Source organism: Tubulanus polymorphus, chromosome 4 (assembly GCF_964204645.1).
Source record: "Tubulanus polymorphus chromosome 4, tnTubPoly1.2, whole genome shotgun sequence".
NCBI lineage: Eukaryota > Metazoa > Nemertea > Palaeonemertea > Tubulaniformes > Tubulanidae > Tubulanus > Tubulanus polymorphus.
The window spans coordinates 9,824,908-9,969,086 of NC_134028.1; the positions used below are offsets into that span (position 1 = coordinate 9,824,908).

Genomic DNA, 144,179 nt, shown 5'->3' on the forward strand with positions numbered 1-144,179 from the left:
CATTACGATAACATCCACATCAGTTTGTAATTCATTGAGAGACATGGCGAATTCTGTTCACTTTTTTTCTATAAAAAGAGTGTGAAAATCTAACACGTCTGCTTAACCGTAATGAATGAATGAAATATTGAAAAATATCAGCACTGAGATCGAATCATAGAATAAAACAGGTGTAAAACACGTGCTAGATTTGAAAACTAATCCAGCAAATCATAGCTGCGTGTATAAAAATCGTATTATTTCTTGAATTTCCAATCATGATTTATATATACAATAGATTCGACAAAATTCTCACACAAAATCCGTCGTAAAATATCAATACATCTTTTTCAACACAGATATTGTGTTCTTTAAATCAAAGGACGACTTTGAATATAGATTGAACACACACCGCATAAACTTCGATTAATTTGAAAGCGCGTTCATCGTTTCAGCGACCCCGACCTGACGGCATCTTGAAAGCAAATATACACGCAAAATTACTTCATTACGTAGACCTATGCATGAAGAATTCACAATAAATGTTATAAAAAATGGCAACATTTACTAACTAATGCAAAATTTTGAAATATTGGTAGAACTCAGGACAAGAACCAACTGGTTTATACATATTGTACAATGTATATCGATGACACGTAATCCTCCATCTCACTATACTGCATCTATGAAGTTCAACGTAGTCTTTTATATGCGGTCATTTTTTGGTAATCGCTCAGCTTTATATATTCGGAATAAACATAAGCCTAACTCTGCTAGCCACACAACGAAAATTATCAAAATTTTAAAGCACAAAAAGCATACGAATTAAATGAAAAGATGCGAATTAAATTCTTTTCAAGAGATTTAGGTGGGCATTAAATTGGACCTGACAATGAAAAGGAATTATCAAGAAAACACGAATTAGCTGGTGCGAATTGCGCTGTAAATGTACATAAAGAATTTGTTGTACCTTATGTATAAATAAATTTACTCAAGCTGTTTTTTCAGCGGATGAAAATTTTAGGAAATTATTCATTTTCGTAATGTATGCTAATTCCTTGGAATAATTTATTCGTTTTCCTTTATTCGAAAACCAAGGGTTGTTTAGTACAGAGGTAAAGTAACCCGTCCTAACACTGCGTGTATGCGAGGTTATCTGGGTACAGTAACCCTTCCACGTCACGTGAGCTGGTCAACATGGCGTCGTTATGTCATTTTTACCTAACGTTCAGTTATAATGCTTGTTATTACAAAACCAGGGAGTGGATTATCTCTCAGCAGTTTGGGGATTAAACCAGATTATCCAAGTGAGATATAATCCGGGTTAAATCAGAGTAACATGACGTCACAGGGGTTGCTTCTGTAACCTCGTTTGATTGACAGGGATGCTGGAACATCTAACATTAATCAGTAATTTGTAGACAATAAAAATCATCCTACAATTTACAAAACAAGATTCAAAACTCAGCGTGGTAGAAATAATATATCTGGTGCGCTCAAGTTTTTTTTCCTGTTCAATGAACATCGAGTCAGTCTTTTCTGAAGTTAGTATACATATTTTGTTAAGTTCGACAAAGAAATTCATCATAAATAACTGCTCTATTATTCATTCGTGACTAAGTTTATAATTTAGTGGGTTTGATTAGTATAGTTTCCTGCGTTTTTGAGACCACCGCTCACACATCCGGTTTTAGGTATAGGCGAATGGGACCCGCAACCATCAACCATTGTCACACGATCACAATGCATAGCCGACTGATCACCGCACACTTTCTAGGGGATAATATATTCGACCAACCATAGGCCACACTTCTACATTTCAATTTTTGGAGTTCTGATTTTAGTTGCACTTACTTGTTTGGTGGTCTGTCCTATATTTTTGAGAAATTTCTCGGGTAGAGGGAAAGGGAAATATGTTTTCATTGAAACCACGACAACCAAAGGGGTAGAATCAACCCAAAGGCCAGTTTGGATTGCTCTCCAAGTTGGTGACCGCATGGTTGATATATAGAATACGCCCCGGTTGAAAGCGTGTGGAGGCAGCGTGTGGAAGATGCGTTATTCATCACACAAAATCTAAAAGGTTTAGACCAGTTGGGTAATCAAAATGGCATTTCTTTCAAGAAAATGCTGTAAAAACTGTTCCTATTGATTATCCATGGACATCAATTAATGAAAAACCCAATAGTAGTCTGTTCGGGAAATGCTGTTATAATCATATTCTGAAATCAATGTTTCACTTAATTTGAAATCATAAGTCACCGTATATATGCCAAATTTGTATGTGCATCATTTCGTTGTTCGGTAAGTCGAGAGCTTTGTATTGCATCGAACTAGGGTCGTCTCAGCCTTTCTAAACTACAAGAAATATGTAATGATATTTTCAAGGTGCGGGTACTGTTGTTCGTAAGACACTGCGTAGAGAGCCTAAAATGCGCAGGGAAGATCATCAATAGTTTAAACATGGGGCCAACAAAGTGCCATAATTCACTACTAATCACCTTACTACGTGAGGTGACGGGAAAATGTTCGTATGAAATCCGTTGGTCCCGTGAGACAACTGAAGAAGTGGCCCCCTTAAACATTTTCGCGCGGATATTGAGGATTCCCTGCAATATTATGTATTCGGATACCCCGGAATATCCGTTTAAAAACTTTCTAAAGGTTTAATTCCTTATATTTCAGACAGCATAGCATTTATAAGCAGGATAATCCTTAAAAATAGCGCTTGAATATGAACTAAATTCTCAAATTTCTGTGGATATAAACATAGGATTCTGAATATTGGTCTGAGCCCCATAAAGATGCAATCTTTCGGCGTCGCCAAGTTTATGTTATGGGATTAACATAAACTATCGTCATTTTTGCGAACGTTCGATTCAATCGCAAAATCGATGCAAATCGTCCAAAAATCGATCGCTAAAATCGAATGCTCATTGTATGCCAGTGGTCACATACAGCCAATATGATTATCATACTGGCATCATACTGAGATAAAACCTATGAACTCTGATTCGGTGAAAAAAACTATTCTTTATAACGCCACATTTCTTGGTCCAAACAGTGGCGTTAACAAATACGATTTTCTTTACAAATTACAATTTAAGCGCATAATATTGTTACGAATTGTCAAAATTGCAAATATTGAAAATTAGGGTACAGATATTTTCCTACGAGGCAGATAGGACTTAGAGCAAACACTCCTGGATATTTGCGCAATTGATACTCTTTGAGTGTCTCGAATACAAAGCACGCTGTTCTCAATGACCCATCTCAGATCCCATCTGGACAGTATCAGTTACTGAAATAATATATGCATATTTCTCCAGATCGGTAAGTGGAATAAGTTATGTAATCGCGAATAAATTCAACGATACATCTCAAAATGTGCGGAAAATTGCAGCCATTCTTTTGTGTTGAAAATCCGGGTTGGATTAAAGTATTAGAAGTCGACGAAACGAGAAATAAAAACCACAGCATCTCAAATAATCCTGGCTATTATTCTACTAAATCCAGAAACTGTAAATAAACCAGGGTTGGGAGATGGTAGGCAGATAGATAGTGGAGATAAAGATTCAGAAACTGATAAATATTTATGAAATTTCTCATACAGATGGTTGTTAAGGATGGTCGTTAAGGACTTTCGTTCTATTGTTTTGTCACGTGTTCCAATTCATCATCATGGAGATCTGGATGTATCTATTGGTGACGACGATTTTCATTCGTTTTTGTTCTGTGAATCATTTTGCAAACTTCACACAATTCGGAAAATTGCGAAAAAAGTCAATAATAGAAGAAAACAGTTGAACACTCTGACGTGGAGAACAGATTATAAATTTAAAACCCACTTTATACAGAATTTAACAGATTAAAAATGAATTATATTTATAAAGTATTAAAATCCGAAAATACACGACGTTTCGAACTCTCACTAGACATCATCGTCAGCTTTTAAATTCTGTATTAAGCGGGTTTTAAGCTTTTGATAAAAGAATAATTGATGATAATTTACTATAGTTTCTCCTATATTTGCATCCAGTTGATTCTACATAAAAATGTGTATCTAAGAGATTTAGTGAAGAAAAAAATATAGATAGGGGTAAAAATTCATCATAACTAGGCTATATCGAAATTCCTAGTGAAATCAAATATTGAAATATGTAGCTTTCACCAATAAAAATAAAAAACCAAGTGAAATAGAAATTCCTATATCAGCAACGAGGAACAGGTCAGTATCAAATATCAGAGTGGGGAGGTGAGAGAGTACCACCTCTCTAATTAAAGATACTATGTATCCATCGAGTGATATCAATGATATCAAGCAGAAAATCCTTTAAATTATCTCTGTATGTTTAGCGCTGTATACCCAAACATGTACCAAAAAGGATCCTCAATTTTACCACGTCTGTCATAAAAAAGAAAACAGCAGGCGATTAACGAGACAGTAGTTAATAAAAGATTTCAAGACGATTTACACGCTACTTGTGGTAAATCTCGGAGCTTTAGTTTGTGTCTTTACTACCGATTAACCGTCAACAATATGTCATCAAATCAGGCGATAAACTAGGAATATCTGCTAAATTAAACAAATTTAATAAATATAATTAATTGTTTAGCTTAAACACCCAATTCTTGGTTAGTTTTATGAGTTTTTTTACGCGCGTCATTTCTGTGAAAGCTAATGACGCACAATAATGACGCCTTCTGTTGGCTTATTGTTAATTACAAACAACTGACCCGCAAATTCATCTTCAATTCACGCTAATTCTCGCGGGATTGAACGAGAAATAACGGCTCAATGTCTGGCAGTGTTAATCCTAACGGTTGAATTAATGACTCAAAGGTGTAGTTCAGCTTATTGTAAATTAATCAACGTTTTCTTTGCTTTTATCCAGAAAGAGGGCTACTCTGTATGATCTACGCCGATGAGAGTGTAAATTTACATTTAGATGGAGTTGTATTATTTGTGAATTAAAGCTGGGTAAATTATTACTCGCTTCTCTTTGGGAACTTCACTCGATTCTCTGTGTGAAAAATATCGCTTTTAGAGAAATGAAAAATTCTATCATATCAGAATAGGAGGATTTTATCAAATAGAATATGTTCGTGTAAAAATAGAAAGTAGAGGCTAAGTAAGAGAAAATAGAGGAAAGTTGAAGCTAATGCTCAATACAAACCTTATGAAAAAAATCCTTAAAACTATTTTATGGGAAATTTCTATTTATGCAAGATGACAAAATGGGTTTTCAACAACACGGCCTATTATGAAGACTGATGCGATTTTACTACATTGTGCGCATGCAAAGTATAGATAAGTCCGGTTTGATCCGTGGAATTGACCGAAATGGTGAGTTACTAATCCGTATCTAATCCATGGATTTAACTCGTAGTAAAAACGTTAAATCTTTACTAATCCCTGCACGTCATTTATAACACGTTATATTGTCAATCTGACAAATCCGAGAATATTCTATATAACATTACCGATATAATACCCCTCGCTTGCCAGGGCCGTGTTTTACAAACGTCACTTGTTCTGAACTGCTATGCAAGCATCGCTTACCGGGGCTTTGGTAAAAGGTCTGCCCTGTGAACCTTACTTACCAGGATTCCGCTCTGGGAACCTCACTTACCTGGGGTCTTTGATTCGCAGCCCTGCCATGCAAGCTAACAGTCAGGAATTCTCTGCATATCGGGTGCCTCGTACCAGGACCCCTCCCGCACCAAAGGGCACTCCATGGCACTCTTTATTTATATATCAAGGCGCTATAAAGCGCCTACCAAATTCTATTTTTATATAGAATAGTAGACTCGGAATCCCATAGAACCGGAATCTGCATGAAAGAGTTCGCTTCGGTTCGTGCTCGTGGTATTCGGCGTATCCCACTCTAACCTGCGCGCACCTCACCTCTGGGGGTAAAGATTCTAGCTAAACATCGCGAGTATTTGTTCTTTCATATTATCTGTTTGTTATGATGAGATTAATAATGTCGGTTGACCCAGTGTTCGGATTAATTACTGAGATCATCTCGTTAATCTATTAATCTATACTATTATATTAGAGATCGGATGACTGAGGTTGGAATTTTAGGTTTCTTTGATGAGAGGGTTCCTGTAATACTAAAAAAACCTGAGTAAACAAACTGTGAATATTACAAATCGTACATTTCGTATCTTATAATGCTTTGTTCGTTTAATCTTTTAAGTGTAAATGTATATTAGACTTTTAATCTTAAAATTTGTTTATGAGCACTTAAAAGATTAAAACTGTAATAATTCCGAAATATGATCTTATGTTTTAACGTTCACTCGTTACGTGTTGACGGAATGTCTACGCGGATGAATACATTTAAGCGGTGATTAGACGCAGGTTGCAGATGAATACACGTCATTGAGTAGTAAGGATATTATCACTGTTACCGGCACTATCTTCTAGCTTTCATCTGATTGCCAATTAACATGTCAATTGGCCTTCCCTGATCCTCTTCTGATAGCGTTCACTCTCATACTCCCGCAAAATTAATTGCCTTCCACTATCCTCGCGTACCAGGGCAGTGTATCATTGTCATGCCACTGACTGGAGGTGACTGTGCATGGATTGCAGTTTCACGACACCATTCAGTCAAAAATATTCCGTGGTCCACATTATCAACCACCCCAGGCCAAAATCACATATTAAGCGTCTGGATGAAATATGATTCTATGTTAATAAGAATAAAGAAGTCATTAAAACATCTATTCTGTCACTTATAAAAAACCACGTGTAGATCCTGCTCTTTATCGTCAATAGAATTTAATTACAGTTATAATTAGTGTCCAATATGAATGCATCAATTTGTAACGTTTTATTCATATTGAACCGTCGTTGCTATTAGTCTCCATTGTTGTAAGAGCTATTTGAAAGTTTCCGGTTATTTCCTTCTCGTGATTGACACCCGTTTTTACGTACAAAGACGCACTCGGGTACCGGGGACCCTTCAATTACTTCCGACAGGCGTATGCACGTGGATGGCTTGATTGCCGTCGCGTTTTGAAACATAATAAATCTCCATAGAATTCATTTTATTAACTAATATACATTGATGACAGCTCTCTCCTCTCGCTCTCCCTGTTGAATAGTGCGGTTTTTGAAAACCATGTTCTTTGTTATGGATTGAAATTAATAAATTGATCTCTTTTGTAAAAACCTGTTGCTCTGCCTCATACGTCCGTTATTGGGTTCCTTTCGAGTGAATCTCGTGTTTTTTTAATGACGTATCAAATGTATTATTACCTCATCGCGAAATGCAGACGTTTTGATATTGTGTCACGTAAAGCCTGCCATATACCCTGGTGTGAAATTGATGAATTCTCTTTATGCCTATAAGGCCTACAAAGATTTTTCTTTTCATAGATTTCATAAGTTTTCCTCATCCTGTTTCCATTCGTTGACAATTTCCTGAGATAATCATAATTCTGACTTTCTCCGATAAAAAGAAAAATTGGCGAGCTTAAACGGCATATGTTATATGTGGCATATAATTATAAAAACTGTCGCTTTGGTTTTCTGTTTGGTTTATCCACACAATTGAGCGATGTAGGTTTTGTAATCCCGGTGTCAGGCCTAGAGTGACATATCTAACCCGGTTGGCATTAGAATTTCTAACGTTTTCAGTCGCTTTTTCGCGTCAAATGTATCCAATTCTACGACTGTGACTGACAGACCATTCCCGGCGAAAATGAATCCTACCAATTCTCCACGTTTCCGACCGCGTCTAATGGCAAATCTATAGACTCAAGATGGCTTAATGTTAATTCGGTAAGATTTCCCTGTAATTCCGTGTAACATGACGCGCGTGTCGGGAAATACACACGCACGTCTTAACGATGGCTTACTTCACTGCGCTTCTCATCCGGGGTTTTAGTCGCTAGTCGAGATGTGATCTCATTGTCACCAAAAGATCGATCGTTTGTTTACAAAAATCAAAAGTTACTCCTTACATTAGGCCTATCGATCAGTTCAGCGCTCTGTTGAATTTAATTTGAATACACTCAAATTCATTAACCCATAAACCACTGGCATATACATAAAAAACTAATCAAGATGTTTATTCAATCCATGGTGATTTCAGTTTCTTCAGATTCTACTCAAACAAACGAATGTTTAAAATGAAATAATGTATTATGTATAAACTATTGTACACAATCTAGCCTTAGAGTACAGCTCGTTATTCGCAAATATCTAAAAAAAAACAGGTGTGCTGATACGTATTGCCAAAAATCATCCTAGAAAGTGTTACGTATCTTTTCTTTTTATCTTGTAAGCATCCATCAATCGTTAACTAGTTTTGACGTCAAACGTGAAAACAGACGGCAACGTTGTAACAACGTGTCCGTGTGATGCCAATTTGAGGGTAATTTACGCTGGCTTTAAGGGTCGACTGTTTGGCTTTAGTAGCGTTACTAACGTGCAGCGTTACGTTCTAACGTTGCCCCCTACGTTCAATAAATGGGGTTCAACTGAGCCGTCTACTGGGTCTGGCTGTCAATCATTTCACTAAGGGTTTAGATTCGAACTTCTCAAATATAAATATATATATTTATAAGTGATGATGAAACTTTTCTTCGGGTAAAAGTATATTACAAAGACAAAGAAAATCAATAGTAATGGGATTGGAACCCATCCATTGCAGGCCGAGTGCCCAAGTATTTTTAACCTTTTAACTTTTTGTTTTCGAAACGGCAGTAGAGTTTCCTGCTACATTTTGAATTGCCTAGTTAAACATAATTGGTGTAAATTGAATGGTAATACAAGCGCATACTTGTTAATCCATGAACAGTCAAGAGATTAGCTAATCCTCTGTTAATCTGAAGTCTGTTTAACCTGTCAAAATAATCCGATTTTTCAACCTGACGAATTGGATACGGAGTTATCTATCTGAGATTGATTACTCCGACCCTAAATAGAAGTCTGCCAGGACTGGGAGTTCTCTAGTGATGGCTTTGAGTGCACGAGATATTGCCCATACAGACATGACCTTACAAAAAAGCGCGGGGAAATGAAATTTACAGTGCTCCCACTACGATAACAGATTGGTGAAGCATTACACTCATTTGTCCATCTGATATCTACATAATGTATAGGCCTATGTCTGGCATCTGATGTGAAGAAAATGCCCTTTAAAAGCTGGACGACAGATGCGGATCTGAGGCTGCTTGGGGAGGGGGCCCTGATAGAAAATGTCGCCAGAAAATTCTGAATTTTTATGTACAAAATGGTGCATTTCCCCAGAAAATTTTGAAATTCCATATCAAAAATGGTGCAATTTCCTGCATTTCAAAAACCAATTTCAATAAGAGGAAATGAGTTGATTATTGCTTGTATACGCCAATATCAAGCCGGGGCACGGCGGTATTCGGGAAAATGCCGAGTAGAAAAAAGACGTTCTCAACTTTGAACGGGGAGGGGGCCCTGGCTCCTCGGCCCATTCTAGATCCACCACTGGACGAGATAGGGCCTACACGCGGTGGCCTATACAAATATCGCCCCGAAACAGCTTCGCGGCACCTACAGTGCTCTCGCATTCCTCCTCAAATAGCGGACCAACCTGATTGCTTCCCAATTCCACCGGGCCTGAGATCAGATATGGCCAACTAGCATGATACGGACATACATATTCATTTTCCGGAATAACGTGTAAATTCTGACTTAATATCTTTTTGCCTGTGAAAAATTCTACGGGTCCAACTTTTTCCATGCATGTTAGGCGAGCTTACAGTACTGCGCGTTGAGGTAGAAAATACTAAAATATGAACAACCCTAACGCGCTGTGACAAAGGCTTCCAGCATGCCTGCGAACGGATTTCTAAGATTTTTTTTTTTGGGGGGGGGGGGAGGGTTCTGCATACTGTCCGGTACTAGCTCCTTCCTTCATATCAAAGGTTTGAATAGTTCGTTGTATTATAAATATTTACGATTGAACACATCTAGATACATTAGTAACATCATTAGTATAATCCTTTGGTGTTTAAAATCAACCTCCACCTGTCCATCATCGCCTCCCCCTACAAATACTCAACTGACCATCTCACTTCGACTACCACACAACTACCGGTGCCAATTCCATTCAATTCACTGCGAAAGTTTGGCATCCACCCAGTTACGATCTCGATATTTTCAAGGAATCATATTCTCAAACCAGCCTTAATGATTAATATAATTGGTTTGTATGTATAAGCTATAAAATAACATACGTTCATCGTATCAATCGCTATCGATTGTGGGCACTGAGTCCAAGACTCTGGGACAAGTCCAGCGGATATAAGTATAGTACACAGTCCATAGCTGGTGTGTAGGTGTATGGAATTCATTTTCGTCCCATTGTTCAAAAGTTTTTTTTAAAGAAAATCTAAAATTCTGAAGGGATCCAATGATGAATACTTTTCAACAATACACCCGGGATTTTATGACGTCATCAGAGCTATTTAGGAAAATATATCACATAGACTTGAGTTAGTGTTGGTGATTTAGGCGGAATAAGACGGCAAAACGTTAGGAATTCTCAAGGGATATGAGTTTATCGTAGCGGGACTTAGTTTAGGGAAAGAATAGAAAAGCTAGCTCGACGGCAGTCGTCGACTCAGTAATCCTGTGCTGTGACAGGGTTTTATCCCTACGACTTGGTTTAACGGCAACGTTTTGACGCTTCTATTCGGTTTATGATTGAAACAGCAAACAGCACTTGGTTTCCCCGGGGATTGCTAGTCTATATTACGCCCACAAATCATGCTGTAAATCAACTAAAAAATTCGAATTTCGGATCAATAGTCAAACCCTTTACTGTTAGTTTTATTTCGAATTCCATATTTCAGAAGTGTATATCTGTGAGAAACGTAAACCGTATCATTTCAAGTTTGTTTCAAATGGATATCTTCTAGTGCTGGTATTCATATTAGAAAGTTTACGAGTCGAACGTAATTCTAATTACCAGGAGTAACTTTGCATTGAATGAAGAATCTACTCCTCTCTCACAGTAGATAGAGTTCCTACCGCCCTAAATCTAATCTTTCATTCCAAACAACACGATTCTACTTATTCCTCGCACACAAAAAACCAGATCAACGTACAATAATGCGCGATTATTGTTTACTCTCTCGAGATTAAGTTTTGATTTCTTTGAGTGGTCCGGATGATTTGAAAACGTCCCCTAGAGTTTTCAAGTCACCGCATCAATTTCATTTGGAAAATATCAACAAGATTCTGGATAACGTTATATGAACATTTTGTGAGATTCTTCAATTGTATTAAAGTGTTGCCATCGATCTCTTGTAAAAGAGAGACTGCAGCATTTGATTAATATCTTTCGAAATCTCATAGAATGGAATAATAAATTAGGTAAACATTTGATTTGATACCCAGAGGGTGTGTTACCGCATTTTATATGATCTAATTAAAATAACCGACAACAATAGCGACCGTTGTGATTTGTGTGAAGGATGTCGTCTGGTGTCGTGTCACGTGACACGTCGGTGGTCACGTATCGTCTCAATGAATAAATGATCAAATCATCGCGAACAAGTAAAAAACATAGAGACAACTGTAAACTGCGAGAAGAAGATGAAAAGAATTAATATGTGAGCAGCAATAACGAGTAATCCTGTGTGTAATCCTCAATACAGACAGTCGAGCATGTAACGACACACCGTGAATAACAAAATACACCACTAGATACGACCAGTATGTGTGTGTGTGTGTGTGTGGCAATGCCATACCAAATTAACACCATGCGAAAATTACATCGCATACCAATACCGTAGTATACAAATGTCATACGAAAATGACACCATTCCCTATGCTATACAAAGTAACAAAGCAAACACATCACGATAACAACATCCCGAAAATACTATCCCATTCCCAAACAGTGTAGGCCTGTGAGGTGGATGTGAGGGAAACTCCAATTTCGCTCAGAAATATCGTATCGTAGCAACAACCGAAATAAAGTCTAAAGCCCGCCGCACACGGCATAACATTTCTTTCGGCAAAACATAAAACACGCAAACGATAAAACGTTCAACGGTCACGGGACGAAAAACGTTTTCGACTACACAAAACGTTTTTCGCAAATCAAGCAGTGTTTGAATCGTGAAAAACTAATTTTTCTCGCAAAAAACGTTTTTCTGTTCGTCGTTTTGTGTTTTAACTCCCCCGCACACGGCATAACAAAGAAAACACGAAAAAAACGTTTTTACGTTGCCGTGTGCGGCGGGCTTAACACTACTAATATCATAGTAATAACCAACTTTAACAATATAACATCACGATATCGCCAAAATGATTAGGCATGCACCGTGCTAAATTCACACCTTGAAGCAATAACAAAACAAACATCACACCAAATAAAAATCATACCATCATAGATAACGTCTAGGACTACACAACACCAAAATAACAACAACAGTCATACCATAACGCTTGTCTATTCATTAATTCATTTGACTTGTTTTTGGCGATATCTTGTTCGATTTTGTGACTACCTCATGTAGGTCTTAGAAATGATCCCCGAAATCTAAATTTTTGATGCTATAGTTCTGTACTGATTTGATGCATTGTCAGAGGTTTTCTTTTGCAATCCTGTTGTGAAAATTAAGCGCGCTAACCATTTGACCACGATTCGACCAACAGGTTCACTCCTCAGCGGTTATACAGTTTGATGCAATTTTTGCGTAACACTTGCATATAGAATCAATGGTTTTAGCCCGCATCCAAGATTATCGGAAGTATTAACTCTTTTTATCAAAATATTGCCAAAAACAAGCGTCACAACCATTAGAACTACCATCCTGAAATCATACAAAAATAGATAACGCACTTATTGAGAATTCTACACACCCAAAATATTCTACACACGCTCCAAATGAAGTACAGAAATTCATACCAAATGCTGTAAAACTGCAACGTTTTATGATAAATACAAATCCATGAAGTAAAACCTGACAATAACTGATAATCTATAAAATCATTATTGAATTCTTTGAATGACATTTTTCATGGACGTCATCAAACAAAATGAATTTAGAAAAATACATCTCTGGAAAACTCAGCAGAGAAAATTCTGATCATGAGGTTTCGTTTCCAAAGGAAAATTGTATTTGAATAATTCAATAAAGCGAAAAAAGATAATTCAAAGGAAATGGAATAAATAAACAATGTATCAATTGTAATGCCTTTTATTGGGTTTGAAAATCTAAAACGGTTTTATTATCGGATTTGTTCATTTTGAATTCATAACGGTTATTTACACTATTGCTCGGATAATACCTCATTTGCATACACGCATCATTTTCTTCTTAACAATAAAGATGATTGAAACAGGCACGTGGACAATAGGTACACCTGCTATACGACGGGGTATGTATCAGGGATTCGGAGAATTGAATACATCAATCCAAATACGAGACGTAGACTCTAGAGTCCATGCTAAGACATTGTGTTTAAATTCCCGAGAAATTGATATCTCATTTCATTGTAACGAGCATTTTTTCGACTTAAGTATGAATCTGAAAAACTAACTTATCAGGCCCGCGTCAAGCTTTTTGAGGGGCAGTTCTATTTCAACAGAATGAACACTTTTCACGATCAAAGGGGACTGAAAAAGGTCTATTGAAATTGGACATATATATCTTAAATTTGATTCGATAACCCGAATTTATACAAAGAAAATCTGAGTACCGAGTTACCTGAATAAAACATTTGAGAATGGATCACTTTCATTTATCACTCGAGGAAAAATCATTGAAAATTGTATCAAAATTTAGAAAAATCTTGATCCGAATTTGACTTTTTGAAGGCCCTTTGAAAATCCTAGGGGTTCGTTCGTTAACCCCGAACCTCCCCCTCGGCTCGGGCCCGTTTAGTCTAATGTTTCATTTTTTTTCGCATCATTCTCCATTTCTGATGTGCATATTTTCTGGGACTTGTTTAAATTTCTGACCATCGCATTTTACACGAGACTTTTACCCACCATTGGTCGATTTGATATATGTCTATATGCAAATATAGCGGATCACGTGATCATAATTTGTCAATTTGTCAAAAAGAACGATGGGAAGAAATAAATAGTGAAAACGTCAGAATAATAGAGATTTAGTAACGGGTTGAAGAAAGACGGGTCTAGAGTCTGGGGAGCGATTTCTTATCTGAATAAATTACCAAAGGGACATCAATATCAGACCAGAGTCAAAAGTCAATTACACGTATCAGCGGAAATTATCAAATCTTTCAAACGAAACAGTTTTGTTATTATGGAACCGAATCAAAAATAAGATGTAGAAGCGATAGTAACGATGCTGGTGCGTGCGCTGTATCGGTATCATTTGCCGGCATCTTTCATCGTTGATATTGGCCGTTTAAAAGGGCAGACCCCAATAACTGTGAGTATAATGTATTGTGAGATAGAGATTGTATCTGCAACAGAATCCAATATGTTCCCAGCTAAGACTCGAACATTATTTATTACCGAGACGCACAAATATCGCTTTAAAAATACAGCCGACAAAACATAGTCCCGGGATGGTAAAATCACGTAGGCCCTACGGTAAACAATTTGCGACTTGCTTTAAAAAATGTGTTCTTCCGTTTTGTGTATGCGGTGATGATTAAGAGATATCTGACGCGGATAAATCCGGTTCGCGAAATAATCCGCCGTAAATCGCTTATAAAGCTCACCACCAGGGCGGTTTTAACCACAAGTGACACCTTCTTGTTGCATCAGCCTTTCGGTCGCTACTGAAACCAGAGCTTCGAGAGCCCTTTACAGCAGTAAGAGCTCTCGGGCGCTACACATGGTCCCAGTTCAACACAAAAAAAGGATTTCGGAACCTCCTAAATAGATTTAGATAGATGTTTATGCGTAATACAACATTGTGAAATCAAATTCACCACAAGGCAATATCGTCCTCTATGATATGGTCCACTGTATAATAAAGAATTGATGATGTGTTTCTAGAAAAATCCAAAAGACTTCTTGGTTCGGTTTGAAATTTGAACCGGGTGATGAAATGATTTTCAATTTCGCCAGATAGCTAAATCCGCGCATTGAGAAGCCCGTTGTAATTGGGCTAGAGTTTGGTTGGAGTTAAACCCGAATCCATCCCAGTAGGTCCAGGGTTATCGGTTAAGTTTGACTCATCAAGATTAATTTCTAAATATATTTGACCCGATAGTAAGATGTTTACCGTGGACTTTGGAACTGGAGAGTGACAGGAAATGACGTATATAACGCCTGCATTGCTCTTTGCAGGATATGTGACTTCAACGTTACTATATATTTTATACGCGCTTACATATATATTGTTAGTTGAGTCAGAGAATTCTTTCTGTTCATCCTGATTATCATAGTCCAGCCTCCCAGTTAGAGAATGTCTGTAACCGGGGTATGATGAAGTAGGAACTGATCACTAATCCTATCTACATTAACTGCAGTGATAAATGATGCTCGTTATGCGTCGCTGAAACATCTCTCAAAAATCGCCCTGTCACACCAGCTTTAATCTATCTCTCCGATAAATTCTAAATTACTCTGTGTTTCATCGTCTACCAGAAATGCTTCCACGTAAAGGTCTCCCCCTAGAATCGTAGTACTTGAAAGAAACCTGATGTACGGAAAATTTAGACAATACTGGATACTACTTATGTGCGTATCTCGGTAAATCGTCTAAATTTGGAGGCATTCCCTGAAAATAGATAACGAAGTACCAGTATTCGGTTATTCAGTTTATATGTCCGTCATTAGTGGTTAGATTAGTAGACCCCGGTATGCGACTCTGAGTATGCCATAAATAAAAAAGCTTGGGCATTATGGTAGTTGCAGTTACAGTGCGTGTCACAGTCGCAGAGACAGAGTGAGATCTTTATCATTGTCCTAATCCTTTAATCCCTGGGAAAGACGAGAAGATCTACAGCCAGCTATAAGGACCAGTATAATTCCAGAAGGATTAGGAAAATGCTAATAATTTGTAAGAGAACTATCGTCCTGAATGGGATCTATCCATCATTAGTGGGCACGATATAGTCTGTGTAAAATACTCTCGCAAAACACTCGTTAACATATCAACTCTCATCAAAACACATTCAATAACTAAACACAACACGGTAGTTTCTGCATCTATCGTTGTTTTGGCGAATTCATTATTACGGGTAGAGCAAAAGTACGTGCTCCAAAATGCCGCTCTGGAAAACATCTTAGAATTTGAAATACACACATATTCTCATGAGATTCGAATCCCAATCACTGCTGTTTTATACGGAAATCACGTTTTAATCAAACAACGACCAAATCGCTGTATTTTATCCGATCCAGGTCATTAACGCTGGAATTAGTAGTCACAATGTGAATAAAACGTTATCTCTATGGTAGCAACGCTTATTATAACGTCAAAACTACGTCCCCCGTCGAACGTTAACACGTAGTATGAACTATGGTAAATTACCTCCCGGTTATTTAAACTGTTTAAACGAGAAGTTGGATACCGCAATTTCTCTTCCAAAACCTTTTAAAGTTTGCTCTTTGCAGTAACTGTTTATTGGTAATAGTCTAAGCTGGTTTGAAATGCAATTAGTGCGAGAATGACATTTCTTAAGAACTTCAGTACAGTCCACTAGATGGACACTGAGTGGTCATTCAATTTAGGTCACTTAATTGGTCATAACCGCTCTTACAACAACCGTCAAATGTTATGTTTTCAGGTATGTGTGGTTATGAAATAAAGCTTTCGGACCATTCCTCTATAACTTGATGTCCACATCATGTTCTTTGAAATATGAAAATATTCTTTTTCTCAAATTTTTGCAAACTGATACTGGCTTTGTGTTGTATGCAGCTAGAGGACGCAGAAAACAGAAGACGATCTCACATTAAATATATTGCATCTCTATAACCAGGCTAATACTGAGATATCGCGGTGGCTGATGTCAATATGGTAACACATTATACTAGTAATCATTACTTTGATTCTAGCTAATTTAGTTTAACCTCAACTCAGACAGTTTAATTGCTGTTATCGCAAAGTAAAATCAGTCGATCACACACATAGACTGATAATTGAGGGGTACGGTAGGCTACCCAGTGTGGGCGGTTCAATACCAACCGGTAACAGTCGAGAGAAAACTGTGTAATGTTTGGGAAATAGGCGTTACCCGTCTATATCTCTGTTTCTATGGAAAAATAATGTCAGCAACGAAACGTTAATTCCTATCCGAACGCTTCATTAAATTGAGAAATAATTTTGCCCAACTCTCAGAGCATAAATGATAAGTCTTTAAAAATGATGATATGGATGAAGGGTTGCTGAAACCATTGTAATAGGTAGGTTAGTCTTTGGATTAGAGGAATAGTTACGCACAAGATAAAACAGACATGTAGCGCTAACTGATTTATATAATTTGTATCGATGAGCTAACAGATCATCAGCTGATCCTTTAACACCTTCCCCGATCCGTAGTTAACACCGTCCCCTGATCTGTTAGATTACATCATGATGCCCGAAACATTTCTAATCCCTGTATAAACTGCGGAGTATCTGTGGTTTATCTGATATATATTCTCATCAGAAATACATCTGTCATATCGTCAAGGCTCACTCCCTAGTCTAAAACACACGCATGGTGTCTGTCTATCAGGCCCTACTCATATACGAAATCTGACTACTTTCGTGATGTACACGGCCGGGTTGTTTCTGTTCCTCAATTCTGATGACAGTTCTCAGTGCCCTCTGGTGAGCAATCAGTTTAGTCTTCATTAAATGATACCGCTTAATTATGCCGATTCACGTCTGAACGACACCTATCGGTCGGGTTTGTCTGTATTTCTATTGAAATCAATGACAGTTAATGATGATATGAAAGTCGCTCATTAATGCAACTAAGCGAATTGCAGTTACTGGAATCTTTTGATTGTAGCATGGATTCTGCGTCGTCTTGGGGCTCCGTGTTCATCAAAACGATCAGCGCTGAAAATTGAGACATCTTCCATCTTCCATTACATTAATTGAACAGTATTTCAGAATACGGATATTTTATGTGATATCACGGTTTGTACCACCCCTATGTGACCCGTTCTATACAGATGGAGTCGACCTCACTACTGACTGTACATGACTGTTACCGGTTTTAGATAGTAATGTAATTAACTAATAGTATCTTATTGGAACTCAGAGATGCCGCACGAGAGTAATCTATAATTCTTTAATTATCTCACCGCAAAATAAAAACTCCGAGATTTTCGGTGTTATGTGGAGTATGAGGTGATTTGTTTGGAGACACGGTTTAAGGATTTGGAAGATCTGGTTTTGTTTGTTCAAATATCATTCGCTTAAGGACGCTATCGGACTTCCAAACACGCTCAGTTTGTTTAGCGTCAATCAAAAATATAAACCTAACCCCATTCGATCCTTCTCAGTTATTGTATCCTTTTGTGAAAATTTGAAGGGTTTTTATTGAATGCGCGCACGAGAGAAAACGGGCGCTAGGCGACTAGTCTTTTTCCGCTTCGATATGACTGGTTGTCTCTACAACAATGCCCAGCGAATGATACAGCCGGAGGTGTGGCTTCAAATATTTAATGATTGACAGACGCGTTGGAAAGCCAATAAGACTTGACTCGCTGAAATAGACGCATGGACTTGACTCAGGTTTTGACTTATTAATACCACTTACTCTTAGAGAACGAAGCCGCGGAGATTTGCGAAGTGAACTAAACTTGGTAATTATCAGTGGAACTGGGTTTATAATAATAGAGTAGTTTTACAGAGCCGTGACATTCAGGATTTCACTCTGTAATCCATCAGTAAGTTATAGATGGACCCCCTGAACGAGTCACTCTGTTTAGAAGAACTGGTAGCAAGTTGTGATAGCCGTAGACACGTAACTATGACTGCAGGACTTACAGTACCCAGCCCTTCGACATCCGACACTCCGACATCAGATACTGGACAAAATTCCCATAAACCAGGTAATGTACCGCAACAGTTTTATCATCATATATTCACTAATCCTGCCTGAAATATTTAAGTCCGGATTAGAGGGTGGATTTATTCTAATCCTTGGCTCATTGTTAGGATTTAAAGGCCGGCGCGTGTGAGGTCCTATCATTTATCATGTTTTTTTCAGTCACAATTATTTTTGATAAAACTTAAGTTCCTCTTTTTCGCTAGGGGCACGTACATTTTTTTCACTAAAAATGTGATTTCGAAATCTTTGGAAATTGATAGTAGATTTTAAGGTTGATTCGTCGGAAGACGTAACTTGCTCCTGGAACTCTTCCGAAATCACTTCATTCTGTCGACCTGGATTCACAAAAATATTCTGTCTAGTTCGAGCTCAAATCGAAGAGCATATCTTGAATAATCTGTGTATACATTTCCGTTTCCTTATTTCGCACTTAGACAAACAGAGTTATAAGTTCCCACTCGGGTAAAGCTATGTTCATTAATACATTCGAGGTGAAATCCGAACACCCAGGATTAATGATTAGTCCGGATCTTTGAATTGCCACATATTGTCACACCCGATCCACATTCGATGATGTTTCAACTCGTATGAAAAATCTACTTTTTCATTACGCCATTTCATTTCTACGATAAAATTCCCCAATTCGCCCAAGCGAATAGCGAAAATACATATGAATACATATTCATAGTTTGTTTTCTGTCACTGTGTCGTACTTAAGTGTTCATGAAAAATGCTCCTTTGTATATATAAGAAAATCATTCACGCCTACAAACAATTTCTGTGCCAAATTATTATTCATAATTTGAAATGCGGAGAAAAATGCATCATTTTGTCCAATATTTCAAACCGCAGATTTGCGAGAGACTTCTAGGGAATTTGTTGGTTGTGAGGAGCACATATCATTTAAACAGTTGAAATAAAACAGACTGCGGCAGTCAGGGAGTAGACGCGACTTTTGGCCGCCTCATGTTGAGTCAATATGTCATGTATCTAAACCATACGGTCTACATAGTACACCTACAGTTATAGTGTATACAAAACACAGCAGGGGGCGTTACAATTAAAAAAGCATCCAAACAAGCTAATTAACACTGGACCTAATTATGAAGCACACTTACTGACATGAAGTAACTGTTACGCTGATAGTTCTATGCACTCTTTACCCGTGTTTTTCTTAAGTTTCCAGAGTAAATTTTTTCAGTTCAGTGTAAATATTATACATCTATGATCATGATATTTTTCATTGTGATTGAATGTTCGGAATAGATAACCTCCAATGACCATTGCATTTCTAATTACTGCAGAAATTGTTTCAAAAAGATCGACTTCGAGTAGAAATGTAATCGCTGATGTTTGGGTTGGTTCGGTGTGAAGTGGTATCGATATCATGGTTATCAAACCACTTCTACCAACGGTGTTATAAACTGACCACAGCTGGACACTGTCTCATCGTTAGGCGCCATGGAGGATCAACCTAGGCTCGAGATTGATACATTCATAGCGATAAACCACTGATAAACCAAAGATTAAATTATGCTGTCATCGATTCATACTCACATATGTTGCAGGAGTAAACATTTTCTCATAGAAAAGCAATGATGATTTTGTTATAGCAATCAAATTTACTCCGAATAATTACTCCATAGAAAGTCGTTCTCATGATTTTCTATACTTTTTCCATAAAAAAGATGTTTAAATACAAAGATATATCTATTGAATACAATATCTATAATACAGCGAGATGCCCTGTAGAGCCGAGTGAAAGCATCGATATTTTCACATCCTGCTTTAAAGCTTGGATTCGAATCCTTGGTAGTTGCTACGTTTCATCTCTGACCTCAAACCAAACAAAAGGGAAAAATAAATATCGAAGCACTGGTTAAGGATGAATAGATTGCTGAAATATCGTTGTATTCGAATTTAAGACTTTTTAAGCTAAATCGTGTTATGATATTAGGCTTTCACACCTCAACGCGGGAAAACGTGTGTCTTCTTAACATAATCCTATTGGACGGCTGGCCGCTTCATTCCATAGTAACAATGAAAGGATTTATTATATAATTAAAACATTATTGTTAGATTAACGGTTGAGCATTGTTGTAGGCGTTGTCCGAAGTGATTGACCATCTGTGGTGACCAGTGGCTATCAGTTACACACTGACCATCGATTATACCCTTATAATGACCTTATAATTAGTTAATTGTTGTTGGATTTAGGGGGTAAAATCTACAATATTAGCATATTAATTGACGGACAAGATCTGAGGTTTGAAGACAGATGGGGCGACGTGCGTCACACAATCGTGGTCAAACCATATTGGGTCACGAGGATGCTGGTACAAAATTATTACACTATCGGTTAGAATTCACCTTACTTAATAGACAAAAACTGTATTTTGCATTTTGTAGAATCGAATGAGAATGCTAAACCACAGCCAACAGACGAACCAGTCACCGATGAAGAGATGAAGAAGAGACGCCGTCAGCGGCGTCAGAGGACACACTTCACCAGTCAACAGTTGCAGGAATTAGAAGCAACATTCGCTAGAAATAGATACCCGGATATGGCGACAAGGGAAGAGATATCAGCGTGGACAAATCTAACCGAGGCACGAGTTAGGGTAGGTTTTTACATTGCACCCAACTTGTCACGTGGCACCTAAAAATACCTATAGATACATCGTTTACATATGGTGGCTCAGAAACATTATACAAATACATTATACAAAACAATTATACAAATAATTTCATCGAAATGAGATGTTGCCTCGTTCTGGTCGATCACCTGCTCCCTAGTCAACGTGTAATGGTTGAGATTGAGTCTCGATGTTCCATGTATTATTGATAAATCAGGAGCATCCCGGAATAATTAATTATGTTAGGCGTAACACGGTTAAACGACTGATGGTCGGTTTTGTAGCTGTTTTACCTCCCTGCGGTACGTAACGCCACCGCCATTAACCTCCATTATTAGCCTCGAGATGACGCTTAAAACCGCTGTGATCTATGACATCATTAATTAATGTGTTGTACGTAAGGTGGATAAACATTACACGATTGATTGAATAAAGGAAGCAACTCCTCGAATAAAGGTGGACGTCTTTCCGAGGTGTATCTGCTGGTTCGTCGCAAATATAGGGTATGGGATAATAAGATAAAAACCCACTATCTACAGAAAGGTATATAGGGTATGGGATATTTCGACAGTTGATGATACATGTACATATACAACTACCATGGACATAGTTCCACAGTTCTCAAGTTAGGATTTGACTCTCGGATTATATCTTTTGGAAATGAACTATATAATTCTAGCTTTAAGCCGCGATCACACGAAAATTTTTGGCTCGGGCCAAATTTTAGCACGGTTCAAATCTTTGCGTGTGAATTGCAACTGGTGCGAGTGACTTACTTCGCTTTGATTAAGCTTGGAGTAATCATTTGTCAAATGATTACTCCATGGTTTAAGCATTGTTTAGTATCGAGTGAGTGGTTTACGTGTGGACGCGCTCTCTTATTAGACACGGGCCAAATTTGACTCGGGCCTGATCCTTGCCAATTTTGCCCGGGCCAAATCCTCGCTGTGATCGCAGCTTAAGAATCAAATTTAACATAGAACTGTGAGACTGGATCCTGTGGAATGGTGTGAAAATATAGAATTTGGAAGGACCGTTGGCGAGGGATCAATTCATTATTTCATTGTGTGTAGTGATAAATATTTTACAGAATTGATGAATCAGTGTCTTTGAGAGCAAGATCAGATAAAAATCAGCAGTTAGTCAGGGGTCAAACGTTTATAAATACAATACTGCTCCCATGTGACACATAGCGCATCTTAACCAGGCCGAAACTAAATTTATATTCGTTTCATCGGAATAAAGCACATCGAGCAGAGCTCGAACCTATTCTTGGTAAATTTTACGCAACCCTCCTTGTGGTCATTTGAATTCCACTTCTCGATAATGTCACTTTGCCCAAGAAGTGTTACTGTTGTATAGCGATAGTGAAACAACGATTTTAATTCGGCGCGCCTTCAGATACGAATAAGCGTTACTAATTATGACGTAAAACATCTGCAGACGGCGTTAAACGTTACGTTATCTATGACGTTATCACAACGTCAATTACGAAACGTCAAGGGAGATGCTGAATGGAGTCATTGTTGACTAATACTCACATTTCCTAACATAAGGAAAAAAGTCTCGTAAAATATCTATATATCTATGTGTGTATATATACATATATACTAATAATCTTTAATGTAACAAACGTCACACCGAAACCATGCATGGACGGATCTCAGACTTAAGGGCGAAGTAGCCTTAGTGATGAAAAAGCGGTCTAATACTGGCGTAGGAAACAAATCCGACATTATTATTTTATCATCAGCTGGCGTAGATGTCCCTATGTTGTAATTATCCGATTTGCTATATAGCTAAACGTGGATTCACTTAGGATTGGATTGCAAGTCCTTGTCATAAGACCAGAATCCAGTCACTTGTCTTTATGTTTTCTTTACATCGATTTTGCGTTTGGAGACTGATCCGAAATAGATAAATATGTATAAATATATGAATATCAAACAAAATGATGCATCGGCGAGGAATCGAAGCCGGGTGTCCACGTGGTAGCGAGAACCGAACCGGATACTGGTAAAAGGGGTGTTTTACACAAATCAAAAGAACAACCGCTGCAAACACTAGATGACACATTTCCTCTACAATTCACATATAACAGTGATTCCGATGTTGAATTAGCTAAATTCTGCCCGCTTAATCTCAACTTGAAATAGGGATGATTTTCCCTTCTATTTTTTTATTGATTGATTGAATTTGATTTCACACTTATGTAGTGTGTCCCTTAACAACCGCGTAACTAATAATTCAGCCGATCAGCAATCGTAACAATGGCGGCACTTTCACGGGATGATGTAGAGGATTGTTAGGCCTGAGCGGATACAGGATGCTGGGATATAGCAATTAACCGCAAAAATCTCCCATAATGCGACATGTATCAAACGTAAACCGCGCTTAAATTGCCCTCATTCCCCGGCTGAAGTCTAGATGTGGACAAGTCCATAATGAGGCTCATCCGTTAACCTCCTCTATATACTTCAGTTGAGATCTAATGTTAACTGGGCCCGCATTTAGTAATTAAACATTTTATGATAAGACAATTAGCGATTATGTCCCGTAATCTTGTAATATTCCGTGTTGATTTGATACAAAAGTAGTGAGATCTTTTCGGTAAAATTTTAAGAGATAGAATTCTGAAGAGAATCGCATTACACCCCTGTGCACTGTGTTAAGATTGACGCAGAAAGTTGTCACAACAAACCTCGGTTAACAGTAGGGAGCATTAAATTTATTTAGCACGAGTAGAGAGAGATGATTCAGGGTTTGGCTGCTTAACCCTCATCAACATGTAACGCTAGAGACTGATTCCCAATCAAGCTTCCAAATCCTACTTAATCCTTCTGAGATTGGAATAGAACCCCGATATCACCGCCTATTTACTGAACGAACTACTTTCACTAATGCGCATGCGTACAATAGTTAACGCGTATGAATTATTCAAGCTGAGGACGGTAGGGAAGTGGTTTGTCATTTATCAGCAAAAATTAATAGTAATTTACAACAACACGAGGCGCAAATTTGCGCCACAACGAATTATACGGAGGTTGATTGCGTATTTTCGGTCACTTGGGCATTTTTAAATCCATCTGCTGCTGGATGATAAAATTTATCTAAAAATGGTTATGAAGCAGTCGACAAGATAAAGAATTGGACTGATTTACAAGCAATTGAAGAAAAATTGAAAAAATTTTGAGAACAAATTTAAAAGTTCCGCATTAGCCTATTTATGTCCACACATTTTGTTTGAGTTTTTTTTTTAGTTAATGCATCGAACTGGTAAAATGAATTCGATAAATTCACAGCAGTTTTGCGCTGCAGCTGCGCAGACGAATTATAATTCAATGATAGATTTGACAATGTAATCTTTTCTATCTAAAAACTTTGGTTATGATTAATGCACTACGATGCGAGATTACATAGTCGTGGATTAGAGAGGGATTTGCTCAGACTATCACATACGAGAAACTCTTGTCAAAGGTTTAATTGACAACCGAACTGAGGAATAACAGCGTTTGATCCTGGACTATAATAATCAGATTCCCTCTCAATTTGACAAATGGTGATTCATGTTGGCACTTTTTCTTCGGCGTGTATGGATCTTCGAGTTGTCAATTTCGGTAGTGTTATTACACCACGAAACCCTCTGGCGACATAAGAATTAATTTCATTGCGTCTTGGGCTATTGATACATACGTGCGTAGGCTACTATAGTTTCCTCTTAATATTTTTCAGGTTTGGTTCAAAAATCGCCGTGCGAAGTGGAGAAAACGTGAACGCAATATGGAAACTTTCAAAAACGGATTTGGACCACAATTTAACGGACTAATGCAACCATTTGACGACGGACTGTATACTGGCTATTCGACGTATAATAACTGGGCGAGCAAAGTGCCCAGTCCTCTCGGCTCTAAGGGTTTCCCTTGGGGTTTAAATTCAGTTAATCATTTATCGTCTGTAGTTTCTTCTCAACCGATGTGTTTCAGTTCTACTCCGAGTACTATCAATACCAGTATGGTACCTACCGTACCCAGCGTACCTACTGTAGGTAGTAATATGAATAGTCCTACTACACCGTGCCCATACGCTGCACCTACTCCTCCCTATCTCTATAATGTAAACAGAGACCAATGTACCAGTAGTATCGCTTCATTACGTCTTAAAGCTAAACATCATACGCCTACTTTCGGGTACCCTCAAATAGGAGCAAGACAGCCCACACTAGCAGCGTGTCAGTACGCTTCAGTTGGCAATGGTGCCACCGTTTAGTGCTATGAAAAACACGCGTGGTGGTAGAGATTGAATCACCCTGACCCAAAGTGGTCGGCCGATAGGTGGCAGTATATCATTCCCGAATGAATTAAAACTGGTGCTTGTAGTAACGGAAACAAAGGTCGTGACCTCTGCGAACAGATGACCTGACCTATCAGTTGAGAGCCAAATATTGGTAATATTTTTACCGAATGATCTGAGTTTAAAAATCGATACAATTCTAGTCTGAAAGTATAGTATTTATAAATTATCTATATATTGTACTTGAATAAATACAAATCGTATATATGTATATGATTAAAGCCTGGAGTAAGGCTTAAACTGGCGAGTTATTTGTAATATAGAGGTACGTGTTTGACGCGGTGGTTGACAAAGGTTCAAGAAAAACGGCGGCGGCTCTAGCTACTGTCGAAATGATCTTATCTTATACTTTGAGATTTCATTCTAGAACAATGAAGTGTAATTATGTAGTAAACTAATTTCTTACACTATCCACTACTCTTCAATATTTTCAAGTTTTCTTTTCGTAATGAGCTTCATTTATATTGGTTCCTGTTTGTAAATAAAGGGTATAATATATGATAATACGATACGTGTAAATAATTCTGAAATTCTTTGTTTCTTTTATTTTTGGTCCCAATTAAATCTCTGGTGAAAGACTCTTCAGATTTTGAGTGGCGTGCTGGTAAGCGATTTCCTAGTCAAGATAATTACTCCAAGTTCTAACTGTCTGATATATCCTGGAAGTTTTTTCGGCAAGCGAGTAGGTTGATTGACTGGAAGATTCTGCATTTTTTCAATAAATGGTAGATTATATAACCGTTAAACCGCTGAGTCTAAACCAGAAAAATAATATTCTACAAGCTGTTTGTTTATCTGTGTCTCTCTCACACCGTGAACCGATCTGAACTCCGAGATAACCTTACCAAGGTTATTTCGGTACACACCACGTGATGCCGTACCTTTGATTGACAGGTATCGTTTAGAATGCCCCCTGGTGGCGAACTAGGATAAAACAATTAATTAGCGTTAAACAACTGCATGATTCCACTTCCATAAACCAGCACACAGAAACCAAACAAAATCAAACCAGCACTCCTCAGAAACCATGCCATCTTACAGAAAACCAAATCATCTACTCTGAAAATAAACTATGGAACCCTACGTTGAAACATACCATCAAATTCTAACACGATCAATAAAATAATATTTGAGAAATCATTTTCTTGTATGAACAGTATTGTTCGTTCCCGTATGGTGTATGGTCTCTTAGTCCCATCACGCATCGAAAGTACAATAAGATGCAAAATAACTACATGTACATGAAAACTAAGAATTTGCCTGCTGGTATTATAAGCTTTGCCCCGCGGACCTAACTCCCTGGCAGTGTTACAGTAAACCCCCTCCCCGATATACAGCCCTCAATAAATCACCACCCCGCCTAACATCCGGAACATATGTAGTACGACTAGTTCTAAGACAATATATTGTTTTAGAACTAGTCGTACTCTCTATACTACCAAAACTCTAAATCACTGATGTGGGTGGTATATCGGGGTTTACTGTAGTATTCACGGTATGTATCAAACTCGTGATCCACTCGTGATTAACAAGTCGACAAGTGCATGATTTGGTTTACAGGACAGTGAATGTATATATAGATACTACGCTAAAATATCTTATTTACAAACACACACGTGAATTGCGGTTCAAATTTGCTCCCGATTTAACTTAGAATCTGATATCCATTGGGACGTATGAAGTGAGCTAATTGACACAGGCCAAATCAATCAGGGCGTTCAAATTCTTTCAATTTATTGTATTTCAAATTGAAAATCCTTCAATTTCAATTGGTTCAAATGCCAAGTTTATGGGACTTAGAAATTAAAAAACGACCGTACAAAAAAACTAACAAATTGATGATTTAAAGCCGAAAAAATGCAACTTTGAAATCGGTGTAAATTTGATTAAACAACGCATCTAACAGGTGTGGCCTATTGGTGGTCACTCGAATGTGTCAACCGAATTTATGTAAATACGTGGTTTCTTTGCATGGAACGCTCTATATGAACGCATTGTTATAAATCAAACATATTGCTTCGGCGGTCTTACATTCCTATCATTAACTAACAACACGCCTTTATATTATAAATTATACACATTAAACCGTACACCTGATAATTACTATTTCAATTATAACCAATGAATGAAACGTGAATTATAAGGAAACAATATGCTCTATGCGCAATATGATCCTAACTATCATAGTTATCATTGCAGTGACGAAGTTATAATATTCTAATCGAAAATACGATTTATTTTTCAAATAAGCAAAGATTGAGCAAATAATTTCGGAACGGTCAAGATTTATCCCTGGTAACCCCTCGTAAAATCCCTCCGGTGAAAATGGACCCGTAGTTGAAAATCAAGGCGAGGATCCAGGGGGTGTTTGGGAGCAAAATTTCTTTGTTGGCTAAAATTCTCATTCCAGAATGTGATGGGCAGAATTCTTAGCATGCATGACTACGAGACTCTTGTTCAAAATCGAGTCAACAGAGCACCCTTGATAATACTGAAACACCCCTGCAATCTCCCCAAATTCAGTATTTTAAATAAAAATAGAGTTATCAGAGTTTTTGGTTGTACTTGAAAGAACTGAACCGTTTATCTGTATATTTGTCTCATACTTTTCCACACATCAACTTAAAATCAAGTTAGACTCCTTGAGTAAGATAATTTATTTCCAATTACCTTCTACGACTCTCATATGTGTCCAAAATACCAGATTACAAGGGGGATTCCTTTTTTTTACCTCGCGAGGATATTTACCGGGAAATATTTACTGAGGGTATTCTACCTATTCTGCAGGGAGGATGTCCATAATTTGTGTCGGTATAAACCGCAGATGGCGCACTAATCGATGCAACAGAAGCCAGAATCTGGTTGACCGGATTGCCATCTATCCTTGAAGCCAACAAGTATTCATTACCCTAATTGATGATATCCTGGCTAAAATTATGCTTCATTAACATTAGGTTATATCATTTGATATCAAATGTACATCGCACTTTCTGTGCTGTTGAGTGGTTTATTGGAAATACAGGCCTTTTACCATTTTGAAAAACACCACCCTACGTATCTAACCCGAAATAGTTTAAATCTACCTTAGCCCGTCCTGTGAGTTTACTAAAATGTTTCTGGTTTGATTTGACCTTTGAGTTCTCGACATCATTTCGAAATTTCTATGGTTGTAATCAATTCAATATTTCACTACAACGTGTACAATGTAGACCCAAGATGTCACGAATGGCATATCCGTAGTCGCGACCTATATAAATGGCGTATTAAGATTTGAAGAAGCCCTTATTTAACAAGGGGTTATATAAGACAGCAATTAGACGGTCTAATTGTGTAATCAGACTGTCTGAGCTTAATGCGCACGACAATATCTATAGATTTTCCTCTATAAATGAGGCTCTATATGGAATACAACCGCTCAAAATAAGATAGATCCCAAGGCAGGCAACGAACCCATTCATTCGTTAATTTACAAAGATACTCCATCACACTCGCATTCGCGAGTATTTTTGGAGCGCGCGTGTCTGTGTTAAAAGAGGAAGAAAAGAATCTTTTTAAAGATCTTTTTCTTTTAAGATATTCTTTTCTTTAACATTCGATTTAAACAGAATTTAGAGCAATTCTCCGCAGATGATACGTAAAAATATCCATCTATAATATCTATCTATCTATCTATCTATCTATCTATCTATCTATCTATCTATCTTTAGCCATCTTTTGAGATACGTGGGAATTCAGAGGACACTCGATATCACTATGTGTTATAACTGGTGTGTCGTGACCCCTTGTGAACCCTACCGGAGTAAAAACGTTTCATCAGCGGGGTGGATGCGGGCAGGTAGACCTATGGCTTGTTGGAAATACCAAGGACTAAAATAAGGATCGGGAGTGATGGCGTATTATTGAATTTTACGTACTGCAATGGACAGTATCGCAATTACCTCATACTGTCGAAGGAAATTATGTGAAATCTGCATTACATTTTCCACGATGGTGGTGGTCACGTAAGTGTTGAAACATATTAATAATCGAATAAGAAGTTACCCCCAAATATAGGCATAGACATACATGTATATCAACTATGGGTCAAATAGAAGAAATAGGCTTGATCGTTGTTTAAATAATTTGGCGTATGTATATCTCGAATTAGGTAGTTGAACAGACATGGAATTTTGATTAGTTTCATAGATATAAAATTCACGAAACCGATTTTGAATTTATTTATTAGATTGTTTGCGATATAGTTAGTAGCCTATCACTACGCGATAATTGAAATATTTCGGTTACCGGAATCGGAGATCTAACAATTTACCCATAGAGTTATACCATTAAAAAGAAAAACTTGTCAAAACTCAACAGAGTTTCAAGATTTCGATTGCTTATGTTTCGAATACACTAGCAAGTCAAAATGGCGGCTTGGACAATTTGTCCTATACGTTACATTGATATAGCACTAGGCCTACTGACGAAATTTAACAGATATCTTATGAATTATTGAATATACTAATTGTTTTAACATATAACTAAAATTTGTTCACCTGAATCAACGCTGGTTTTTATGAACTTATTTCGCCATGATTATAAAACCCATCTATCCAGAATGTTTACATGAAATTGTGTGACACATTTTTCGTTCGAATGGATTTTAGCCCTAAATAGAATTCGTCAAAGAATTTTGATTACAGTTTATTATTTATTTATTACAATGGATTCTAAATGTTTTCGTAAAATATATACGAAAGTCATCCATCGAAACAATCCTCGTAACGCATCAAAAAATCCTCGAAGTAAATATAATTGCAGATTAACATTTTTCTAAATTCGAAACCATCAATGTATATTTCGATTCTGATATTTTCTATTCGTTTTAAGTGCAGTTTGTGAATTTCCAACGCTGTATTTCTTCAACATGAAATAAGTATAAATACGTGCGTAGGGAAGTATTAAGAATCTCAACGTATTTGATCAAGCGATTAAGAAAAAGTGATATTACAGTTTACATGATCGTTGTTACTTATTCATTTATTGAACCCAATTGTAAAAACTGGTTTGATGGGAAATACAGGATGACTATATCAACTGAGGACGGTGGAACAGAGTATGGAAATTCGAAAATGTTAAATAATCAGGGTTCTGTGAATTCGATGAGAAAATTTCTGATATATATATATTCTCATTAAAAGGCATTCGCATTTTCTATATTTATTTTGCGAGCTGTTTGCTAGGAGACTAATGAATTTGTAAACGGCAGAAAGTACCACCTCGGAGTCTCACAAGATCTATACTCTCCATATTCTAATACGCGATATCGATCATCTTCGATTCTCGATATACAAGTTATGCGATATATTTTTCTAGGTATGAAATATCGGTAGAAGTTAAGAATGAAATAAAATAACCTTTTTGAAAAATATAATAATAATATTAACAATAATAATAATACCCGATTATCCTCTTTAATGTATTACTCTGTTTCTTGTATGTCTTTTTCTATTCTGTTAAGTGCCTTATAGCCTTTAAGAGTAGGGTATCGTATAAGTTTTGATAATGATTATGATAATGATAAAAATAACAATTACAATGATACTAATGATCATAAAATATAATAATAATAATTTGCTAACAGACTCACGAGAATCTCATACTATAATGTATATAGATATATGTTTTCGGATGATTTCCGAAATCTGCGCACTTATTGTTTGTTACAATTTCTAAAAATATCGAAATGTAGTTCCGCTCCGAAAGGTCAATGTGTAGACCTCAGTTGCCAGGGTACGCTTCAGTGACATTAAATGTAATCTAAAGTTCGCACAACCTCCAAATCCTACAGTTTGGATGAATGTTAAATGTTTACAAATATGTCCTGATTATAATAGTTTCTATTGAATCAATAGAACACGATTTTAACATGTCAATTCAAACGACCAGAAGTGAATTTAAATGATAATACATACACAAAACACCGGTATAGACTGACTCGCCAGTTCACATCTATATTTGGATAATCTAGAAATATGCTATCCGTGAAAATTATCTAACATTCGGCCTTCGGAAATAACGAATTAATTTCATACTATAGAAAAATGATAAATTGAATGATAGAATAATCACACAAAATGGCCAGCAACTGTTTTTGAAAGGGTCCGAATTTGCAGAACTCATTCTCGAAAAGCATTTTCAAGGCGTTTTTAGAATATATAAATGGATCGAAATTTAGATTCGGAAACATTTGAGAATAAACTGCAGTTGTTGGTCGCCTTATACAATGTATACGCGTTTTTACGTTTCGACTTGATCCTCTATCGGGGGAATCACAATGCACGCAAATGGAATTCGGTAACAATCCCCAAAGATTAATACTAAAAGGTAAATCGGAAAAATTCCCCTTTACAGGCAAAACTCCCCAAATCTTCATTCATAAAGACATTAATGTTTTAAATTCAACTAATAATTGTAATAGTTTATGGTAAAATAGCCACACTCAGATAAGTTAAAAAAACCTGTCATAACGAACTCGGATAGAATGATTCAATGGATATAACAAATATAGAATTTCGTCCCAAGTAAAACAATTTCAATAATTTCATACCGTATATATATATCTTTATTTACGTGTCATCTCGATAGACAAGCCAGCCTATAATAAGGCTTACAAGACACATTGACATTTACAAGTACAACAAACATGTGACAAACTGGTACAACTAATTCAGATTGGATATAATTGGATTAAAATGAATTAGGAATTGCGAAGTTTCATTGCGGCTGATATGAATCTGCAAACACTAGATAAAATACGACTATTACTTAATAGAATTCCGTATATAACGAACTATCGGTTGAATCGAACATATCTTCCGGCCCCGTGAAGTTCGTTGTAACGAGGTTCCACTGTACATTTTGATTTTAATTCTTGAAAAATAAAAATTCCATTTATCTTTTAGATTCCGTGTTTAAAGTGGGTTTTAAACTTATTGTATTGAATACAATGTAGTCTATATTTGAGCCATGCATTAACTTTAAGTGTTAATAAACTTTCAGTTAGTAATGGTTTTTGATTCAAATTGTTTCATATATATATTCTATACGTAGTAGAGTAAAATCTGTAGGCATACAGTGTATCTATTTGCACTCCATTCAACTGGTGGTAGAATTTTTACGATACATTCGTTTTTACATTTCAGGTAAATCCCAATTCTACAGGAACCATAATTTACATACAAATAAATACTTCATGGGTCAATCACAAACCTTCGAGTTCTGGCGGTACTTTATTGGAACCGGAAGGGTTTATTTCATTTTCGTTTCACGTGCTATTATTGTCTATATCTGTTATACCGCGAATAAACCACTCTCAAAAGAAGACAGTTTTTTTTTGTTTATGTTTAAGATGACTAACGGGTGATAAGATTCAGGTTCGAATCCAGCCGGATCAAAGGATTATACGTCTTTGTTGTGCCAATTATATATTACTGTAAGACGGTAATCGTTTGATCTAACTTAATCCTCTTAATCTGTCGTTAATCTTTCAACAAGTTTGTGGGCATTTGAACTCACCAGAAAATCTATTGGGTCAAATCATGGACTCTAAAACGAATCCATGGCCAAATGTACAACCTTCATGTCATAAGCACCTCCCCTTCATTCACTCGGTTTTGCCATTGATAATTGTCAAGCTATGCGTGGGGAAAACGTGTCATTTCGAAATTACTAATTTGTCCACTTTCTCAAAAGCAATTAATTGCAGAACCAGTGCTAATTTTGAATTCAAAATTCCAGGCCGATTAAAAGTGTTATGAATATATAAAACACAAAAAGTGAAATGGCCACACAGACATAGGCCTACAGTACAGGCTAATAACTCCACTTTTCATTGAATACAACAATACAGGATCACTGAGTACACGTAACTATAGCAACCAAAGAAATATCCTACGGATTGGGTGAACTGGATGACTTAGAACGCTGCGGGTATACCTTACACACGGGTTCAGTTTTTTTGTACTCTGGCGCTCTAAGTGCGAGTAGGCTATAATGATAACTACACTCGATAGCATTTTCATAATTATCTCTCATTCAATCAATGGTTCGATGCTCCTTTACGATTGAATTGAATAGGCATATTGAACTGATTTTATCAATGTAGATGTTCATTTCACCCTAAAGCTAGCTAACTCCTTCTGGTGACACCTATTTCAGTTTTCAATGATCTGCATCATTTTATTGCATTTTTCCGTAGGTGTAAATCAAGAATGTTCATTTGAATTCAATTCGCGATCAATAATAATGTAACTTATAAGACGAAAATAAAATCCTTATTTCGATATTTCGCGTGGGGTTAGTTCAAAACCTGGCATGGCATTTGGCATTTTGAAAATGAAATTCTTAGTCAATTTCGCAAACCAATAGTATTTCAAATGAATATACTATAAGTATGGAAAAATAACTTTAAACAGATGCACCGCAATCACAAGTGGCGCATAAATGATTATTCAAATGATTACTCCAAGGGGTAAGTTTAGAACCTCCAATCTTAATACTACTCAAACTAGCAACCGTATTTTCAACCTCCCTGTTCATTTAAACAAGTTCATTGTGTTATTATGTAAATTTTGAAATATGTAAACTTTGTGATGGGTCCCTCTAATACCTGTAATACGTTTTTGACGCAAAATAGTGCAACTCAAGGTTTTGGATATTTCAGATCTCTCAGCTTCTTCTTTTCGGGGCTAGGTCTTGTTCCAATAACCAAGCATCGATCGATTCTAACTTTACTTATTTATTCATTTTATTTACACTCAAACCCATTACAGGTATCAGAGGGACAACATAAAATTTACAGATGTATAACACGGTATAAAAAATACGCATTCAATAACACAATATACTTGTTTAAATGAAGTAACAGAAATTAACATAGTAACTAATTAGAACTATCCATGCATAGAGATATATTTATTCATTTATTTTATTTTTATTAACACTCAAACCCATTTCAGGTATTAGAGGGACAACATATGAATTAGGATTTTATTTACACTCCAACCATTTCTATGGTACATGGAGGTAGACTTATACAAAGTATACAATATTTACAATTAACAGAAAGTATAAACTTGTTTTGATAAAATATAACAAAGTTATTAACAATATATACATGCACTATTTACAACATACTGATTATTGGAGGGATCTACATATATCTAAGCCTCTTTTAATGAATTTTGCAAGGTGGATTGTAGGAATTTTTAGAATATCAAGATTGCCAAAAGAGTTCAGATTCAAAATATTTTCATGGATTTCATTCAGTAGGTTGCAGTTCAAAATAAAATGCACTTCATCACCTAAAACATTACAAGCCGAACATAATCTATCATTTCTATCGAACGGAAGATTTGATAATTTATTTACAGGCAAGATATAAGACCCAATTCGAATAAACTTATTACTAAATCTCCATCAAGTTCACTAATATATCTTACTAATTCAATATCATATTTGTATTGTCTATAATTAATGTATGTCGGGCTAGCATCTATTGTGGAAACGGTATTTTGAAGGTGTTGTTCATAAAGAATCTGTTTTATTCGCCTTGAGAAGGTCCTACTGTTCGCCATAAGTTGTTGTGTCCAAATATGAGATAAACCGCAATCATCAAAGGATTTCTTAATAAATAATAACCAAGGACTCTTATGTCTATCGTTTAGATACAGATTGTAAGATATTTTGTAAAGGATTGAGTTTAGTTTAGTTTCTTTTCCCGATACTGTCTTTATCCAAAAAATAATCATTCTACGTTTGACTTCTATACATAAAGGATAACGTCCTAGTTCTGATAACACTTGCAAATTACGAGAATATTTTGTCACTTTCATTAAAATTTTGCATTACAATGAGTGGAGATTCTCTAATAAATCAGATTTTCATAACCCCAAACCTCGCATCCATACATAGCGATAGGAGCGACACACATATCAAATAGCTTCAACATAACATCTACTGGAAGTTTCAAACGCCGACCTTTTTGAATGATCGAAAAGATAGCTCTCATTGCTTTATCTTAAAGGTATTTTTGCTGCTTTAGCAAAGCTACCATTCCAAAAATTTCACTCCAAGTTATACCTAATCCTCAACTACCTCTAGCTCTTGATCGCCAAACATGAATTTCGAAATCTGTTTTATCATGATTTTACTAATAGCAAAGACTAATATTTTGGTTTTTTCGGCATTCACAGTGAGGCTGTTAGCAGCGCAATAATCAAATAAAGTATCTAACTGTGATTTCTCATCTTCAACGGGAATAACAGTATCATCCGCATAGAGAATGATAAACAAATTCAATAAATTATCAAGCTCCTGATTACGTTTCGAATTCAGACTTTCAATAAATGACAGAGTTGGTTTTCCACGAGTGATAAAAAAAATCCTCGATATCGTTTAAGAATAAAGAACATAGAATGGGTGAGAGATTTTCGCCCTGTCTTCGACCCCTATCGGCCGCAAAATATTGAGATAAATTAAATTAAATTTCACACATGATTTGACTGAATTGTACATGTTCTTAAGTACTCTTTAAATAAGTAAATTTCCATCTATACAATTGGCTAATAATTTCCTTCATAAAGTTACTCTACATACTGAGTCGAACGCTTTTTTAAAGTCAACAAAAGCTCAGAAAAGTCTTCTATCCTGACAAAGATACAGTTCAACGATCGTTTTCAGTATAAAGATATGGTCAATGGTTGAATACTTCGATCTAAAACCAGCTTGGGCCTCACTTATAATATTATTTGCCTCTAGGAAAGTTGACAGTCTATGGTTTAAAATACTCGTAAATAATTTACCTAGGCAACTTACTAGGGTGATACCTCTGCAGTTATCAGGGTTACAGGGATCGCCTTTCTTTTTGAAAATATGTTTGATAATGCCTACAGGCCACATCTCCGGGACATGGCCAGTTTTAAGTACTAGATTGAATAAATTTTGTAATATATTTACTATGTTCGGATATTGGCTAAACTTCAATAATTAATTCGTAATTCCATCAGTGCCTGATGATTTGTTGTTGTTGAGTAGAATTGAATATATGATACCATGACGCCACCTAACGGTGAACTATGGAACCTTCACGCGAATAAGCTACGTCGTTACAAACTACCCACGTCGCAGAAAAATAGACGTGATGAAAAATAGACACATCGCAAATATACAACGGTGCCGCGATTAGACTACGTCGTAACAATGGTCATGTGTATTGCATGAAACGCGTTCCATGGCAAACGACATCTATTGGATACACTCGATAAACACCGCGGCAATAAGTGCGTTTTTGAATCTCGCCAAGGGTCTTAGAGGAACATGGCAAATGTGTTTTTTCCGACAGATTAATGGGTAACGATGCAACCCGTATATATAGTTTCCTATGAAGATAAGTTTAACCAAAACTTTTTGAGGCCTACATAGAGGATTTACAAAAATAGTCATCATCATAACATCAGAAGAAAAATTGATATAAACTTGAACAATATATACAGACATTGCGGGTAACCATTAAAAGGATAATTAAATGCTTAACGTTTTTGAAAACCAGCATGAATGAATTGATTTAGCGGCTATTGAATTGTGCGCCACCTGCATTCGCAATCAGAACTCTAACTACAGGAAGAGACCGGCAACCAGTCTATCATTTTTGTAGGGGCAGCCGTGTTCCCCAAAGAAAATTTTGAAAAAATCAGGTGCCTCAGATGCGTTTTCTAAGCATCTTCTTTTCTTTAGGTTCGAATTCCAAAGGAAGTGCATATAGAGTGACCTCACAAAATAAGTGGACCTTCATTTCAAGAGGGGTCGGTCGCTACCCCCTCATCTACCGTATTAATTATCCATACCGAGAGATTAAATGCCGCCATAACAAAACGGCGCGGGTTACGTTTGCAGGATATACACCGTTTGGTTTGAATTACAAAACTTCGACATTGCACTAGAGTGCCTAGAAATTTCAGGCGCGGATTCAGATCCGTCGAGAAAATTTCGTAACCTTTTTCATTTTTACACATGGTCGTCCCTATCAGTTCCAAAAATAGAAAAGGGCAAATTTTCACAAGACATTGCAGAAAATTCTGAACAAAAAGGGCACATTTGCTCGTCCGATAAGCACATTTTTCAAGACGAGGTCAATAATTTTTCAACAAAAAGGCATACCATTCTTCAGGATTTCATCGTTTAGCCTGGAAACTACATCTCAATGCATTAAATGTTGTAGAAACCATTTTAAATTGCACCAAAAAGCAGTTAATTATGAAGATTTCCTGTATGACCCTCGTTTGTCGTGGAACATCTCCTTTTTATAAGTTGTTCTACCCTCAAGTGTTCCCTGGAAATACAGTCAAACCCCGATATACTGCGCAGATCTGTGCAGAACGATTTTGGCGGCATAGAGAGTATGACGGAATATCGGTATTTCAATTTGTATTTGTATTACCGGTAATTGTGATGTACATCGAGAAAACCTGGCGGTAAATGGGGTGGTGGTAAATTGGAGGGCGGTATGTCGGGGGTGACTGTAGTATAGACACACTGGAATTTCTAGATATTCCAGTCCCGTTTTGGGTTGGCATTCTGCCTGGAAACTTGCCCTTTAACTGTATGCTCTTTTTCAATAATTTGTGCTGCTGTCAAAGTCTGCTCCTGGGTCCCCGAATAAATCAGACGTGCTGACGGATTTGAACTTCATCGCAAAGGCAAACGTACGACTCCTTAGGATAGAAAATCCTAATGGTCTATGGCCCAATCAAGCATACTGCTTGAATTGATCCCGCGCCTTACAATGAATACCTTTGAATAAATAAATAAACTTCAAAACCACCAAATAAATTACGATGCAAATGATTAATTCTTATAACAAGTTTTTATTCTGAACAGGTTCTATATACAGCATCAACCGAAGTTAACAACGTAGCCATAAGAGGGTTACACTTAAAAATTACTATAAAGTAAACTTTAACAATGTCACTTTACCTATTCTAGCCAGTTCGATATACATGTAGATAGAAACACAGTGCGAACAATCAATCATATTACATGATTACACGCATCTTTATATATTGAATATCAAACTCAAATAATATGTAACTCAAATCATAGACATACTGGTACATCACATTGAACTTAATGTATTTTGATTATCGCAGGTATAAAGAGCATAATGCTCCATATTTCATTAAATTGTCATCAACATTGATTTCTAGTTACAGTTTCGGGTAATCACGAAATGTACTGATAATGAAAGCTTTTTTGCTTAACCCTATAACAATGTATCACATAATAACAGCAGCCCAACTCTATAATTTTAATGGACATTGAGATGACACATTGTGATGACAGGCGGATCTAGGAACTTTTAATAAGCAGGCCAAAAAAATTCAGATCAAGGCCTAGTTGTACACATACTTGGTACATGACTGAGAGCGCCATGAAGCCCAAGAAAATTTTGAAAATGGGGCCTGGGCCACTTTGGTTTCCCTAGGATGTGCCCCTGAATTTTAGGGCGAGTGAGTGACAATAACGTGAAGCCACAATCAGGGGTTTGGGGGACCCACAAGAAAATTTGAATTCAATTGACTGTCTGCAATCTGAATGTCCGATGCTGTCTGAAAGGGTTCCTACTGCTTCATATACCAATGACACAAATTCAAGATAAAATCCCAAATTTTATCTAGGCTAAAGAAAATGATACCAAATTTTTGTTTGCAGTGGCTGGCAAAAAACCATGCTGAAAATTTGTAAAAATATAATCCAAACTGCCCGGTCCCTCGAAAAGCAGGTGTGAAATTTAAATCCAGCCTGACGGGTATAAATGAAACTAAATTTGAGCTCATATCTATCATGCATTGTACATGTACATAAATCGGGAGGGAATTCAACGCAGCGATACGCGCACTAAATCAATTCAATGAATCCTCATTAAAGAAGAGACTGGCGGTGACACTGGCCCTGACGAAGGTTCAAAGTCAAAATTGGTTTTCCATAATGTATATCATTTTAGGAAAAATTGGTTTACCCCACCTATAATTAGGACATCCGTTCTAAGGGTTAGGGCCCCAAAAGGAGTTAAGTGTTTGGTTGTTCTTTTGAGTAATTCGAACCATTGTACCTAGTACCCTCAGTGTATATCAACGGGAACGCCAACTCCCTACGTGCATTCGCTTCTAGTTCTATGATATCTGGTACCAACAATACAGTAGGCCTAATGTCACATGACAACATTAATATGCAGGTCATAGCTCTTGCCATATTTGGCAATTTCAATCAAGATTTATTTTTTCCATTAATTCAAAAAAAAAACTAAATCCGGCCTGTTTGGTGCAGAATTTCCAGAAATCTACTTCTTTTCAAGCTAACAAAAACCTGGGTAGAGAAAAGTCTACAAACAAGATATCATTTTTCTCCTTTTCTACAATCATAAAACACAAACAGCGTGTAGAAGATGATGAATTAAATCAAAAGTTATTTTGAACTAGGGTTCCAGGGACACCATGCACACTTGGGAAGTGGTTGAAATGCTCAACAAGCTTCTTCTATGACATCACCAACGCCGCTGCGTCACGATGTGATGTACAAGGGACCTCCAATTAATGCGGTCTACAGTAAGTTCCTCCAGGAAAGTTAAGGTTTTGCTTGGCGTTAATATAAAATCAATTTCTATATCCACAAGGGCTAGGTCTTCCCGGATTATCGTCAACCAGGTGGACGGACTGTGGTCGGCCTTGAAGTTTCAAGCAAAAAGCTCAATATTCAATGTCCCCTGGTGAACACGTAAACAAACCGGTGACCATGAAACTCAGCACAATCACACTCACTACGAGTCAATTTTGCAATTAATGTGGTAACAAAACATGCCTTGAATTAATTTCTTTTTTGATGCACGCGTAGAAACGACTCGAGAATGTATTCTGTTGGCGATTTCATCGAAAAAAGTAGGAAATTTGTCATGATCAAGCATGTCAAGCCATATCCTTTTATTTCAAGCCAAAAAAAATCATTTTAGGCTTTCTATTTTCAAGCTGTTTTCAAGCGCTTGAATAGCTTTTTTCAAATTGAGCCATTTCAAGCTTTTCAAGCATTGTGACGAACCCTGAGTTTAAACCTACCAGGGGCAGATCCAGGGACCAATTTTGACTGCCTCGCCAAAAAGAGAAAGGGTCCCCTTTTCAAAAAGCTTTCCAGAAAATACGTAATGCGTATGATTGAATATTCGAAACGGAATTCAGGACCCCAAGGAAACAATTGTTCGAGGCACATCCTCAGGAAATTTTGCCTGATAAGATATTTGAAAAGTTTTCAAATTCATTTTGATTCTTTCTCTCTTTCCAAGAAGGGCATTTTGGATGTTTTAGAGTGCCTCACGCGAGGCATGTGAGGTACCCTAAATCTGACACTGCCTATCGATTGTCTCCTCAAAACAACTTTTTCTATCAACATATGAGGACTGATGACACTAAAGCCTAGCCTACATCGACCCTTGCGATTGGAGACAACTAGTTGCCGGGCAGTTTTCAGCGCATGAGAGTAACTGGCTGGATACAATCAGTTGTTTGAATTTGTCAATGTGAGCGAGCTTACGACTGGTTAGCGTCTATCTATCTCCAGTTCCAGCCAGTTGCCCATATTCTACTTTTGAGCAACTAGTTGTACTCAGTTGCTGTCATATCCGTCGATGTGGGCGCTCCATAATCAAAAACGCAAGGTTGCAACTGACTAAAACAAAGCAATTTGTCACGTGATTAGAGATGCCCTGAGAATATTTGCTAGATTACACATCTCAGTTGCTGTCGATGTGTGCGCTATGGACCTAGAGACCGGCATGAGCCACGAAGTTGCTGGTTTTCATTAGATTTTCGATGTTAGCGGGGTACTCGCTCACTAGCAACTAGTTGTCTCCAGTCGCTTTGTCGGTGTATGCTTAGCTTAAGATCACCACCGATTGCGGGACATTTGACTGAGGGATCATTCATACACATACAATTTGCATCTTGCAAACCCTCCTCCCTCTCTGTAGGGCAAAAATAGCCATTTTTTCATATACACTCGGCATTACAGTACGCAAAATATGCACTTGCAAACTTCCCTCGGAAATTTGTGTAAAAAGTGCTGATTTTGACTAACAAAAAATGGCCACCTCTGCCAAATATCGAGAAATTCCATTGACTGCAGTAGCCCGCTAAGACTTAAGTCCCAAATAGGCTAAAAGCTGCTTCTTTGATTTTTGAAGGGCAATTAGAAAAGTTTGACTGGCTTCCAGAAGACATGGAAGGTAGGTAAGCTGGATCCGCGCCTGAACTTTGCCTCACCTCAACTGCAGACCTCCTTCCCAAAATATTTACAAACCTGATATATAGGTCTATGAACACTGACTCAAATGCTATTCATTTATAAGTATCTAACTTGATGTAACTTTCTTTACATAATTTACAATTGTCATTATATTTTCCTCAAGACGTACCAATATATTATTAAATCGTAAGCACTCAACCACAAAGCTTGTTATTATCCGCTTGCGATACATAAGGGTTTACGTATAGTTTCACACACTCTTTCTACTGTTACTTATGAAAACTTGCCTTGACGGTTTTGGAGGGATTACTAACCTACGAGAAAAAAATGTAGATGGCTCTGTAGACTTAGGTTTCCGTTCATCTGGGACGATGATCTCAGATGACCTATTCACATCGGATGGCTTATTGACCTCCAACGTGCTGACTTGATTAATGTCTATTTGTTCAGATGAACTACATTCAATAATCCGTTTCGTTTCGATGGTTTCTACAATCATTGATTGTACAGAGAGTTTGTCCATTTTTACAACTTTAGAAGGAATTTTGTTTGGACTCGGACTGCGTTTACGTTTAATCACCAATCTATCTTGCACGGATGATACAGGTTCACATGGTAATTCTGGCTCTAATCTAGGAGCATCTGGTAAGACTCTGAAAGATATTTATCAATAATACATTATTTATTGATCTAATTGTCATAAACAAGTGATTGATCAATTCAAACCCTTTCGGTGGAGGGAAAAACCTTTATTTCATTTGTTCGCCAAGTGCAAGAGCGACAAAAAGTCATTTTATAAATTCCACAATGCACGCTGCCTATCATAAAAACTCACAGTAGTAATACCAGTATGTCCGTTGCGCTATGCAAGAATATGCTAATGACAGTCGAGTCTTGACATTAACAATTCAGTGGCAGTTGATTGGTAATAAATTTTGAAGGTCAATGGGACGAGGTCAAATTATCATGGGGAACAATAGTTAGTACGGAAGACCTGGAAGGTCATTTTCATTCGTTGATCATAACTAATCAGTGATCAAGCGTTAGTGCACTTTCATACGCTTCGAACTTTATTTCCCCATGTATTCAGGGAATCAAAAACAATAACTTCTGCGGCCAGTCAGCCATCACGATCGGGTCAGTTTTTGGGCAGCGGATGTGTCTAGGGTAGATACACGCATATAAACTAGATAAAAAGACAGTCTTTACATAGAAGCCTCTTCAAAACTGCCCAAAATAACTGGATTCTGTCTACGGACAGATGAACGGATGAACAGAGAGATGGGCGAAAAGTGAACGGAACTGGGACTAAGTCCGAAATGGGCTAAAGATAATCAAATTTTTGAAAATGTGATTTGTGATGGGCTAATTATGCCATAATTGGTTAAGGCCTGCAAGTGCACACAGGCTTATCAGACAGGTTTTCGTGCTTTGGTAGTCTGTCCTGAATTACATATTGCTGGTGAATTATTAAATTTCTCCATTATCAAAGCCTATATTCAAGTGCCACTGCCTTAAAGTCACATTTTTCATTGATGTAGATATAGGCCTACAGTGGAACCTTGTTATAATGATCTCGGATACAATGATTCATTGGATATAACAAATATAGAATTTTATCCCAAGTCCGAAAATTTAATAAATTTCATACATGATAACAACCTATCGGCAACTACGAATATATTTTCTGGTCCCATGAAGTTTGTTGTAACGAGGTTCCAATGTACCTACTGCCAGTGTTTTCTGGCTGGAAAAACTGTCATTTTTTGTCATCAGTTTGCAAATAATCTATTTCTTGTTTGGTTATAAAACTTGGCCTGTACACAGAAGAATAGTTTCTCATAGTAGAGATAGTAATTCTATTTGGGTCTGATTTCACCCGAATTTAGTTACTCAAATTTCTGAAGTTGGCAGCAGATGGCAAATCGGCCTAATGTGTTGCTGCGTGGTTGTTACTGTGCTGTGTTGGGGTTTCACTCTGACCCAGTAATTATAAAAACTAGCAGGGATTTTTAGCTGCAAACTTTTTGATTCATGTATCATTTCATGCAGTATGTGATCTCCCGTGCTCTTTAGCTTAGCGTACATCGACAAAGTGACTGGAGACAACTAGTTGCTAGTGAGCGAGTACCCCGCGCACATTGAAAATCTAGTAAAAACCAGCAACTGCGTGGCTCATGCCAGTCACTAGGTCCATAGCGTGTACATCGACAGCAACTGAGATGTGTTATCTAGCAAATATTCTAGAGGGCATCTGAAGTCACATGACAAATTGCTTTGTTTTAGTCAGTTGTGCCATGTGTTGTTGATTATGAGCACTCACATCAACGGATATGACAGCAACTGAGTACAACTAGTTGCTCAAAAGTAGAACATGGGCAAATGGCTGGAACTGGAGATAGATGGACGCTAACCAGTCGTAAGCTCACTCACATTGAGAAATTCGAGAAACTGATTGTACCCAGCCAGTTTCTCTCATGCGCTGAAAACTGCCAGGCAACTAGTTGTCTCCAATCGCAGCGTCAATGTACGCTAGGCTTTGGAGACTTGGATTTTACCTGTGCCCATGGAGCCAAAAGAAGAAATTATACATCAAAAAAAGGTAATTTCTGAAACCATAAGAGATTCTACAGTCAACCCTGCATAAGTCGTAGCCCTCGGGACTGACAATTTTTCTACGACTTACCTGATGTACGAGTTATGTGTAAGTCGTATTTTTATGAGTTATTTATAAGTCATGGTTTTATACAAATTACCCGTGAAATTACCAGCGAATTACCCGTGAAAATACGATATATACGATGCTCAGATTCCAGCATGGCTTGTCATGTTCCCGGTCGTAACCTGAGCTGGCAGTGCAGATCCTATATCGCTGAAATCTCCCCTCAATCTATCAATTAAAGCTACCACGTGCACTACGTAGACAACATCACAAGAAAGTTACATGTAACTGTCTAAATACTTACACAGACAATATCGTAGCGTATTTCTATCTGCGAGGTATTTTGAATGGAATCAGATGATTTGGCTTCTAAAATTGATACGACTTACGTGAAATACGACTTATGAAGTAGGCCAACGAGTTATACGCATAATTTGATAAGGTTTAAAGAAGAAAATAATCGGGACCAAAATAATTATACGAGACATGTGATGATACGACTAATTCGATGACGACTTATGCGGGTTGACTGTATCACAATAACAGAATACTTTTTCATGGACTGAAAACAAGTGGTAACCAGTAGCAAACCAGGCACTTCAAGTAGGCCTACTGGGTGAACTAATTTCTAAACAAACATCTATTGTGACATCTAAGATCCAAGAAGAGGGACGTGTCGAGAAAGGCTAAAGATATTCTTCCAGGCTTCTGGGAAGAAACATTGCTCAAAGTTTACTAGGGAAGGTTTTTTTAGGCCGATATTTAAGCAGCCAATCAAATCCTGACTCTCTTTGGAATCCACCTAAACTCAGCCTTGCATTTTCTGCTTAGCTCTTCTGAAGTCTTAATTTTCCAACCCTTTTTTTTCTGCGAGTGTTTCTTGGAAGTATGGTTGAAAGTACCTACTATAGTTGACCTTGCTTAAGTTGGGACACTCTTTATTTTGATCCAAGTGACAAATCAGAATTGAATTGAATTGGCTCTCAAAAATACCTAGGCGATATAGGCCCAATTGATCTGATGAGTCATCTTGATGATGAAATTATGCAAGGTTGACTGTATGAGTTGATGAAATGCCCAGCAGCAATAATTTTACAGTAAAACCCACTTAATTTGGATCATTTAGGACTAACAATATTCATTCGGTTTATGAAAAATCGGATTAAAATTAATTTTTCTGTAGGGCCTATAGGCCTATTGATGAACAAATACACTGCAAATATTGTCTGTGGATCAGACCGAAATCCGAATTAAGCGGGTTTGACTGTATGGTTCGAAAACCAAGTGCAGACCGGAGTTTGTCGGCGGTTCTGTTATGGACAGTCTATCACGCGACTGATTTTCAAGGAAACTCACATTTCCCTAAAATAATAATACTGAACTAGGACTTAAAATTGAATTAAAAAGGGGAGTTGGCCAGGAGAATACTGTCTACAATACACATACAACAAACCTTCTTAATATTATAACAGCTCTTCGTTTCACTATGTCTTGAGGCCGAATACAATGCGTTATTTCATCTGCAGCATAACCACTAAAATAGATTAATAATACAATGCCAGCAGGCTATGATCCAACTTGTGAGCGGGCTTTAAGATAGCATTACGCATTAGAGATAGGAATCGTCCTATGCTTTTCGGTGTATAGTTAGACAAGGGGTGTGCCTTGCTGTGGTACATCAGACACTAAGGTTCTTGAAGTGATAACAAAATCGCGGCTAAATTTTTTAGCGTCCGATTATTTCACAACAGCGGTGCACTCATCACCCAAATTGTCGCCTAGTGTCAGCTACACAAGGCCATCAAATTGGTGAGAAAATCGCCGGCGCCTAAGTACGGCGATTGAGTCGTCCAACTGAATCGCCCAGTGTGTCTGAGGCTTACGGCCTAACCTGAATAATAATTATTTCATTGTTATTTCTATCAGTATCTTATTAGGCCTAGAGGGCGACAATATGGCATTTACTCAGAGGAATGCCGCGTAGGCTGAATATCCACTTTCTATCTAAAAACACTACCTGAGTAAGGTTACGCATCCTCTTGTAACGGGGAGTGATAAAACCGGTTCCGACACGCGGATCGGTTTGAACGAGAATTTACAACCGAAACAGAGGGCGCTGTCACTCATGAATGACACGGATATGATCGGCCGATCAAAGATATGGGCCGGATCAATATGGGATACGATACATCCTCCTGGTTGATAATCGTTTATAACAGCGCTATTTATGAATCCCTCCGGGATTAATTTATGTTTAACTAACGGCTTCTCGACAAGTTCTCGAACCCATTCAGGGATAGGGTCAACGTCGCCCTTAGCGTACAACTTTTCCTGCCCGGGTCCTTTCTTATCCATCTGCGAACCATACGTGTATCCTTCGCCGAAGAAATACTTATTTCTTAACGGCGCCCTGTCGACCGAATGAACTTTGTAAGCTCCTTTATCAGCTAAATTCACGACTTCGTCGATTTTCTTCTCGATAATTTCGCATTCTTCCTCGGTGAAGAATCGTCTCTGTTTTACCCCTTCGTGAACTAGACTACGTTCAATTTGAACTCTATCTTCATTGACGCTAGACCAACCGTCGCTCCATCGACGATGTGAATCTTTATAACTGTATTGGCGTCGTTTGTTGGCCTTGTTCAAAAATATTTTATCGCGCAAATCGAAACCCTTTTCCTCCGACGAGCCGGCCATGATTTAAAGTCATGCTATTTACCGATAGTCGTTGCATCAAACCACAACCAGCCTTACTAACGAGTAGGCACTATGATGGCCAACCTTGCTTAATCGGTATCAGTTTTTCAAAACTCGTTTTTCGTTAGGACTACACTTGAGTGGAACTAGTCAGTAACATGTCTGTGGTTTAGTTTCACGATCGGATATTTTCACAACCACAAGCCCATGGCCATCCGATAATAAAAAGCTTACCACGGCGCCGATCCAGGGCCATAACAGTCGTGACGCACAGTGAAAAAAGGGCACCAACTTTGAAAAGGGCCAGTATTAATGCCCAGCGAGCGAGTTTGAGTGACATTCATTGGTATCATGCCACTAAATTTGTCTTCACATTCAATTCGCTTTAAATAAATGCCTTTTTCAGATTTTTGGTCAAAATTTGCCCTTTTTCGCTTAAATTTATAGAGCGTCAATAATTTCTTTTTTAGAATAGTGCCCTTTTGAGTAAAAAATGCCTTAGATTGCCTTTTATGATTTTGGGCAATTTATTACATTCACATTTTGCTTTAGGCCTAGTACAGAAAGGCAATTATTTTTTTTAATGACGCACAAATTGTGCAAATTGTGTGCCCTTTTATTTACTTTTTTCCCGAAACATAAATTTTTTAAGGGCATTTGAAAACTGCGACTACCGCATGTGCTGCATGTGCGATAGTCTGGATCCGCGCCTGTACCACTTGAACGATTAGGTAACTAACTAGAGTCGAACCATCTTGATAAAGCGTAGTGAAACCAGGACTTTCGGCGCAGCCGAGTTCCGAGAACTCACCTGCTAGTCCCCTCAAGACACATCGCCCTCTCCCCACCGATGACATTCATTCAACGCCAGAAGTGGTCACGTCAACGTAAAAAACAGAAACAGATCAGTTTGATAAAGTATTTTCTACAAATACGGACATCATTATAACGCACGTTACACGTTACGGCCCCGAGTTTGCCTTGCTCTGTCTTTCCGAGATCTCGGGAATGGTGGTCAGTAGCCCCATAAGTCTCCTCTTAATGAATCCGTCAATCTGGCGTCTGACCGGGCTTCCAGGGATTGACCTTACCCACAGCAAAAATAAAGGCTGATCCCTAAACAAGACTGTCCAACGCGGGACAATGAAGTGGCAGGGACGTGTTGGGTAGGCCTATAGCTGGCCAAAATTTGAAGACCATGTTCGTTTCGTGCCCAATGGGGCAGTCATTGTGGGGTCCCGAATCATTGGTGTTAAAAATATATCCTGAAAGGTATTCCGAGAGGATGGTGTCAAATTTGCAGGTTATATCTATTGACAAAAAGAGCAACCTCGGGAAGGCACGGGTCTTGTTCACATAGAACCTTAACGCCTAGTGTCTGATGTACCACAGCTGGTTACTCTAGGATTGTACAGCGACGAAGATCACTGTGGAGACAGCCAGGACTAGGTGAAGGGTCTTGATTCCGTAAACCATCCCCTTAAATCAACCAGTGTCTCGTAATTCATGCAGATATAGCAATTTGACTAACTCGAAATGGAATTATTAGAATTGACCTCGAAGGTTTGCGTTAGGAGTGTGGACTAGCCATGATCCTCAACCAAAACTATGTACTCGGCGGGTTGAAATTGTAATTCCGTTGTGGTGTATTCTTGGTTGAAACTAAGGCACCAAGTCTTTCAGAATCCGTAGAGACCTATCATAATCTGCCCATGAATCCGGCATTTCTTGAAAATCAGATGGTTTTTTTCTCTTAATCATAATTTTGAGAAACGGGGTAAAGTCTCGAACTAGCCTTTACTCTATTCACTTGGTACTCCAATCAAAATAATTTTTGACCCAGGAATGTTAGCTATAAAGTTCAAGAACACTGAATTAGATTTAATAAACCTCGAGTTTTATTATAGAAATGCAAAAAATAAAATTGCAAAATATGACAAGTTTTATTAAACACAAGGCCCATTTAAGTTATAGGCCTACAAGGCGAGGTATCTTTGTCTGTTGACTTGTGAAAATAAGACCCATCCCAGTTTTTACAGCATCAATTCAGATACCTCGGAGAGAATTCATTGTAGTCCCACGAGATCCAACGAAAGCAGTACTAAACAAAAATGGTCCAAAATATAATCTGACTCATACAAGAATTTGGCATGTAAATCTAACTTAAGCAGACTCGACTGGTAGAATTGAGCACCAATTATTTATAAAAAATGCGTATAAACTTTATATTGTATTTTTTTCAGGAATTGAAAGGTCCGAATTCAGCTCCAATCACTATGAACAGATCTATCATTTTCTGCATCGTCCATTTGTCCATCAACAACTGGAAGTATAAATCTTTTCCAGATCCGGAATTTCACAGTAAACTCTTCAGCATGTTCAGCAGAAGGGATATATTCATAATATCCGTCATCAGCATTGTCATCTTTCTGTAGTTCTGAATTCGGATGCCAAGTGTCTCTGAGTATGAACTCATCGTAGATATCATCATCTATAAAAAACGAAAATTATTGGATTTTAGAACGAATATTGTTTCATTTCAGTTCAAATGTCAAATCTTAAATGAAGAGATGTGAGACAGGGTGTAAGATCAAAGGGCCAGCTGTTGACACAAAATGAATTTAGTTAGGCTAAAAACTAGGGGTCTAGGGACACCATGCCCACTTGGGAAGTGGTTTCAAATGCTCAGCAATGTGGCAATTGCAATATTCAACAGCCTCTGGTGAACATATACTGAAACCAATGATCTTGAAACTCACCATAATAATAGAACATGTCATGTGCTACAATTTTGCAATTGATTGTGGTTACAAAATATGCCTATGTACCAATATAATATGAAAATACTGTGTTATTCAGCTATTCAACACCTCCTGGTGACCATACGGGTATACAAAAGCCAATGACCTTGAAACTCACCATAGTCATCAGGGCCGGCGGAACCGGTACGGCCAGTACAGCCATGGCCAGACCAATAATTTTGCCAATGATGTTTCAAAATTTGTGTAATAAAATTCATGTCGCACTGACGACCACAGGTCTATCTATGTAGTTTTTGTTTTTTGTGTAAACATAGGCTGGGCCGAGTGCCGTCGTCGTTGATGACATCATCAACGATGTTGTACACCGGGATCTAACAAGTATACCGGGTACCAGTCTAGTAAAAAGCCATGCGGTGGTCATGCTATTTTTGCACGAAAACTATGCCGATGGTGGCCATGACAATTAATATTCATGATGCGTGGCTGTAGAACCGGCAAATTTTTACCTCGAAAATTTTCGGTGCATGGGATGCCGTTATTGGGTTTTTTTTGGAAATGAAACAAAATTGTTCACGCAATTATTAATTGCGACGAACCAGAGCGCACTATGCACTTCTGCCTATTAGGTACCGTTGGGAATGGCCGTACCAATAGTTTATACCTTCTGCTGGCCCTGAGTCATAGAACATGTCACACACAAGCTGCAATATTGCAATTCACTGTGGTTATAAAATATGCCTGGGTACCAATACAATATGAAAATACAGGGCCGTCGGAACGGGCGCGGCAGGGACAGCTATAGCCGCCCAATTTTTTGCTTAACAAAGATTGAAAACAGCAGCTTGTCGTTCTCTGTACTAGGTGGTTGGCTCACGACTTCTCATGCTTCTGTGAATGAGACCGTGAAATGGCCCCAAAACGCATCTCCGGCGATTGAATTTTCAAAATTTTTCAGGGGGAGGGCCCAAGACCCCCCCTTCAGAAATATGCCTTGCCACTGAAAAATTCCTTCCGATGGCTCTGGATACTAAGTTACCCGGCTATTTAATGCCCCCTGGTGACCATATACAACAACTGATGACCAGGAAACTCTACAAAATCATATACAAAACCAATGACCTTGAAACTCAGAACACAATCATACGACATATCTTTTGCTTAAACTTTGCTGCAATTTTTCTCCAAAAACCTTTTTATATCTACAAATGAGGAGTGATGACTCCAAGATCCAAATGTGTCACACTTGACTGAAGAATATGTCTGATATGTTTAAGAGCCTTTCATAAAGTATAACCATCACAAATTTCGATGAAAAATGGCAAACCATTCGGAAGCTACCAGTCTAAAAAATCAGGACAAAGACGGCCATCTTGTGTCCAATCGACTCAATTTTTCTCATGCTGATAAACCATGGGGATACAAACATGTGAAAGATCAAGATAATTGATCGAAGATTTTTCAAAATTTTCTTTGAAAACTTCACAAATGTGTATTAAGTACTGATTTTGGCGAACAACAATGACTGCCAGTTTGCCATCTTGATTCTGATCAGGCCAGTTTTCCGGCAGAAGATATATCTAGGGTAGATACATGTATAAACCAAAAATAAAGATAATCCACCGAAGCGTAGGCAGGGAGCTGGCAGGAACAAATCTCTGAGATCAATCTCTCCCTTGGTATTAATGATTTGAATGCGGAGTAGATTTGAATTTTCTGAAATTTACCCAACGAAAACAAAATTGAATTAGATTTGATGTTTTATTTTTTTCAATAAAGTAAAATTGAATTGGATTTGATATTTTTTTGTAGATTAAAATTTGATTGAATCTGCAGATCGAGCATATGGCTAATTAGCATATCAAGGCCATCAATGCGATTTGAGAACTAGGGGTCCAGGGACACCATGCCCACTTGGGAAGTGGTTTCAAATGTCCAACAATCTAAATTTCAATATTCAACGACCCCTGGTGACCATATACAAAAACCAATGAACTTGAAACTCACCACAATCGTAGAACATGTCAGCAGCTACGATTTTGTAATTGATTGTGATAAGAAAATAGGCCTTGTTACCAATTTAATATGGAAATACTAAGTTATTCTACTATTCAACATCCCCTGGTGACCATATTCAAAACCCAATCACCTTGAAACTCACCACAATCATAAAACATGTCATGAACTACAACTTTGCAATAGATCATGATAACAAAATATGTTTAGGTAATAACATATTGACAAAATACTAAGTTATTCTACTATTCAACACCCCCTGGTGACCATATAGAATAACTAATGTCCTTAAAACTCACCACAATCATAGATGATATCATGATCTACATAGATGATGTCATGATCTACAAATTTTGCAATTGATTGTGATAACAAAATATGCATTGGTACAATTGTAATATAGAAATATAGCTGCATAGCAGCGATATGGGTCTCTGGCTCTCTGCCTAACTGGTTTTATACAGTGGAACCTCGTTCTAACGACCTCGGAACTTAAGAACCATCGCTTGTTACGTACGAAAAAAAAATCCCCGTCCAAATCCTTCTCATTTACAGTAACATTTCATCGGAAAAAACGACCCCTTTTCGAACTTTCGGTTATAACGACCTTAGTTTTAGAGTCCTATTACATATTTTCATCGGTTCTTACGATCGCCAAGCCACAATCAATCACACTTGTTTATTTATTGTCAGTTTAAAACCGAGACAGTGTTGATTTATTTATCTTAGATTAGCGATACAGATTAACAATGTGTTGCTGGCTGCTACAATTTGTAGTACGGTAGTTGGTCATTGTTTCAGCCTGTTTTACAGTGATATATATGCACTTCGCAAAACGATCATCAGAGAAATTGAAAAAGGGACTAAACGCTCTGAAGTTTTAAAATTGTTTTGATGTGTTAACCGACATTGCGTTGTTATATTCATTTCCTTGATCTCGTTCCATCACATCCCCTGGGGGGGGGGACTCATGTGTCCAACACATGTATTTGCAACTCAATGTTAACAGAGAGCATATCTGAATTTGGTCTAAATTTATATTTTATTTCATAGTTTACAGTTGTCAATAAGCGATTTATTTGCTGACAGTATTCTTACTTAAAAAGTAGGCCTACTTCAATGAAACCAGTTGGTTTGTGTTTCCTTACACCATACTCAATGAACATTAATTTACTTCAATCACAAAGAGGGAATTAAAGGTAACGAAATTATTGCATTGCCGGGATTTGAACATGATGTGGCATCAACTGAGTCGACGTCTTTGAAGCGATTTAGGTAATGTTGAGTTAATCTGCCAAACGGAAGATATACTGGCGGTACAAAATGGCAATGATAGATGAAACAGAAACGGGAAATGACGGATCGGGACTTATATCAGTCTGATTGCGTGATTTGCGAAAACAAAATGGCGGCTTTTTGAATCGCTCATATATGAATCAGATAGAACTGAGTCCGAACTGATGTGAGACTATATCCGTGATTTACAGTTGAGTTGACGCTCCAGGTCATCCGGTAATTTTAGGCTTTTCGGGGAGCACTTTATCAATATATGTAAATTTTTTGTGACATTCTTATCGCTGTTTAGACCCAGTAATTACGCGGGATTAATTCATATTAAATTACTATATCAAAATTCGAAATGGTCAGGCGCCGAGTTATATTTCTGTCAGAATTGAAAATTACGTTTATTAGCTGTTAGTGGTCGAATCTGAGAGGAGTTACATTTTATGTAAAACTTTTAGCTGGTAAGTCGAAAATTTATAATAATAATGATCAACAGAATTACAAGAGGGTTTCTATGAAAGCAGCAGAAACCCTAAATACTAAGATATTGTATTATTCAATGCCCCCTAGTGGCCATATACAAAAACCAATGACCTTGAAACTCACGACAATCATGGAACACGTTATAAGCTACAACTTTCTCATTCATTGAGGTAACAAAATATGCCTAGGTATCAATATAATGTCGAAAAACTTTTTTCCACCTATGAATGAGTACTGATGACACCAAGATGGCCACCAATTGCGTCATAATTGGCTGATCAAAAATACCAGAGTGGCAGAGTGGGTTTATGTCGGTTTCGGTTGATACTTAGTCTGTTTTCGATTATAGAGGGTGCCACTCTGTAAAATGTCCTCTTAGAAAGAAGAGGCATTCCTGACGTTCGTGAAATAAACTCTTGTATTATTAGTTTACATTCTCTCTGTCTTTTAGAATTCTTTGGAATCAGCTGATTTCCGGTAGTGAACTCTGAGGTTCGGGACCACCCGTGGTATATCCCACCACTACGTCAGACCTCACACGGATCGTGAGAAGAAAAACACTGTGATACCTGCCTAAGGTATAAAACATCCCTTTCCAAAGAATACCCATCAGCAATTGCAATGAGAAATGGTAAACCAGTAGGTAGCTACAGGACTCAGAATTCGGGCAAAAATTGACATTTTTGGGCACTAAAAAGGTCAAAGGATGGCTCTCTTGAGTTCGATTAACCTAATTTTTGTTACGCTGATGGGCCATGGGGGGATTCAATTATATACGAAAGATCAAGGTATCGATAAAAACGTCTTCAAAATTTCCCTCAAAAAGTGCAAAAACGTGTAAAAAGTGCTGACTTTGACGAACAACAATGGCTGTCAGTCGGCCATCTTGATTCTGACAGGGCCAGTTTTTGGGCTGAAGATGTGTCTAGGGTAGATACATGTGTAACCCAAATATCAAGACATTACATTGAGGTGTCTTCAAAACTTCCCAAAATAACTGGATTCTGTCTACGGACGGATGGACGGACGATAAGTCTAGACTAAAGTCCCAAGTGGGCTAAAAAGCTATTTTTCCCGGACTTCGCATAATTGTCAAAGATTTCTGTAGTGCAAATAACAAGAGGCCCACAGGCCTTGTACCTTCATGACGCAGTAGAAGAAGAAGGATTCAGTATTCAAAGTTTTACAGAAAGATTTAAATTGTCACGATGTAGGCCTAATAAGTTTTAAAATAGTTAAGATGGTATAGGCTGTGTGGTGATAATGTTCATTTTCTGTCAATATATCCTTACATGAAAAGACAAGCCCATTTTAGCTGCACCAAAGATCACACTACATGAAACTAGGGGTCCAGGGACACCATGCCCACTTGGGAAGTGGTTCCAAATGCTCAACAATCTAACAATTTCAATATTCAACGCCCCTGGTGACCATATACAGAATCCAATGACCTTGAAACTCACCACAATCATAGAACATGTCAGCAGCTACGATTTTGTAATTGATTGTGATAACAAAATATGCCTCGTTACCACTATAATATGGAAATACTAAGTTATTCTACTATTCAACGCCCCCTGGCGACCATATTCTAAACCCAATGACCTTGAAACTCACCACAATCATAGAACATGTCACGAACTATAACTTTGTAATTGATCATGGTAACAAAATATGCCTAGGTAACAATATAATAAGGAAATAATAAGTTGTTCTACTATTCAACGCCCCCTGGTGACCATATAGAATAACTAATGGCCTTAAAACTTGCCACAATCATAAATGATGTCATGAGCTACAACTTTGCAATTGATTGTGGTTACAAAATATGCATTGATACGAATATAATATAGAAATACTAAGATATTGCATTATTCAACGCCCCCTGGTGGCCATATACAAAAACCAATGACCTTGAAACTCACCACAATTATAGAACACGTTATGAGCTACAACTTTCTAAATGATTGTGGTAGCAAAATACGCTTAGGTATCAATATAATGTGGAAAAACTTTTTCCCACTTACGAACGAGTACTGCTGACACCAAGATGGCCGCCAATTGCGTCATAATTGGCTGATGAAAAATACCTGTATCAGGTATAAAACATCCCTTTCCAAAGAATACCCATCACAAATTGCAATGAGAAATGATAAACCAGTAGGAAGCTACAGGACTCAGAATTTGGGCCATCTTGAGTCCGACCGACCCAATTTTTGTTATGCTGATGGGCCCTGGGGGAATTCACATATATCCGAAAGGTCAAGGTAATTGATCAAAGCGTCTTAAAAATTTCCCTCAAAAAGTTCAAAATGTGTAAAAAGTGCTGATTTTGGCGAACAACAATGGCTGCCAGTCGGCCATCTTGAATCTGACAGGGCCAGTTTTTGGGCTGAAGATGTGTCTAGGGTAGATACATGTGTAACCCAAATATCAAGACATTACCTTGAAGCGTCTTCAAAACTTCCCAAAATAACTGGATTCCATCTACGGACGGACGGACGGACGACGGACGAAAAGTGAACGCAATAGCCCGCTGGGACTAAAGTCCCAAGTGGGCTAAAAAGCATCAAGAATTGGTGTAGGCATCGTGCAGAAAAGAAATCCAAGATGGATGGCAACCCTGGTGGCCATACTTGAACTCAATTTTCAATTAGGGGTAGACATCTCACCTGCCAAAATTCTTACACCTAGTATCATGAAAATGCATCAAGAATTGCAGGCCATTCCGTGCTAGAAATTGGCTGAAGATGGCTGACTTGGCAGCCATATTTGAAAGCTGATGACTTCCATATACAAAAGGCATGGACAGCTTACCTACCCTGACCCTCACACCAAATTTTGTGGAAATCCATCAATATTGCGGGCTGCATCGTGCAAACAAGAAATTCAAGATGGCCACCCCAATGGCAGCCATATTTGATCACCAATGACATTTTATTACAATAGCGGTGGACATCTCGCCAGACCCAATCTTCAAGCTAATTTTCAAAAAGATTTTTCATCACAAATAACAGGCGAATTACTGTGTCGAATTCAATCCAATTCCAGAGGGCCTGGCTTAGGCCGATGCAATAGGAGTCAATTAAGATTCGACTTTTAGAAAAACCAGCACAGATGCCTTTTCAAATCACATGTAATTAAAAAATTCAGTGCTTCTTAGTTTGATGTCCCTGTTTTCGTCGCGCACGTGGTTAAAATTATTGTTTACATTGAACGTCTTCAACAACTGATACAACTGCACCCGCATCTGTCAATCATCTTAATTGATTCATATACTAAAATTATACTAAAATGCTCACTATGAAAAAACTATGCGGGTGAATCAATCCGGAATTATACAGTAGAACGTCAGACACTAGGTACCTTTCTTTAAAGGTTTATTTGTTGTATGTCATTAACAATCAGTTATATAATACTTTATTCATAACTTTGAAGCGAACGCTCAAGCAAGGTAACACGATAACACGAAACAGACCACGGTTTTCCCAGTTAAGAGCGTCTCTCCACTTAAATTAGAGGGACTGTAATGGACCATTTGTTGACACTAACCTTTAATAAACTTCATATGGATACAATCAAGATAATTCCACCCTATAATTCCATTATTCAACTATCGACGTGCAGTTTAAACATGGCCCCGCCATTCAATACGCTAGTCACAATGAATCTCTACACACATCAAAATCTTAACTTCACTACATCATGAAGGTAAAAATATTTCATTATATCGGATTTAACAATTTGATTCAGGAAATGGTGCAGCCATGCTCAGACAACTTTGCCAAGGACATTGATCAACCTTGGATTGTAAATTCCAGGAATTCCTTGAAATATGTTCAAAATACAGTTTTTTTTAGGTATTAAATTGTACAAACACATAAATTTTCTTTTATCATTGTGGTTTACTAGCTGTTAATCATATTCCTGACAAACAATTTGTCCAGTAAAAAGTATTTACAACGACCTACCCCATTTTCAAAAGTATACCCCAAATATTCTTTCATCAAAAGAAAAAAAAATTCCCTACCAACCTACCCATTTTGGTGATGCCCCGCCCGAGAAACATAATTTCTTTTGGTGTGGCCTTATCCGACACATACGTTTTACTGTAATAATTGATGATCTTTGTTTACAGTCACATGGTACTGGTCAATGCTTCCACATAAATCAATTATACATGTAAATGTTTACCAAATGGATTTGCAGGCTCTATTTCATCTTCCCAGTTTTCCCCTCCAAATATAACTTGTTCTAATTCCTCTCTACTGTGTCCAGTTTCAATTCTGTTGACCATTTCATTCCAGTCTTCAGTCTCTGAAGCTAAGATAATATGTGGAGAACATTTAGCTAAGATAATATAAAACAATTACATGCCTAACCCATTAGCACTGAAGCCGCCCGAATCCGCCCTGGCACTTTTTTCGTATGCCGCACATACATATGCCACCCAGTTTGAGTGGGATTCGAACACAATAGTTTATGATCAACTAGACACCAAAGTCCTCAAAATACCGTACAGAAATCAACATCTTCCTATTTAAAATTCTCAAGTATTTGGAGTATGAACATGACAGATTTGAGTGGCGCTCACTTCAAATCCAAGTAAGTTTGGATGTATTTTTGGGGCCAGACAGACACAAAAATGGTGGCCCACCTCATCAAATCTTATATCATAGAAAAACCTTTTTTTATCTACTATGGAATAACTTGTAATGCATGAAAATAAACCGCAAATGAACTATTCGGTATCATGATTAACTTGGATTTTGCCTTGAATTTTCTGAGGAGTAATTGACACTTCTAATGAAATTCCTGAGTGCTAATGGCTTAACATTTCGAAAACAAAATTTCTCATTCAAATCCCCAAAACTATGATCTTATGCAATTCAAGTATCTCCATATTATACAATTTTCTATTCCGAAATCGATATGCGGGCCGCCATCATCAGTTTTTGTGTAATGGCGCATGTGCGTGATGACAAATGCAGCGCAAAGTGCACTGCGTTCCCCAAATAGGGAGCGTACTTTGTGCTGTGCCGAAAAATATCAACATGTTAGATATTTGACAAATTCCAAAATGCGCTGGAAAAATCACCTTGACACTAGCCGAAAACTGCGCTGCGTACTTTGCACTCAAGTGCTGCTACGAATGTATGCGTAGGTTGGCACTGGAGCTCAGCTGTTGAATAGACAGATAGCTGTTTGAAATTGACCAATGGCCATTGAGAATGTAGGAGAGTTTGTTCACGGCCAAAAAGGAACTGTGTCATTCCCGTGTGACAGAGTGCAAATAGGAAGAATCAGGTACAGATATACTCGTAGTGGCACTGGCGACAGAACCGAAAAATACGAGTATATTCGTAGCCGGCAGCGAACGTGTTAAGAAAGACTCACCAGCCAAGAGTAATGAAAACTCCCTGCATAAATTAATCAGCTGGTGCTACACAGCAAATAGACTAAAACTACCCTCACTTACTACTTGTAACGCAGTTCCAAAATTTGAAAATCTTTTCCCAAAATACTCACACTTAGTAACACTTTCGGATTCTTCAGTTCCACAATCTACTGATTCCAAATCGTCATCACGATTGTATTTAGAATATGCTATGCGTCTACCATTGTTATTGTCATGTGAACGCCATAACGACACCGAATTTTTCATCGCCTCTGTTAATTTCATGATAGATTCATTATTCTTCCAGGGAACCACATCTGCTTCAGTGTCCTAGTAACAAACAAAAATTCCGGTAAATAATCGACTTAGAATCTTCATTCAAAATTGGCAAGGAAATTATCTTTGTCATGTTTGTTGAGAAAATCAATCCATTCTCTCAGTAATGAAACCAGCAGGGTGTTTATTATGGTAGGCTGACAGGGGAACTAGAACTCAGTCCAAGGGCACTAGATTCCATTAATCAGTTTAACCACAGGGGCTGTGAATTTTAAAGATAATTGATCAACATATTTCCATTTAAAACTTAAAAAAATGAGCTAAAAATTCTGATTTTGGGTAACAATAATAGCCACCTTGATTCTGATTGGGCAAATCTAGGGTATGAGCATCATTCATGGAAGTGGTCATTCATAAGAAACTGGCTAAACGCTGTCCCACAGATTTTGCAACAAACTTGGACCCCAGAGACACCATGCCCACTTGAGAAGAGGTTTGTAATGCTCAACAATCTGACAATTTCAATATTCAACCCCCAGGGTGAACATATATATTGAAACCAATGACCTTAAAATTCACCACAATCATAGAACTTGTCATGAGCTACAATTTTGCTATCGATTGAGGTAGCAAAATATGCTTAGGTGCCAATATGATATATGGAAATATTAAGTTATTCAGCTATTCAAAGCCCCTGGTGAAAATGTACAAAAACCAATGTAGTCAGGGAGCCAAACCAGTTTGACTAACACTTCATATTAATTTTTGGCAACACAAGAGTATCTGGGCTCTTCAAAAACCATTGTTGCCAACCTGGCAATCTCGGTACCTCACCACCAACGCCCCCTAGTGGTCACTATAGGGGAATTTTTGTTAAAAATACACATTTTCAAATTATAACGTATTTTCATCAGTATTTCATGTGGATCATGCTCATGTACTTTTTATTACGGAACATTGCATATTATAGGTTGAAATCTGGAAATATCTCGGCAAGATTCGTTGATATAATGAAGGAATTGGGATAATGAAACACTATCTTCTCAAAATAGGTTTTTTTTCTCGGTTCTTCCATATTAAATATTACCTGCGTGCAAAACTAGGGCATGATCCACATGAATTTCTGATGAAAATACGTTATAATTTGAAAATGTGTATTTTTAACAAAAATTTCCCAATAGTGAAACTGGGTTTGGCTCCCTGACTAATGACCTGAAAGAGCAAATGTTGTCAAAATAGAATATTGTGTAAAGGTTAATTTCAAATCTTTTAAATCGGCAATTTCAGCATGTGCTCACTGTTATTGTTTATGTAAGAAGGTGCGTGCTTCCGACGTCATCTCTGAAAAATGCTTGCTGCTGCCAGTCATTTCACTAGACATTCCATGCGATATTTTATCATTTTGGGAGTAATTTGAATTAACAAGCTCTTATTATTGTATACAGTTGCTACCGTTGTATATGACATAATAGTATATAAGTAAATAGCGCTGTAGGTCTGCGAATACGGTGAACAAATGATGTTTATTTTATCGGTTATACATAGGCTACGCATACTAGCAAGTCTCTAGCAGATCTCGGGTCGTTATACGTATATATGCTTAAGTTTCTTCTGGTTAAGAAATCGCTGAAAGTTCAATTTTGACAGAATTTGCCCCTTAAAACTCACAATCATAGAACATCAACCTTGCAATAGACTGTTGTTGCAATATATGCATCCGTAGCAATATACATAGACACATTTTACATAATTCATCATTCAACTCCCCTGGAGGCGAGAAACTAGGTAATCCCAATCAATTCCATGAGAATAGATGTACACGCTATGACAGTGCAAGTATCAAATATCAAGACTATAGACTAAAACCTGTTGATATTTTCCAAAAAACCCTTTCCCACCTACAAATGAGGACAGATGATAGGCCAATTGCCCATTACGGCAAGAATGCAATGCAATGCCATTCAACTAATTACCCGTCCTGAAGTTAATGTTTTGTAAACTGCTGAACCTATTGATTTTTTGCCTCTCCAGTTATTGGTCTGATTTGAATCTCGGTCCGCGTATTTGCAGGATACAAATCGATACGGTATCTCGTCGAACGGTATATCAAAATCATTCTACAAATCAAACAAGATCATGTCATCAAAAAATACAAGGAAAACATCTCAATTTGGGAGAAAGGGTAGAATTTATTACCTCAGTAAGATCCAGGGCTGTAAGTTTTGTTAATTTATGCAGGAAATCCGGAATCACAGTTAAGCAATTGTTGAATAAATCTAAATTAACAAGGTTAATTAATTCACAAAACGAATCTGGTAATTCGGCTAACTGTAAATATAAACAATGAATAAACAATAAACTACATTTAACTACTGGAACAGTTCAGGACTGGACATATTGGAATTATTTACTAGCATGGCCACACTTCGTATACATTCACAATGTAAAGGATATAGTATGGATTTCAATTATTACAGCTGTTAGGGTAGGCCTAAATAAGTCACAATAAAACTATTTGATAGAATATGGTGAAGTTGTATGATATTGTCGCGTTGAAGCTGGAGGAAGCGTCCCAATTGAGCGTCCCAATTGAGTGTACAACAGAAAACTAGGGGTCCAGGGACACCATGCCCACTTGGGAAGTGGTTCCAAATGTTCAACAATCTAACAATTTCAATATTCAACGCCCCCTGGTGACCATACACAAAAACCAATGACCTTGAAACTCACCACAATCATAGAACACGTTATGAGCTACAAGTTTCATATTGATTGTGGTAACAAAATACGCTTAGGTATCAATATAAAGTGGAAAAACTTTTTCCCACCTACGAATGAGTACTGATGACACCAAGATGGCCGCCAATTGCGTCATAATTGGCTGATCAAAAATACCTGTCTCAGGTATAAAACATCCCTTTTCAAAGAATACCCATCACAAATTGCAATGAGAAATGGCAAACCAGTAGGGAGCTACAAGACTCAGAATTCGGCCAAAATTGACATTTTTGAGCACTAAAAAAGGTCATAGGACGGTCATCTTGAGTCAACGGTCAATTTTTGTTATGCTGATGGGCCCTGGGGGGATTCATATACATCCGAAAGATCAAGGTAATTGATCAAAGCGTCTTCAAAATTTCCCTCAAAAAGTTCAAAAATGTGTAAAGTGTTGATTTCGGTGAAGAACAATGGCTGCCAGTCGGCCATCTTGATTCTGACAGGGCCAGTTTTTGGGCTGAAGATGTGTCTAGGGTAGATACATGTGTAACCCAAATATCAAGACAATACATTGAAGCGTCTTCAAAACTTCCCAAAATAACTGGATTCCGTCTACGGACGGACGGACGGATGAAAAGTGAACGCAATAGCCCGCTGGGACTAAAGCCCCAAGTGGGCTAAAAATTATAAAATTGTGTAGTTATGTAGTAACTATTTGCAGTGAATTGCAGAGGAAACATGAAGCCATAAGGGTCCTTTACAAAAGATTATACCAACTAGGGGCTAGACACCATGCTACTTGGGAAGTGGTTTGAAATGCTCAACAAACAGAAAATATCAATATTCAACGCCCCTGGTAATCATTAAGATAGCAATGACTTTAAAACTCACCACAATCATAGAAAATGTCACTAGCTACAATTTTGCAAAATTATCTAGTGCCTGGAAATCCAATTATGTACGTTTATAAACACCTGGACTTAATTTAACTTGAGTTAAGCCCCCTCCTAAATTTTACTTGCGACGAACCAAAAACAAAGAATAAACGGGTTTCATTGGTCATTTGCTTTATAAATGTGCATTGTAAACTCGGAATATACCGATTTCGTTTTTTTCACATACACAATCATGTTCTAGATCTTCTCGAATTGGTAAAACAACTGTCCCGACCACCATGGACATCCCCTGGATCTGCCACTGATTTACATGTACATAATAAATCAGCATATGGATAGCACATAATAATAACTTACTTTATTATTATCTAAGCGTAGATCCCGCAGTGAAATCATGTCTCCAAAATTACTTGGTAAAGCCTCCAAGTGATTCTTCGATAACTGACAGAATTTCAGTTTTCCGAGTTTACCAAAAGATTCCGGGAGATAATATAGCTGATTTTGTCCTAAAAAATTGAGAGAAAAAATTCAATATGCATAGGCCTATTTATTATTAGCTTTATCCCAGACCAAAAATAACCACTCGTAACCACATCAATTCAGAATAAGCCTAATTTCTCAATGTTTCCAAGGTTAAAAGCACACATTTTCAAAGTTACAGTTCAATTAATTTTGATTTAGATTTCTATCCCAGTGTATGATAGAGTTCCTGTGAATATAGGCTTAATATTGTTCGAGGGACACCGACTTCCATTAGTTGTTGACGTTGATTGGATTAGGTATCTAGTTGTGCTCACAAATAAAATGTATTAAAGTCGACCCCGCATAAGTCGTAGCCTTTGGGACTGACGAGTTTTCTGCGACTTATGCGATGTACGAGTCACATGTAAGTCGTATTTTTACGAGTTATCTATAAGTCGTGGTTTTATACGAATTCTGCGAATAACCCTTGAAAATGTGATATATACGACACTCAGATTCCAGCATGGTTCGTCATGTTCCCGGTCATATCCTGAGCTGACAGTGCAGATCCTATACCGCTGAAATCTGCCCTTAATCAACAAGGAGCCTATCGGCTTATAAAGCCCCTCTGTGTGATTTTAAGAAATAGAAGCTGCATACCTAGGGGTGCCCCCTTATGGCCAAATCCAAAAATGGCTCTGTATTTTGTAGGCATTGGTCCATAGAACATTCATACCAAATTTGGACTTGATCTGTTTGAAACTGAAGGACTAATAGCAATTTGAAGAAATAGAAACTCCATCTCTAGGGGCACCCCCTGGTGGACGAATCCAAAAATGGCTCGGTAACTTTATAGGCCTGGGTCCATAGAACATTCATACCAAATTTGGAATTGATCTGATTAAAACTGTAGGACTAATAGCGATTTGAAGAAATAGAAACTCCACCCCATGGGTGGCCCCAGGGGGACGAATAAAAAAAAATGGCTCTATAACTTTAAAGGCCTTGGTCCATAGAACATTCATACTATATTCGGAATTGAAAACATTGGGACCAAAATAATTATACAAGAGATGTGATGATACGACTAATTCGATGATGACTTATGCGGGGTTGACTGTATGTGTCAAAAATGACAGCCAAAAAAGTACATGTTTATGTACATAGTTTCAAGTTGGAGTTGCAGGATAGAATTTGAAAATAAATGATCAAATTCAAGATCATGGCGTTATTGACGTCTTCTCACCAATCTTTCAAAGTTTTAATGACAAATGAACTTCAAAATGACGTACTATGACCAACAAGAGCAATCCCACCGTATGCCTGATGATGGCTAATAGAATTTAGCCGAAACCTATTTTTGCCCGTAACCATTAAGAATTTTCTTTTCTTTACTCATCTTACACGGATATTGTGCATCTTCTCCACTCAATACATACTAAAACATCAATTGAAAAGGCATGGAACCAAATAACCAGGACTGAGATATCAGGGCACTGGAGTCTTACCTAAATCTAAGTACTCGAGAGTTCCTAAATCACCAAAACTTTCTGGTAAATTTCGGATTTGATTTTCATCTAATCTCAAATTAACAAGTTTCCTCATAAATCCAATGTTTTCTGGTAACTTCTGTATCCAATTTCCATTTTGAAAATTCCTCCTCTCTAACTCCGGGATCACGCTTCCCAAATGCAGCGATTCTAGATTTTCTAAATTCCCGAATGAATCTGGCAGTTCTTCGATGAAATTTCCGCCGAGATGTAATCTCACAAGTTTTTTACACTTGCCGAGTGAATGCTGAAACGGTTTTCTGACTAGCTGATTGTCTTTAATACATAATTGTTCACAAGCATCCAGCCGTGAGACCCATTCGGGTAGAGTTACCAACAAATTCTTTCCCAAACTCAAAGTGCAAAGTTTTCCTGCGGATTTAAATTTTAACGGCAAATAGCGAATTTTATTCGTGGACAAATCTAATTGTCGAATATTTTCTAGAAAGCCCAGGGACTCAGGCAACTCTGTGATTTCGTTATGACTTAGATTTATAGATTCTAAATCCTCCAGTTGCGAGAAATTATTCGGTAATGTTTGTATTTTGTTATAACTGAATTCCAAAACGCGCAGTTTTCTTAAAGCGCAGAAATCTTTCGGAAAAAATTTCAATGAGTTCTCATCGCAATGAAGATATTCTAGACCACTCAAATGGCAAAAATGTTCCGTTAAATCGGTGATCTGATTGCCAACAATATTTAGTGTTTTGATTGTTGTCGAGTAACAGAATTCCGGACTTATTTCCACGATTTCATTTTCACACAGTAACAATGTTTCTAAACTCGGGATTCGTCCCAGAACGGCAGGGATCGTACTTAACTCATTCCCATTTAGTGATAGTTTCTTGAGATGAAGCAGACACGACAGCTGATCCGGTACGCTAGCGACGCAATTATGGTCTAGGTAAAGTTCGTGGAGATGACAATACGATTGAAACACATATTCTGGAATAGTTTTCAGGTCCTCAGAATTTAAGCTTAATGTTTCTTGCTTACTCTCAGATTTCATCATTGTCAGTCATCAAATCAGTTCATTGGGTATCCGAGAGACTGAAAAGACAAACAAGAAATAAATATTTCATTAGAATGATCATGGCCAAAAGTTGATGTAAGTGTCTTCAAAATTTCCCTTGAAAACTTCAAAAATGTGTTAAGTGCTAATTTCTGCATACAAAAATGGCTACCAGTCGATCGTTTTGATTCGGATCAGGCCAATTTTTCGGCTGATGATTTGTCTACAGTAGACACATGTATAAGCAGGGTAGTTAGATGTATATATGAATATAAGGACAATCCATTGAAGCGTCTACTAGTAACTTCCCAAAATAACTGGACAAGGTTTCTGTGATATTTTGAATTTATTAGCAGTTTAAACTTTTATATGACACTAATTTGTGCGATATTACAGTTATATCCTATTATTCAATCCGACTGTGAGATACTATCAATTTGTGAAACGTCATTAGTAATATAAAAATTCTTTTAGATTACTAAAGACGTTTCAACAAATTTTATAGTGTCACATAATCGATGTGATAGTTGGATATATCATCACAAGTGTCATATAAAATAAAAGTTTTGATTTTAGATTGAAAAATGAAGTTTGTTAGCGTTTTGTGATGTCGCCGTGTGTGGAGCCAGCGGCCATTATCTTTTAAACATATCAGAAGCTAAATGTTTTTCTATGATTTATGGCAGAATAAACACTCAAAACACTAATACACTATCAACAACCCCAGGAACTGTATCCCAAGCCCATCAGCGAGTGCCTGTACCTGGAAGTAAAAATGACCATGATTTCTTAAAACGAACAGTGCTTTCCACCAGTATTTCTGAACTGATTTTTACAAGGTTTTTTGGAAAGCTTAGACTCTGATCTTACATCTGCATATCATTATTTCTGATTCAAATGATAATCCTGTCCGTGGCGAAAACAAAACGTGACCAAGATCGAGAACGGGTTTTAAGATGGAAGCAAGCTGCCATTAATCATAGTTCCGCACTTAATACGAAAATCGTGAATTCAAATCAAAAACATTTGACAACGAAGAACATTACAAGTAAAGACAAAATATCCAACATTTATGTAATTTATCATAGAATATATTTTTGTGGATTGTTTTTTTTTCTTAAAATGCGTGAAATTGTAATTAGAAAGCATCGTATTTGCATTGAGTGCGGTACTCGTTAAACTGGCGCCACCATGAGGTGACCGCGGTTATAAAAGGAGCTGTTTTTCAATCTCGGCGGGTTTTTTTAAAACGGAAATAACATTATTCAGAAGTAAGTCGAGAGTCTAATCTTTCAAACAAGAAGCCTGTCGGCTTATATAGCTCCGCTGTCTTTGTTGTGGCTTGGAGCATAGACTATCACATCAGTGTCTATTTGAAACTAGATGTTCAGGGACATTATAGCCACTTGGAGAAGGGCCACAATACCAATAATCATACTAACATACTCTAAACTGACAAACTGTTGGAACTGAAGTCATAAGTGGAACAAACTGTAGTCCCCAAGTATAGGCACCAAGTGAAATTTATCAAAAATCTATGCAATTGCTTCGATATAGAATGGCTCTATACTTTTGTAGGCACTCCCCAATAGATCATTCATATGAAGTTTGGTTGAAATCTACTGAAAACTGGAGTAGAAGTAGCAATTTAAGTGAAAATCTAAAAATAGCCCTAATTTGCATAATTTATGCAAAATCAAAAGTATGGCTCTATACTTTTGTAGGCACTCCCCCATAGATCATTCATACCAAGTTTGATTGAAATCCGCTGAAAATCGATGGAGTAGCGATTTTAGTGAAAATCTAAAAATAGCCCTAATTTGCATAATTAATGCAAAATCAAAAATATGGCTCTGTACTTTTGTAGGCACTCCCCCATAGATCATTCATACCAAGTTTGATTGAAATCCGCTGAAAATCGATGGAGGAGTAGCGATTTTAGTGAAAATCTAAAAATAGCCCTAATTTGCATAATTTATGCAAAATCAAAATTATGGCTCTGTACTTTTGTAGGCACTCCCCCATAGATCATTCATACCAAGTTTGATTGAAATCCGCTGAAAATCGATGGAGGAGTAGCGATTTTAGTGAAAATCTAAAAATAGCCCTAATTTGCATAATTTATGCAAAATCAAAAATATGGCTCTGTACTTTTGTAGGCACTCCCCCATAGATCATTCATACCAAGTTTGATTGAAATCCGCTGAAAATCGATGGAGGAGTAGCGATTTTAGTGAAAATCTAAAAATAGCCCTAATTTGCATAATTTATGCAAAATCAAAATTATGGCTCTGTACTTTTGTAGGCACTCCCCCATAGATCATTCATACCAAGTTTCATCAAGATCCCATCAGAACTGTAGGACTAGTAGGGATATAAAGAAAAAGTTGACGCCGGACACCGAACGGACGGACGACGAACTCCCTAACCCATCAGCTCCGCTGACCTTCGGTCACAGCGGAGCTAAAAAGCCCTCATTTGCAACTAGGGGTCCAGGGACACCATGCCCACTTGGGAAGTGGTTTCAAATGCTAAACAATCTAACAATTTCAATATTCAATGCCCCCTGGTGTCCATATACAACTAGGGGTCGAGGGACACCATGCCCACTTGGGAAGTGGTTTCAGATGCTCAACAATCTAACAATTTCAATATTCAATGCCCAATCCAATTTTTGTAATTTTGTGGTAACAAAATATGCCTATTTACCAATACGATATGGAAATACTAAGTTATTCTACTATTCAACCCCCCTGGTGAGCATATGCAAAGCCCAATGACTTTGAAACTCACACTAAATAGAGAACATGTCATGAGCTACAACTTTGCAATTGATCATGGATAACAAAATATGCTTAGGTACCAATGTAATAAGGAAATACTAAGTTATTCTACTATTCAACCCCCCTGGTGAGCATATGCAAAGCCCAATGACTTTGAAACTCACACTAAATAGAGAACATGTCATGAGCTACAACTTTGCAATTGATCATGGATAACAAAATATGCTTAGGTACCAATGTAATAAGGAAATACTAAGTTATTCTACTATTCAACACCCCCAGGTGACCATATAGAATAACTTATGTCCTTAAAACTCACCAAAATCATAGACCATGTCATGAGCTACAACTTTGCAATTGATTGTGGTTACAAAATATGCATAGGTACAAATATAATATAGAAATACTAAGTTATTGTATTATTCAACGCCCCCTGGTGGCCATATACAAAAACCAATGACCTTGAAACTCACCAAAATCATAGAATACGCTATGAACTACAACTTTCCAATTGATTGTGGTAACAAAACATGCTAAGGTATCAATATAATGAGGAAAAACTTTTTCCCACCTACGAATGAGTACTGATGACACCAGGATGGCCGCCAATCGCGTCATAATAGGCTGATGAAAAATACCGGTCTAAGATATAAAACATCCCTTTCCAAAGAATACCCATCACAAATTGCAATGAGAAATGGCAAAACAGTAGGTAGCTACGGGCCAAAATTGACATTTTTGGGCACTAAAAAGGTCATAGGACGGCCATCTTGAGTCCGATTGACCCAATTCTTGTTACGCTGATGAACCCTTGGGGGCTTCAAATATAAACGAAAGATCAAGGTGATTGATCAAAGCGTCTTCAAAATTACCCTGAAAAAGTTCAAAAATGTGTGAAAAGTGCTGATTTTGGCGAACAACAATGGCTGCCAGTCGGCCATCTTGATTCTGACAGGGCCAGTTTTTGGGCTGAAGATGTGTCTAGGCTAGATACATGTGTAACCCAAATATAAAGACATTACATTGGAGCGTCTTCAAAACTTCACAAAATAACTGGATTCCGTCTACGGACGGACGACAGACAAAAAGTGAACGCAAATAGTCTGCTGGGACTAAAGTCCCAAGTGGGCTAAAAATAAAACGAAGTGGATATTTTACCGAATCGGCGCAAAGTGTTTACTTCCTCTACTTTACTGTATATCATTGCTATATATTATGAAATTCGAAGTAGCTATCTTTACGATATCGTAAATTTTACGATGGTTTATACTGAATTAAGGATTATGGTCTTGTGGGGAGAGGATTAGTGTCAAGAGGGTGAGAAGAGGGTCTATTTTCCGCTCTATTTTCTCTAACTCTGTTCTCCACACTTCCTTCGAATTTTCTAAGTCGCGCATCTCTCCGCGCATGCGCCGAGTAAATCAGCGAATTAGAGACGATATCTGGCAAAATATCGTTCAGAAGTCGGTGACCAGATCCGGCAAAATAACCTCTTCCTTAAGGTTTGTCTGAATACCAGTCGTTGTTATGGGTTCCCTACAACGTCTGACGCCAAACTGACATATAGAGGTTAACTCCTGTTTACTGCATTAATGCAACAACTGATTTTAGTGTCAAATCAAACCCTTGTACTCAAATAAATCAATTAGTTACCTAGTTGACTTTGGAAACGTGCTTTATGATAATATTTTTGATGATTTAAATCGCGTACCGGATAATCTATTGATTTGATTTGAATTTATTGCCACAATCGGGATTTCCAATATGGACTAAATTAATAAAATGTGAAAATTCAATATGTCTCTCTAAAATTACTCTAAATGTTATTTTTTGTTGATAAAACTCATAAATTTTGGTCAATTTTACCTTAAGAATTTGAAACAAGAATAATATCTGCATTGGCATCAATGTCAGTCCAAGTTCAAGTCCGAATCCGTAATTTAAACTCCCATCATGCAACACAAAAAGCCGCCATATTTGTTATGTTGCTTCACTTCACCTATTTTTTGAGGGGACTAGGCAAAAGTTTTTAGTTACTACGTTCGTCAAAAGCTACTTAGGATTACAAATTTATGCACTAGTTAACTTACATCTGATTACAGAACAGTCAGTTTGAGTGTTTTAAGGGGTGAAATAAACGCTCAAAGCCTCGTCCCTCAAAATGAGGGAGGAAAATTGACCTGATATATGAAAGGCTGAATCCAAGAACATGTCTATCGCACTTTTGAGCCCAAAATGGTCACTTTTCAATAGTTGACTTTTAGAAACGATGTGTTTTGAGAGTAGCTGCTATGGTAGGAGTTACTATCACAAAGTCACTGTTAACAGGCGGGTGGTTTTACAGTCACCTATACTGCTAGTGTGCACTATCGAAACCAGATGTTTCAAAATGGTCACTTTTCAATAGTAGACTCTTCGAAACAGCCACTATAGAAAACCAACCGAATTGAAAGGAATTCAATTTCAGAGGAACTGTTTTGAAATGTATACTACTGGAAAAGTAGCCGATATCGTTAATTGCTTATAGTTCTCAAGTGGCAACTAAGTAAAAGTAGACGTTTGGGCTCAAAAGTGCGAAAGACATGTTCTTGGATTCAGCCTTTCATATGTGCACTTTGGCCCTAGATGTTGTTTGAGGAACAACGGCTAGGTACTAGACTATATATATATATATTTGAAACTGCAATTCAATTCAATGCAGTATTCTCCAAGGGTCAAATTTATAGCAGGGCGCAGTATGAAATATTATCCTTGTTCTCCATCGACGACACGAGCACCGAAGGTGCGAAGCCATTGCGGGGGGTTTCAGGGTCCTACCCCTAGGAAATTTTTTAATATAAAGCCCCCTTAGAGTGTCCGAGACAGTTAACAAAACTGGCATTTGTGAAACGTCACAGATGTTTTTAATGCTGGATGCCAAATATCACAATAAATCTATCGACGAAAGATCCGGCGAGTGGCTCAGTTACTATGATGGTTGTCTAATTTTAAAGAGACTGACGACGACCTACGCATTAGAGAGAATGAATGCATGAAGAAACTACATGCAATTTTTCAAGAAAATAAAGTGAGACGAATTTGAGTGTAAATTCTATTTTGATGAAATCAAATAGGACATATAAGATAAGATATTTTACAAGCAACAGCCCCGTGGCAGCACGGCGTGTAGTGAGAAGAACATGCCTCAACACGTGGCCTAGTTTTAGTTTTCCAGGAAACCAGGTATTTGAATACATTATCACACTCATGCTGAGGCTGTCATCGCTACATATCACTTTTTTGATGTGTTACCTTTACTGGTTTATCTCAGCTCAAAGAAAACCCTACAAGATATATATGACACAATATCAATGATGCAGTCAACACCAAAGGCAATTCGATACTACGTATCTATGTCCCCCGCGATAGCCAGTAGGGAATGAATGACCCCTGAAGACACTGATCTTTAGTATAGAAAAATGAAGAGCGTATCCACGGATAACCATACTATGAAATATCATTTTCCTGCTATGAATGGTTATTTAAGAATTGAGTTTACAGGGTTTTAGGCATAAGACGTCTACCAACCTTGACCTTTGACCCTAGAACTCCAAAATCACTAGTGCACATCCTCTCCCCAGGGGTAATCATACTATGAAATAGCATTGTTCTGTTATCAATGGTTCTTCTTGAATCGTGTTTACAAGGTTTCATATGAATGATATCTAGTGACCTTGACCTTTTCCCCCAAAATCAATAGGGCACATCCTCTCCCTAGGTGTAATCATGCGATGTAATATCATTGTATTGCTATCAACAGTTCTTCTGAATCACATTCACGACACAAGGTTTCACATGAATGACCTGAAGTGACCTTGACCTTTGATCCTTGAAGCCCAGAATCAATAGGGCACATCCTCTCCCTAGGGGTAATCATACTACGTAATATCATGGTCCTGCTATCAACGGTTCTTCTTGAATGACGTTCACAAGGTTTTACATGAATGACCTGTAGTGACCTTGACCTTTGGTACTTGGACCCCAAATCAATAGGGCACATACTCTCCCTATGGGTAATCATACTACGTAATATCATAGTCCTGCGATCAACGGTTCTTCTTGAATCGCATTCACAAGCTCATGCGGACAGACGGACGGAGGTGGATACCAAGTCCCCCGCTCGCGGCCTATGCCGCGGTGGGACAAAAATGTATATAAACTTCATTTGTACATTCATATAGGCCTATTGATGATCCACAGGTCACGCCTAACAAACGTAATTGATCAGAGACATGTGCCATATGCAGCGCGCGCTCTCGTAGATAAGTAGGCTCCAAACACTGAGCTGCAAATCATTCTAGAGACCGCTGTTATCTTAGAAGTTGGATATGTTTCAACTACAAGAACATTTCATGCATCCGATTTCACAACAATAGTAGGCACAAAGTTATTTAGCTTCCTGTATATTATGCATACGACAACAAAAAATTTAAGCAGGGCGGTAAAAACATTAGGCAGGGCGCTGAGTTTCTAGAAAGGTGGCATATAATTTTAGCAGGGCGGCCCGCCCTAAAACAGCCCGTGGAGAACACTGCAATGTTATCTTGCACCGCAATAAATCGATAGTTCGGCAGTCGTGATGAATCCGTGGGAGGCCTCTACCCCCACCCCCTTTCGCGAGTTATTCTAATTGAAGTATACTATCGAAATTTATTTCCGCTATTCTACCATACATTATTACTTTATATATAGTATTAACTAATAAAGTAACAATAAAATCATATTTGGTTTAGGTTTCGATAGGGTTAGTGTCGAAAGGGTGAGAAGAGGGTCCAGAGGGTTCCGTTTTTACCCCTAGGAATAGGATTAGGGTAAGGTGAGGTACTATAGATAGTTAAAACATTCGATTGGTTTTCAGCGAGCTCGATGGTCTAGTGGTATGACGCTGTGCTAGTTATTTACTGGCCCGGGTTCGAGTCTCGCTCTATCCGCTCTATTTTCTCTAACTCTGTTCTCCACACTTTCCTTGAATTTTCTAAGACGCGCACCTCTGTGCGCATGCGCGGCGTAAATCAGTGATGATGTACGGTACCATAGCGGTATGACTGCAGTTTAGGTGTCCCTAATGGTTATGTACCTAACCTTACCATAACACTATTCTTTAATAACACTAGCGCCACCCAGTGGATAGGTGACCCAAACTGCAGTTAGAACGCCGCATTGATAAGCAAAAGAGTAGAGGTCAGGTCTCAAGTCAGGTTGAAATAGACATTTTAGTTAGTAGAGTAGAGAGACGTTGTATACGTCGCTGTCTGTGAGCCCTGACTTGAGGAGCTGACAATGACATGGCATGCTGAGCCTGACTGAGGGATAGGTAACGGGTATCTTACGTAATTCAACTACTTTACCACCTTCCTCCCGGATTTCACCGCCCCACTACTATTCTATTATCTCTATTCTATGACTGTACGTTTATTAGATCGGGAACGACCGGTTCCGCTGTTTAACGCTAAAGGTTGAAGATGTAGCGAAACTAGCGGATTTCGCCGTACATTGGCGCTAAATTTAAAATCACCTTCTCCCGGATTTCACCGCTCTGCTCCTATCTTATAATATATTATCCTGTTTAATGTCTTTTAACTGTATTTATTCGGCGAGACCGTATTGTATCATTTTATAAATGTCCGTGTTTTGTAATTGGGTCGATGTTTCGCGACCGGTTGTTCCGGGTCCGCGTTTATTCATTTTAACCCTTCTGGTTGAATTGGATTTGTAATTATTACTTATATCTTCCGAGTGCGGGGTTCGAACCCTTTCAACTCATTTATTACTTTAAGAACATTTATCGCTCATGTATATTATAATATTACCTTTGTGATGATATTTTAAACTATTCTTGTATCTCTCGTGTCCGCCGTGACCTTTTGCAGCTGGCGTGCGGTTGCCCGGCTCCGCTCTCATTGTCGCTGGAACTCAGCCAACCTCGAAGTCACGTGGCACGCGTAACCAATCACGCGTGTCCGGGCTTTTGTTCCAGCCAATGAGAGCGCGGCGGGGACAATCGCGGGCTATAAAGGCGCGCGGAGCGCGAGATTCAACAAACCGTTCACTCGGACTGTCCGTGCAACTTAAAGCTTGCAAGCGTCGCGGAAAACGTTACGTAATTCTTGTATTGACTGCACATACCAGTAATTATATATAATGTAAGAACCTGCCCGTCCGTGTCCCCGTGTCCACATGCGGGCACCCGGACCGCTCTAATTAGTTGTAAATAGTATTTGCCGTTATTGATGTTCAGGGTCGGCGTTGTCCCCGGCGGACGCCGCGTTGTCCCCCCGGCGGACATGGTTGTTTCCCCTGACGCCGTGTTTGTCCCGGACTCCGCGTTGTCCGGGCGGGAGCCCTTTTGTATATAGTAACCGTGTTCGGAATGACCGACTGTGTAATTGTAAATAGTGTTTGGAAATTAATTCGAGGCTTGCATCGGATTTCGGGCGTTTATAGCTGCAAATAAATATATATTAGTTAGTAATTCAAAATTAACATCGGGCCGTTTCTTTGAGTTATCGTGGACTTGATCGGAGTGAGGAAGAGAGTCAGAGGCAAGTAGTCTAACTTGTAGAACACGAGGAATCCGGTCAGCTGAGGAGAGGCCGGAGTCACGCTACCGACATTTTGTCCGGCAGAGGATTCCAGCTGAATTACTCGCCTCCAAGAGGAGGACGAGCGGACCCGGACGTGCAAAAGGTTGAAAGCCTGTTTTGGTCGATGGCTAGTGACGTCATCAAGATCGCCTTTTTGTTACTCCCAAAGCTAAACAACTCACTTTTAACGGTTAACCGCTGAATTTGAATTTGCTGTCAAGTGTATTCTTGCTGGCTGTTGATTAAAAGATTGTGAATCATGTTTTCCGAACGTGTTAAGCTTGTCTCCGGACCAGTTGGTGGTAATATTGGTTTGAAAAAAGAGGTAGATTGCAAGATTATAAAAAACTCACTGGGTAACACTAGTGAACGCCGCGAGCATCGCCATCGTGCACGGTGGTGCAGGTCGCGACCGCGCGGCGGCAGGGCTTTTTAATTTTGGCTTTTGCCAGTTTTGGAGTCTTGTTATTGCCACCATGGCCACGTTACCACCACACTCACATTGTCGCTAAAATATGTCTTTAAATTGAATTTGTGAAAACAATTTTTCAAAACTGGCCATCTAGGTTTTTTAATACCTTGATCTCTTCTTTACTCTGTGAGCTTTTTGGAGCCTGACTTTCCTTTACTAAGCAGAGATGATATGACGCTTGGTCCATGACTATAAGGGAAGGTTCCTCTAATGCTGGAATCAATTGGTCCTCGAGCCATGTTTCGAATATGTCTCCTGAAAAGCACATAGAATATGATTAGTTGCGAAATTGATGATTGATGTAGGCTGTAGGCGATCAGCATTTTTCATACGACTATTAGAGAGTGATATTTTTGATGGGTATACTTTTTTGAGATATCAGTTGTCACACAATCAGAGCAATTTATGCTATGGAAGGGCTGGCTGCTCAAAGGTTGTTTTAAATCAACTTTTGAGCAACCGGCCCTTGGGCCTAGTTTCACAAAAGTTTCGGCTCAACTCCAGAACAGGTAAAAGTAGATCTGCGCAGAATCTAATCACAGCGGACTGGTATTTGAAATTAATCCGCATGGACTGTATTCGACTGATTCTAACCGTCGACCGATTTTACTCGTCGACAATGTCTACAATCCTAAATGTCGACCGATTCTACTCGTCGACAATGTTTGCAACCCTAATTGTTGACCAATTGTACTCGTCGACAATGTCGACAACCCTGATTGTAGACCATTTTTACTCGTCGACAATGTCTACACACCTGATTGTAGACCATTTTTACTCGTCGACAATGTCTACAACCCTGATTGTCATCCGATTCTATTCGTCGACAATGTCTACACACCTGATTGTAGACCATTTTTACTCGTCGACAATGTCTACAACCCTGATTGTCATCCGATTCTATTCGTCGACAATGTCTACAACCCTGATTTTCGACCATTTGTACTCGTCGACAATGTCTAGAATCCTGATTGTCGACCGATTTTACTCGACAATCAGGGTTGTAGACATTGTCGACGAGTACAAATGGTCTACAATCAGGGTTGTAGACATTGTCGACGAATAGAATCGGATGACAATCAGGTGTGTAGACATTGTCGACGAGTAAAAATGGTCTACAATCAGGGTTGTCATGTTTTCAACGAGGAAAATAATTCAAACTTAACCAACAGGACCTTTACCAGATATTTACCACCAAAACTGACTGAGCTAGGCAATCTGATATGCTCTGAAGCCAAGTTGAAATAGACATTAATATGGATATTGAAAACAAAGACTTAATAATATTTACCATCCATTTGGTGATGATAATCTCCAGAACCATTTTTTGCTTCAAAAACCAGGTTTGCACCTGGCACAAAGCCATTTCGACTTCCTGCATCTAAAATGATTAGGCGTGCACCTTTACCATTTTGCTCTACTCGTCCGCAATCCTTACATGGTGGATGGGAAAAGTTGGTCATTCCTTTTTCCCAATTTTCTGTCCATTCGCCTGTTGAAGATAATAGTGATTCCAGGTTTAAAAACAGGTAACATACAATGTACTTTGTCTTAGCAGAGATAAGATGCATGTGAAAAATATGGGGAAAAAATTTCTGAAAACTTAATTTTTGTATGAAAATTTTTTTTCGAACATTTTTGCCTGGTAATTTCTTTATACAGTCAACCCCGATATACCGCCCTCCCATTTACTGCCATCCCCGCCTTCTGCCAGGTTTTCTCAATGTAATATCTCATTACCAATACATAGTAATACACCCCCGATACACCCCCTATATTCTCTATACCGTCAATATTGTTCTGCATCGATGTGGGCAGTATATCGTGGGGGTTGACTGTAGTTTTACTTGTAGGCTGTATATGTTCTTCTATCTGTGGGCTCTAATGCTAAGTTATTCTACTATTCAACACCCCCTGGTGACCATATAGAATAACTAAGGCTAAAAAAAATTGATACCTTGTTTCTCCGCTCTGCTGAGCTTAAATGTTGACCCGGCCGGCCGCCTATCTACTTTATACATTACTTTTTTAAAAATCGTGATCAATTTTACCATAACAGACCCGGCCGCTATAGAAATGAACTGTTTACAAAATTTATTATATATTAATTAAATATGCCGGCCACCTATCTACCCTATACATTACTTTTTTTTAAATCGTGATCAATTTTACCATAACAGACCCGGCCGCTATAGAAAAGAACTGTTTATAAATTTCATCATATTTTACAAAAATGACCCGGCCGCTGCGGAGAAACAAGGTATCATTTTTGTTTAGCCTAACTAAAAAGTTTGTAGGCCTATTGTATGATTTTCTATAGGCCTGAATGTATATATTTACTCGATTTTATATAAGGTTAAGAAGCAATGTATATGCACTGGTGTTTATAGTGCTCTATTTCAGGTTTTCTCTTTCAGGAAAATATATTTTGTGAATAGATTACCGCTTGATTTTTTATGTTACAGGTTACTGCAAAATCATCAGTTATTGTGATGCGTGCCGATGTCTCTGGATGATTCTGACCATGTCTAGAACTTCAACATCCTTGACTTATCATCAATTGGCAGCAGTATACATACATGCATGTTCAGAGAGTGTATGAAGAGAGTGTATGGACACATCAACCTCGGTTCAAGGCTGTCCCTGATTAAATTGTATAATCCATATATAATATACATATAGATTGGTCCCATTTTAACTTACTCAACCGCTTGAATGTCTTGTTTGTTATTCGTAAATTTTCACTTATTCATTGATTGTTTCTGTAGAATTTTATATGTGATATATAAACGTGGAAAACCAGGGCCCATTGCACTAAGAAAGACACTTGACATTTTTTTGGGACAGATCTTTCTATATGTTTATGTCCTCGAGGCATCTGAAGTTAAGAAAATTCCCTTTGAAAACTGGAAATGACATAATGAAATAAGTTGTGGAATGTTTAAATTCGACAAAATGAATGTATTTTGCATTCCTAAGGCCCTATATATTTACTGCAGTTAGTCCTGTATGTCTTTTTTATCGCAATTTACTGTGGTTTATTCCTGTTTGTCCTGTATGTCTTTGTGATCGCGATCGCAATTCATTGGTTGCATTGTTTACTGTTAGTCCTGTATGTCTATCGCAATTAAGTTAGTCCTGTATGTCCTGTATGTCTTAGTTAATCGCAATTCATTGGTTGAATTGTCTACTGTTAAAGCTGTATGTTCTGTATCTCTATCGCAATTTCATTGGTTGCATTGTTTTACTGTTAAAGCTGTATGTTCTGTATCTCTATCGCAATTTCATTGGTTGAATTGTTAACAGACCTCTGTGTACATGTAAAAATAATTAAGGTTCTGACAACAGGTTTGTAAAGTAATCAGCTATCTGTTTTGTCTATCGTTGCTTAAATTGTTAACTGTTGTTTTAGAGTTCTGTATGTCTTTGTCGATCATTTTGTCTGCACTCAGGGGCGGATCCAGCATTTTGAAGGGGGGGGGGGCAAATGAAAGCAACAACAGATGGCTATAAGCCATTCCAGAGCAAGCACCGATTACGCGAAGACCCTCCCTAAACATTTTTTGGAAAATAGATGCAAGCAGGTGCATTCTGAGCATTACTTAATAGAAAGATTTCATTCGGTTTTTAGTCAGTAACGCATAGATTTGCGGCTACATCGGTAATAAATAGAGGGTCGGATCCGCCACTGAATAGCTATTGTTTTGTGTAGGATTGTATCTGTGAATTAAGTAAAGTTACTTACTCCAGTCTGATGTTATTGCTTATTGCTCGTATTTTATTGTTTTAAGTGTGCGAATATTTGTCCTAGATTTATGGAGATCAGGATGACGAGGGTTCAATTTGAACCAACAAATAAACAAAAACATTCAAACCTCAAATTAATCCGTTTACTTGTCTTTATTTTTGGGGAACATTTTTTTACCTAGTTCAGATTTGATAACACAGTAGTCGCTTGTTCCAAAGCGATGTGCCGTTGAAGACAGACCTGAAGGTCTTTGCCGACAGCGATGCTATCCAGGATTTCAAAGGATGTGAAGAAGGTGCATCTTCGACAACCATAGTTTGCAGTTTTAACAATTTAAAACAATAGATTCATTAACAACTTAAAATTTAAAGGTTTAGTGGACTCATGTTTAACCAGGGCAGGGATTTCTCGCAACCGTACATGATATATACATACACTAGCAGTAAATACAATGTACTTCTAACCCTTATAAAACTTAAACTATTATTAGTTATTTTACAATTATTAAATGGCAACGTTTAAATGCGATGTGCGCTCAGAGCGGCCGTAGTGATTTTGGCGTATTGTGGGATTCGAACCGCTCGGAATTTGTACTAGTGACGTCACTCGCCATCGACCAAAACAGGCTTTCAACCTTTTGCCCCGGACGTACCCACCAACGGTGAAGAGGCACGAAGAGATAGGGGGCGCCCCGAGAGGATACGGGCCGTGTGTGAGGCCTAAGTTGGGTGGAGGCGGGACAAGCACAGCTGCGCAGGAGTTGCTTGTCCCCCGCGAAATCCAAATATTACTGAGAAGCTATTTTGGTTACCGTGTCCACGGAATCCGTTACAAAAGCCTGTTTTGGTCGATGGCGAGTGACGTCACTAGTACAAATTCCGAGCGGTTCGAATCCCACAATACGCCAAAATCACTACGGCCGCTCTGAGCGCACATCGCATTTCAACGTTGCCGTTTAATAATTGTAAAATAACTAATAATAGTTTAAGTTTTATAAGGGTTAGAAGTACATTGTATTTACTGCTAGTGTATGTATATATCATGTACGGTTGCGAGAAATCCCTGCCCTGGTTAAACAGTAAGTCCACTAAATCTTTAAATTTTAAGTTGTTTAATGAAACTATTTTTGTTTTAAATTGTTAAAACTGCAAACTATGGTTGTCGAAGATGCACCTTCTTCACATCCTTTGAAATCCTGGATAGCATCGCTGTCGGCAAAGACCTTCAGGTCTGTCTTCAACGGCACATCGCTTTGGAACAAGCGACTACTGTGTTATCAAATCTGAACTAGGTAAAAAAATGTTCCCCAAAAATAAAGACAAGTAAACGGATTAATTTGAGGTTTGAATGTTTTTGTTTATTTGTTGGTTTAAATCGAACCCTCGTCATCCTGATCTCCATAAATCTAAGAAAAGTATTCGCACACTTAAAACAATAAAATACGAGCAATAAGCAATAACATCAGACTGGAGTAAGTAACTTTACTTAATTCACAGATACAATCCTACACAAAACAATAGCTATTCAGTGGCGGATCCACCCCTCTATTTTTACCGATGTAGCCGCAAATCTATGCGTTACTGAGTAAAAACCGAATGAAATCTTTCTATTAAGTAATGCTCAGAATGCACCTGCTTGCATCTATTTTTCCAAAAAATTTTTAGGGAGGGTCTTCGCGTTATCGGTGCTTGCTCTGGAATGGCTTACAGCCATCTGTTGTTGCTTTCATTTGCCCCCCCCCCCTTCAAAATGCTGGATCCGCCCCTGAGTGCAGACAAAATGATCGACAAAGACATACAGAACTCTAAAACAACAGTTAACAATTTAAGCAACGATAGACAAAACAGATAGCTGATTACTTTACAAACCTGTTGTCAGAACCTTAATTATTTTTACATGTACATACAGAGGACTGTTAACAATTCAACCAATGAAATTGCGATAGAGATACAGAACATACAGCTTTAACAGTAAACAATGCAACCAATGAAATTGCGATAGAGATACAGAACATACAGCTTTAACAGTAAACCATGCAACCAATGAATTGCGATTAACTAAGACCTACGAGCAATTATCAAGTTTGATAATTGCTCGTAGCTAAGACATACAGGACAAACAGGACTAACTTAATTGCGATAGACATACAGGACATACAGGATTAACAGTAGACAATTCAACGAACGAATTGCGATTAACTAAGACATACAGGACTAAACCACAGGACATACAGGACTAACAGTAGACAATTCAACAACCAATGAATTGCGATTAACTAAGACATACAGGACATACAGGACTAACTTAATTGCGATAGACATACAGGACTAACAGTAAACAATGCAACCAATGAATTGCGATCGCGATCACAAAGACATACAGGACAAAACCACAGGACATACAGGACTAACAGTAGACAATTCAACCAATGAATTGCGATTAACTAAGACATACAGGACATACAGGACTAAACCACAGGACTAACAGTAGACAATTCAATAACCAATGAATTGCGATTATTTAAGAAATACAGGACTAACTTAATTGCGATAGACATACAGAATATACAGGACTAACAGTAAACAATGCAACCAATGAATTGCGATTAACTAAGACATACAGGACATACAGGACTAACAGTAGACAATGCAATCAATGAATTGCGATTAACTAAGACATACAGGACATACAGGACTAACTTAATTGCGATAGACATACAGGACTAACAGTAAACAATGCAACCAATGAATTGCGATCGCGATCACAAAGACATACAGGACAAACAGGAATAAACCACAGTAAATTGCGATAAAAAAGACATACAGGACTAACTGCAGTAAATATATAGGGCCTTAGGAATGCAAAATACATTCATTTTGTCGAATTTAAACATTCCACAACTTATTTCATTATGTCATTTCCAGTTTTCAAAGGGAATTTTCTTAACTTCAGATGCCTCGAGGACATAAACATATAGAAAGATCTGTCCCAAAAAAATGTCAAGTGTCTTTCATAGTGCAATGGGCCCTGGTTTCCACGTTTATATATCACATATAAAATTCTACAGAAACAATCAATGAATAAGTGAAAATTTACGAATAACAAACAAGACATTCAAGCAGTTGAGTAAGTTAAAATGGGACCAATCTATATATATTATATATGGATTATACAATTTAATCAGGGACAGCCTTGAACCGAGGTTGATGTGTCCATACACTCTCTTCATACACTCTCTGAACATGCATGTATGTATACTGCTGCCAATTGATGATAAGTCAAGGATGTTGAAGTTCTAGACATGGTCAGAATCATCCAGAGACATCGGCACGCATCACAATAACTGATGATTTTGCAGTAACCTGTAACATAAAAAATCAAGCGGTAATCTATTCACAAAATATATTTTCCTGAAAGAAAAAACCTGAAATAGAGCACTATAAACACCAGTGCATATACATCGCTTCTTAACCTTATATATAATCGAGTAAATATATAGGTGACTAAGTGACGGTCATTATAGGCTTCTACGTTCACCATGGGAAATGAAAATATTTCTAACGTCAGGGATTCATTCGAAACCCGATCAATAATATTCAATACAAACTATTTAGGAAATCGGGTCACAATGAAAACAAAACCACCTGATATGTTCAGGAGGAGCCTCATTGATTGGAGCACATTTCCAATGATACCATCTATGGCAATTATCACATTCAATTGAGAATGTGGACTTTTTCTTAGGATTAGCATTGCAGTTTTTGTGGCAGACAGGGCAGGTTTCAGCAACTAACTGAGAAGGGGTTTTTTCAACTTTTGATGAAAAAAGATTATCTAGTTTCAATTTTGCTAGGTTTTGGAGGCCTGCATTTCCAGGTTGATCTATAAGAATTTCTAATTCTTTTTCAGAATTGGAATTATTGATTTCTGTAATAGGAGAACTGTTGAGATAATCATCTCTATTATTATAATCGATTACAATAGATTTTTTCTTATGATGATTATGTTCAATACCAATGTGCTTTTGAAGGAATGTTTCACTTGCATATGAATTAATAACCCCATCTGCCCAACAAATAGCACATGAGATAGGTTTCAAAGATGAATGAGAAGTGGATATGTGCCTATCTAGTTCCCTGCGACATGAACAAAGATATGGAGGATTTATTTTGTCTTTAATACAAAAGGAACAGACAATACTTTTTTCAAATAAAACAGACTTCGAGTCATTTTTAACAACTGGTATTGACTTAATATCTTTTGGTTTGGTATCTTTTGATTTTTTCGGTAAGGATGATTTATTCTGACTTAAAATATCTGCTGAAAATTCGATATCATTGCCAGGATCTGGATCAGTGGAGTCTATGGTTTCAATTTCTGATATTTTAGCTTTTTTACCTAGTTTGATAGCAGCATTTTCAACCATAGCAGAAAAGGATACACCTCTGTTAGCAGGTCTAATTATCTTTCGCCCTCCGTGTCTTGCATTCTCAGCATCTTTAGGCATTGTAACCTTAGGGCAGTAAGGGTCTATCACTTCAAGTTCAGGAAGGTTTATGGCAACCTGATTGTCCTTGATTGGACCCTCAGCACGCCTATGAGCCATATTGTGAGGTTGTCGTTTGGCTGGTCGTCCGCTTATTAACTTAATTCCACAGTGGCTTTCATTATGTAAAATACTTAGAATGTGCCCTTTCCGAGCAGCATTGATATCATTCGAGCTAGCAATGTGGGAATGATCTTTTAACTTATCAATGAGGGTAGATGAAACAGAACTATTTTGTCGAGTAAAATTGTAAGTTGGCAGAGGCTCCACAATGTGGAATTTATATGCATCAATTAAAGCCTTCGTTGTGGTTATATTGTTTTTTTGGGCAAAACAGGCAAAAAGATGTTTGCAAAAATATGGTTGTCCAATCATTATAAAAGCTTCACAAGTACATATACCTAGTTTCAAATTGATTAAATGGCAATTACCATCTACGTATGAAAGACAATTTTCAGGAACGATTGTAATAACGTAATTGAATAAGATACGACTGGATATTGAATCTAAATTTCCTATGTACCTTCGGCATTTTTTTGAAATGTCATATGAATGTTCCTCGGATATTGATACTTTATCGGGGAATCTTTCTTCTAAAACATCAAGCTGATTGAATGTATATTGAGTATCACCATTGAAAAAATTATCATTATCTTCTAACCTATTTAAGTTCTTTCGTGAAGAACTCTTCACAACAAACCAATTAGTTTCTTCATCATATTTTAAAATCTCATTATTCTGTAATAAATCAAAGGCTCTTTTGCAACACTTTTCTATCTTTTCAAGGTGACGTATATTCTTAACTCGTTGGTCAAGTTGCTTAAATTGGAGATTGTTCATATTTGTCGCTTTGATCTCATCATTAAAAACATTTTCAAACAGTAATCGCACAAAAGGGGATATCAGTCTATTTAGGTGTCCACTTAAGTAGACATCATCTATTTGTTTGAATTTGCGCTCAGTAATATTATCAGTTAATAGCAAAGGGTTATTTCTGTTAGATTGACTGACTGATAAATTGATTCAGCATTGAATGCATCAGACCAAATTTGGGAATTAAACCAATTCTTCTTTAGGTAATCAATAAATAATGTTTTTGTATCTTGCGACATAAGGTCTAAAGAAATATCATTCTCAATAAAACTAATAAATGAATTGGCTATATCAGTTCTAGAGGAAGCATCCCATGATCTCATAATGCATTTGAAACCAGTTTCTAGAGGCTTGCAAAATAAGCGAAGTTCTTGATTTTCATTTCATATACTGCCTACGGCTACTGCGACTGGTGGTTCGGTTGGCAGAAATTACTTGTTAACATGGGGGGGGGGGGGGAAGTAAGCGTGGATGAAGACAAATTAATTTAGCCGAGTAAGTAGCAAGTAAGTGAAGTAGTGGCAGTACAGTAGGCCTAGCGACAATGTGAGTGTGGTGGTAACGTGGCCGTGGTGGCAATAACAAGACTCCAAAACTGGATGGCAAAAGCCAAAATTATAAAGCCCTGCCGCCGCGCGGTCGCGACGCCTCGCCTGCACCACCGTGTACGATGCTCGCGGCGTTCACCAGTGTTACCCAGTGAGTTTTTTATAATCTTGCAATCTACCTCTTTAAAAAAGACAAGCTTAACACGTTCGGAAAACATGATTCACAATCTTTTAATCAACAGCCAGCAAGAATACACTTGACAGCAAATTCAAATTCAGCGGTTAACCGTTAAAAGTGAGTTGTTTAGCTGTGGGAGTAACAAAAAGGCGATCTTGATGACGTCACTAGCCATCGACCAAAACAGGCTTTCAACCTTTTGCCTGTTTAACCCGTTTAGGTTGATGTTCCGGCAGCGGCTCCGTTATTTCCGGGTTTCCCGAATATTATTAACCCCTTTTTTTAATTGTATTGAAAATCATTCTATCATCCTTGTCGCGCGCGTAGGGTTTGAATCCCTTTTAACTCCATACTTATAATTCTTATATGTCTATTTATTCTTATATTTGTATCGTGTACGTTACCTTTTAGTCGGTGATGTTTATTTATCTTTCACCAAGCATCTTAGTGTCTGATGTACCACAGTTGGTTACACTAGGATCGTAGAGCGACAGATCACTGGTGGAGACAACCACTGCCAGTGCTGGGTGAAATTCATCTCCGATCGCGTGTCCGCGGTGACCTTTTTTAGCCGGCGTGCGGTTGCCCGGTCCCACTCCCATCGTTGCTGGAATCAAGCCAACTGTGAAATCATTGTACATTTGTCGTCGTCCTCGCGGGAAGCCGATTGTCCGTGCGGGCGTGTCCCCGGACAATCGGTACTGCAAATATGTTTATCCGGACAACAGAAAATCGTAGGTTCCGGACATCTCATTAATTCAATTGTATATTTGTCGTCGTCCTCGCGGGAAGCCGATTGTCCGTGCGGGCGTGTCCCCGGACAATCGGTACTGTAAATATATTTATCCAGACAACAGATTAGCGTATGTTCCGGAACCAAGTTAAATTATAAGTATAATCGTCGTCCCCGGGAAACAGTTCCGGTCGTTATTTCCTGAACCACCGGGTTTTGTGTAACATGTTCGTTCCAGACAGCAAATGCCAGTTATTGTATATATGTTTAATCTCGAGCCCTAAAATAATCATTAATACCCAGTTCAAACGACTGTAGTTCTGTCATTGAGGTCAGCGGAGGTCCTGCCCGCTCTAGGAGGTCAGCTTGCGCATCGTATGAATTCCGGACGGTGGGGGGTTCAACACGCTACCAAGAATAGGACGATAAGAGGAGAGGAACTTCATCCAGCCGTATTACTCGCCTTCAAGAGAAGGATGAGCGGACCCGGACGGACCCACTGACGGAGAAACCCGCGTAGACACGAGGACTAGGTCCGGGACCGAGGGGCGGTTGGAGGCCTCCAAGACATGTTGTTATTGAGCGTCGTCCCGTGACGCCTGGCGTACGGGAGGCCTACCGGTGCAGACACAGCTGCAGGAGTTGTCTGTTCTGATGAATATTTTCATGAGTGATTTTGACCGGGGTGTCAAATGGTTACCGTGTCTGGGAAATCCGTTACAACTGGTGGCAGCGGTGGGATGATGAAAATTTAACGCAAGTGACGAATCCTGAATCCGGATGCTAGGAGTGTGTCTCCGCTGACCTCTGACCTCTGCTGAAAAACAAAATTAGTGCATTCTGCTATCTGCATTGCTATATGTATATATACATTGTTATTATTATCCATCCCTCTATAATACTAAACCACGTAATAACCATTATTCGTATGTAGATTGAGATGACTGACCAACCGGAGATTATGACTGTTGGAGACGGGGTCGAGCTCGTATCGAAAACCCCGGAGAGTGGAGATGGTCCGGACCGCGACCACGACGACCAGTCCTAATCATCCTCGGACGAGGAAATCATGGAAACGGCCGTGGAGGATGATGACGACGCGGACGACAGGGTTGATGGACCCCATATACAATTCCGACTACCGAGAATCGCTCGACGATCTCGACGATATAAACCTTCCACACCGGCGGCCATGCCCGATCGTTACGACGGCAGAACGAGTTGGAATGAGTTTGAGGCGCATTTCGATTCTGTCGCGACACTCAACCGGTGGGACGAGGACGAGAAGGCCACATACCTCGCAGTCAGCCTCAATGGCGATGCACAACAGGTTCTGAAAGAACTCTCGCGCGATGAAAGAGAGAATTTCCATCAACTGAGCGCCGCTTTGAAACTTCGATTTTGACCCCAAGTCCGAGAAGAGCTGTACACCGCCGAACTTCGAGCCCGAACAAGGAAGTCCGGAGAGAGTCTACAGGAGATGGGTCACGAAATTAAGCGACTGGTAGCTCTCGCGTACCCGGATACCGATAAGAACACAAGGGATGCGCTTGCTCGAGCACACTTCATGGATGCGTTAGAAGACGGAGAGATGAGGATGCGCTTATTTCAGGCGAGCCCGAGATCGCTGCCATTACGGCAGCCCTCGAAGTGGAGACTTTCCGGAGAATCGAATCGAGACGAGAGAAAGCACAACTTACTGGGAGGAAAGCGGTTGCTGCCCGAGCGATATCGGTCGAGCCTCGAAACGACTCGACTTTAAAACTGATGAGCGACCAGATATCGAAATTAGCGGAAGCATTAAGCGCTATTAACACGAAACTCGACACAAAAGCCGATGACTCACCCACGGAAAAGTCTGGTAAAAACTCCGTATGGCACCGAACTAACGCGGCTTGCTTCAATTGCGGCCAGTCCGAACATTTTGCCCGACAATGCCGGCAACGTCCGGGAAACGCCAACGCTCCGGCGGTAGGGGCCACCCTCCGGAGACACTAGACGAGATCACTAAGCCCCAAAATTCTGCGAAATATACTGAACTACAAACTCGAGAACCTGTCGACTGATAATGGGCTGTTCGCGGTCGCCGATGTGGGGTCGGTCAAGATGACCCTGCTGGTAGATACTGGCGCTTGCCGAACCGTCATCTCCGACAAAGCGTTCAGTGCTATACCTCAGAAACAGCGACCCCGAGTGAAAGCCACGAACCTCCGATTGCTTTGTCCGGACGGGAGCAATATAACAGTAGAAGGGACGGCAACGATATCGCTAACTCTCGGACAAAATAAGATACGCATCGAGGCGGTAATCGCTAACGTAGGCGCTGACGGAATTTCGGGAATGGATTTTCTCAAGAGAACAGGGTCTTATCTCGATGTGGGAAATTCAATTATGTTTTGTGAGAATGAAGAGATTTGTCTTAACTCCAGGCGTTCTCTAGAACCGGAGTCTGAAATACTAGCCCGGACACTAGGAAGTGTCGAGATTTCAGCACGACATCAGGTTACCATTCCTGTTTCATTGTCCGGCGACGAAGGCCTCAGTGGATTTGGTGTAATTGAAGGCACCTCTAGGTTTGAAAAAGGGGATCTGGTGGTGGCCAGAACGTTGGTAGATCGTAATGTGCACAACACGATTTGTCTTCGGGTGATAAATTTGGGCTACAACCCCATATGTCTACCTAAATCGAAAGTACTTGGACGCCTGATCACCGTCTCGACTGTCAGAAACATCGAAGTCACCGAAGACCCGCCAACGCCCCTCGACGACAAGACCACACCAGATATCCCGGAACACCTTAGAGAACTTTTCGAATCTAGTATCGAACGGCTGAATACTGCAGACGCTCAGAAAGTTGCAAGTCTCCTCGCGAAACATTCTGATGCATTCTCCAAGAACGACGAAGACCTGGGAAGAACGGACCTAGTACGACATGAAGTCGATACCGGAACTCATGCCCCTGTCCGCCAGCCACCGCGATTACCTCCTCTCGGCAAGCGGAAAGAAACAGAGACGCTGGTGGCCGATATGGAACGAAGAGGTTTGATCGAGAGATCTCGATCTCCCTGGTCATCCCCAATAGTTCTCGTTACAAAGAAAGACGGCAGCTCTCGGTTTTGCGTCGACTATAGACGTTTGAACGAAGTAACGACAATCGAGAGCATTGCCATACCGAACATTAACAGATCTTTGGAGTCTCTCGGGGGAGCGACGTGGTTCAGCACACTCGATTTAAACTCTGGTTATTGGCAAGTGGCCCTAAGCGACGACGCAAAACAGAAGTCGGCCTTTACCACGCAGAGTGGTCTGTGGCAATTCACGGTATTTCCGTTCGGGATGTCCGGAGCTCCCGGCACGTTTGAACGCTTAATGGAGATGGTATTAGCGGGACTGCAGTGGGAGATCTGTTTGATCTATTCAGATGACATTTTGATATGTAGCGACACCATAGAAGGCATGATTGAGCGACTTGATCTGGTCTTGGCGAAGCTCAAAGGCGCCGGTCTCAAGCTTAAACCCCGGAAATGTGGACTATTTCAGCTTTCAGCCACTTTCCTTGGACACGTGGTTAGTAGAGAGGGAATTCACACGGATCCATCCAAGGTAGAGTGCATTCACAACTGGCTCGCACCGACTAACGTGAAGGAAGTTAGGAGTTTTCTTGGACTCGCCACGTATTACCGCCGATTCGTCCCAGGCTTCGCGAATATCGCCAGTCCTCTCCACAACCTAACAGCTAAGGATCAAAATTTCCTGTGGACCGAAGAGCACACAACAGCTTTCCAAACGTTAAAAGACAAACTGATGAGCGCGCCAATCCTGGCCTATCCAAACACTGACGACCTTTACGTCCTGGATTGTGACGCCAGTGCGTACGCAATCGGGGGCGTTCTAAGCCAAATACAGAACAAAGAAGAGAGACCTATCGCTTACGGCAGCCGAACCTTAAACAAGGCAGAAAGAAACTACTGTGTCACCCGCAGGGAGCTATTAGCCATAGTATATTTCACAAAGCATTTCCGACATTTCCTGCTCGGCCAAGAATTCTTGATTCGGATGGACCATAGTGCGCTCAGGTGGCTCATGAACCTGAAGGAACCGGAAGGCCAAATAGCTCGATGGCTGGAATCACTCATCTTTCCAGTTCCGCATTGAACATCGCAAGGGTTCCCTAACGGAAACGCCGACGCCCTTTCGCGTATTCCCTGTAAACAATGTGACAAAATAGGCGACATCCACGTCCTCAACGAAGCCAAGTGTGCCCAACAACCATCTCCATCGCAATCTGACGCGCAATCTGCCGACACTTCCGGTCGAACATCAGACGCGGACACCAATGCCAGCGAACCGTGGAGTCTAGCGGAGATTAAAAAAGGTCAATGGGAAGATGAAGACCTCGGATGGCTCCTGGAACTGTTGCAGGATAATAAACCCAGACCTCCGTGGCAGGAAGTATCCCCGAAAAGCGCCGGCGCGAAACGATTCTGGTCGGAATGGGAACTTCTCCGATTAGAAGATGGTGTGCTGTTCCGAGAGTGCCGCCCGGGGGAAGGGGGGTTTTCACAATTAATCATTCCCCCAAGCTCCGCAAGGAAGTTTTCGATTCGCTACACGCTGGAAGGGCTGGTGGACATCTAGGCATTGACAAAACCCTGTCAAAAATCCAACAGCGGTTCTATTGGCCCCGAATGCGGGAGGACGTAGACTTGTGGGTGAAACAGTGCGAGGTGTGCCCGCGGAAGAAGCCACCTCCAAGGAAATATCGGGCAGAACTTCAGTCCTACAATGTGGGAGCCCCGATGGAAAGGGTGGCTATAGATATAATGGGACCTCTACAAGAGACGACCGCTGGAAATAGCTATATCATTGTCGTCATGGATTATTTCACCAAATGGGTTGAGTGTTTTGGCCTAGCGAACATCGAGCCACTGACGGTAGCGGACAAGCTGGTCACTGAGTTCTTCAGTAGATTCGGAATACCAAGAGAACTACACTCGGACCAGGGGTCGAATTTCCAATCATGTCTATTTCGAGAAGTGTGCATTCTCCTGGGGATCCGCCAAACCCGTTGCAGCCCTTATAGGCCTAAGAGTGATGGAATGGTAGAATGATTTAACCGGAGTTTGAAAGCCATGCTGTCCCTAATGACTCAAGAGGATCCGTTTGATTGGGATCTACAGCTTCCGTACGCCGCCATGGCATATCGTTCCGCTCGACACCACACGACTGAAGCCTCCCCAAATTACCTCATGCTGTTAAGGGAAATCGACCTTCCGATCGACCTGGTCGTTGGCCTGCCTCCAAGGGACCGTTATCCGTCGGTGACAAACTATACAGCCAATAAGCGTCGTCGGATAGAGACAGCACATCAGAACGCTCGCAAAGCGTTATCAAAGAACACATTGCGTCAAAAGGCCCTCTATGACCAGAAACGACACGGGGATCCGTACAATTCCCAGGACCGAGTATGGCTTTACCAGCCCAAGCTTTCGGACGGGATCCCCAGTCGCAAACTTCAACTGAACTGGACTGGACCTTTTACAGTGACAAAACGCCTTTCAGACGCACTATATGAGATTCAAGACCGACCTGGTCAACCGGCCAAGCTGGTGCACTTTGACCGTTTGAAACCGTACCTAGGCGTCCGTTATCAGGCCCTTCCTATCGCTACTACGGAGGAGGAGAGAACCGGCGACCAGGAGCCCGAGGCAACCTGTAGTACACCGAGACGACAGGGTAGACGGGCTCACCCTAAAACCCGATGTGCTGAATTTCACTATATGTAGACGATACCAACCCGGGGACGACTATGTTATATCATTACCATCCCATCATAATCGACACGAATCTTCTTTTGTCTTTTAGGTCTCTGCATAAATGTCGAGGTTGCCGCTACGAATACAAGACCCGGGACAGCCTCAGAAGGCACGAGGAAGTGTGCGAATCGCTGACGCACGATGGCATCGTGTTCCGATGTGAAGAATGTGTCTCCAGATTGATGGAGAAATGGGACAACCCGCCGGACGTCACTATCCAAGATCCGATTCCGAAGCGGAAGTCAATCGTCGGCGGTGTAGAGGAGAAAGAAAGACGAAAAGTAGTTGTACGTGATGACGAGGAGAAGAAAATAGAAAAAGAGGAGAAGCCGCAGGTGGAGGAGGTCGAGTCGTCCTCGGGAGCGTCAGAAGAGACGGAGATCGAAGAAGGCGAGGTGACGATTGCAGAAAAATTGGAAGGGAGAGCAGGAGACGAGGTGGTGAAATCAGCGGAGAAGACAGAGAAGGAAGTGAATGAAGAGAATGAGAAAGATACGAATGCGGAGATCAGCTTAATGGGAAATACTAACGGAAAGAAAAAGTTCGAACAGAGAAGAAGAGTGCTGGTAAAGCGAAGTTTGGAACTATCGAGATGTGCCCGCGAGAAAGACTCAGCCGAGGCCAAGGAAAAAGCGAAGGAGGCATTCAAGGCAGCCGCAGATTATAGAAGGAAGATTGATGAAGAGGAGGAGGTAAAGAGAGGAAAGGAGAGGAAACGTTTGGAGGAGAAGAGGAAGTCGGAGTTGGCCCAGCTGGAGAAAAAGAGAGAGGAGGAGAATGATATCACCCCATACTCACCCGAAGATCTGGGGGCGCAGTACCAGAATTGGTGGGGAAATTTGACACCGACGTATATACCAACCGCCATACCGAAAGCGAGCCTACCCGAGATCGCGCAGCCACCGGTTTTGGACTCGGACGAGCCACGTCCGGTGAAAGAGGCCCGACGCCTTCCAAGCTCGCGGCGGGTCTTAGCACATATCCATCCGACCATTCACCGTCGTCCAGCAACGTTCCGCGAAATTCCGGGAGTTCCAGCCAAGTGCCCGTTTTGTGTTAAGATGGCACGCGCCGCCGGAATAGTTTGGTCGCCGCCGGTCAGGAAGTCTAAGAAGATCGAAGAACGCTACGACCGCTAGAAGATCGAAGATCGCGAGAAGACCGAAGATTAAATTTCACGCGGGGGCGCGTGAAAGCTGGGAGGGGGTGATAAAGTAAAAATTTCCGGAATCACCTTCCTCCCGGATTTCACCGCCCCACTATTCTATTATCTCTATCCTATGACTGTACGTTTATTAGATCGGAAACGACCGGTTCCGCTGTTTAACCCGTTTTGGTTGATGTTCCGGCAGCGGCTCCGTTATTTCCGGGTTTCCCGAATATTATTAACCCCTTTTTTTAATTGTATTGAAAATTATTCTATCATCCTTGTCGCGCGCGTAGGGTTCGAATCCCTTTTAACTCCATACTTATAATTCTTATATGTCTATTTATTCTTATATTTGTATCGTGTACGTTACCTTTTAGTAGGTGATGTTTATTTATCTCCGATCGCGTGTCCGCGGTGACCTTTTTTAGCCGGCGTGCGGTTGCCCGGTCCCGCTCTCATTGTAGCTGGAATCAAGCCAACTGTGAAATCATGTGACACGCGCGGCCAATCACGCGTGTCCGGACTTGTGTTCTAGCCAATGAGAGTGAGTCCCGGACAACCGCGGGCTATTTAAGGCGCGCAGTGCGTGAGTTCGGGGAGAAAGCCCTTGCGCTCGTCCGCAGAACTTTAAAGGTCGCTCTCTGCAGTACTATTATAACCGCTCTAAACACGACTCCAAGAATTTAAAGATGTAAGAACTTAATCGTTTTGCCGGGTGTCCGTGCCCGGACAGTCGTTCCTTGTTCCGGACACTAAGTCTAATTGTATATTTGTCGTCGTCCTCGCGGGAAGCCGATTGTCCGTGCGGGCGTGACCCCGGACAATCGGTACTGTAAATATATTTATCCGGACAACAGAAAATCGTAGGTTCCGGACATCTCATTAATTATTGTATATTGGTCGTCGTCCTCGCGGGAAGCCGATTGTTCGTGCGGGCGTGTCCCCGGACAATCGGTACTGTAAATATGTTTATCCGGACAACAGAAAATCGTAGGTTCCGGACATCTCATTAATTATTGTATATTGGTCGTCGTCCTCGCGGGAAGCCGATTGTTCGTGCGGGCGTGTCCCCGGACAATCGGTACTGTAAATATGTTTATCCGGACAACAGAAAATCGTAGGTTCCGGACATCTCATTAATTATTGTATATTTGTCGTCGTCCTCGCGGGAAGCCGATTGTCCGTGCGGGCGTGTCCCCGGACAATGGGTACTGTAAATATATTTATCCGGACAACAGAAAATCGTAGGTTCCGGACATCTCATTAATTATTGTATATTTGTCGTCGTCCCCGTGGAAGCCGATTGTCCGCGCGGGCGTGTCCCCGGACAATCGGTACTGTAAATATGTTTATCCGGACAACAGAAAATCGTAGGTTCCGGACTGTGAGATTTACGGGCCCAAACCCGGAGCTGTGATAGACTGCTTCACGAATACAGAACCTAACGCTGGGAATTCTATACTACCACTGACTTTATTGTTCTCATGAAAATGTTACAGTGCTAAAGATCGACAAGGGTCGCTTCAACTGGGTCGACTTAAGGTCGACTGTCTCTGACACTCCCCGCGGCCAATGTAAAATCTTTGATTTGCAATTTATGATTTTTAAATATATCTTGATGCGTTGTGCAGACATCTTCTTCCCTCTCCATCGTGATAAACTATGGCTACTAGCTTTCCATTCGAGGAACCGTCGAGGTATCCCCGTTATATTGCAGAGACGGCATGTCAATGCTTAACGGCAACTAAACTACGTGATCTACATCTGCCACCAATGATCGTAACCCCGATCGGGGAAGCTTGAGGTTGCTCACGACCGCTCAACTTCGTGACCCCAGACTATGGTTCAGGGAAAAGGACGTCTTACTGCCCTTTTCTTAAGCTCGGTCCCCGAAGGAACTGGTCTTAAGCCATAACCCTTTGTGGATTCGAACATCATTAGTCTTCATCGTCGGAATCCCGGGCTTGAATCTGGTTTCGAATTTTTTCCCGCGCTTTTTCTGCAGCTCGGCGTGGTTATTTCTTCGGCCTGGTGCCAGCTTCCGTGTCCCGCGCTTTTCCTATCGCATCGTTTGGCTCGTCGAGTTTGACTCCGATTGGGGCCAATTTGGCAATTGGCCGCCTGGTGACTCCATTTTTTGTTCTTACGGTTGCCGATCGGACGAAACCATCACTGCCGATATGCGCTTGTGTGATGATACCTAGTTTCCACTTTCTCCTAGGCTCATTTTTGTCGTTGATAAGTACGACGTCTCCGTTGTTGACTCGTGTGGGTTTTTTGTGTTTACCCCTCTCATACGCGTGCTGTTGACGTAGTGTGGCTAAGTATTCATCCTGAAATCTTCGCTTGAAATTCTCGAGTATTCTGGCTCTCCTGTCAGCTACGGTTTTTAACTGATTGTCTGAAAGTGTGTAGTCCTGATCGTCGTCGCTGTCAATTGATTCGTTTGGTATAATCTGCAAATCTCGACCATAAATTAGCTTGTTCGGTGAAATGGGTTCAAGATCGTGTATGTCCTCGTTGATATAAGTCATGGGTCGGTTATTGACTTCACACTGTATCTCTTTGAGTAGGGTTTGAAACTCTTCTTCGGTGACCATGGTTTTCCCGAGCACTTTTTTCATCGCTGACTTGACGGTGCCAATGCACCGTTCGTGTACCCCCGCCATCCAAGGTGCTTGCGCCGGAGGGTAGATAAATTTGATGAGTCTCTCTGTGTATAATTTCTGTGCCTTTGTGTCACAGGCGATAGTAAGTAATCGTTTTATTTCCGCTTCCCCACTGATAAACGTTTTGGCGTTGTCGGTGTACAGTATTCGTGGGGTCGATTGCGCAGCGCAAAAACGTCTGAACGCTCGCAAATACGACTCCACCGACATGTCTTTTACCACCTCCAGGTGTATCGCCCGTGTGGCACAACAGCAAAATAACGCGATGTATCTCTTCACATAAGTTACACCAGTAGACACTGTTACGTGGCCTGTGAAGTCTATTGCCGTCGCGTTGAATGGCGTGTCATAATTCAATCGAAATCCGGGCAGTGGTGGAGTTTCTGGGGGTTGGTAGTTTCTCCCTTGTATTCTTTCGCAGGTGACGCATTGTTGCAATAGTTTTTTGACGCGTGATCTTATTTGCGGGATCCAATATTTCTTTCTTATTTTGACAATTGTCATTCCAACGCCGTAATGAAATACATTCTCGTGTTGTTTGTTTATGATGAGTTCCGTTAGTTTCGAATAAGTGGGTATCAAGTACGGTTGTTTTTGTTGTTCAGTGACGTCTGCGTGGCCAAGTCTCCCCGCGCAGCGTATCAGGCCTGCTCTATCCAATTGGAGTCCAAGCTGATGCACGATGGCTGGTTTTTTTGTTGATTTTCCGGTGAGATACTCGACTACGTCACCATAATACTGCTGCTGAGTCATTCTGACCCAAAGTTCAACTGCATTATTGAGATCAGCTGTTGAGATGGCTGTGCTACTAAGATTGGTGAACGCTTTGCGAACCCGCGCCGTGGTTCTCATCAGTTTGTTGAAATCCTTGAAAGTGCTTATGTCTATAATGTGTGCGTCGCTGTTTTACTACCGACGCTCGATATAGGCCATGCTGACCTGTCTTCCTTCAGCCAATCCGGGCCATCGAACCATACTGACTGCTGTAACTGGCTAAGAGTCGCACCGCGTGATAAGATGTCAGCAGCATTCTCTTCAGTGGTCACGTGATACCAACAATTTAGGTCTGACACCTGTTTGATGCTGTCTACTCGGTTTTTCACGAATTGCTTGAGTTTCTTGTCCGACTGCAACCAATACAATGCAATTTCGCTGTCCGTCAGGTAGAAAGTGTTGACGACGTTAAACTCTTTCTGATATATCTCCTTCATATCTCCTTCAACGAATGCCCATATGACGCTCCCAGTGCCATTGCCTGTAGCTCTAATTTCGGTACTGTGTTGCTATTTGGTGTTTTCTGCGAAACGATTCGATTTTTCGATCCAATCAACCGTACAGTATCGCCTTGTGTTGCGTACGCTACGCAGCCAAGCGCTGTTTTAGGGCAGGCATCGCAGAAGACAACGAAATTGATGGGTACATTTCGGTCAAACCCTAACCAGCGCGGTATCCCGAATCCATGGGACTGTGAGAGATCTCTGCTTATCTCCGCCCATTCCAATTGTTCATCCAATGTTAGCTCTTCATCCCAATCTTTGTTGAGTAACCATAATTTCTGTAAGAAAGCTTTCGATTTCGATCCAAGAGGACCCACCAGACCGAGTGGGTCATAAATCGCCGATGATTTCGATAAAACTGATCTTTTGGTTATTGAGTAGTCTCCGGCCTGAACATTCTTGTTCGCCAATGATATACTGTCAGTCGTTGAGTTCCATTTGAGCCCCAAGAGTGACACGATCTCCGACTTGGTACCATTGTTCTCATCCTGAAAACGTTGATTTATCTTGGGTTCGTTTGAGGCCCATTGTCTCATTAGAAATGCACCGTCCTGCATTATCTCCAGTGTTTTTTGGTAGTAGTCAATGGCGAGTTCGCTGTTATCAACCGCCGTTATCAGATTGTCAACGTACAATTTTCCTGCCAAATCTCTCGCTACTGTACAATCGCCGTACGAATCCAAATGTTTCTTCAATGTAATTCCGAGTGCAAAGGGACTGATTACATTGCCGAATATCACCGTATTGCAACGGTAAGGTACGATTCGTTTCGTTATATCGTTATTTTCGTACCACAGGAACTGAACAAATTTTCTGTCCTCCTCTAACAGCGAAATGGACAGGAATGCTCGAGCGATATCAGCGACTAGTCCAATCTTCCGCGATCTGAACAGTAGCAACAATTCACTCAAATCCGAAATGAGGTTCGGACCCTCAAAGAGACAAGAATTTAGCGACGGTTCCCCTGAACTCGCATCGATCACGATTCTGACTGGGGTTGTTTCACTATCCCTGAGTACGGGGAAGTGCGGCATGAAATGACTATCATGTTTCGATTCATTGATCGATTTTCCAGTTTCTGAAACGTAACCTTTCCGAATGCTTTCGTCCATTACCGCACAATATGCGTCAACGAGATTCAATCGACGTAATCGGTTGACCACTTGTTTCAAACGAGACTGACATAATTCGATATTATTTCTTAAGACCGGGTGGTCCGGTTTCCATGGCAATGGAACGGCGTACCGGCCATCTTTGAATTCGATTTTATCTGCATAATCTTTGAGAAAAATTTCATTGTACTCACGTTCCTCTTGGTCGTTTCCGCACGGTATAGTAAAGACATTTTTCCTGACGAACTCTGTGTATTCCTGTTGAATACTATCCGTTTCATGCGTACTATATGACTCGATAAGATCCGACTTCACTGTTGCTGAGTTGAGAACGTTTCTGACCTTTGGTTCGAGAGGTCCTGAGATAATGCATCCTAATACAGAGTGCTGAACAATCGGCGTTGTATCACAATTAAGTTCTCCCTCCAAGAACAAATAAGCAAAATCCTGACCAAGCAGGATTTCGACTGATAATTCCTCTCCACTGAAACTGTCCGCCAATTCCAGATTCGCGATATGTGGTAGCTTCGTAGCTTCGATCCATCCGCTTTGATTGATATCGGTAACAATCCGATCTTTGACTATAACGTCCATGACAATCCAACCTATTTTGGTCCTGACTTTAAGTTATACTACGTCGTACCATTGAGCTTGCGTCACATGACCTCCGAATCCGTGTACTTCTCTCAACTTTTTGCCGATAATCAACAATCCTAAACTGTCGACTACTTTGCGGGTCACGTACGTATCATGACTACCTCGATCCAGCAACAGTCCCTGATTATGTAACTGTTTATTGTTGTCGATATTGCCCAAAGTAACACGTGCAGTTTCCAATAACACGATGTCATTGGTGCCTGTTGAAACTGCGCTGGTCACTTCCGGTGTGACGAACGACACTTCAGACTGTCCCCTGTTGCCTAATAGCACAACTGGCACGCTCCTTTCAGATATGGTTAACATTTGCTGTTTCGTTTGATAGCGATTCTGATTCTGATTTTCTCCTCTGTTATGGTCCAACGAACGAAAGTATTCGTGCAGACTGGTATGATGCCTTCGTTTGCATTCTCGACATGATTTCGTATTACGACATTCCGTTTTACGATGGTTATTTCCTAAGCAATTGAAGCATTTTTGTTCTTCACTAACCCTCTTGCCTCTTTCCGCCAGGGATAGAGGACATTCCCATGTCTTGTGGTTCCCTGAACAGATTCTACAACTGGTATCCCGTGTAAAGGCTACCAGCCCCGCCGCGGTCCCGGTTCTTGGTCTGATATTTGATTGTTGGTGTATTCTGTGGTTCTGGTTCTGTTCCTGATTGCCTCTCTCACCCATATTATCTAATTCCTCCGTGAACGCATTCATGAATTTTTCGATGTTGAATTTTGTCGTTTGGTCACAGGTCCCCATACGATCTAGGATTGGCTTAGGAATTTTCCGTTCCAAAATTGGTACAAGTAACGCCGAACATTCTGCACTATCTACTCCCAAATTCTCGAGAGATCGAATGTGTCCCTTCACGGTAAATAAAAATTGGTTCAAGGCCATATAATTGTTGGCTGGTGGGGTGAGGTCCAAAATTTCGTTGACGTGGGCGCGAATTACTTTTCTCGGTTGTCCGAATCTGTCCTTTAAAATTGATACGATTGTTGACAAATTCTCTCCTGATGCGTGGATTCCAACCATGGCATCTGCCGCTGTTCCACGAAGTTGTCCGGTGATGTAATTAAATTTTGTGATGTCGCAATAATCACCGTTCATGACGTCGGCTTCCATCGTTTGCCAAAACGAAGCCCATTTTGTGGGTGTTCCATCGAATGTCGGCAGCTTGATTTTCGGTAATTGCGCTGTTTTTTTTGTTGGTCTACTATCGTCGTTGTTTGATTCCGTTTTCGTTGTGTTCGAATCTAGGAATGCTTTTATGCGCATCAGCGTCACCCTCTGTTCAGTTCGCAATTTTTTTGATGTTGATATTTCGTTAGCATAATCCGGTTCTTTTATAGAGAGGGCTTCGATTTTGTCGCTTAAATCCAGACATGTCTCGTATGTATCTCTCATTTCCTCCATTCTCGCCTCGAGCTCGGAGAATTCCTCCGTTGACTGCGTTTTTTTCTTCATAATCTTGTTGATTGCCGAATACTCCTCATCGAATAACCCTTGAAGGGTTGTCCGTTTCGTTTTGAGTGAAACTAAGTCTTCCATTGCGTTGTGTTATCCTGGTCACGGCACCATGTGAGATTTACGGGCCCAAACCCGGAGCTGTGATAGACTGCTTCACGAATACAGAACCTAACGCTGTGAATTCTATACTACCACTGACTTTATTGTTCTCATGAAAATGTTACAGTGCTAAAGATCGACAAGGGTCGCTTCAACTGGGTCGACTTAAGGTCGACTGTCTCTGACACGGACATCTCATTGATTGTATATTTGTCGTCGTCCTCGCGGGAAGCCGATTGTCCGTGCGGGCGCGTCCCCGGACAATCGGTACTGTAAATATATTTATCCGGACAACAGATTAGCGTATGTTCCGGAACCAAGTTAAATTATAAGTAAAATCGTTGTCCCCGGGAAACAGTTCCGGTCGTTATTTCCCGGACCACCGGGCTTTGTGTAACATGTTCGTTCCAGACAGCAAATGCCAGTTATTGTATATATGTTTCATCTCGAGCCCTAAAATAATCATTAATACCCAGTTCAAACGACTGTAGTTCTGTCATTGAGGTCAGCGGAGGTCCTGCCCGCTCTAGGAGGTCAGCTTGCGCATCGTATGAATTCCGGACGGTGGGGGGTTCAACACGTTACTAAGAATAGGACGATAAGAGGAGAGGAACTTCACCCAGCCGTATTACTCGCCTTCAAGAGAAGGACGAGCGGACCCGGACGGACCCACTGACGGAGAAACCCGCGTAGACACGAGGACTCGGTCCGGGACCGAGGGGAGGTCGGAGCCTCCAAGACATGTTGTTATTGAGCGTCGTCCCGTGACACCGGGCGTACGGGAGGCCTACCGGCGCAGACACAGCTGCAGGAGTTGTCTGTTCTGATGAATATTTTTATTAGTGATTTCGACCGGGGTGTCAAATGGTTACCGTGTCTGGGAAATCCGTTACACTCGGAATGGTAACAGACACAGAACAATTCAATTTAATTCAATTCAATACGCAAACTAGACTGGTTGCCGGTCTCTACCTTCAGTTATAGACTGGTCGCCTGTCCATTTCTGCGCCACTAGACTGGTCGCCTGTCCCATACTGTGCCACCTGCATCCGCAGTCAGCAGAATAGAAGGTAGAGACCAGCAGCCAGTCTCCCTTCAGAAATTATATAGCGATTCAAAAACAAAGTTCCTCATTCGCGTACCGAGTGTAACGAAACCACAGGGGTTTGGCGATGGGCTTGGATTTTATTTGCTGGTTGTTGATAATCTCGCGAGAATGGCGCTAAATATGAACTGCGAATAAATTCAAAATATCACGGAAATACCTTGTGTTTATATTGTTTATTTATCCGCTATAAAGTGATGACGATATAGCTGTGATCCTCGAGAATTAACCTTATAGGTTAAAATGTAGCAGTTAAAGCAATTATACCAATTAGTTTTATCAGCGAATACATTGATAAGCGGTTTGCAACGCGATGTAAATCAAGCCAATAGAAAACTACGTAGTGGGTGCAGAGCTATACTTCCGATAAACAAGCCAGAAAGTTGGGACAGTCACATGACAAATAAGAAGCGTTAAGACACGTGACTGTCCCAACTGGCACGACTTGAAGGGCGTTTTATCCCTTGGGATTTTATATAGTAAAGCGTCACGACCGTCTGATAATGATCCTTAACGACCAATTGTTTATCGGAACTTTATAGCGGATAAATAAACAATATAAACACAAGGTATTTCCGTGATATTTTGAATTTATTCGCAGTTCATATTTCTCGCGAGATTATCAACAACCAGGAAATAAAATCCAAGCCTGTCGCCAAAGGAGAGCGTTGTTTTCTATCTGCCACAGCATAATCTTCTCATAGCGCATGCGCAGCGGATGTAATTAAACACACGTGTCTGCTGTGGTGGATAGAAAACATTTGTCCGAGTTGATTTTCTATCCATCAGAGCAGGATCGTCCAACTGCTGTGGTGGATAGAAAATAGGTTTCTTTTCGATCTTCAATCCATCAGAGCAGGATCGTTCAACTGCTGTGGTGGATAGAAAATAGGTTTCTTTGGGATTTTCTATCCATCAGAGCTGGATCGTTCAACTGCTGTGGTGGATAGAAAATAGGTTTCTTTTCGATTTTCTATCCACCAGAGCAGAATCGACTAACTGTTGCGATTGATCGAAATTAGGTTATTTTTCAACTATCTGACCGTCCAGAGTTCAGACCCGGCTTTCTTTAAACTTTGATCGGTTGGTTTTCGTTCAACGAACACATTCCAAGTATTTTGTGCGTATGAATTACTGGCAAACTCATTTCTTTCCTTTTGAAAGATTCGTTGACAGGAAAGAGTTCCTGAATTATAAAAGCCATTAACTACAAGAGATCCATCGATTTTGTATTAATAGGTATCTTTATAGGTTATATCTTTCATATTACAAAAATATAGATACTGCATGTGTAACTTTATTACACAATAAACAATATAAGAAATGAAATGCAGATAAGAGATGTTTCCCAAGTTAGTTATAAACAGTTAACAATTACTACTAAATATTACTAATAGTATAAAGTCTATGTACAAAGCAGACATAAGTTACAACTGACACAATTTCAAGACGTTTCCTTTCGTTTTATCAATCTGATCGCCCAAACTAGCTTGCAATATTTAGTAGTAATTGTTGATTCAGCTTTTTCAGTGATGTTCAGGAACCGGTTGCCGTATAGAGTGATTGAATATCTAACAATTTTATACCAGCATACATACACGCAGGATGCGCAAAGGATCTGGTTAACATATTTCTCTCGTAATACATTTCGGAGTTTACAGTTACAGTTCTAAATGTAAGTACCGTTTTTGTAGTTATTAAGAAATCGGAAAGGGGTTACTTAATAAGAAAACTTTACATATGTTTCAGAGCAGCAATTTATATTTGGCAACTACAACTTCAAGTATATTCTATTCTACGCTCAAGATAGATTTCTCGTTCGGTCGCAACAGCTGTTGTATTATACTATATTGATATCAACATTCCACGCATAAATTACCGGGCTTCGGAAGCGCGGTGAGGAATTTTCGATCGATACAGTTTGTAGAATAAATATATGTGTTTATGAAATCAACTGGTGTTTTGGTTGTATTACTTTTCAGTTTTTAGGATGTAATATCGAGAATCCGAAATGACTTATCTGGACAATTTAATTGCTCCTAATAGATAAACAAATGTAGTGAGATATTAAATCCTAATTCAAATACAAAATATTAAAAAAACTAAAACTTCAACTAGCTATTGAATTCTACTATATTTTAATATATTCTTATTCAATTCTAATTAACACTAGATTAAATAGATTTTGAATAGATTCAAATAAAGAAAACATCAAATAGCTAGTATTTCTTAGTCAATACTAGAATTCTTTAACTTAACTAGCTAGTATTAACCCAAAGAGTTACTAGTATCAATTTAGAATAAGTATAATATTTTTTTTCTCACTTTTTTCCTAAAATAAATGTCTTAGAAATCGAAGAAGAATAATATTGATATTGAAAAAATATTAGATGATTTAGGATTAACCGAAGCCAAAATTGAAAATAATAGTAATAATGTAGCAACTGATTGTATTCAAAATAATAATATTGATATTGAATACTATTCAACATGTAAAAATCAACTCTAGTAACTAATTGCTAGTGGTAAATGCAAAGAATTTATTGGTACAATAATAACTTTTCAAGAATTAGATAATATGAACAAAGAAAAAGTAATATAATATTTCAAAATATATGAAGAAGCTAGATTAGCCCGAATAAACGATTCTATTAGTGGTGGACTAGTAAAATGTTATTCTAATGTATGCAACCGGATAATACCAATTGATGATGAAAATAAATTATATACTGATTTAAAAAATGATTACTTAGTTATGACAGAATTACAAAAATGGGTTGGATACGCTTCATTTCAATTAGGATCGATTATGACATTAATTCCTACTGGTGTAATAACATTTTCTAATATCAAACCTATAGACTAAAAAGATAAAAAATCAGATACTATCGAAACAGATATCGAAACAGAACAAAAATTAAGTAAAATAAATGAGGGATGGTATTAAGAAAAAGCCTAGATCTGAAAAACAAATTGCGTGGTCAAAGCAATTAGGTAGAACTGCAGAATTAAAAGCTAAGAAAGAGAAATTAGCTGTTATAAATGAATCACAGACATTATCTGATATTAATTCAAATAATAATTCATCTAATGCTTCTAATACTGGAAGTAATTATTACTTATATATTACAATTGTATTTATCACAGTAATTATATTCTCTGGTGTAATATATAAATTCAAATTTAATGATGATGATAAACCTATTAAACCAGAATATAAATCAAATGATAAAATCATTGAAAATAAATCTAAATTATCATTAATGGATTAGAATAAGATGAAAAAAGAACAATATTTAAGAGATTTATATTATAACCCAGAGAGTAAAGTATCATTTATTCTAGTGTTGCAGAATTATGGGATAAAATACAATTTGATAGTGAAAATATAAAATATAGTGAATTAAAATTACGGTTACAAAATCACCCAACATATCAAATCCATAAGAAAATGGATAAAAATTATTTAACAAGAAAAGTTATGGTTTCATATATTGATCAACAATGGCAAGCAGATTTAATTGATATGAAAAACTTAGAAGAACACAATAAAGGATATTTTTTTTCGATATTAAATGTTATAGATATATTCAGTAGATACGCATGGTCAATTCCAATCAAAAATAAAACTGGTATAGAAGTAAGAAATGAGTTCAAATTAATATTTAAAGAAGCTATTCCAGATAAGATACAATTTGATGAATGTAAAGAATTTTATAATAAACATTAAAAAAATCATTATCTGATAACGATGTAGAGTATTATTCAACACACTCAGATAAAAAGCATCTATCATAGAAAGATTTGATAAAATATTGAAAACTAGAATGAGGAAATATTTTACTGCTAATGCAACACATAAATATATCGATATATTACATGATTTAGTGAAAGGTTATTATAATTTTAAACATTCAAGTATTGGTATGAAACCTATACAAGCTAGAAAAAAAGATAATTCAGAAGTTGTTTGGAACACTTTATATGGTGCGTTTGTTACACATGATTTTGGAGAACCTAAATTTAAACCAGGACAACATGTTAGAATATCTAAATATCGAAAAAGATTTTATAAAGGTTATACTCCAAATTTTACTGAAGACATATTTAAAATTAAAAAAATAATATTAACTAAACCTTTTATGTATAAATTAGAAGATTTAAAATATGAAGAAATATTAGGTTATTTTTATGAACGAGAATTATCACTTGTACCAAATTCAGATGATATAGAATACAAAATAGAAAAGGTATTGAAAACAAAAACGTAACGTGGTAAGAAATAATATCTGGTGAAATATGAAAGATGATAAATTTAATGAATGGATTTTATCTAGTAAAATTAAGAAAATAAATGAATAAAGATTTATTTATATTTGAACCCGCATAATATGTTAATAACTGGGGTAACCAATTGTGGTAAAACACATTTTATATTAGATTTGTTAGAAACTGTTTATATAAATCATTTTGATAATGCAATATTATTCTGCCCTACTTATGAAATGAATGAAACGTATAATAGAGATATAGTTTTTTAAGATAAAAGATTTATTATATCAAATCCTACTTCTGTAAAGAGTATTTTAGATAATTGTATAAAAATTGCATTAGATATTCATAATGGAACAAATGAAAGGCTGAATCCAAGAACATGTCTATCGCACTTTTGAGCCCAAACGTCTACTTTTACTTAGTAGCCACTTGAGAACAATAAGCAATAAACGATATCATCTCTACTGCTAGTATGCACTATCGAAACCAGATGTTTCAAAATGGTCACTTTTCAATAGAAGACTCTTCGAAACAGCCACTATAGAAAACCAAAAGTGACTGTTTTGAAATGTATACTACTGGAAAAGTAGCTGATATCGTTAATTGCTTATTGTTCTCAAGTGGCTACTAAGTGAAAGTAGACGTTTGGGCTCAAAAGTGCGATAGACATGTTCTTGGATTCAGCCTTTCAAATACATTATTCATCATAGATGATTGTGCAAATTTACATGATTCAAAATACGAGAATTATGTTATTGAGCTTTTTCTGGTAGACATTTTGGGATAACAACATGGGTTTTAAATCAAAAATATAATTCAATTGCTAAAGATTTTACGGAGAATATAAGATTTTTAGTATTATTTTATAACAAAGATTATAGCAATCTATGCAACAATCTCTGGAAGAAAATCAAATTATAATGACTTACATGATGAATATATGAATAAATTAAAAAATAATAAACGTTCCAAATTATTACTGAGCCTACAATTTCCCTATGAATACAAATTTATAAAATAAAATTTTAAAAAATATAATATAATTTAGAATTGTATGGATGGTACGAGTGTACGAATGGTACGAGTGTAATAATATTTAAAAAACAGTACGAGTTTGATTTTAAGTTATTTTATACTATATTTAAATATTATTTTAATATTGCTAAAAATGTTATCACCGAACTAATTGTAACTGAACAACTAATAATAAAATAATATATAATTTTACATTTTAAATACTTTTTCTTTTTAATTTTTAAATCATTTTCAAATTCTAATATTTGTTTTTCTAAATATATTTTTTATTTAGTTTTATTTATATCATGAGGAATAATCAACACAATCAATTTGATTTTCCATTTATATAATGAAAAAATTACTAATTAGTAAATTCATATGCTACAAATATAACAATAACTGTTCCACCTAAAATCCATATTATTTCATATTGCTGTTGTTCTTTACTTGGGGTATAATAATCTGAAAATTTAGGTTTATATAGATATAATTTTTCACGATTTGTTACTGCGTTATATAAACTCATAGCATCATCAACTGACTTAAAATCTCTATGTGAAATATTTTGGTTATATAATTCTTTATTAATATAATCCATATAATTTTGTCTTTTTTCTCTATATTCTTCTGCAGCTTTATTATATTTCTCTAACGCTAAGTTATATCTTTTTTGTTCTGATAATGAACCATTTTTATCAATATGTTTAAATAAATAACCGCCACCTGTAAATGCTAAAGCGTTAACAATTGCCGATCCTATAATAGTTATAATTGCAAATGCCATTTATTTAGTAAAAAAATTACGCGTCAACAGGAGGAATATATTTTTGTTTTTCCAAATAATCAATATTTAAATTAGATAAATTTACTGCTAATGTTAATTTCAAAATATCATTGATATCAAATCTATCAACACTAATATTTCCCATTTTAAATACTTTTTTTAATAACATTGTATAACCAACAGTTCCAACTGATATAACCAACAGTTCCAACTGATAGTAATGCTCCATTATATGAACCAGTTATTATCCATTTCTGATCCGCCATTTATAAAGAACAAAAATTACAATCCTCAAAATATTTAGTTATCTTAGTTACAATTATTTCAACATTTATGATATTGTTAGTTTCATTTTCATATATTTCAGTTTTTATTTTTTTAATATCATCGATAATAAAATCTTCATTGAATTCATAAAATCTCAAAGAATTTCTAATGAAATCAGTAATTTTTTCTACCTTATAAATTTCTTTATTTATCGTTGTTTCATAATCAAATGTTGTTTCATTAAAAAATGCAATATTTTTGATATGAGTTATTACATCATTAATATCAAATTTCATTTCTTTCTCACGTTTAAAATCAAATCAAAAACATATACTCGGCCCTGCTGTGATATTCATACCTATATATCAAAAAAATTACTGTTTACATCTTATAACTCATTCATAAATTACAGGAAAATTATTTAAATTAATTAAATATCCATTATGATTTCTTTTTTCTAATTTGAAATTATCAAATTGTGGAATACAAGGTTTAAAATCACATTCAGCTAAATTATAATTTATTTGCGTTCTAAATTGTTTAACATTTTTCAATGGTAGAATATTTAATATACTGGAATTACAAATTGTACCTTAAGTTGCTTCATATGTTTTTACGGGGTATATTAAATTACAATATATATTAATATGTGTAAAAGGTGTAAAAATTATATTTGGTATATTATTACATATTATATACTTATATATTTGCTATATTATTACTATATTATTAGTATAGTTTATTTGGTGTAATTCCTAAAATTTTAGGTTATGGTTTCCTTACTATAAATTTATGTTGTTCTTCATTAGCTAACTTTATTCTTAATTCATTATCAATCACTTTTTACAAATTTAATTCCAAATCCAGCAGCTGCGCCCATTTTTGTCTTAGCTTTTCTATTAATTTCATGTGCTAAAGTCTCTCAATTATATAATCCTGGTTTTATAAATAGATGATACCATTTATTCAATTTTCTTACATGAATCATAAAAGCATTATGATCAAAAGTTTTATCTGTTACATTATAAAAACAATTACATAAACTTATATTTACTAATTTTAAATCTACACAATTTTTAAATTCTCTATCTAATTGCACTAGTTAATAATGAGATTAATAATTTGTAAGTTTTCTAGAATCAACATATATTCTATATTCTTTTAATTCAATCATTTATTTTACATATTTTTTATTCAAAATCTATGTCATGACATCCTTTTTCATTCTTACCTTTATATATGAAATAGAAATCACCAGAATACAATTCTTCAATATCTTCACTAGATAATCTGTGAAATCTGTCTGGTAAATATGTTCTGAATTTATATCTTTTTCCTTTTAATCCTTCATGTTCTAAGTGAATAACTTATTTATTACCATATCTATTAGTAATTGTTTCAATATTTGTAATTAAATATATCTTATGTAATGTTAATTCTGTTAACTTTTTGAATTTATAATCTACAGATTTGACATTTGTAGTAACTTTAATTCTATCTAAGAATGATTTGTTGTTCTCACTGTGTACTTGTCTACTCTCCATTTCAATAAAAAATTTTTTATTAAAATTGATTTCATTTATGTATTATTCACGAATATGATTTTCATTTATGTATGTTATTCATATTTATGAAATTATTAGAGTAATTGTATAAATGGGGGTTCAGATTAAAGGTTGAAAGGTTGAGTGAGTAAAAAATAAAAATAAATTCGAGCGTGCGAGAATTTAATTTTTATTTTTTCATGAGCTCGACCTTTCGACCTTTGATCTGAACCCCCATTAATACAATTACTGATGACTGCTATTTGTGCACGGTGGATCACGTTCCCGGATGACGCAGAAGCCGTCGTAGAGTGCGGAGTTTGTTATGAGTCCGGACAGCAGTGCCAATGCCAATACCGGAATTTAACGTGTGATAGCTGCTACGCACCAATATAGCAATCGGGAGGGAGAGTGCACACAGTATCATGCTGTGCCCCTACTGTCGGAATACCATTTATTGGGCGCGGATGTTCGAAGAAAAACCCACTAAATTCATTTACATTATAGTTTTATTATAGAAGCTTAAAATATTTCACGATATATTTTTTTACAAATAATCATTATCATTAGTTTTATTTGACGATAGTTTCGTAGTATCGCGTTCATTGTTACCGTGCCAATTCAATAAAAAGGATAAAACGTATAAGATCGAGTCGATAATTGAAACTCGAGGTAAAGGCGCTCGAAAACAATACTTGGTAAAGTGGTATAACTATCCCGATAAATTCAATTCTTGGGTGAACGCTCGAGATATCAAGAAATCACCATGAGTCAGGATTATTAGGTGTATCTCAAAAGTGATGCTAGCATAGACATTCATCCCGATAATACGCAACATAGTTTTAAAGTCCGTTTACGAACACCGATTTCACTTCAAGGCAAATGGGTTTGTGCTTTACATCAAATACACTTTTTGGCTGATATCAATAACGTGAACAATGGAAGATTTCAATGTACGTCGTCTGAGCACGGAACTCATCATCTCGATATACCCACGGGGCGCTATTTGACAATTACTCAATTAATTGTCGCTTACAAGCAGAGTTAAACAAATGGTACGGTGATAAGAGGGTTCTTGCATTCGATGTACTAAGTCATAAAATTAGTATCCGATTTTATGGCAACTGTTCGATAACCTTTACGAACGATTTTGCGTGGATCTTGGGTTTTAGAGAAAATATACCGATTAACGAAAGTATATCAGATCTTCGCCAAGGCTCTAATATTCTCATAGTAAAAGTAAAGCGCGGCTAATATTAAACCTCCAGCAACTAATTAATGTTTCAAATCACTTTTCCAAGGAATGAAACCATCCATTTATTTAAGAAAAAAAAAATATTTAATATTTTATAATCATTTTTAAAATATTAAACTTTAAAATGATTAAATCAAATAACAATTAAGCTGTTATTCATTAACTAATTTCTCAATGTTTTAACTATTATATATTTGAAACATACAGCTTAATCTTTTTTCAATATAGAATTATCATTCTTACCATATTCGATATGTTTAATTGTTTGATAATGTTTTGATTTATGTGATCTTAAATATTTACCCCGCAATAACAATACACTTTCTCATTAGGATTAAACTTTTTGAATTCATCATCTAAATCACATTGAATACCAATATCTTTATAAGAATTGCCGGGAGCTGGAAATATTTAGGTAAGCAAGCTATATCAGTTTACTTTAGTTAGCAGTATCTGTAGTGTAGGTTTATAGGGGTTATTTCTGAGTTTAATTACTTTATCTTTTAGTCAATCTTCAACTCATCACTTGTTAGTCGCTGTAAAATGTGTGTATGATGATACTGATATGACGATCCAGCAATTGTGAAAATAAACAATATTAAGTCAAGAAGAAGACGTCGCTGTTATCAATTTTCTTCTTTCGCCGCAACAATAGTTATCAATAGTTAAAAAGATTTCATATGAAATTTATGTATATCATATTTGGTTAAAATGTATACAACATAGGTTACGTGTACATTGTTGTATTTTATTCTTATAGATGTGAGAGATATGGATTTTGCTGAGGTGTCGATGATATTGTTGCATGTTGGCACGAATGATATTTCGTGTGACGTTCTTTTAAGCAAAGTTTTGGAGAATCATCAGGTCCTGATAAAATTGATAAGATTTAAAGCGGGGAACAAACCAGTTATTGTGTCGGGGGTTATGATACGCTATGACAGGTTTGAACATACAATGGCTATTGAAATCCTTTATCACAATAGAAGTAATGTTCAGTTTGAAAGTTGTCAGCATATATCACTCAAACTTCAATTCTTTTTTAGTGAAGAAATCATGATCGAAATTCCGCATTATAACATTATGCTACATCAACTTTGTGTCGATGAAGGTGTTAGTTTCCATTTATTTGATATGGCTCCTGAATTCATATCCAGGTAGATAATTTGTACCACTGATTTAACCAGAGTATAGAAGCTACATCAATCAATGATTTGTTTTATTTTTTCAAGTTGTGATGGTATCCATCCCTCGAGACCAGGAAATCGGTATCTAAATTCAAGCATCGAGAAGCTGATTAAAACTTTTGAAAATAAACAGGATGCAAGTTACATTCTTCAAAAGTTATTAATGATCGGTAAGTAATTAGAAGATGTGGGTTTCAGATCAGAGGTCGGAGGTCAAACACTCATCACCACAAGAAATTTTTTTTCCTTATAAATGGGGGAGAATGAACACCAACCAGAAAACAATAATGTCAATAAAAATCAATATTATTGTCAATATTGTAAAAAATACATCGATAAATACCAAAAATCACGACATGAAAAATCTGCAAATCATATAAAAAATGTAATAGATTTTGAAACTCCAGAAAATTCCAATGAAAGAAAAGAACGATTAGAAAATATGAATGTGGATGAAATAAAATGTGAAGTTTGTAATGAATTTATAGTAAAAAGGAATTATAATAGACATCTCGAATCACAAAAACATTATAAAAATTTAAATAAAAATGTTTTAGGATTAGAATATTTTGATAATAAACCTCAACAAGTAAAAGAATCAACTTCAAAAACTAAATCCATTTCAAATAAACCTTACATGGAAAATGTTAGAAATTATATTGATTCACTAGAAATAAAAGATACAATTGAAATTTTAGAAACATTACATAGTAAAATTGGTCCTGCAGCTATTATATTTAGATTTTTTAAAGGTACAACAATAGAAGATTATAGTAAATTTAATGAAATAATAGAAAAAATACTAGATTTGATAACAGATGTTGAATATCCAAAAATTAGTATCTCTGGGAAAGTAAGTTTTATAAAGTCAGGAGAAAAAATGGATTATAATATTCAAACACTCTCTGAAGAAATAATTTCAAAAACACAAATAAAAGAGAAGTTAGAAAAAATATTTAATGAATTTAAACGTCATATTGAAGAAAGATATTTTGAGGGTTCTGGCTTAACATTGAATGAAATTATATATTTAGATTTAAATGTTTATAATACAAAAAGAAATAAAACATCAAAAAGTAATAAAATGTTTAAAAATGATTCAAACTTTACAACAGAAAAGGATATTAAAGCATCATCTTATATTAAATTACCATTTACAACAAAAGCAGTAATAAATATTCAAAATGAAGATAATAAATGTTTTCTATGGTCAATTATTAGTTGCTTACATCCAACACAGGAAAATGTTTGTAGAATAACAGATTATCGGAAATATGAAACATTATATAAAATTGATCAATATCCAGTAACTATAAAAATGATTCCTAAAATAGAAAAAGTTAATAATTTAAAAATAAATGTATTTGAATTAATGCAATTACCAAAGACAAAAGGTGAAAATATTAAAGATTATACATTGGAATCTTTATATTTAACAGAATATTATGATGATGAAAATGCTATAGATTTGTTATATTACAAAAAAGATGAAAATGAACATTATATGTGGTTAAAACAAATTGATTTATTCTTTAGAACAGAAAGTGATCATCATCGTAAAATTTATCTATGTAGAAAATGTTTATCTAAATTTATGACTGAGAATACATTATAAAAACATAAAGAATTATGTGATAATAAAGATTTTTTTAAATTAATAATGCCAACAGAAAAAGATTATAAATTGAAATTTACTAATCATAAATTTAAAAATATTATTCCATTTGTAATTTATGGGGATTTTGAATCGTTGAATAAAGAATTAACTGATCAAGATAGAAAAGAAATATATAACAAAAAGCAATTATTAAAATCAATGGATAAAGGAAATGAATTAAATGAAGACACAATACAAGACCCACCAATTATAAATACAATTAAAAAAGTTCATCAAAGAGCTGCTGCTTATGGAATTTATATAAAATCAAATTATCCCGAATTATATGAAAGTCAATATATTTCTTTTAGAGGTGAAAATGTAGTTAATGATTTTTGTGATAAAATGATTGAATTAGAAAGTGATTTTACAAAATTATTAAACAAAAATAAAAGAATAGTTATGACAAAAGAAGATGAAATTGATTTTAATTATGCAACTCATTGTTGTTACTGTGAAAAACGTTTTTATTCATTTGATAAAAGAGTTAGAGATCATGATCATTTGAATTCAAAATATCGTGGAGCTGCTCATGAAGATTGCAATTTACAAGCTAAAAAAGTAAATTTCGTACCAATATTATTTCATAATTCATCAGGATATGATACCCATCTATTTATAAAACAATTATCGGGAAAATTGGGTGCAATTAATCAAGAAATAGAAGAATATAATACTATGAATGGTGTAAATGTAAGAAAATATGATTTTAAACTATTAGCTAAAACATCTGAAAATTATATTTCATTTCAATTTGGTTGCATTAGATTTTTAGATTCTTATAGATTTCTAGCAAGTTCATTAGATAATTTATCAAAAAGTTTAGTTGATAATGATTTTGTTATAACTCGATATTATTATCCAAATGAACAAGATTTTAAATTATTGAGATATAAAGGCGCAATTCCTTATTCATTTTATAAAACACATAATGATTTTAATGTAACTGAATTATTAAAAGATCAATTTTATGATCAATTAAAAGAGGAGTATGTGAAAGATGAAGTGTTTAATAGAACATTAAATATTTGGAACCATTTTAAGATGAAAAATCATGGTGAATTAGTTGATTTATATTTAAAATCAGATGTTATGATATTGGCTGACATATTTGAAAAATTTAGAGAAGTTAATTTGAATCATTTTAATGTTGATCCTTGTTATTGTTATTCAAGTCCTGGTTTAACCTGGCAATGTGGTTTAAAATATACAAATGTAGAATTAGATTTATTAAAAGAACCAGATATGGTTTTATTATTTGAAAAATCAATTAGAGGTGGAATTAGTGGTGTTATGGGAGATAGGTATTTTAAAGCAAATGATGAATATAAATTATTATATATTGACGCCAATAATTTATATGGTTGGGCAATGATGCAACCTCAACCACATAAAAATTTTATATTAACAGAAGTTGAAAATGGTGATAAAACTGATTGGGAAAGCGCAATTGCGAGTTTAAAAGATGAAGCACCAATTGGTTATTTCTTTGTAGTTGATTTAGAATATCCTGAAAATATAAAGTTTAAAACAAGAAACTTACCTTATTGCCCAGAACATTTAACTGTAGATGATAGTTATTTAAGTGAATACCAGAAGAAAATAAAACCGAAAGATCATGTTTTTACAGAAAAATTAATACTTACTCAAAATAATAAATACAATTATATTGTTCATTATAGAATGTTAAAATTTTATCTGAAACAAGGAATGAAATTAAAGAAAGTACATAGATATATTGAATTTAATCAATCGAGGTGGTTAGAAAAATATATAGATTTCAATACTCAACAGAGAACTATATCAAAAACAGATTTTGAAAAAGATTTTTTCAAATTGATGAACAATAGTTTTTATGGAAAAACATGTGAAAATATTAGAAATAGAAATGATATTGAATTAGTAAATAATTCTGAAAGATTAAGACATTTACAATCAAGTCCTAGACATTTAGGAAATAAAAGGTTTGAAGATTATTTAACCGCGGTAAAATTAAAAAGAACGTCAATGAAATTTAATAAACCTATATTCATTGGTTCAACTGTTTTAGAAATAACAAAATTATTAATGTATGATTTTTATTATAATGTTTTACAACCACTTTTTGGGGAAAAGCATATTGAAATATTATATTTTGATTCTGTAACAGCTGATACCCCAATATTATTAAAATACAATAACCAAATATTAATAAGAAGAATTTCAGAAATAATTCCAAAACAAAATGAACTTTATATTTCATATGGTGAAAAAGAATTAATACAAATAAATGGTTTAATAGATGTTTGGACAAGAAATGGATGGAAAAAATTAAAGAATATTATTAGACATAAAACAAATAAGAAAATCTATAGAGTTAGAACTAAATTAGGGTTCGTAGATGTTACAGAAGATCATAGTTTAATTAAACGAAATGGTGATGAAATAAAACCAACTGATATAAAAATTGGAGATGAATTATTACATAAAAGATTTTTCCCAAGAATGAATCATATATCATTTGATGAAATAATTGATAATATTTATAATATAGAACCCGAAACATTAGAAGAAAAAGAATATTTTATCAAAGGATTTTTCATGCAATCAAGACTTAAAATTATTAGAAAGAATTAAGAAATTCTGTGAAGAAGTTTATCCAAATAAAACATTTAGAATCATGGATGTTATGAAATCAACAGCAGTTTATAGAATACTTGTAAATAATCCTAAAGATTTTGCTATAAAATATAATGATGAATTCTATATTCATGCAATAGTGAAAAGTAATACTTCAACTAAAGAAAAAATAGTACCAGATTATGTATTAAATACAAAAAATAATTTAAGAAAGTGGTTCTTCATTGGATTCTATGCCGCAGATGGTTCAAAAAGTTTCCAAAACCGCAAAACCATATCCTTTGCTCAAAAAGGAAAAGTTGCTATATCAGGATTGAATATATTATGTAGTTTATTAGGATTTAATATGAATATAGAATTAATTAAATCTAAACAATTGTTTTAATTTAAGGCATGTAGAAAAAGAATTAACAGAAGTTAAAGATTTATTTGAAATATATAACCCAACTGACTATGTTTATGATTTATCAACAGATGATGGAACATTCAATTCTGGGTTCCCATTAATCCAAAAAAAATACCGATAGTTACATACTAAAAATCAAGACAAATGATATAACAAAAGACTTAAAAACATTAAAACATCATTTTGATTTTAGTAACTACCCTAAAAATCATGAATTGTTTAGCAATGATAATAAAAAGATTCCTGGTAAATTTAAAGATGAATTAGGAGGTGATGAAATGATTGAATTTGTTGGGATAAGAAGTAAAATGTATAGTTACAGAACAAAGGATCATGAAGCTAAAAAGTTAAAAGGAATAACAAAACATGTGGTTGATAAACATATAGAATTTCAAGATTATATAAAGTGTTTATATAAATCAATTGTAATGAAACACAAAATGAATTGTTTAAGATCAGAAGATCACGAGATGTACATTAATGAAGTTGAAAAAACTAGTTTGAATCCATTTGATGATAAAAGGCATATTTTAGATGATGGTATAAAAACATTACCTTATGGCTATTAAAACATAAAATCAATATCATCAAACTCGAAATCACTATTGTCTTCTTCATTTTCATTTAATTGTTTAGGTTCTTCTTCCATTCCATTTTTTTCATTTAAATAAAGTTCTATCTTGTTCCACATTTCATCTCGCTCTCTTTGTTTCTTTTTGTTTGTTAATTCATCAAATGGAATTATAATATCTAGGTTTAAATAATTTACAATCTTATTTAAAAATAATTCATAATTTATTGAATCTGTTATTCTATTTTCCAAATGATATATTAATATTTGTTTGAATATTTTTTTTTATATTTTCTATATCTTCTTCTGTTAATTTAGGTTTTTCATAATAATCGTTAAATAATAAATATAAATACATTTTCTTTTCTTTTGTGTTTAATGTTGACGGAATAATTGTATTTATAATATCTTTTTTAGTTATTTCACCATTTTCATTTTCTATTATTTTCATTTTTTCAAGCCATTGCATATATTCTAATGTATGATCTTCTATAGAAAATATTTTAAAAATTTCATCAAGATAATTTAATTTTGGTTCTATGATAAAATCTCTAGTTTTTTCTTCGCCCCATAAATTCCTTTGCCATCCACAATCAACACAAAATAACACAGTACCTTCTTGTCTTAAGGTCGTATAATAACATTGTGGGCATTTTGTTTATAAATTATTGGTAATAGATCTTCATTAAGCTCTTGGTATTTTCTTACGTTTTCTTTATGTTTTATTGTTCTTTTATGTAGATTTGAATTACTTGTTGTAATAATCAATTTACAATATTTACAATAATATGTTTTTCTTGTTAATTCATTATATTGTTTTTCTAACTTTTCAACTGTTTCTTCATTATCTGGTAACGTTTTCTTATATTTTATTTTTTCTAATAAATTATTTTCTCTTGCATTGAATTCAGTTTCAAATTTATTAGAAATTTTATCTATATGTGCTTTACGAAATTGATGATTCTCCCAATCTTCTATATTTTCAGGGCTATATTTTATTCGACAAGGCTCACAGAAATGATCTTTTATATTATCCTTATCATAGAATAAGAAAGGTCTTTTCCAAATAATTTCAGGTTCAACTTCAACAGAATTACTATCAACATTAGCCATTGCGCCATTAATTCTACACTTCTCTAAATGTTTTTTAACATAATTTCTTGAGAATAATTTATTACATTTTGGACAGTTTAGTTTAGGGGGTTTATAATTTTCTTCATGTTTTTTCATATGTCGAGCCATATTACTTTTTCTTAGAAATTCACCACAAATTTCACATGCTATCTTCGCATCCATTTATTAAGGAAAAATTTTATTAAAATTAATTTTTAGTGATGAGCGGTAATTTTTTTATGTTATAAATAATGGTAGAATTAAAAGAATACAGAATATTTGTTGATTCTAGAAAACTTACAAATTATAAATCTCATAATTTATTAGTACAATTAGATAGAGAATTTAAGAATTGTGTAGATTTAAAATTATTAAATATAAGTTTATGTAATTCTTTTTACAATATATCGAATAAAACTATTGAACATAATACTTTTTTAATTCATATTAGAAATATAAATAAATGGTTTCATCTATTTCTAAGACCAGGATTATATAATTTAGAAACATTATCTCAAGAAATTAATCGTAGAGCACGGTTGAAAATTAGAAAAAGATGATAAATTTTTAATAAGATTTATAAAAAGTGATAGCTCAAATAGAATTAAATTAAAGGTATTTGATGAAAGTCAACATGCATTTATGGTAAAAAAACCTATAGCTAAATTGCTAGGAATTGAACCAGATGTTGTTACAGTAAACGTAGAAGGCATTTCAAATATAATACCTTTTACACATTTTTATATTTATTGCAATTTAATCGATCCTACAAAAGCATTTGAAGCAACTAAAGATACAACATGTAATTCTAGTATATTAAATATTTTACCATTAAAAAATGTTAAACAATTTGGAACGCAAATAAATTATAATTTAGCTGAATGTGATTTCAAACCTTGTATTCCTCAATTTAATAATTTTAAATTAGAAATAAGAAATCATAATGGATACTTAATTGATTTGAATAACTTTCCTGTAATTTATGAATTAGTTATAAGATGTAAAGAGTAATTTTTCACCTATATAAATGAATATAACTGTTGGACCGAGTATATGTTTTGGATTTGATTTTAAACGTGAGAAAGAAATGAAATTTAACATTAATGATGTAATTACACATATCAAAAATATTGCATTTTCTAATGAAACAACATTTGAGTATGAAACAACAATTGATAAAGAAACTTTAAATGTAGAAAAGATTACTAATTTAATTAGAGAATCTTTAAGATTTTATGAATTAGAAGATTTGAAGATTTTATAATCGATGATATTAAAAAAATTATAATTGAAATATATACAAATGAAACTAGTAATAAAATAAATGTTGAATTAATAATCACTAAGATAACTAAATATTTTGAAGATAGTAATTTTTTTGATTAATAAATGAGTGATAATAAGTGGATAATAACTGGATTATATAATGGCGCATTACTATCAGTTGGAACGGTTGGTTATTCAATGGTATTAAAAAAAGTATTCAAAATGGGAAGTGTTAATGTTGATAGATTTGATATCAATGATATTTTAAAGTTAACATTAGCAGTTACTTTATCTAATTTAACAATTGATTATTTGGAAAAACAAAAATATATTCCTCCCATATAAATGCATAATTTTTTTGTTAAATAAATGGCTTCTGCAATTATAACTATTATAGGATCGGCAATTGTTAACGCTTTAGCATTTACTGGTGGTGGTTATTTATTTAAACATATTGATAAAAATAGTTCATTAGGAGAACAAAGAAGACATAACTTAGCGTTAGAGAAATACAATAAAGCTGCAGAAGAATATAGAGAAAAGAGATAAAACTATATGGATTACATCAATAAAGAATTATATGATCAGAAGATTTCACACAGAGATTTTAATCAGTTGATGATGCAATGAGTTTATATAACGCAGTAACAAATAAAGACAAATTACATCTATACAAACCTAAATTATCAGATTATTATACCCCAAGTAAAGAACAACAGAAATATGAAATAATTTGGATTTTAGGTGGAACAGTTATTGTTATATTTGTTGCTTAAATAATTTACTAATTAGTAATTTTTATTCTAAATAAATGGAAGATAAAGTTGATAGTATTGATATTATTCCTCATGATATAAATAAAACTAAATTAAAAATATATTTAGAAAAACAAATATTAGAATTTGAAAGTGACTTAAAGATAAAAAAGAAAAAATATTTAAAAAGTAAAATTATATATTATTTGATTATAAGTGGTTCGGTTACAATTAGTTCTGTAATAACATTTCTAGCAATATTCAGCCCATTAACACCTTTAGCTATATCAATTGGTGTATTAGGATTAAGTTCAAGTGTTTTAACCGGTATAAGTTCAAAATTAAATATAAAAAGTAATAAAGAAAAAATTAAAACTAATATAAAAGAAATTAATAAATTAAAGAACACACTAGATTATATAATAAGTTTAAATGGTCATATAACAGTTGAAGAACAAGATAAATTATTAAAAGAATTAATAAATTATCAATTTTTTAATTATATAAATGGTAGATAGTTTTCCAAAAGCTTTCCATAATAATAAATTAATTAAATATAATATTCCAGCAATAGATTTTAATAAAGATATTACATATAGAAATGAAGTTTTAGATTCATTAACTAATTTATATATTTATGTTACTGAAACTAATAATTTTAGTGCAAAGATGGAAAATATATTTCATGTATATTTAATTAATTTTAAAAAATTGAAAGATGAAAAACAATGGTTATTAAAATCTAATATGAAGTATTGGCAGAATCAATTAAATTTTGCTGTTTATTGTGCAACAACAGGATGTGGAATTAGTTGGAATGATCATTTGTATAATTCTAAATATAAATTAATTCAAAGTTTATTTAGATTTCATACATACTTTCAAATCAGAATATTATTAAATGAATTAGAGTGCGCTTTACCAGGATCAAGATATTTTAAAGAATTAGATAATAATATCAATTTATCTAAGTTTTATAAAATTTGCAATGAATTTAATATAGATATAAATAATTCTGATTTTAGAACAAAAATTGGAACAATAAGATCACTTCCTTGCCCTAAAAAGATTGCAGAATATTGTGCACTTCCCATACCATCTAATAGTTTTTATAATATCTATAATAATAAATTAGGTTATGGTAAAATAGAAACAAAGGATTTAGAAACATTAAATTTCAATAAATTACCGAAATTTTATGATAATTTAAAACAAGAAAACAATAATGGTTGGGTTTATTTTATTTTAGAAAATAGTGAAGGTTTTACTAAATCAGGTATAGAAAGAATAAATCAATCTATTAGAACTTATTTGATATGTATTCTAGGATCACAAGTTGAAACAAGATCACCGATAATTGGAAATTTGAATACATCATTTGATACACAAAAACAGTTTAAAGTTTTATTTGAAGATTCAATTCATAATGATAAAAATAGATCGATTCCAGAAAACATTATAAGATATCAAAATTATTTAGATAAATCTCATGTAAGACTTAATTATTGTATAGGCCCTAATCTATTAATTATTTCTAATGATTTAGTATTAAAGATGGGAAATATAATTGGTTATAATAATCTAATTAAAACTGCAACAATAAATAATTCATTTGGATTGAATGATATAAATAAAAAGGTTATTACTGCTCCAAAATTAATGGAAGGTGAAAAAAATAAAAAACACATTCAATCAACTGAAACTAAAACTAAGAATATTAAATTAAATAATGATTCTAAAATAAAAGATTACAATACATCAGAAAATAATAGAACTGATAAAATTCAACATGATATAATTAAACTAAATGATGATATTAAATCCCATGAAAATACTAAATTAGCTATAACTTGTATAGGAATTGTAATCGGAGGAATATTATATTTTAAATTTTAATTTTTTTATTATGTAAATGGATGTAGAAGGTGGAGAAGATTATGAAATGGGAGAAATGGGAAATAATAATGAAGGATATATTGATGATGATTATAATGATGCAGAAACTAATATTGATAATGATGATGAATCAGCATATAATTCTAATTTAACTACACCTCAATATATTGAGAAAACACGTTCAAAGATAAGTATTGAAAATGAAGTACCAGAAATAACAGAAAAAGAATACAATTATAATGAAATTATTCATGAATTTAAACCAATATTAAAAAGATCTGGTTTCAATATAACAAATAAAGGCATGAATTATTTAGTAAAAGATTTAAAATATTTAAATGGTGATTATTATTGGAAATTGAAAGGCGACTATTATTTTAAGATTTCAAATCTTAAAAGTAGCGATAAAATAATATCACAATCAACTTTTAATTTATTTAAACCAGATAGAATTAAGAAAATCATTAATGATGTTATAACTGATGTTACATAAGAAGAAAGAGATGATAATATAAAAGAATTTAAACAAAGAAATGCTAATTTTTGAAGATAATTAATGTAAATTTAAGACAAAAAAAATTCCTAAAGAAGTTATTAATTCCAAAACTAGTAAACCTAATTCAAGCGAAGTTCAAACTGAAAAACTTTTACCAAATGGATTACTTGATGCAACAGATCAACAATTAGAAGATTTAAATATATTTTCTGATAAAGCAATTAGAGAAATTATTAGTATAAGACTTGCATCTGATAAAATTGCACATGATAAAAGTATAAGAGATTTTAAGATTAGAACTTTAGAAAAAGAATTAACTGATAAAAATAAAGAAATAGAACAATTAAAGACTGATTTAGATCATCAAGTAATTGATGAAATAGAATATAAACAAAAAGAATTACGTTTAGAAAAAGAAATAGATGAACACATTGAATGGTCTCGACAATTAGGAATTAAATCACAAGAATATAAAAAAGCTGTAAAAGAAAAAATAAGTAATAAAAATGTTAATAAAAATGGTGAAAATATTGTTATTTCTACTCCTTCTGATAGTAGAATATTTGATAAATATTTATATTTTACAGTTGGATTTGTAATTGTATTCATTTTGATTGGGTGTAATTGGTATAAGAAATCAAATAAAATTCATGATATTAGTAATTCTGAAACAACTGCTATCAAAAATGAAAATACTTCTGAAATTCCAAAATTAATAATAAAAAAAATGGATTAATATTTTAGAAAAAAAGCAAAAAAAATAATTGAATATCTCACTACTTTTGTCTATCTATGTGGAGCAATTAAATTGTCCAGATAAATCATTTCGGATTCTAGATATTCATTATCTTTATTAATTTATTTTGTTTTTATTTGAATATTTGAATTTGAATTTGTTAATCAATTAACATAGTAATTGATTACTAATTTGATTAAAAATTATATCATAATTAAGTTAAAAATACATAATTCATTTATCAGTTTTCATTCTTACATTCTTTTCATTCGGAATAATTTATAATTTCAAATTTCACATATTTTTTTAGCACCAACAACATTTACTTAGGTGTTTTAGCTAAGTATATAAGGCAATTCATTCAACCACTGGAGTAGCTCTGGCCAGCAGAGGCATTTTGAAAATGCACCTTCGTCCACTCTCCGGGTTTCTCCTTCGGTTTCGAATTTCGAGATTGGTAGAAATTACATTAGGCGCCTTTAATATAATGTGATTTCTACCAATCATTGAAGGAGATCCCGGTTGACGTGGGTCGCCGGGGGTGTAAGTAGAAATGACTGGGGATAAGCGTCCCGTGGCGCCTTTCAATAATGGGATGCTTATCCCCTGAAAACTCTGTAGGTCGAGGATAGGGCAATTTTGCTAAAACTTACTGTAAAAACATTGAAATATTCCTTTTAATCACGAGAGAATGATGACTATCCTCCTGTCGTCACGGCCGAGCTAATTTAAATAAACCTCGTTTTCAGCAACTAATGAAAACGCAGTAGTTCAATACCGGCTAACTGGCTTGTGTGTGTTGTATGTACTGCGTGCTTATTATATAACAACAACGTTGTGCAACACCTGTTTAATTGATCAATATTCAAATGAAGCACTCTCTTATAATAATATGTAACAGATGTACTGTATGATTGTAGTTGTTTATAAAACGACTAAGGTCATTTTGGATTCTAGATATTCATTATTTTTATTTTTTATTCAATCAACAATTTCTAAATCATGATGACCGTCTTCATTTTTCCCATGATATATTATTTTAAATCCTACTAAATCTTTAAATTCCTCCGTACTCAATGAAACCCATTTATCGGGTAAAAACACTTTAAATTCTCGCGATGTACTAACATTACAGTAGCTTAAATTAGCTGATACTTTCTCTCCATATTTAGTTTTTATCTTTTCTAATTTCAATATTTTATGTTCAATTTCTTTTGTAACATCAACTAACTTTTTTATTTCAAATTGTTTTTTTGCTGGTTTTATTCTGTTATTTATTGTTGCTAAGAATGCTTTTCTATCTCCCATTTATAAGGAAAAAAAATTTCTTGTGGTGATGAGTGTTTGACCTCCGACCTCTGATCTGAAACCCACATCTTCTAATTACTTCGGTATTATACTAATGATGAACAATTGTATCCCGGTACCTGGTATTCAATCATCGCATATTATGTTGCAAATGCAAATGCTTAACAAACCTTTTGATTTCAGAATGTGCCCTTATGGCATTGTCTTTCACTATGAACTTCAGAAGTTAATCGCTAATCGAAGATTTTGGAAAAACAAGGTACCATTAATACTCGGGATTGTTGTTCTGCTTATTTTAGAATAGGGTTTGTGGATTTCCTTGATTTGTTTAGGCCTATGCATTATTTTACTGGTCATTTACCTAATGCTGACTGTTATTACATAAGACAATTACAATTTCTAATGTTTTCTTACATTCAGAGATTACACAAGATGCAGAAGGCGAAAGGAGATGATCAGGTAATTATAGAAATCATTGTACTTTACGTATGTCAGTAATGCAATATTATCTACCAGTTTTTATTTAATTTTTCCTATTTTTTCTTGCATTGCAGTTGATTTGGAGACCGAAAATATTTGAAGATAACATAGGATCATCACCATCACATGTAAGAACCGTTTTCACAGCGTTTATTTGCTATTTACTGTTAATCTATTATTAGATAATTGAATTTTTCTGTGTTTAATTTTGATCAGCAATTGGTCACATTGTAAAGGTCCATGACAGAGTGTGAGTTATTACTGTACTCTTAACATCATTTATGTGTCGAATCATATCAACAATTGTACCACCGTATTAATAATTTCAGAAAATCAGAAATGCAATTGAATTTGTGATATGATTCCTGTATGAAAGATCCTCTTAATTTCAGCTCCCCAGATTTCCGAAGCGGAGGGTTGCCACAAAATACAGTCAGGAATATGGATCGGCAAGCTGAATCTACTCACAGAAATTCTTGTACTGGTGGGGGATATGATCGTCAAGACCTTTAAAAGCAGTACATTCCAGCAACCAAGCATTCTGAGAGTGCACAATTCGTTAGTTGTAGGTGTGATAGCACGGATCCTGACCGTTGCAAGTATATGCCGGATCAGGCACAAATTAGTATAATTAGAAACACCCTGCAACAAAAGCTCGAAACTGATTAAAACATATATGTCTTACTTGACTATGGGTGTTTTACGATTCAAGGTATTGATAGGTTTAACATGTTACATAAACTTAAAAGAGAAAAATTGTCGTATGTAAATGAAAGTGAATGGTTTCTTGATAAAAATTTTAATATACAAAATGCTCTTTCTCCTATCGATGAAAATTCAATATGTATGTTTGAATCCATAATAAGGGAACATAAGTCCACTGAATCCTATAGTATTTTAGAATCTGATGTATCAGTTGAGGACTTGACTAGTCTTACCTGTGACCATTGATATAATTCAACTATTATGCTTCTTTTCAAATCACTTATAAATAGAAGCTAAAGAACACGTTCATGTCTACTACATGCTAAAATCGTTTATGCCATCTTTGTTTGCTGAAAAAATTATCAAAGAATTTGGACAAAATCTATTGGAAAAATGTAACTCCTTGATATTTTGCATGTTGGGAGACTACCTGGTAGTAAAACCTATTTAAATAAAGCAAATATTAATTGTAAAACTGAAGTTGGCAACCATTTTGCTTTAGCTGTTTATTCTTGTTGAGAGTCAGACTCTTACCTATGTTGACACGTGATGGCCATGATAGTTCGGCCATGATAGTTCCAGTAATAACTCAGCAAAACAGCATGTTTGTAATGAAAACTGCTCTCCTTATTACCCTTGGCATACATGTGGTAATTTTTGGGGCATGTTTAGCGGCTAGTAACCTAGAGATCTTTCAGTCACTGACCAATAAAGAATTTTCGAGTGATTGTGTCAGTGGATATCTTTATTTGAGAAACATTAGTCATTATTCACATTTTTTAAGACTTGTGTTGATTGATTGGCTTATGACTTGTGAAATTGACTTGAATAAACTCTATGATACAAACCTGCAATCATCTCAAATACCGGGGGTAACCAATGTTAATGATATACATGTTATAGTTCCTAGTGACAACTCGAGGGCCCCATTTTCAATTTTGCATGATTTATCTAGTGATAAAGAACCTGAAATATGCAGTAATAGTTTGAACACTGATGAGTTAGATTGTACAAAAACTACTGGTGTATCAAAATGTTTTGAAGGCAATTCAGAGGGATGTTCTCCGGCGCGCACAATAACTAATTTGAACAAATGGATTGAAATATTCAACATACCAAAAAAAATTGTTGCATGTTTTTCAAAAAATCCAGAGGTTTCATTCCATTAAAAATTTACATAACTACAATTACGTATGTATATTGGGACTTCATCTCTTATTTTTCTTGTAATCATCAGGGCAAAGAAGATAAAAATGCTATTTCTCGTATCAAAGAGTTTTTTTCTTCATCAGAATGTGAAGAAAAGGTTTTGAACTGTTTCAGAAAATTCAAAGTGCCTGCCACTTTACTAGATGACATAAATGAGAAAAATATTACTGATTTTATCCATGGTACCCCAAAGACAATAACTAGTAAAAAGCATGTTCTCCTCCGCTGTTAATTAAAGAATGGGCAAACTGTTGTAAAATAATTTCCGATATCTGATAACAATCCTAAAGGAGCACTGGAAAAAGCTGTTGCATTTCAATCGGACCCTAACTTTCCTTCATGGCTGATATCAAAACTTCACGAGCGGATGGCGAAGTAGCAGTTGGTTCAGAATGTCAAAAGTATTTCGATAATTTCAGATTTGATTTTACTAAAAGATTGATAATTTCTAAGAATATCCAGTTTATACACTCAACTTCTACATTGAAGTTCTCTGTGGCAGAACACGCTAATTGGGGTAGAACACATAGATTTGATGAAACCTATCAATTTGTGGAGCAACGTGAACCAAATAATATTCCTGCTGTAATCATGCATATAAATTGTTCCTCAGAATCATCCCAATGCCGTTCTGTTTGTGGAGAACTTCTTTCTAGAATATCATCTGATATTTCGCAATTAAAATGCCCTAAATGTAGCGAGACACTAATACCTATTGAAAATATATGTTATCATTGTGCAACGCATCTTTCGCCCAGGTGGTATAAACTCGAGGGCATTTCAACTTGCAATGCATGTCATCTGCATGTTAAGCGTTATGGTAAACCTAGATCTGCTGATCTGCGAACTAAATCTAAACATGAAAAATTAACTAGTTCGCATTTAAAATGTAGTTGGAAATTGAAACTTGTATTATATACTGGTCAAATGGATGTATGGAAAAAGACAATCGTAAGTTTCATTCTGAACATGCAGTGCAAGAAAAACGAATGCGACCTTCCCCTACTATCCGTGACATGTGGGACTTCCAAAGGTCAATGCATCATAGTACAGCTAAGCAGATATTTACTACTACTAATAGACTACAGACAACACATTTTGAAGGTCCAAAAGCATCTCAGTACCATCACTTCGCAAATTAACCAAAGAATTAGATTAAACTGATAAACGCGTTATCAAAGAAGCAATCAAAGTAGAAGAGGAAATTCCATTTGGTGGTTCAGATTGGAGAACTGTTGAAAACATTGTTGAAACAAATTACGAATCCTGCTTATTTTTCCAGAGAGGAAATAAGGATATTAATAGAGATTACTTAATCGTACTTAGTAAGCCAGCCTGCCTGTTTTATATTAGAAAATATGGTTCAAATGTGCTTGGTATTAATGTCAAACATGATTTTATGTCAGTACGGTTTAAAACATGTTTTATTACTTTTTGTGATGAAAAAAAATAGTGGTGGGGTTGCCATATCTAACAAGGAGGATCAATGTTTTATGCTACAGCAATTCAGGTTCTTCTTGCAAATGTACCTTGTTCTAGTGATACATGTACACATCCATCCAAACTTTTTGTTTTCAATGATGGTAATGGTTTTATACAGATACGAGATTGCGCTCGTCATGATCCCATAAGTCCTGCTTTTCAACATGATAAAGATGATGCAACAAGTGCTGCTTTGGATGAATGTAATTTATCATCAATTTTATGTAATTTTCATTCATTACAAGCCTTCAGGCGCCATTTAAATGAAGGTCATCAACTTAAACTATTAATGAGACCCCTAGAAACTGCATTTAAAGGTGTGATGCGAGCGTGGGATTACAATTCTCAAAAAGTCCTTGAACAGCATTTTCGAAACTTTGTTAACAAAGTAATTCCTGACTCTGTTATATCAAATGAAACCAGAAATAGTTTGTTATCATACATAGATACTTATTGGTTTAATTCATCGTGGTCTACTTCCTTTACTACTACAACCTTATATGACACTGTTCCATGTGACCGCCGTAATCCATTGCTCTTGACAGATAATGTAACTGAGAGGAAATTTAGAGATCTGGATGATACATATTTTGGTGGTCATCTAAATCGTTTGATGTCCACCCTCCTTATTAAATTAGTAGATGCTGTAATTGATGATGACTTACTTTCCTGTAAAAATAACATGGCCAGTAATCTTGATCTCTTTTCAACAAGTAGTAATTCGCCTGTTTGTCGAAAAGGGAAAAAGTCATTTAAGATACAAAAGGAAATTGCAAAGATAGAAAGGGCATTATGTATTATAAAAGAAGGCCTTCTTTACTATTTTGATATTGAAAGTGGCTGGGGACTGGTCGAAAGTAGCAATTCTGGGAATAATTTGCTCGGACAACTAAGCGAGTCATAATTGACTGAGAGTTACCATGATGACCCTGACATACTTGAAGATATTTGTCCGAAACAACGTTTAAGTCAGTGTCCAAATATCCATGAAACTAATGAAAATATCATTAAAGATCATCCTTATGATATAATATCGAAATGTAAAAATTTGTTACTTCACCTTGACCAACAAGCTAGAAAATCTTTTTATGATAGTATTTTGGACATTATTCCGGAAGATCTGCAAGATAAGATCAGAAGACCTTATACCCATCTTGCCAATATTAAACTTGGTATATGCACTTGTGCAGCTTTTATCGTCAAAGGACAACCCTATTTTTGCAAGCACCTTTATGCTCTGTTCGCTAAAAACAACAATTATGATGATCCTCCCTCCATTTTAGAAAATTCATTGTCTTTTCTGCCTTCCAACAATGCACAATGTACTAGTGACCATCGTTCCAATGTGAATTTTACTCGAGCTGAAGGAATATTAAATCACTGTGACTTAGTTAGTGACTATAGAAAACGTGGGCGTATTTTAAAAGTCTTACATACAGAACCCACAACTTTGAAATTTCCTGTAGGTAAATAAGCAAACAGAGCACCACACAACTTTGGCCCTCGGCAATACACCGAGCCTTATAGTACCTGAGAAACCTTTAGAGTTTGATCCTTACCGTTCATTAGTTATATTTCCTGATAATGCTAAAGAACGCCACGGTGGAAGGAAACGTAGCAGACTTGCTGGACGTCCAAAAATTTCAGGCAATAGCGAAAAAGGCCTTAGCATCTCTCGGACATAATTTGTTAACCCAAACTCAAAATTCTCCTGAAAAATTTGATTTTCACAATATTCACATTGAAAATTCCGTAGATGAATCATATGATCATAATAATAATGAAGATAATTCTGAAATTCTTAATCCCCCCAAATCTGAAGCTGAAAACAAACTCATAGTAAATGAAGATAATCAAAAGCATTTGAAGAAGAAAAAAAACTGATCAAAGTGTTTTTCTCAAACCAATTTTATGTGGTGCATGTCTTGTGGGTAACGTTGTACCACCATACTGCTGCACAAAGCAAACAGAACTAATAAAACATATGGCAGAAAAACATCATGTTCCATTACCAGTTTGCTCTATGTGTTGGTCTAAACATGGTTCCCTTCATCAATATACCAATGAAGCCCAGCTTCAGCGACATATCAAGCAAGTTCACAGGAACTACACCAATAATAATACAAATAATAGAATAAGTAATGCTACCGATGAAGATAATGATGATGATGATTTCATTTCTATTTTAAACACCCCTTCCCTGGTGACTGAAAACAAAAGTAATTCTGGTAAACGATTAACTTTAGGGGCATTTAAAAAGGTTGATAGTGTAAATGTTGAAGAAGACCTTGAGACTTTGACAAAAGGGAACCCTGGTCTTCCGAATCGGGCAATGTTAAAACATAATAAAATTGCAAAGAAAATGAGATCTCAGCCAGAGCCGTTGCCATCCATGTTTTTTTAAACTAATAAATATGGGATGTTTAATTGTCATATCTAGCTACGGTAGATACTTTTCTCATTGATTATTAGTACATATCACACAAATCCGCATATACGCTAGAATTCATACTATTAGCAAATAACACTTAGAATCGCAATTTGCTCATTTTGTAATAGTTCCGAAATCGTCAAATTTCATTGCAGAGATTCCCCGATATATCACGAGTAATGAAACAGATATCACGTTTAAACGTAGATTTTTCTTTTATTTTGAAATCCATAGAGCAAACATTTATAGGAACCTAATGTTATTGAACATAAAGCTCCCGACCCTCCCTGCATTTAAATCCAATTCCGACTATAATAGGCTTTTTATCATGATGTAATATAGCTTGTGCAACAGGACGTCACTCAGTCATTACGTTAATTGTGAGGTGTTTATACATAATAGTTTTATGAGCAATTCATATGGTGGGATCGTAATCGGGAAAGATCTGCCTAAAACACTTTAGCGCCTTAAGGAGTTTTGAGCTTCTTGATAAAATTCCCCGAAAATAATTCAAAATCGCCCTATCCAATATCTAAAGGCCATTCAAAGCAATATATTTTGTCAATTCTTTTTGAATTTATTCATAATTAATAACATATTCTAAATAGTAATGATTTCATTATTAGGAATCTGATCTAGGCTAATATATTTCTAGTTGTAAAACGTAGCTGTCGGATCTACGAGCAATTATCTAATTAATGAGATGATTGCTCGTATGTTGGATGGATGGACATATTGGTGTGTACCGGTCTACAGTGTCTTTAATCAAAGATTCCATTTGTTATCTGTCGTATTTTTATGAAAGAGCACAACCAGAAATATAAACCTCTATACAGGGTACAAATCAGAAGTTAAAACTAGGACCATGGCTAATTTGGAAACATAAAGGGAAGATTTCTCTCATCACTCATGACCCACATAAGCCGGGATCACATAAGCCGCCACACGGAGACGATTTGGCCCGGGCCAAACTGGCCGCGATCAGGCTCGGGCCAAATTTGGCCCGTGCCTAATTAGAGAGCGCGTTCACACGCAAACTATTCACTCGATACTAAACAATGCTCAAACAAAGCGAAGTGGATCATTTCCGCCCCGGTGCTAGTTGCAATTCAAACGCAGTCATTTGTCTGGTGCCAAAATTAGGCGGTTCCTGAACTTCGCTGAAAAAGCTGAAACACTGAAACGCTGAATCGCTGAAATAAAAACGCTGAAATTTCAGGGAATTTCCGAAAAACGCCGAAATTTCAGGGAATTCCCGAAAAACGCTGAAATCGTGCTAGGTACCGACAATACACGTTTTGAAATAATTTCCGGGCCGGTATTCGCTGCCGAGTCCTGAACCGTCTTTTAGTCTCCACCTTCGGTTACAGAGACATGCATGGGCAGTATGTGTGGAGTATACTTCTAGAGGGCCACTTGTTGAACAAATTAATTCGCTTGAAATCCGGATTTTTAATGCATACAGGCAGCATGATGAGGAAAACCCATTCACAAACCGTGCAAGCCAACTTAAACACTATGCTCAATATTCCAAGAATATGGTTTACTTCTATCGTTCATGTATAAAACAGGATTATAAGCAACTTTTCTTTTGTCAACACGTTGATGGGCGACGGACTATGGTATTCTCTGAAGGAGGTAAATTAAATTTGACAGCTAGTTATATAAATGATGCAGCTTTTGGACAAAAGGGATCTAACTAAATTTCTTTTTAATTCACCGTGGAATGGAATGGATTGACGCCAATGACATGCAGTAGTTACTTATAGGTCATACTAATTAGCGTCAACCAATTAATCTAAATCGGGCAAACCATTCAACAACTGTAATTTATTTGCTGTGTTGTGATAATAATAGGTTTTTTTTTTTTAAATGACATACCAACTGTTAGAAAAATGTACCGATTCTTATTTTTAGACTACTACGGTATCTATAAAAGGAGGAGTCATAGATAAAGTTGATTTGCTCAGCTGGACACACTTCTTGTCAAGTACATCATCTCAAGTATTGGGTGTTTTGTAAGTTTGATTTCAGTATTTATTTACTAAGTGCTGTTCCCTCGGACCTCAGTGCTTTCAAACTAGGCCCACCCCATAGGCTATATCTCCAGAGTGTGTTAGCCACTATTCTTTTATTTCCTACTTTAAATGCACTTTTTTTCTATTTTTAGACTCGGGCTAAGAATGTGCAAATTTGAGATACTGAGAAATCAGATGGCACTAGTTAACTTGAACTGCGAAATTTGCAGCAGGATAGCTGAACGACACAATTTTTAAAAACAAAATGGCTATTCGAATGCTATTTCAGTAATAACTTGATTCAACCAGAGAGAAATAAGTCAATTGGGGATGTACAGTACACCCACTTTACTTCGCCGTTTTCCTGGTACCAAATTTTTTATCTTAAGCTAAGCAATATTCTAAGATATGCTAGTGAATTTCATTAGAATATAGAGCAATGGAACCAGAATTCAAGCCCGAGTTAAGTGAACTATTGATTCTGATATAATGTAAGAACTGATTTCTTTTGTGTATTCTTATAATGTGTTAAGTATTATTTTAAGCTGTCAAATAATATAATTAGACAAACGTCAAATTATTGGATCTTTCTTGTTGACTCGTTTAATTTTGTGAGTTTAGAGTTCCAGTCAATCCACAATGTGCAGTGCCTAGCCTTCATCTAGTACTAAAGCCAAGCCTGTGTATGGGAAAACGTTGTTCGACTCTCATAAGCCAGAAAAATAAAAACTTGCAATACATTGCAGATAGTAGTCTCCAGCAAGTAGACAGAGAAAGTAAACCAGGTTTTACCCCGTACCCTATCCGGCATCTTCACCTGTCAAGGGATTCGAACCCACTACACTAAAGCTGTTCTCCGAACCGCTTGACCTCGAGTCGTTACTAGCCGACCAGAATCAGGTCGGGCCAATCACAGCGCTTGTTACAAACGACATTTGGCATCTATGGAATTTCCCGGTAAATGGACCAATCAGCGAACACGTAGCGAAAACGGAAGTATTGTCGCGTGTTGATATATGACGTCATTCGCTAAAACGCCGGTAATGAAATCGCGCGTCGTGAGGCCAGGGGGCAGGTGGAAGCGAGTTTGGGAGCGATACTGGTCTCCTGGCAAGCGAGGATGCCTACCCGGGAACGAAAGACACTCCATGACTCCTTCCTTGAAGAGATTGTAGAAATATGGCACCCAATCGTAGTAATGCTAAGTACAGTATACTATGACGGTTGAACCTTTATTCACACCAAAATAGAATCAAAGTAGTCATAAGTTCCATGATAGCACTTAATTTGGGTTATCAGGTTCAGCCTTACTAGCTGTACTTTCATTCAGCTACTACTTTTGTATTAGTCAGTAACCTGTCTGTGGTTTAGTTTCACGATCGGATATTTTCACAAACCACAGTCAGGAATGGGAAGGTCATTTTTGTATGAAATCTTCGTCAGCCAATTTGACTGACGAGTAATTTGCCTGGCATTTCATTGTCTCTTATGATATCCGTCTAATTTTTGTTGTAATCGACACACAACAGATTCGTAGTTTGTCTGATACCTATAACACCTCACCTGATGATCTTAATCCATGTGCAAATCGGCCGTAAAGTGAGAGTAAATTTCCGTCCAGTCAACAGCTGCCATTTTGAAAATTACTGGAGGTGCTGGCACCTGTGGACTGAGGCCAGGACAACAGCACAAACTAACAAAGCGAAACGACGAAATTAAAAAAAATTAAGAAATCAACACTTATTCACATTTTTCTTTTACCAGAAATTTATTGTTTCATTATTTGTTATGAAAAACACGAAGATTTGAAATACAAGTTGGAAAACCATCAAAAATAAAAATTGTCGTTTCGTCTTGGAAGTTTTATATAAATCCTTGTAGGTCCCCTTGTCTTATCATGCCACATGTTCAATACAGAGAAATGGCGGCCAATGGCGAAATTTGTGGAGAAATTAATTAATTTCTCAAAATAATGTTGATTAATCACTCGAAACATACATAAAATTGGATTATTTCGAAAGGTACCTGTGTTAGTTTGTGAATTAAGCCATTAATTGTAGACTGAAGTGAATAGAAAGTATATTTTTGAAGTGGTACTTTTTTCAACCGTGTTTTGGTCCTTGTCATCCCTAACGTTGGTATAAGCCCATCCGATTATAAAAAGCTTACCACCAACGATTAGGTAACTAACTACTTTTGTATGAGACTTGGCAATGATAAGTTGGAAGAAATCACCAAATATAAGAAAAAATATTGAGAATTAATATTACTGTAATTAAGAATTTATTCAAATGAAGTGATAATTTCATTGTCAGATCGTACCGGTATATGCGCATAAAACAAAAAACACATCTAACAATCCACGCAATCCGCAATCGATCAAGTCGAACATGACGACGACCTCAAGGCATGTCTCTGTAACCGAAGGTAGAGTCTAAAAGACGGTTCAGGACTCGGCAGCGGACACCGGCCCGGAAAGAATTTCAAAACGTGTATTGTCGGTACCTAGCACGATTTCAGCGTTTTTCGGGAATTCCCTGAAATTTCGGCGTTTTTCGGAAATTCCCTGAAATTTCAGCGTTTTTATTTCAGCTTTTCAGTGTTTCAGCTTTTTCAGCGAAGTTCAGGAACCGGGCCAAAAATGCACATGTGATCGCGGCTATAGAGACGATTTGTCGGGGTTAAATTGGCTCGAATCAGGTCCGACTTAAATTTTACGCATGGCTTACCAAAGAGCGCGCCCATTTTCATGTTCAAATTCGTTTCACATTCAAATTCAAACCCATTCATTCGTTACTAAATAATGCTTAAACCATGGAATCTAAAACGAGCCCATACTTAAACAAAGCGAAGTGACTGACTTCCAGAACCAGTTTATATTAACAAGCTTAATTTGACTCAGGTCTGGTCCGTCGTTTTTGGTCGGGCAATTAGGCACGGGTCCATTCTGCGCCCATTACTGTTTTTTTTTCGCCAGATCTCTCCGCCCCTACACCTTTTAACTTGATTTTCATCATCCACGTATTTAAATTTCGATTTTTTCAGCTTGTGTTAATATTATACTCATGCAAAGCACACTGATTACAATTTGCAGCAGTGTGCTATATAATGAAATAAGTAATATTGATTATCAATATCAACATTAAGTGTGAATTTGCAGTTGAATATTGCAGTTCAAATAATTGATTTGATTAACAATATAATTTGATGTAGGCCTCCCAGCGTCAATCATTCAAGAAAATATTAATAACTAGTCAAAGACTCAAGATCAAGTAACGAAAAAGGAAGATGCATTCTAACAACTGATTGCGATGTGAAGACTATATTAGGCTCATTATTAGAACCTGCACTACAGCTATTTAACTTTCTAAAAATCATTCGTCTCAGACCCTCAAATACCGTGTACATTATCACCCAAATTGTCCAAATATGTTTGGTGTCGTCGCTATAGTATACTACTCATTAAAAACAATGATTACATCAATACCTATTATTCTAAAAGCTCAGGTTTTTAGCGTTTAGTGGTTTGGAACATCTTCACCCGTCAAGGGATTCGAACCCACTCTGCTAAAGCCGTTCCCCGAACCTCGCGAGTCGTTGGAGTCGTTACTAGCCGACCAGAATCAGGTCGGGCCAATCACAACGCTTGTTACAAACGACATTAGGCATCTAAGGAATTTCCCGGTAAATGGATCAATCAGCGAACACGTAGCGACCGCGGAAGTATTGTCGCGTGTTGATATATGACGTCATGCGCAAAAGCGCTAGTAATGAAATCGCGCGTCGTGAGGCCAGGGGGCTGGTGGAAGCGAGTTCGGGAGCGATACCGGACCCCTGGCAAGCGAGGATGGGTTTGGAAGAACATTCATCCCAAAGTCTATATTTCGAATAACAGACCAGGTCCAGTTTCCTTCGTTTGACATTCAGAGGAACATTCCTCCCGAAGTCGATACTTTGAATATCAGACCTGAAGGTCAAATTCTCTCCGTTTGACTTTGGGAGGAATATTCCTCCCAAAGTCAATTGTTAGAATATCGGACCCCTTGGTCAAGTTTCCATCGATTGACTTTGGGAGAAATATTCCTCCCAAGGTCAATTTTCACAATAGCGGTCTTCCTCTTAATTGGCGACACTCAAAGAACGAGCGGCTCAGATTTCTATTGTGAGCCTATCGCACGCTGCGCGTGAATCACTTACGTAATCTTTTCTGTAAATGTGAAGACCTCGGGGGCATTATGTTCTCTAAAGCCCGACATTATCCCATATTCCGGACTGTTAATAGGTTGATTTTACGGCAGAGTCGACATGTTTCAACAATTTTGTTCATTTATGAATATTTGAGGACTTATGAACTAAAATTAGTTAAATTTGTGATACATTTTGAGAAAGTCACAAAACATTTGAGACTGCGTTGGAAGTAAAATAAAATGTTTTCTCACCTTTCAATCAAATCGTTCTTTTTACCACTGATTTTGATCTTACGCCTCTTCACTTCAGCTTTCAACATGTCAACTGTCCAGTCTTTGTATTTGTCACACATTGTTAAGTTGCAAATACATTATTTATGAACGAAAACCGGTTTCAATTGAACACAATAAGTGGTACTATGAAATGGTTGACAATGGAGAAGTTCAACCCATGCCTCAGTGCTGCCATCTATCGATGTAGCACTGATCTTATCCCAATAGTCTAACTTTTAGGGCACGAGGAATCCGGTCAGCTGAGGAGAGGCCGGAGTCACGCTACCGACGCGACATTTTGTCCGGCAGAGGGTTCCAGCTGAATTACTCGCCTCCAAGAGGAGGACGAGCGGCCCCGGACGTACCCACCAACGGTGAAGAGGCACGAAGAGATAGGGGGCACCCGAGAGGATCCGGGCCGTGTGTTGAGGCCTAAGTTGGGTGGAGGCGGGACAAGCAAAGCTGCGCAGGAGTTGCCTGTCCCCCGCGAAATCCAAATATTACAGATAAGCTATTTTGGTTACCGTGTCCACGGAATCCGTTACACATGGAAACGTATCGTTAAACTCTCAAATCATGTAGTCTCTTTTCTCTCATGAACCCCTCATGAGACGCATTAATACTAGTAATAAAAAAAAGCAGTATTTCTAGTAATCGACGGAGACGCATTAATACTAGTAATCAAAGAAGAAGCAGCATTTCTGGTAATCGACGGAGACGCACTGGTAAAACTGGTAATCGACGGAGACGCATTAATACTAGTAATCGAAGAAGAATTGATTGAGGCATTGATACTGGTAATCGACGGAGACGAATTAATATTTGTAATCAACGGAGATGCCCTAATATTGGCAATCGACGGACAGGTATCAACACTCGTTATAATCGACGAAGAACAAACCAGAGATGCACTATTAATACTAGATATTGATGCAGAACGAACTGATGGAGACGCTGTGCTCTTACACTCCGAGTCCTCACTAAAAGTAAATAAATGATATACTTCAAAGACTGCATCCTTTCGTATGATTGCGAAAGCTCACAAACCAGCTTACTAATCATTATAATGTCGCCATATTCACAAACCTTTCATAACTTTCCCTTGAGCCAATATACAAGCAAATTTCTCCACACAAATGGCTTTCTTTTATGTAGGTCCCCAAAACAAAATCTTCGGGTAACGATTTCCCATCTACACCGAGTAATTCTAAATGCAGGTTTTCATCCGTTAGTTGAAATTATGTTGTTAAATGGCATAATAAAGTCTTGTAATCAGTCGTTCTGTCCAGTTCGAGAAACTCGACTGCCTCCACCATTGTTACTCCGAACTTGTTCATATTTCCGTTCGACCTGATCATACTTCTTCCACTCAACTTTCACTTTCAATGTAACTTTTTCTTTTTCTTGATACCAACTCAGAACATTTCTATAAAATACATGAGAATACTATTGGATGCTTTGAAGTAAAGATTGTTATAATACTATTATTCAAAACAATTGAGGATGGCATGAGCATATTGACATAGTTCTCACTTCAGCTTATTTAGAGTAACAATGGGCCTACCGTCAGTCGTCTTTTCCTCATTTCAGTTAAATTGGCTTCGATATCTAATTTTACTGAACCCACAATTGATTGCGAAGATACAGGAATGGGCAGGTCACATGATCTACAGGTATCGGGCCACGCACATGACCTACAAATAAAAAGAGATAATTCCTATATGACACCATTGATTTAGGGCCTATACATATTAACAATCTAAGAGGTCTAGGCCTCCATTGTGCTAACGGTAATTTAGTATCTAGCAATTGTTCCAGAAACAGGATATCATAGATCATTTGATATTCTGCTAGGGGCTTTTTCAACTAACTGATTACTTACCTGTGGGTGGATCTATCCCAGGATATACAGCTACACTATGGTTGACATTTTTTCGAGTTCAGCTAGAACTTCATCATCATCTATAACAAAGCCATCAGTTAAAACAAATCGTTCCGCTGTATATTGGAACTTTGCCGTCACTGAAAAATATAAAGATTTAAACTGATTCAGTTATGAGTTATCAATCATTTCAACACGAGACCCAGGAAGAAAGACACTCTAAATATTTGGATGGATATATGAAAGCTGTGGGTACTGGAGTTTGTAATGGGTAGTGTAGTGTGATCTGTGTGCATTTGTGGCCAGCACACAGATCACATTGTTCAATGGGGTTTGGTCCAGGACTCGCGAGATTTTCAACAACACGGAAGTAACGTGTAATAAATGATGACTTGAATTGCATGACTACCTACCACCCCTCATTATTGTTGGAAAACTAAACGTTCGGCACTGACTAAAAATTAGTAATAACATTTTAGAAATGGCCAGAATTTTAACTTAGGTTCTATCTCATTTTTATTTTACAATTGCGATTTGTATAATTTTTTTTTCAAACGGCCGTTAAGGCTTCATGTTTCGTCTGCAATTCACTGCAAATAGTTACGCAACTACGCACATTTCAGTGTTTTTGGCAGCTGTACACTCAATCGGCACCGTTCGTGACTAGCTTCACTGCGGAATTATCATTAATTAACATCGCCATATCACATCATCAACTTATATTGTGCCTTAAAACCCTAACAGCCGAAATAATTGAAATGCACACTACGATTTCTATCATTGAAAATTGAGAGAGTGGCCATGTTTGTGTTTGCTGCTTCGCGTAAATCCCGCACGGTAGCGGAACCGCGCGGAGTGGGGCCGATACGTCCAGTTAGTAAGATTTCTCAACTGGATGATCGACGGATCGAGTTACGCTAGACCTACTCAAATTTAGTTATTGATAAATTAAATAAACTTAGGCCTACCTTTCTCCATTAACTGATCCATCGATTGAACAGACACAACCACTTTAGTTGCCGGATTATGTCCGTGCATCAATTTTACCAGCACCATTTTACCAGCACGTGTCGTACAACTGCGTGCCCCGAGGAAGGGGACATTTGACCTATTTGAATTAGCGTAGAACTTGAGTTCTATGGAATTAGTAACTCGTAAAACGCGGTAAACGTAAGTCGTAATTCGTAGAACGTAACTCGTAAAACTCGTAAGGCGTATGGCCCTTGAGGAATTCCATAATTCACTCACCAATAAGCGGTGGAAACTGGTGTAGGCTGTATAGAAACTGGTATAGCCCTACTGAATGATGCTCAAAATGATGATACGTGTAAGTACGAAAATCTTTATTTGATTTTAAATGAACAATTTGATTCTTTATTGAAAGATATTCGTGGTTTGAGAAACCGCCATCATGTATGATTTTGTCGTCTGGCAGCTTCCATCCATGAGCTTTCAAGACGAATGAATCCATTTAGATAGCCTATAGCCTAAAGGGGTGCAAAGCCACTGGTACTTGAAAAGGTGTCAAGTTGTCACTTGGTCTTAAATAATTTTGAACTGGGAAATTTCGCAAACTCACCTCAATCGGAAGTTTTATTAACTATATCCGTACCATCAGCGTTTGCCCGTCAAAGTTTTGAGTGCATTAATTAAATCTCGAGTGTAATCACAATTTATTCCAAACATTTAACTCATATCTCATACATAGAGCTTTAAGCACTGCTCAGTGTACCTTCTTCGGTGCCTTACTGTAAGTTACTAACTAGAGGACCAACGGTCCTGAGAAAAATATCAGAAATTAAAAGGTGTCCCCCTTTCGAGAACATTTATATTCCGTGGTATTATACTGGTACCTTCTGAAACATGGCCATGGCCGCGACTGCACATCAATACCTGGCATTGGGTTTTTCCATGTTACACTTATATATACATGTACAAAGTAAAGTAAACGGAGATCGAGAAAACACATACAATGAACGCTTTTACGGTTCGCAGCGCTTTTACGGCCGCAAAACGTGATCTACCGATCTCAGAAAAATTATGTGACCCAAGTCTCAATAACCCTCATCCCCCTAAATCTCTACATATTTCCACTGCTCTCTGGAATGATGGAGATGAAGAAAACATTTTCATCACTGTACCGCTGTAGCAGCATTAATACAGCGCAAGCGCCATAACAGTTCTTCTTCTGTTTAGCACGACACGCGCTGTTCTCCACGTGTGGCACGGGAGAACGAGAATGTAACGGCGTTAAAAATCGACATCAGTAGCACCAAAGCTAACCGTACCATTTTTTCTCACTACTTGAAATAACCTATGCGCAAAGCCAGAGAAAAATTTGCGATTTTAGAGATAGATATGCAACATTCACCATCGATTCGACACAGCAGTTCTACTTGAATACTAGTAGTCGCGGTCGATTGATGCGCGCGGGCAGTATCTTATCTTCAAGCACAAAACTATCGTATTGTTTCCAATAATTAATTTGTTTACACTCTTCGCGTAAAAGTAACGCGACACATCTGAATTTCTTCCGGACAGCAAAGTTAAATTAGGTGACAATTGGAACTATTTAATTTCGCGCATTGAAATATACATACGCCTTAAGCGGCGTGATCAGTACACACAATAGGGAGCATTTATTGATTGCTAGAAAAGCGATAAAGGGACTCAACTTGTCGAACAGAACGGTTGATTGTGCGAATAATACTAGTTGCTCCCTACACTACGGCACATACGATCTGTTAAGGCTCTTTTCGAGCCTAAAAATCTAGTAGCATGACTGTAAATGGGCTGAACTAATCAATCAGATTGTTACATACAACTTCAAATCACAAGTAATTGGAAGATGTGGGTTTCAGATCAGAGTACGAGAGTACGAGACACCACTCATCACCACAAGTAATTTTTTTTCCTAATAAATGGGAGATAGAAAAGCATTCTTAGCAAAAATAAATAACAGAACTAAACCAGCGAAAAAACAATTTGAAATAAAAAATTTAGTTGATGTTACAAAAGAAATTGAACATAAAATATTGAAATTAAAATAAAAGATAAAAACTAAATATGGAGAGAAAGTATCAGCGAATTTAAGCTACTGTAATGTTAGTACATCGCGAGAATTTAAAGTATTTTTACCCGATAAATGGGTTTCATTGAGTACAGAGGAATTAGAAGATTTAGAAGGATTTAAAATAATCTATCATGGGAAAAATGAAGACGGTCATCATGATTTAGAAATTGTTGATTAAATAAAAATAAACATAATGAATATCTAGAATCCAAAATGACCTTAGTCGTTTTACAAACAACTACAATCATACAGTCAAACATCTGTTACATGTTATTATAAGAGAGTGCTTCATTTGAATATTGATCGATCAAACAGGTGTTGCAATTCAACGTTGTTGTTATAGCAGTTATATAATAAGCACGCAGTACATACAACACACACAGGACAGGACAGGAGGATACATTCTCTCTCGTGATTAAAAGGAATATTTCAATGTTTTTACGGTAAGTTTTAGCAAAACCACCCGACTTGACTCGCAGAGTTTTTAGTGGATAAGCATCCCGTTATTGAGAGGCGCCACGAGATACCTATCCCCAAGCATTTCTACTTACACCCCTGTGACCCACGCCTCACCAATTCTCCTCCAATGGTTGACAGGAAACACATTATATTTAAGGCGCCTAATGCATTTCCTATCAACCCCTTACCCCCGAAAGGAGGATCGAAAGTCGAAACTGAAGGAGAACCACGGAGGGTGGACAAAGGTGCATTTTCGAGGCGGCACTCCAGTGGTCGAATGAATTGCCTTATATACTTAGCTAAAACACCTAAGTAAATGTTGTTGGTGCTAAAAAAATATGTGAAATTTGAAATTATAAATTATTCCGAATGAAAAGAATGTAGGAATGAAAACTGATCAATTACTATGTTAATTGATTAACAAATTCAAATTCAAATATTCATTTTAGCATCACACCCAGTGCTCCCATCTTTCAATTT

The 144,179-nt window shown here is 36.9% G+C and overlaps 6 protein-coding genes across 9 annotated transcripts; 1 reads left to right on the plus strand and 5 right to left on the minus strand.

Annotated features, from left to right (window-relative positions):
* The first annotated feature begins 18,727 nt into the window (after window positions 1–18,727).
* Window positions 18,728–26,359, plus strand: LOC141903958 (pituitary homeobox x-like). Its single transcript, XM_074792370.1, has 3 exons — window positions 18,728–18,968; window positions 21,377–21,588; window positions 25,336–26,359. Exons 1-3 carry the CDS (start codon window positions 18,815–18,817, stop codon window positions 25,867–25,869), a joined length of 900 nt encoding a protein of 299 aa, XP_074648471.1. The 5' UTR covers window positions 18,728–18,814; the 3' UTR covers window positions 25,870–26,359.
* A 12,508-nt stretch (window positions 26,360–38,867) lies between these two features.
* On the minus strand, window positions 38,868–47,641 carry LOC141904291 (RNA demethylase ALKBH5-like). The gene is made up of 3 exons (XM_074792869.1): window positions 46,962–47,641; window positions 46,398–46,478; window positions 38,868–42,935 (listed from the first exon to the last, which is right to left on the minus strand). Exons 1-3 carry the CDS (start codon window positions 47,639–47,641, stop codon window positions 42,533–42,535), a joined length of 1,164 nt encoding a protein of 387 aa, XP_074648970.1. The 3' UTR covers window positions 38,868–42,532.
* Window positions 47,642–49,536: 1,895 nt separating this feature from the next.
* On the minus strand, window positions 49,537–74,953 carry LOC141904548 (uncharacterized). 4 transcript variants are annotated; one of them, XM_074793148.1, is made up of 9 exons: window positions 74,648–74,720; window positions 71,145–71,458; window positions 65,442–66,533; window positions 63,829–63,977; window positions 62,054–62,185; window positions 61,831–61,974; window positions 59,713–59,911; window positions 58,378–58,506; window positions 49,537–50,132 (listed from the first exon to the last, which is right to left on the minus strand). In XM_074793148.1, the coding sequence occupies exons 3-9, from the start codon at window positions 66,493–66,495 to the stop codon at window positions 49,903–49,905; spliced, it is 2,037 nt and encodes a 678-aa protein (XP_074649249.1). In that variant the 5' UTR covers window positions 66,496–66,533; window positions 71,145–71,458; window positions 74,648–74,720; the 3' UTR covers window positions 49,537–49,902. The 4 variants fall into 4 exon arrangements, with proteins under 4 accessions (XP_074649249.1, XP_074649248.1, XP_074649247.1 ...); XM_074793147.1 differs by lacking the exon at window positions 71,145–71,458 and adding an exon at window positions 72,570–72,601; XM_074793146.1 differs by lacking the exons at window positions 71,145–71,458; window positions 74,648–74,720 and adding an exon at window positions 74,833–74,953.
* A 21,027-nt stretch (window positions 74,954–95,980) lies between these two features.
* LOC141904292 (uncharacterized) lies at window positions 95,981–97,387 on the minus strand. The gene has a single exon (XM_074792871.1). The coding sequence runs from the start codon at window positions 97,385–97,387 to the stop codon at window positions 95,981–95,983; it is 1,407 nt and encodes a 468-aa protein (XP_074648972.1).
* Window positions 97,388–97,841: 454 nt separating this feature from the next.
* LOC141904293 (uncharacterized) lies at window positions 97,842–99,617 on the minus strand. The gene has a single exon (XM_074792872.1). The coding sequence runs from the start codon at window positions 99,615–99,617 to the stop codon at window positions 97,842–97,844; it is 1,776 nt and encodes a 591-aa protein (XP_074648973.1).
* Window positions 99,618–99,650: 33 nt separating this feature from the next.
* On the minus strand, window positions 99,651–101,225 carry LOC141904294 (uncharacterized). The gene has a single exon (XM_074792873.1). The coding sequence runs from the start codon at window positions 101,223–101,225 to the stop codon at window positions 99,651–99,653; it is 1,575 nt and encodes a 524-aa protein (XP_074648974.1).
* Window positions 101,226–144,179: the final 42,954 nt, after the last annotated feature.

Coding starts and splice junctions, on each gene's coding strand:
- LOC141903958 (XM_074792370.1), top strand. CDS start 18,815: ATGGACCCCCTGAACGAGTCACTCTGTTTAGAAGAACTGGTAGCAAGT. Junction 18,969..21,376: donor ACAAAATTCCCATAAACCAG/GTAATGTACCGC, acceptor TGCATTTTGTAG/AATCGAATGAGAATGCTAAA. Junction 21,589..25,335: donor TAACCGAGGCACGAGTTAGG/GTAGGTTTTTAC, acceptor AATATTTTTCAG/GTTTGGTTCAAAAATCGCCG.
- LOC141904291 (XM_074792869.1), bottom strand. CDS start 47,641: ATGGCCGGCTCGTCGGAGGAAAAGGGTTTCGATTTGCGCGATAAAATA. Junction 46,479..46,961: donor GGATGCGTAACCTTACTCAG/GTAGTGTTTTTA, acceptor AATCTATTTTAG/TGGTTATGCTGCAGATGAAA. Junction 42,936..46,397: donor GCTGTTATAATATTAAGAAG/GTTTGTTGTATG, acceptor AATATCTTTCAG/AGTCTTACCAGATGCTCCTA.
- LOC141904548 (XM_074793146.1), bottom strand. CDS start 66,495: ATGATGAAATCTGAGAGTAAGCAAGAAACATTAAGCTTAAATTCTGAG. Junction 62,186..63,828: donor TACGCTTAGATAATAATAAA/GTAAGTTATTAT, acceptor TTATATTTACAG/TTAGCCGAATTACCAGATTC. Junction 50,133..58,377: donor AGAGCCTGCAAATCCATTTG/GTAAACATTTAC, acceptor CGTTTTTTATAG/ATGATGATATCTACGATGAG.
- LOC141904292 (XM_074792871.1), bottom strand. CDS start 97,387: ATGACTCAGCAGCAGTATTATGGTGACGTAGTCGAGTATCTCACCGGA.
- LOC141904293 (XM_074792872.1), bottom strand. CDS start 99,617: ATGGACGTTATAGTCAAAGATCGGATTGTTACCGATATCAATCAAAGC.
- LOC141904294 (XM_074792873.1), bottom strand. CDS start 101,225: ATGGAAGACTTAGTTTCACTCAAAACGAAACGGACAACCCTTCAAGGG.